Genomic DNA, 144,179 nt, shown 5'->3' with positions numbered 1-144,179 from the left:
CCCAATGCTTACCATAGAGTCCTAGACGTAGTTGACCCTCAGTAAATGATTGAATCAATATCCCAAGTGTTAATAGAGCATTAATTCTCACTGTGTGGCAGGGTCTCCCAACACGTCTCAGAAAACCTAAGCATTCAGCTGCTTCTTGAAGAGTTGTAAAAGCCCTGAGGCTGGCTTGTTCAGGAAACAATAAAGTTTGGTTGCCTAGAACACACAGTACTCAGTAGAGCATGGCAAAGATGAGACTGGTCTTTCACTTTATGGCCGGATTGCAAGGGCCTTGAATGATTTTGGATTTTATGGAGTAGACAGCGGTAGAACCATTGAGGAAGTTTTAAGAAGACAGTGCTTAGTCATTTGGGTTGTAGAAAGATAACTCAGCTGGGTGTGGTGGTTCATACTTGTAATCTGAGCACTTTGGGAGGCCAAGGCAGGCAGATCACTTGAGCTCAGGAGTTCAAGACCAGCCTGGGCAACATGGCAAAACCTCGTCTCTACAAAAAATAAGAAAACAAAAAAAAAAACTTAGCTGGGTGTGGTGGCGCGTGCCTGTAGTCCCAGCTACTCGGTGGGCTGAGGTGGGAGGATGGCTTGAGCCCAGGGGGTCGAGGCTGCAGTGACCTCAGATTGCACCACTGCACTCCAGCCTGGGTAACAAAGTGAGACCCTGTCTCAAAAAAAAAAAAAAAAAAAAAGATAACTCAAGGCAACAGGTTAATGGCCATAGAAAAAACAGAGGTAAGAAATTCAGTTAGGTCACAATTATAGTAGATAACAAGACCTGGAAAGCAGTAGCAGTGGGAATAAGGAAGAGGACTGGATTTGAGACCTTTTAGAGGTAGATTAGATAAGGACTCAGTGACTGGTTGGAGACAAAGGGTGAAAAAAGAAGCAGTATATATTGACTTTGCATTTGGATGCTTGGGAAGATGGTGATGTCACTAACAGCTGGTGAATATAGTTCAGTTTTAGATAAAAGTGAGTTTAAAGCACCTGGGTAATGAGAAAAGTTGAGAAAGAAACTGAAAATTTGAGTCTGCAGCTGAGGATTGGAGGTTGTGGTAGGCTGAATAATGGCCCCTAAACATACCCAGATTCTAATCCCTGGGACCTGTGGATGTTACCTTACATGGCAAAAGAAACTTTACACATGTGATTAAGTTAGGGATTTTTTTTTTTTTTTTTTTGAGATGGGAGTGCAATGGTGCAAACACAGCTCACTGCAGCCTCAACTTCCTGAGCTCAAGCAATCCTCCTGCCTCAGCCTCCTGAGTAACTTGGACTACAGGCATGCACCACCATGCCTGGCTAATTTTTTATTTTTTGTAGAGACAGGGTCTCATGTTGTCCAGGCTGGTCTCAAACTCCTGAGCTCAAGCAATTCTCCCACCTAGGCCTCCCAAGGTGCTGGCATTATAGGGATGAGCTACCACACCCAGCCAAGTAAGGCATCTTGAGATAGGGAGATGATCTGGAGATGCAGGTAGACCCCAAATATAATCTCGAGTGTCCTCATAAAAGGGAGACAGAGGAAGATTTGACTACAGAAGAGGGAGTAGTAGATGTAATAATGGAAGCAAGAGGAAGGAATGATGTGAGGAAGGAATCACAATCCAAGGAATGCAATAATCTCCCAGAAGCTAGGAGAGGCAGAGAAGGGATTCTCTTCTAGAGCCTCTAGGAGAAACCAGTCCTGCTGATACATTGACTTTAGCCTGTTGGAACTGACTTCAGACTTCTGGCCTTTAGAACTATAAGATAGTACATGGTATTTTTTAACCACCAGATTTGTGATAAAGTTGTTTCAGCAGCCATAGGAAACACACAGAGGTGTAGGTCAGGAACTAATTGGTAAGGAGCACCACAGTAGTGGGAATGAGTAAAACTGTCTAGAGGGAGAGGGCCTGTAGAATGAGAAGAGGGGAGGACCAAGGAAGAAACCCTTGAAATCCACTTTTAACCCTCAGGCAGCAGCAGAGGGACTTCCATGTCTGGCAGTATGACAGACTACATACCTTGAATGATAGCTCACTGAAAACAACTACAAATAATTAACAAAGTATTTTTTAATCTTTTGAAGTGCATGTTTATGCTGGCAGAAATAAGGAATACTCAGAGGTCAAGTATTAGATGCAAGTGGAAACCCAGGAGAGGTTTCCACAGGAGAGGTTTCCACTTGGAGAGGTTTCTTGGGTTTCCACTTGCATCTAATACTTGACCTCTGAGTATTCCTTACTCCTGAGTATAAACAGAAACCTGGAGAGGTTTTTGCCTTGAGAGTATCTGCCAAATTCACATGAGTGAATAAGTGAATACAGTGGTCAAGGTGTACACAGAGTGAGTCTAATTGTAGACCCTTCCACCTCCACTTAGAGCTGGGTCCACAAAAGACTACACTGTGTAAGTATGAGTTACAAATTAACTTATTGCCTTTCCCCCAGCCCCAGAGTATTGCAAGGAAAATTGCCTGCCTTGAGACTTGATTCTAAATGGAGGGAGAAAAAAACATCTCCCCTGAGAACTCATAACATAGCCAGCACTCACACAGTCTTGCAGCTCAAATTCACACTGTTCTTTAGAGTCCAAAAAATTCAAGTCAAGAGTTAAGTTCACAGTAAACCTTAATTTGTAGTTTCCAGGCAACTGGCAGAAACAAATGCAAATCTATTCTAGAAGTACTCATCTTCAACACAGGCCTCGATGACTTCTCATCAATAAATTCTAAAAAAATACAAGCTCATGGTCAAAATCACAAAATGCAAAAGGAAATAATTGCTCTAGTCAGTTTTGTGTTGCTGTAACAGAATACCTGAAACTGGGTGATTTAGAAAGAAAAGAGGTTTATTTGGCTGACAATTCTGGTGGCTGGAAAGTCCAGGTTTGAACATCTATATCTGGCAAGGGCCTCAGGCTGTTTCAACTATGGCAGACAGCAGAAGGGGAGGGGATACCTGCAAAGAGATCCCATGGCAAGAGAAGAAGCCAGACTTTAATAACCTGGTCTGTCCGAAATAATTCATTCCCACAAAAGCAAAAACTCACCCCAGCAGGAGGACATTAATCTATGAATGAAGAATCTACCCCCATAATCTATTAATGAGGACCCAAACACCTCCCACTAGGCTCCCACTCCCAACACTGCCACATTGGGAATCAAATTTCAACATGAGTTTTGGCAGGGACAAACCAAACCATAGCAATAATGTAACATAAGCAAAGGCCAGCATAAACACAAATAACAGAATCAGACTGCAAAGCTTCAGCTATTGAAATTACTAAGCACAGAACATAAAATAAGCCTATTAAATATCTTAAAATAAATAAGAGAAAAAAATGAAAATATGCATAAAACATGACCAGAAGATTTGAAGAAGACACAGAAGATTTGAAGAAGACCCAGAAGAACTACTAGAAGTTTAACAGATAATATTTCAAATTAAAAATACAGTAGACAGGTTTAACAGCAGAATAACCACAACTGGAGAATAGATTCAGATGGATAGATCCAAGAAAATTTCCAGAATGTAGCCCTAAGAGATGGAAAATATGAACAAGAGGTTATAAAACATGAAGACAGTCTTGTGAAAAATATAACAATTATCTAATTGGAGTTCCAGACAGACAGGAGAGAAGGAGAGGGGCAAAGGCAATAACTGAAGAGGTAATGGCTGAGAATTTTTTAGAAATGACAAACCACAGTTTTTAAAAGCCCAACAATCCCAATAAGGATAAATAAAAGGACATTCACACTTAGACGTCATGTAGTTGAACTACAGAATACCATAAACAAAGAAAAAAACTTGAAAAGCTGCCAGAGAAAGATAAGACAGATTAGTGTACTTTCAACAGGACAATTAGACTTCTTAACAATTATAGAAGCCAGAAAAAGTTTAACATTTTCAATGTGTTGAAAGAAAATTACTGTCAACCAGAATTTGAATATTATCTTTCAAAAACAATGACAAAATCAGACACCTTCAAACAAACAAAAACAGAGTTTGCCATCAATAGACCCTCACTAAAGGAAATTCTAAAGGCTGCTATTTAGGCAGGAAGAAAGGGAACAAGGAAGGTCAGAGATGAATAAAAGAATGAGGAGCAAGGAGAGTGCTGAATATGTGCTTACTTGTAAATAAATATTGGCTACAAAGATCAATAATCTCTTTTTAAAAAATAATATCTTAAGGGGCTAAAAAGCAAGATAGAAATGAAATACACAGCTGTCAATAGCATGTAACTGGGAGGGGAGGATCAGAATTAAAGTGTTTATTGTGTGGTAAATGGTAAAGATATTAAGTTTCCAAGTTAAAATTTCTAGCATAACTACCAAGAATGTATAACTTTTTAACTATAAAGGGAAAAAGTGGAAAGAGAAAAATAATACAAAAGTGGACGAGAATAGAGGAAAAAACAAAATATTGAAGGTTCAAGATACATAAAAAGCACAATATAAGATGGTGAAAATAAATCCAAATGTATCAATAATTAAGTAAAATAGACTACTCAATTTATAAGCAAAGACTGACAGGTGGTATATATTGTGTTTTAAAGAGTGCAGGTATATTCTCTTAAGTCACATTTAAAACATAAGGATTCAAAAAAGTTAAGAATAAGAGCGTGAAAAAAAATTGTATCATGCAGACACTAACCAAGAGGATGTTGGTGTTGCTATATTAGTATCAGACAAAATAACCCTTAAGGCAAAAACCTTCACGAAAGATAAAGAGAACATTTCATAAAGAGTTTCATAAATAAAAAATGTTCAGGCCAGGCATGGTGGCTCATGCCTGTAATCCTCGCACTTTGGGAAGCCGAGGTGGGTGGATCACCTGAGGTCAGGAGTTGGAGATCAGCCTGGCCAACGTGGTGAAACCCCATCTCTACTAAAAATGCAAAAGATAGCCGGGTGTGGTGGTGTGCCACTGTAATCCCAGCTACTCGAGAGGCTGAGGTGGGAGAATTGCTTGAACCCAGGAGGTGGAAGCTTCAGTGAGCAGAGATTCTGCCCCTGCACTCCAGCCTGGGTGACAGAGTGAGACCTTGTCTCAAAAAATAATAAGAAAAAAATAAAAAAATAAAAACGGTTCTGTCTTCCAAGAAGATGTAAGAATTCTAAGCTGTTAAGTACCTAGATCAAGTTGACCAAATCAGTAAGGAGAAAGATTAGAACAACATAATTAATAAGCTGGCACTAATTAAGTACAGTACATGGAACACTGCACCTAACAGCTATACAATATAGATTCTTTTCGACCAACATGGAGTATTTTTGAAAACTGACCACATTGCTAGGTTAGAATACAAATCTCAACAATTTAAAATTGGAATCATACAGACCACAGTTTCTGAACATAATGCAATTAAGTTAGAAATCAGTAACAAAGGGATAACTAGGAAAGTCCATATTTGAGAAATTAAGATATCCTCTTCTAAATAACATGTGGGCAAAAGAAGAAATTATGATGGAAATTAGAAAATACAATGTGTGAACACAAAGACCCTATAATAAAAATGTATTTAATGTAGATAAAGTAAGATCTAGTGAGAAATTATAGCCTTAAATGTTTTTATTAGAAAAGATGAAAGACTAACAATAAGTTAAGAAGTTAGAAAAATAATAATGAAATAAAAATAAGTAAGAGAGTAGAAATGAATAAAGATAGTAGAAATTAATAATATGGAAAATAAAAATACAACAGAAAGGATTCACAAGGCCAAAAATTCTTTCTTTGGAAAGCCTTTTATAGGTAAATATTAGAACAAAAGAGAGGTTATAATTACAGTTGATGGACACATTAAATGGTTAATTAGGAGGATAATGTACGTCAGGGCTATAAGTTGGAGAACTTAGGAAAATGGATAAGTTCATAGAAAAAATAGAATTTACTAAAACTTCCTCAAGAGGAAATAGAAAATAATATTCCAAAACATAGTCAAGAAAATGAATTGGCTTAAAATTGTCCCACAAAGTAAATACCAAAACCAGATAGTTTTTTGTTTTCCTTTAAAATTTTTTTAATTATAGAAATTTTAATAATGCACAAAAGTAGAGAAAATTGTAAAATGAACTATGTACCCACCATTCAGCTTCAATGATTGTCAGCACTTGCCTTTCCTTTTTATTCAATCTCCACCCTCATTTTTAAACAATTGTTTGCTTTGAAATAATTTTAATCTTACAGAAAAGTTCAATAAATAGTACCAAGCATTCACATATATCGTTTATCCAGTTTCCCCTATTGTTAACACTTTACATACCCATAGTACAATTAATCATATAGATTTTGATTCTCTCCTAATTGATCCATGGATTTAATGAAGAAGCAAGAATATATACAATTTTACTTATATGAAGTTAACAAAAAAAGTCTTATTTTATTTTATTTTATTTTTTTAATAAGACAAGGTCTCACTATGTTGCCCAGGCTGGTCTCAAACTCCTGGGTTCAGGTGATTCTCCCACCTCAACCTCCCAATAGCTGGAATTATAGGCATGCCCCACAATGCCCAGCAATGTTGTTTTTTAAAAAAAGAACACAAATATATGTGGTAAAAAAAGAAAAATAAGGAACATTTTTATTTCCTTTTATTTGTCTCAGAGATAAATCCATTTTTCTCTGAGTGTGAAGGGCTAAGGCTGGGATCAGGAAGGGGCTTACAGGGAACTTAGAAATGTTTATTATCTTAAACTAGATAGTTCTTGCTATACCCCTCTTGTGCTGGACATTCTGGGCCTCTGCCCTGGGCTCCAGGCTTTGGAGTTCCTTCCTTGGAATGTTCTAAGTCTCTCTCCGGTGCATGAGATCAGCTGGGGAGTGCAGAGCAGTCCTGTACCTGAGCCCAAACCTGATCTCACCTGGGTCCCAGTCCTCAGAAGCGCTTTTCTCAAAAGTTGGTGAGTACTCCAGTGACTAGGACCATTGTGGACTGGGTGTGCTATCTGGGCAGTGTACCCAATACTCAGACCGGGACTCACAGTCCTGGACCTCCATTTCTCCCCAGGGCACATTTCTCCTTTGGTGCATTCTCTGACTCTCTACCAACCCACCTCTTCACCACCACGAGGTCAACCAGATGCCCAGAGGAGCTTTGAGACTCTCCCCTATGAGATGGTTCCTGGGTTCTGGAGGGTGGCCTGGTGAGTAGATCACTCCCACTGGCCAGTGAGATATTTCTTTTGCAGGATTGCGGAGCCACCAGAAAGGTGAAGACACGCTGATTTGGAGTGATTCTCATTCGTGCTGGACTAAAGACAAAGTCAGGCCTTTGGAGTACCCATGTTCACGGGTGTTCCCATTGCAGTGTCACTTCCAGTAAACAGCACCCGAGGGCAGCAGGGATGGCAGTGGGCATCCTGTACCCTATGCACATCCCGCCCCTCACTGGCACCCAGGATGGTCCGCAGGCTCTAGGCCACATGTCAGACCATCCCTGTGGGTGGCCTTGCCTGACTCCTTGAGGGATTTAGAGGCCATTGCTCCTCAATGCCAATGGGCCTTTCCTATCAATAACATCATGGTCTCTCAGGTCTATCTTAAGCCTTTTGGGACAAGGATCTGACCTTTTTGTGCAAATGGGACCGATTTTCGGTCTCTGCCCCGGGCCCCCTGACTTATCCTCCCTGCTGGTGGTGGGGTTTGGAAGGCAGAGGTGTCGTCAAGATAGAAAGAGATCACATTGTAGGAATGCAGGAATCACAGAAAATGAGAGATTAAATTGGAAGATATTTTCTAAGTTTTTGCCATACAATTCCTATCAGTAAATTTAACATGATTGGAAAACAAATTACAGTTCACATTATCCTGCATAGGCTGGGTAAGAATCTCATTTGTGGTCATCATCAATGAAGCCCAGAGCAATCGTTGAGTGTTTGGCAGCCCTGCAGCATGATGCGTGGTACAAAGTCTTGAGTAATGATATCATCGGTATTAAATAAACTATAATCAGGGAACTTCAGGGGTAAGAAGATCTACATTGTTTAAATACAAGCAGGTTTAAAGAGCCATGACATTGTGAGAATTAAAAGCAGTGCAACTTTTTTTCTGATGTGAAAGATATGAAATTAACCAGGAACAGTTCTTTCAATAAGGAACTTGAAGAGATGGTTCCTGAATCTGAGTAAGAAGAGATGGTGCCTGGACTCTAGGAAGAATCTTCATCTGTGCTGATTGAACAATAAACAAAGAATATCTTTTCTATTAGTTACTTTAAATCTTCATGCATAAATCACCATTCCTCACATTGGCCCATAAATTTTGTAGGGCAATTTTAAAATCAAATTGTTCATGTAGACTGGGACCTCACAAAAAAATATTTACTTGTGGCCCCACACACCCTAGGGGCAGCAGTGGATACTTGGATGTTTTTGCATTCTTCATTCATTACCTGTATCTTAGAAATGTTGTTTTATATCTACTCAATATTTAATAAAAACTTATTTCTAAAATAAGAGACACAAGTAGAGGAAGTGGAGCTAGCAAAGAAGTCACAGAATGAGTAGTTAGAGAGATCAGAAGGGAACTGTGGTACCTAGAGGAATATAATAAATGTTTCTAAATTAATAATGGATTCATGAACCAGGAGAAAGTCGAGAGAAGTTTTGGGCAAGAGATGTGGTCGTATTTGTAACTCAATTTGTCAAAGCATGTCATATTGGTTATGCAGAATATGAAATCTGAACTCATGTAGAAAATCCTGCCCCCTTGGACCCAAAGCATCTAACACCATCTATAATACCAATCCAAGGTGTTATATTCCAAACTATAATGTTCTATAATCCGTTTTAAAAGTGAATTTCTGTATAAAATAAAGAGCTTATTAAATGTAGGGTAATGAAGAAGTCTAGGGGGACCCTGTTCCATAACATCTCCATCATTTAGGAACTATATACATTTGCATTTACCTTAATGGCTTTTCTTTTGAAATTTTTGTCCTAATTTAAGTGACACCATAAAAACAAAAAGATGTCTATATAATATTGCTTCCTTTACTTAGCTATTTCACTTTTGTGGTTGACTGTTAAATTGTCTGCTTATGGATATACTTAATGAATAATTCTGATTATTTTCTCTCTTCAGTAGGTTATAACCCTACTCATCTTTTTTTAAAATGCAAAGAATGCTTAAATGAATTATTTCCTTCATTTACTCCTTGTTATTAGTTCTGGATTTGTTTTTAAGCTTTGCCAAGGGTTGTTTCCACTACAAAGTCCTGGTGTCTCCTATATGAGGGGACCCTCAATACCACTATAATCTTTTTGCATGCTCAATAATCTCCTCCTTCATTATCTTCAGTGGCTGTTTCAAACTTGAAGCTCTCTTCCCCATTAAGTCATTCCCTTTCTCCCCTTTACTCACAGTAAATCAGTTTTCCTCCTCCTCTTCCCACTACTAATATTACTATTACACAAACACACAGACACCCCTTCCTGATAAATCCCCACTCTTTACCACCATCAAATTATCTTCTCCCTTGCTTTCTTCCCATTTCATTGTAATTAGTGTTCTTCATTCTATTCATGATTAAATACTCCAGTGTGTGTTGATCAAACCCCTCCTATTCAGAAACCTCATGCTCTCAACCATGCTCTCCCTCTTCCTCTCTCTCTCATGTACACATATGCACACACATACCTCTACAACTTCCTCCTCTCTAACTTTTTGCTACCAGTATATAATCAAGTTAAATCTTTCTTAATACTAAACAAGTGAACAAACAGCTTTTCCTTAACTCAGTGTACCTCTTAAAATTAGGCTATCCCTCCTGTTGTGAACTGCATGTCCCAGCAGGCAGCATTCACAGAATCAACACAGTGAATAAAATCCCCTAGGATTGACCATTACACACCTGAGCATCCACATGCAATGGGCATCCTCAAATTACCCATTTGTCTCCTGCCCGTTATAGTTACTGGGGAAAAAACTTATGCTTGTTTCTTTTTTCTTACTCATTCCTTAGCTGATACAATTGGTGTCTACGCCACTAGCTTGATGTAATGTCTGGGGCTAAGGTCAATAGTTTCTTATTGCCAAGTCTGAATATTTGTCTGCCTTTATCTTACCCAACTGTTATTTGAAGTTATAGACCAAACGGTTCTCAAAACTCCTCCTTTAACTTCCTTCTTCTTCTGAGGTTCCTTCCTCCTACCTCGCTGGATAATTCTCTGCAGATTCCTTTAAGGACTTTGGTCCTCCAGGCCCTCCTTACATGTGGTGTTCTCTGAAGTTGTGTCATAGATTCTCTATCCTCTTCACTTTTTCCAGGTTGTTTAGATGACATTGCTCAAATACTTGGCATTAGCTATATTGGGATCAAATTTTGAGACAGGGAGTTTTGGGAGTGGGGATGGACAGGAAGGTTGTAAAGTCAAGGGGACAAGGTATAATATAATCTACCTTGGAAATCCTTTGAATAGCCCATAGACACAGAATAGCACTTTCTCCTAATAAGTCTGCACAGTTTTCCTCCAGTGTTAGAAGAAAGTATTGAACTTCAGCTGAGCACCAGGTTACATGACTTGACTTAGGTTTAGAACCATGGAATTTTAAGGGGAAAAACAAGCACAATATCAGCATCATTATTATTATTATAATTTTTAGAGACAGAGTCTCATTATGTTGCCCAGGCTGGAGTGCAGTGGCCATTCACAAGAGCAATCATAGTGCCCTGCAGCCTTGAACTCCTGGGCTCAAGCAGTCCTCCCACCTCAACCTCTTGTGTAGCTGAGACTACAGAACTACTGAGCTTGGCTTGGCACAGCATCTTTAAGCACAAGACCAACACCCAGCATAGGGAGATGTTCAGCCCAGGGAATCTGAAACCTGCCTCTCTTCTCATGTTCGTTTGGGGACAGACACTGAGAGGAATGGTGGGAAAATATCATCACATCATTTTAACTATTGATTTTCTTTCTCCCTATTTTTTTTCTTTGTTTTGATAAAAACAAAGATGTGTACTTGGATTTGCATAAGCTAAATGTCCACGTGCCCTATACTGCCTGTATGTAAATAACTCTCCTGTGTCTCCAGTCTTCTGAGACCAGGCCTTCTGAGACCAGGCCTTCTGAGACCAGGCCCACAAGTTGGAAATCCCTTTTCTAGGCTGATCATCCCTTCATACTAACACTCTATAGACTAATCTCATCATTTCCCCCTACCTTTATCCCCAGAACTACTCCCCTTCTCCAGTCCTGCCTGGAAGAATGATACCTTTGTTCAATCACCCAAGCCAAATACCTGAGAATCATTCCTGGATCTCTTTTCTGTGAGCATCCACATTCTATCAATAGCTAAATCATATTCATTCTACTCTCTTCAAATTGCTCAAATTCATCTCCTTCTCTACCTCTCCATCCCACTTCTATTGCCTTCACACTCTTGCCATCTGCCATCTCTCCCTAAAATTATTACGATGACTTTTAACTGGTCTTCCCGCTTCTGTCTTATTCTTTTTTTTTTTTTTTTTTCAGACAGAGTCTCAATCTGTCACCCAGGCTGCAGTGCAGCAATGGTGCCATCTCAGCTCATGGCAACCTCTGCCTTCTGGGTTCAAGTGATTCTCCTGCCTCAGCCTCCCAAGTAGCTGGGATTACAGGCGCACACCACAACACCCTGCTAGTTTTTGTATTTTTAGTGGAGACAGGGTTTCATCATGTTGACCAGGCTGGTCTTGAACTCCTGACCTCAAGTGATCCACCCAACTCGACTTTCCAAAGTGCTGGGATTACAGGTGTGAGCCACTGCCCCTGGCCTGTCTTATTCTTACTGCATTGCACAGTTAAGAATACGTGTACAACACTTAGAAATAAGGCCAAGACAGTATAGTAGGTAGGTCCTTTCAATGTGGTGCTGAAGCATTGTTAAATAGATCTACTCAATAACTATTTAAAATTGTGAATGTATCTCCATTGAAGTTATCACTGTTATTATTATTGGAATTTATAAATTAAGGGCTCACACTAGGCAGTTAGTTACATGTTAACTTGTAGATTTTTGCATGGTAGAGATGCAAAGATTTTTTCTGATAGAAGAGGTAATCCCAATGTTTTATTTATTTTGTTTATTTTATTTTTATTTCAATAGTTTTGCAAGAACAGGTGGTGTTTGGTTGCATGGCAAAGTTCTTTAATGGTGATTTCTGAGATTTTGGTGCACCCATCACCTGAGCAGTGTACAAGGTACTCACTGTGTAGTCTTCCCAATGTTTTATTGCTCTAACACTAGCCACCAGATCTGTCACTAACTTAAAAAAAATTAAAAGCTGACGTTGGGTCCTCTCTTGATAGTGTATATAAACACCCATTCCTTAAGTTTCTTAGAACCAGCTTAACCAAATTACTAGTTTCTGCACTATTTAATGAATTTAATAAAATCTTTGACAATTCTCCATTTTTAAAAAGTTTTATTCTTAATTGATCAATAATAATTGTGTATTTTTATGGGATACAATGTGGTGTTTTGATACATATTTGTACTATGGAATGACCAAATCAGGCTAATGAACATATCCATCACTTCAAATGCTTTTCATTTCTTTGTGATGAGAAATGACAAAATCCACTCTTTTAGCTATTTTAAAAGATTTGATACTTTATTATTAACTATAGTCATTATGCTATGCAGTAGGTCACCAGAATCCATTCCTCCTCTCTAACTGAGACTTTACACCCTTTGGTCAAAAAGGCTTCACTTTTCTCCTCTGCCCTTATCTCCACCATTCTACTCTCTACTTCTTTGGAATTCACCTTTTTAAGATTTTGCATATAAGTGAGATCATGCAGTACTTTTTTTTTTTCTGTGCTTGGCTTATTTCCCTTAGCATAATGTCCTCTAGGTTCATCCATGTTGTCACAAATGACAGAATTTCCTGCTTTTTAAAGGCTGAATAGTATTCCATTGTGTATGTATACATTTTTTTAATCCATTCATCTGTTGTATTTTTTTTAAAGATGTTCTGGGACTTTCATGTTCTTCACATGTTCTACGTAAAATATTGACAATAGATAAACAATAAAGGAAAAGACTTTTAAGCAAAAATCTTCCAGAACTCACAGTACTACTCTGGCCACCATAAAGAAAACAGTCAAGTAAACAAAGGATACTGGAGTTTAACAGTGATTTTTAGATTAATGGCACAGTTAAAAAACAAAGAACAAGTCAACCCATCAATTTTCTCTTCGTTATTGAAAGGAGAATAAAAGTGAATCATCGAAGTAGATCTTTTGTGTGAAGCAGCTTAAAAAGTGGGGTGGGAGGTGCAGAAGAGGAGAACAACTGTTGCTAATGTAGTGCTGTAATGTGCAAGGTCAAGGATTCTAACATATTTCTGAAAGTCTCTAGATATATTACTGAATATTATTAGGAAATAAATGCATAGGCCGGGCACGGTGGCTCACGCCTGTAATCCCAGCACTTTGGGAGGCTGAGGCAGGCGGATCACGAGGTCAGGAGATTGAGACCATCCTGGCTCACACAGTGAAACCCCATCTCTACTAAAAATACAAAAAATTAGCTGGGTGTGGTGGTGTGCACCTGTAATCCCAGCTACTCAGGAGGCTGAGGCAGGAGAATCACTTGAACCTGGGAGGTAGAGGTTGCAGTGAGCTGAGATCGTACCACTGCACTCCAGCCTGGCAACAGAGCGAGACTCCATCAAAAAAAAAAAAAAAAAGAAAAAAATGCATAGAAATATAAACTATATGGCATTGAAACATACTCTGCTATATAAACATACAGTATGTCACTTTTATCTCTTTATGCATATAACTGTATAAAGAAATATCAACAGTTTGACCTTTTGCCTGAAACTCTTAAATACTCACGAAATGGTCAATTTGATCTTAATTATTAGCTGAAGAACCCAGGAGATTCCACTGCTATCTAGAATCTAGAATCTAGATTCACACCTAGAGGGCCCCACCCATTAACTATGCTGTGTGTTCCTGCGCCTCCAGACACAATTAACTGCAACTTGTATAATTAAGTCAATAGGCAAGTTTGAATACTGACACCTAGCTAGAAAAAGTAGCAGCAAAGACAAACTAAGCTGGAATTCGTTAGACAAGCAACAGGAAGATTTGAAAATTCTTCCAGTTCAAGTTGGAATTAAAGTGGCTGTTAATTTCCACCGACTTTCCCAAACTAGTGATGTTTTGCTGTTCTCTGAAAAAAGAATCTATCATAAGCACATTCATTTGAGAAAAATAGCATGTTTAAGTTTTCATACCTATTCCCAAGTTACTTTTAATTTTGTACATTGTTCAAGGGCAGAGTATATATTTGTTAGGATGTATTCATGGCTGGTGCATCTCCAAAATACTTTTTAGGAGGGCTGCCAGCTTCTGAACATCTTCACTCTTGATGGTACTGTACAGAGAGGAGATCTATGCTCTTCCAAGAAGAGCATATTGAGTTCAAGAGCTTTTTCAAGAAATCTTTTTTTTAAAAAGCACCATCTCCTTTGACATTGCCAGTATGGAATGGAATATTCATCTTCCTCATAATGGAATATTATGAGGCTTTACTGGACATTCACAGAATCCTTAAGAATTATTAAAAATATCATAAATTATTATTTTAGAGTTGATGAAGCTAAGCTTCTCCATCACTGCTGCAGTGCCATCATTCTTAATCTACACCAGGAACAAGCCCATGACATAGTTGCTGAAATACTGTCGCATGTTGTACAAGAAGTTGTTTCCAACATGCACTTTGTATTCCAGGATGGAGGGCCATTCTCTGAGGGTGACCCCAGCAGTCATTGCAGATGATCACTACTGTCATCCCAAAACAACCAACATGCTTCTGGGCACCAGCAAAAATCACACCAAACCTGGAAGCATCCACTGCCTTCGATAGGAAGTTTGAGGATATGTGGCAAACCAGTAGTGCTTCCTGAGATCAGATATAAAGTCAAACGCCACTCTGTGCCAGTCATTTGTGCAGCATTACACATAGAAGCTGTAAGGGTGAGGTTCCAGGTGTTGAATCTGGAATTTTCATATAACTCCCAAGTTTAGGGTAGCTGATATTCACAATCTCAAACTTCTTGGATGCTTCTGCAGCTTTAGCTGACCAAGCTTCTCTCACCACATAGTTGGCACACCTTCCTGCTTTCAGGCACTTTGGATTTAAGGGGACAGCACTGAACTGGCCAGACCCACCTTCTTGCACAAAAATGACCTTGTACAGTAGTTGTTTGGAATGGCCAACAATTCCCACACCAGATTCTCCGTGGTATTAATAATTTTAGTGAAATTGGATGACCTGTTGTTCATTTCAAGAACACTAATGCCAATTCCTTTGTGGTCTAATAATTATTGTTCTATCTCTAACAACACTGAACTCAGCACCTTGGTGGGCCCAGGGCCGAAGTTGACCAACTGTCTCCATGGTGTGATGGAGGGTAGGGAATCAGATGGGGGGGTACCTATTGTGTGGGCAGCATGCATCCCCCCACCTGCAGTGGCAGGAGCTTGTTGACCAGTGTCCATTCTCTATTAATATGTGACTCATGTTTTTAAACTCTTTGGAAATTATACTTTGACATCATACTGCTACTAATGAATTGTTTCTAACGTGCTTATCTGATCATGTTAGTTCTCTGCTTAAATTCCTTAATGGCTGCTGGTAGCCTTAATAACTGATGCTCATACTCCTTAGTTTGACACTTACTTGTCCTTCATGCCTACTTTTCTAGCCAAATCTCTTCCTATCCCCACACAAACACTATATTCCAACCACACGGCACTATTAAATAAGCAATGCGTTTTTCTTTTCGTACCTGCTGCCTTCTTTGTCTAGACCTCCTCCTCCCATTCCCACTGCCCTTTTCCCCCTTTCCCTCCTTTCTATCTTATTTATCCTTCAAGATTCAGCCCAGGTGTCATCTCCTCTGTAAGCCTCCCCAGATCACCCTTGCTGAATTAAGGTGTTTATTTCCTCTGCTCTCCTTGTACTTACACACATCATACTTTCTCCAATTCTTCATTTACTTGCCTGTTTCCGAGACTAAAAGCTAGAGTAAAAGCTAGAGTATAATTGAGCTAGGAACTGAATTGACCATCTCTGAAGTACTTATATCCTGAATTTACTATTACAAAAATGAACTATTTGCCTCATCTGTCTCTGTAAATAATCAATTTATATAGTAAAATTATGTTAAGTGTATTGACTGCCAGCAATGTGCTAAACATAAGCAGAAGTAGACGTGGCCTCTTCCCAATGGCCCTAGCTCCTAAATGTAACCATTATTAGACAGGCTCTTTTCCTTGATGCATTCTTAATGTTATAGTCAATGAAAAAAAATAAAATTTCAATCATGCTGTTGTCTAACAGAGGTTGTTCCATACTTCCCCATCAGATAGTCATTAATATTCTCAGAATTTTAACCATACTTTGAACTTGGCCTACAGTCAAACAGTATTTATGAACATAAAAATGTTCCCATTTTCCCCAAGAAATATAAAGAAAATTATCACTTGCTGGATTTAAGCTAAGTCATCCCCTGGTAGATTAAGTGTTCATGGCCCTCTGAGAATAGCATGTGCCACAGCCTCACCCAGTGTATTGTGTGGGCCCTTGACTGTACTTTCCTCTCAACTACTTCCAACTGTGGGTCATCCACTCAACAGACATTTCATTGTGTGATTTCCTATTGACAAATGTCTTTCTTGTGCTTTTTGTAATGCTGTTCTGTTTGGAGCAAGTTTGTTCCCTTTGGCAGAAAACACTATTCATGAGAAAAATTTTCTAATGAAAAAAATCCTAGACTTTGGTGCTGAGTATCAGCGGCATAAGGAAAAGCACAACTGTGTGAGGATTAGAACTTTATACTTGTAATTGACTTCAGGCTCCAACCAAAGACAGCATCAGGATAAATCCTCTTATGCTTTTACTTGCTCTGAACCACCTCTCAGATGTCCAGGTTCATGGTAAAATGTGTTTCATCTATGCCTGAAGTATCTTGAGGCTCTAAATCTTTGCAAGAGTATTTTATTCTCTCATCCATGTTAGAAAAACATCACCAGGAAGGCAAACATAGTTACCTGATGGTCTCATGTTAGACTTGTTGTTTATTTAGGTAAGCACCTCTTCCTACTAGTGGACTCATCTCAGAAGATTTCAAAAACAAAAGTCTCAAGTGACGCGGATATTTCCACCTGGTTGTAGTGGGATAGGCTGGATTGATGATTTTTCACACTAAGCTCTGAGTGTTCCAATGAGTTCCTTGAAAGTCTCTCAGGATCAACAGGGGTGAGTGGAAGGGGCTCCCCACTCCAGTTTCAATATGAGCTACTCTATTTTTATCCATTTTATATAAGTTGATCTCTAATCTGAATTTCATTTGAAAAAAGTGTTCCACTGCTTAAAGGTAAGTTTAAAAAGAGAACAGAACCAGAATACTTTTTAAAAAATTCAGTAGTTAGCTTACATTGCATACAAATAAAGTAGGCATGGGATATTGATATTGCTGTTAGTTCAAAGCAGTAACACATTTAAAAATTCATTTATTCTACAAACATCTATTGAGTTATGATTGCTGCTAAATATGTTCAGTTTGAGATTCTACTCAGTATGATGGGATAGTGTTTTTCAGAAGGTACATGGCTCTTTGCAGATGTCCACCACTCTATAAACTACATAGCTGGAAGGGAACCCCGGAATTATCGTCTACCCTCTTCCTTTTTAGTCAAAGAAAGTAGAGTAGAAAGAAATTAAGTAAGTTGAACAATGATACTTCAGGCACCAAGTGGGCAGCTGAAGTAAATCCACATGCAGCCTGCCCTGTGTGTATAAAAATAATGCATCTTGGGGATGACAGAGGAAACTAAAATATGTTCTGTCTTATTTTATATTACAAGACTAACTCTGTTCATGTCAAGTTGCTAAATCATTAATACATAAAATTAAGAAAAAAAATTTACTTTTGTATGTTTGAGAAACATTGTGAGAACCAGTCTCTAAATATGAATTCTTGTCTTCCCTGTTTCACTGCACTATGTGCAAAAATTTGTTTCCAAAGAGATCAAGGAGGCATACACACTGATTTATCCTATGGTTGTTATGAAATTCTGCCTAACCTCAATCTTGCTCCAAGGTCCTTTCCACTGCAGCAGTCAAGCTCATCTACTATCCCAGTCCCACTAGTGCCAATATCTTGACCTTCCCATGAGATGTTAGGAATCCTTGTGGCTGCTGGGATAGGACTGGCAATGGAACAGGGAAAGACTGAGCCAGGCAACACCGTTAAATCCAGCTGTCCCTGGGCCAGGTTCGCGTAAGAAGAGAAATGGCTTTCTGTGGACAGATGCAAAGCTGAGCTGCCAAGAAGTTTGATGGGATGGTAGAGGAGGTAGTTCTCTAAATATTGGAAATCCCAAGCCTGTGGAAGGTGATGGCACATAAGGAAAGACCTCACACTTTGGAGCCGATGGAGTTGGCTTTAGAATCCCAGCTGCACCTCTTACTGGCAACGAGACTTTGCAAATTTATTTTAACTTCTCTAAGCCCCCAGTTTCCATCTCTGTAAAATATGGTTGTAAAAATGCCATGAAATAATGTATGTAAGGAAATTCATTAGCAAAGTGCCTAATAAATTTTAGTTTCTCTTTTCTTCGCCTTAAATTCCTTAGTTTTCTCCCATCTCAGGCTCTCTCTCTCTCTCTACGTCTTTATGAAACAGCTCTGCTAAAGAAAGGTGCAAGCTTTTCTACCCTTGAAGAAAAGCTCCTTGGAATTTGGACCTACAGTTTGAAAATTTGGCATGCTACACCAACACTACTGTGACAAGGGAAAAAATTGTTTGTGACAGAGAAAAATTACCTGCAATTTACAATACCCAGCTGCCTCCAAAGGAGGTTCTTTGCTGAACAGAGTGATGGGTATGAGGATGCAGGGTTAAGAGAGTTCACCAAATTGTTCTGCATTAGAAAAATCCTGTTTATTCATTTATTGTAGGAGGTAGGCAGGGGTGAGTCAGGGTGAATGGAAAATGAATGAGATCCAGAAGAACCAGGGAAAATGTGGAGGCTATGTATGGCAAGATTGAAGGGTGGGAAAGTGGCTATGTGGCAAGATTGAAGGGTGGGAAAGTGGCTAAGGGGAACTTTCTGAGGAGACCTCAGATGTTAAACAGGAATTTTTATTAAAATTTGCTATGTGGTGCTCCATATAATCCTTTCATGCCTTTCTCCACAAAACCTACAATAATATCTACATTTCTTATCAATATGTTGAAGGAAGTTGAATTTGTTCTTGTTGAGAAGTACAAGAACAAATTGAAGTGTTAAGTCCCACTTCAAGGTGTTTGTGAGCTCAGGACAGGGCTGCCTATGAAGCCCAGGAACATCTGGGTCACATTACTTAAAAATCAGCAACCTCTCCTCTGGCTGAAGATATGCATTATTTTTAAAAAGCAGAAAGAAAGAACAAACACCTAGAAACCATTGTCTTGGGGCCCAGGACAACACGGCTCAGCCCTGAAGGATAAAGGTAGAGTTTTACCAGCCAAAGGTACACAAAGTCCAAAAGATTGGCCTTAACTCAGTGATGTAGTTTGGATATTTGTCCCTGCCCAACTCTCATGTTGAATTCTAATTCCCAGTGCTGGAGGTGGGGCCTGGTGGGAGGTGTTTGGGTCATGGGGGTGGATTCCTCATGGCTTGGTACTGTCTTCATGATAGTGAATGGGTTCTCAAGATATCTGGTCATTTAAAAGTGTGCGACACCCCCCTACTCTTTCTTTTGCTCTTGCTCTGGCCATGTGATATGCCTGCTCCCCCTTCATCTTCCACCATGATTGTAAGCTTCCTGTGGCCTATCTAGAAGTCGACTAGATGCCAGCACCATGTTTCCTGTACAGCCTGTAGAACTGTGAGCAATTAAACCTCTTTTCTTTATAAATTGTCCACTCTCAGGTATTTCTTTATAGCAACGCAAGAATGGCCTAACACACTCAGAACTTCTCTATGTACCTCACAAAATGGTTATAAGGCCTTCAACTCTTAATCTTTCTATTATAAACATTGTTGATTATTCAGAATATTTACCTGATGCTGCAAAATTTGTGTGAAAAGTCAAAGAATGAAAGTGTTTAATAAATCCCAAGGCAGAGACTTTCATTTGACTGAGAACTCTTTCCATGGCCAGAGAATCAACAGCAGCAGCTTTCTGAGCTCATCTGTGAAGTAATGGGATAATGGATTAGATTTTCAGAGCTTCCAGCAGAGCTTGTGGTCACATTTAGCTCCATTGCTCTACTTCCCTCATGATTCTCTTTGCTTTTTCACAGTGGAACAGGGCCTATTAGCAAGCAAGAAGTAGCTTTTAAGAAAAGGGTCACATTAAAAAAAAAGAAAGAAAAGAAAAAGGTCACAGAAAAACACATACCTTGAAAAAGTGATAGGAGTAGAAATTGGATATGGAGAAAGATGACAGGGTCCAAGGGAGCATCCAGGAAGCTTTTAAGGTTTCAGAGTGTTACATAGTACACCACTTTGAAATAATAGCTATTCAAATGAATAAAGCTATAGGAATTTGTTGTGGAAGCTTAATTGCTTCAAGTCATTGGTGAAACATCCAGAACAGCAACCATTTTAACTGGAAAATTCGTTTCTACAAAATGATCAACAGGTACAAATGAATGGATGATGCTCTATTGCAAGGGCAACATGAAGTTAGCCCTGAACATGCTACAGTGAGCTGCCACATAAACCAGCTCTGAGAATTGGGTATCGTAATGTAGAGGAAAAAGCATAAGATTTAGAATTAGATGGTCTAGATGAAAACCCAAGCTCTAATACTTGCTACTTGCCAAACAGTAGGTCACTCAGTTCTTCTGAACCTCAATAGCATCTTCTATAAAGAGAGGTGTTGTACCTCACATGGTTGTTAAAAGTTTCAGTGAAGAAAAATGCAGATGAAAGCACTTTTACATTTATTTCTAATGATGAAAGTAATATATATTCAATGCAAGCAACTTACAAAGCAGAAAAATACTAAGAAAAGTGCCAAAGAAGAACCCATAATCTTACCAATCAAGGAGAACAGATAGTATTTCAATGTCTTCTCAATTATTTTATACATACGGGTGTGTTCACGCACACACACACACACAAATACACTTCTTTTTAAACAAAAATAGCATCTTGAATGTGCATACTATTTTTGTAGCCTGCATTTCTACTTAGCAATAATATACTGCAAAATATTTCCCATGCCAATATTCTTCTACCAAGTGTTTAGGAAAACACTTAAAACTGTAAATGGCCATTCAAATATCAGTAGTTATCATGAAAATATGAATGAATGAATATTCTCATTTTTCCCTCAATATACACCAAACCTGAAGCACCCAAAAAGTCCCCCTGCATCATTTTATTGGCAGTTTTCTAAATAAGCTATAAGGTGAACAGAATCCTTTTCTTCTCTTTTTTTGTTTCTTTCATGATCTTTTCTTTTGATAACTAGGAAGAAAAAAGTTACAAAATGAGATTGCATGCCAGCGTATTTTACTTTAAATGCCTTTGATTTATTATCTTCAAATTTGCTTTTCCAACGATGCATGGATTCTGTTGAGATGTGCTACGTGTGCACCCTCATGCTTTCCATTAACATAAGTTACAAATAATTACCCTGAAGTCTGGACCCACTGCCCTTTTGTTTTCCATATCCAAGGTCTTTTGCTCTCATGAAGAATATATACACTTTTTCTATTTACACAAGTAGAAAGTAAATTGCAACTCTGAGTTGGGAGTGGCACAAAAATGATGAGTGGGCAAGTTAATTTGGTATGAGGATGTTTTGCCCATCTCAACTGACCTGGATTGAGATTTGGAGATGTGGGAACTCATTCTGACTCTCATTATTCATGCGTCTTGAGCAAACCACTCACCTTTCCTCAACCTTGGTTTCTTCATCTGTAAAATATCAGGAATAGAGTAGATAATCTCTGAACTTCTAAGATTTTAAGGCCACTTTTGGAAAGTCAGGTGTGCATTCTGATGGAACACAGGAGATACAGTGGACAGATATGCCCCAGAAGAGCTCTAACCAGCTGCTTAAATAGTGAAAACTCCTGTGCCACTTTTTTTTAAACCTTTTAAATGGCTTTATGTGCAAATAGTGAACAGATGTTGTACCCATAAATTCTACTTTCCAAAAACAGGAGCTTTTTAAAAGAAAACCACATAATAACTTTTAAAAGGTGCTGGGATTCCTCCTCTTCTAGATCATTGCTAGGCTAGAAAAATAAAGTTTGTTCTATCAGGAATTACTAGTTAGAACTGAGTATTCTCCAAAGTGGAAATTCTAGAGTGTAGTGTCACTCCAGGCAAAGATTATTCAGTTCTCATCCCCAACATCCACAGCTACCTATCAGAAGGGTTAAACCAGGTCAAAACAGTCCAGCATAATTAGGCTTCATCAAACAATGTCATTATGCTCTTCTAAGATACAAATAAACCAAAACAGGAAATACTAAAATTAAAATAATATTTGACACTGTCATACAAGTTGTCATTTCCTTGTTGTATCCCACACTTCTATAACATTAATAAAGGGAATATTTTACTGCAAAGAACATTTTATTTTATACATCACTGGCCATGAATTTTTATTATACATTTAGTTATTATACATTTAGTTATTATACAAATTCTATAATAACATTATAGAAATTAGTTATTATACAAATTCTATATTATATATAATTCTATTAGTTATTATACAAATTCTATAATAACAAATACAAATTTGTTATTATACAAATTCTGCCTAGTGCCATTATCCAAATGGCATAACCATTTTATGTCCAGAATTCACTTCTATAGTTATAAGCAGAATTTTCATGATTTACATAAGTACATCTAACAGTGAAGATTTAACACTGAGATGCAATCTAATGTCCGTAATATGTGACGTTTTGTAGATGGCAATGCAGGAAAGATATATTTTAATCACTTTTCATTTAAGTGACCTTATGTAAAAAATAAACTAATAATTTAGCAGTTCCAAGTCTCCAGAGGGCATTTTCAAATGTACATAAAAGAAATGGTTACAGAGATTTTTTTAAGAAGTATCTTCCATGTCCGCATCCTCTTGTAACTGCTGTACCATTTTCTCTTACAACTGCTTCCCTTTGCCTGCAAGAGGGGCTAGGATAAGATGGATGTTTTGCTTGACTTCTTTGAACTTTCTGTAGTGCTTTATTTTTCTTCAATCTGTTCACTATAAATTTAGCTTGGCGTTTCCGTTTGATCTCTTCAACTCTCTTTATTGCCTCAATAGTTTTATTCCATAGCTCTCACTGGTATTTGATAGGTTCATTTCTACGTTTTTCAAATTCAAATGAATTATCCACTGTAAGCTCTTTACCAGCTGCTTTCCGGAATGCTTTGGTCCACCTAACTTTGCGAGGATTGTGCTTCTTTTTAAAGTTTTTGTGATATTTAGAGTTACAAAATCTGAACACCTTGCAATAGTTCTGGACAAACATGCTGTGGCTGGGGTAGATGGACCCCGAACAGAAATAACACTTCTCGATACACATGTTGAACCCACGTGACTCCCCACCAAACAAACGCCAAGCTTGAGAACCCTGTGCCACTTATTAAATGTACCCCTATTGGAGCTTCCCAAGTGCTCTCACTCCCTAATCCCTTCGCCTTCAACTTCCCTGGCATTCCCCCTGTATCCCCCATTCATCTAAACTCCAGCAACTTTTCCAGCTGTCATCCATACTGGTTGGTCAGTGCCGAACTATTTAACAGTTTTAAAATATTTTGAATATCACCCCGGATATAAGAAACTCTTTTGCGTCTCCACTGCACAATACATACCTGCTCACCATAGAAGCTAAATCCTTGTGACTAAATCCTCTGGGGCTCACAAAGTTGGAGACTATGTTTAAAACTGGCCATTTTTATGGAAGTTGCAGTGAACCAAGATTGCGCAACTGCACTCCAGCCTGGGTGACAAAAGCAAAACTCCATCTCAAAAAAAAAAAAAAGAAATTGGCCATTTTTACATGTAATAGGTGAAAGTAAAATGAAAACCTTAACTGAACTGTATGAGTTTTATCAACAAGTATAAATCAGATATATTTATTTTTCTATGTGTACAGGTGTTTTATTGTTTTAAAAAATAAAGGGAATTTTTGAAAAAACTTTAGTTCTAGACTTTAAAATAACAGAACGTATGAATGTGTTCTCTTTTTAAAGCATCTTTATGGAGGTATAAGTCACATACCATAAAATTCATCCATTTAAAATATGCAATTCAATGGTATTCAAAGAATTTTACAACTATCATTGCAATCTAATTTTAGAATATTTTTATCCACCCCAAAACCTTAGCAGCCACTCCCTATTCCCTTCTGCCCTCAGCCTCTAGAAACCTCTAATCTACTTTCTGTCTCTATGGATTTGCCTACTCTGCGTATTTCATATAAATGGAGTCATAGAATATGTCAATTTTGTGATTGGTTTCTTTCACTTACCATATTGTATCAAGGTTATGAGTGCATTTTTGACATCTGAATCAAGTTGAAACCAGAAGCAATCCTGGGCAAAATTTGAAGGACACGGTAGTAACATTTGGTTTTGGTATCCTCTGACCTCTTCTTCTAGATCCAGCTCTACCCTATCCCCCAGGCCTTTCCTCCCCACGCAGTTTCCCAATTTTGGTATTATCTCCTTCCCTACAAACAAATCTCTTGTGAAATACCTGGACCTATGGAAATCTGTTTTATCTTAAAACTCCCTGAAAGTAAGGAAACATGAGCAGTAAGGACTCAAAGTACTACTCTGCCCAATGGTAATTGCCTTTAGAGGATAATTCCTTAATAGCAATAATAGTTTTCATTTTGGAACCCTAACTAATGGCTGGGTTCTGCACTAAACACTTTGTAATACCTCACTCTTGGTAACTAGGAATTAGGTAATAGGTCATTCTTGCTAACCAGGCAGGTGTGTACTAGTATTTTCATTTTACAGGGAAGACGGTATGGATTCAGAGAAGTTACCCGCCCAAGGCAACCCATCTATTAAATGGCAGAAGCAGGATGTTCATCAGGTGTATTTGATTTCATGGTTCATGCTCTTCATTGCTTCATTCACACAGCCCAAGACACAGGTTTTTCACATTTTAGTATCTCTGAAATTGGGATGTTTCTTATAATTGATGATGTCTTATTATACTAGGCCTTGGTTTTTCTTTCTTAGTGGCATATAAAATAGTGATGCATCTTACAGAGGTTTATATCTTTGATTTTGATAAAAGCTGGTACCAAACAATATTGACTTTCTAAAGGAATTAACCTTTAATAATGGAGTTTTAGGCATTAGTGACAGAGGTAAAGAGAGAAGGAGATGGGTTTTGAGGGGAAGCTCCTTCCTCAATGTAGCAATGTCTCACATATACAGATGCCTATCTGCTTCTTCTGTGGATAAAAGTGACCCGGTAAGTGCTAACGTCATGACGCCTTAATCACAAACACTGCTCCTTTGAAATATCTAAGTTTTTACATTTCGGTATAGAGAGGTGATGGTCTTGCAACATCAGTTTACCATTGGAGTTATTCAAACAAATTGATTTTAATTGAATTTAATTTTGAAAACATCATGACATTCTTAAATGAGAGGAAGAGAAAAGGACTATCATTCACTTGCAATTATTTTTCTCATCCTTATTTTCTCTATTTCTAATAGCACATATAGATGATAATGTTCCAACTCTAAAAAAGTTGAGGAACCACTGACCTACAGCAAAGTGACATTAAAATAGATTCATATTTGCAATGCCTCATATATTTCTCCTCATGTATTTTCTTCTCACACTTTCTGCCCAAATTTTTGAGAAAACGATTATAAATAAATACAAATTTTTGTGCCCAAATAGTTCCCCTCCTCACATTTTGCTTTCTGCTTTCTAGCGGAGGCATTTGAAGTGTCCTTGCAAGAGCAGAAAGTGAAGCAGAAGGAGGCAGGAGGAAGCAGTATGTAAGTATTCACTTGTAGTTTGGTCAGGTTGCATTCACTTGTGAAGGAAAGAACAGGTGAGTACAACCTGACCAAGCTATAAATCACAGGACTGTTGGTTTTCCTGTTCTATATGGACATTCACCCACCTGAGCTGGAGTCAGGGCTTTCTTTTTCTGGAGCGATTCCAAATAGAAACTCAAAAGGAGGCCGGGCGTGGTGGCTCATGCCTATAATCCCAGCTATTTGGGAGGCCAAGGCAGGTGGATCACCTGAGGTCAGGAGTTCCAGACCAGCCTGGCAATATGGTGAAACCCTGTCTCCTAAAAATACAAAAATTAGCTGGGCATGGTGGCATGTGCCTGTAGTCCCAGCTACTGAGGCAGGAGAATCGCTTGAACTTGGGAGGCGGAGGTTGCAGTGAGCCAAGATAGTGCCACTGCACTCCAGCGTGGGTGACAGAGAGAGACTCTGTCTCAAAAAAAAAAAAGAAACTTAAAAAGAGAGACAGAGAGAAAAAGAGGGGTGGGGGGAAGGGAGATGGAGGAGAAGAGAAGGAGGAAAAGGAGAGGGAATGAGAGAGAAAAGGACTATGATTCACTTGCAATTATTTTTCTCTTTCTTATTTTCTCTGTCTCTAACAACACATATAATTCATTCAACAGGCATATTTTCAATGCTAAGGGTCAGGCATTATGCTGAAATCAGGTGACTCAAAGGAGACAGTGCGGATCCAGTTCTGCTCTCTTGGCACTTTCAGTTTAGTGGAGACGACAGACACCAGAAAAATGATTGCACAAATATATCATTACAAAATGTGACAAGTTCTATGAAGATAAGAACATAAGCATGAGCATAAATAACAAGGGGACCCAAAATAGCCTGGGAAGGCCTGCCTTCCCTGAGAAAGTGATATGTTGGGCTGAAAGTGAAGGATGCGAAGATACGGTCCTCTCTCCATGGGGAGAGAGGAATCGAGGAGGACCTCAGAGTGGGAGAGGTGGGTCCTGTTCAAGGAACCAGAGCCTAGAAGGGTCTCAGGAGGGCAAGGATGCTCTGAGAGGGGCTGGAGAACTGGCTCAGCCCTGCAGGGCCTTGCAGGCCACATGAAGGATTTCTCCCTTTATCTTGTGAGCATTGGAAAGCCACTGAAGGGTTCTGAATGGAGATGGGGAGGGGGCTGGGGGTAACATGATCACACAGTACTTCTAACAGCTCCCTGTGGTTGCTGTCTGAGAGCAGACTGAAGGAGTGTTCATGAAGGTAAGGACGAGACATGAATTCTTGCCCCACTTGCCCAGACACGGGATGACTGAGGCAATGCATTGACGTTATCTAGTTCTTGGTTTCCTAATGAGGTTAATCGTGTCTGTTATACCCAGCTTACACGATTGCTGTGAGATTCAAATAAAATGGTGGATAGAGAGGTGTTTTGAAGAAGCTCAAAGTGAGACACAAATACAAAAATTAATTTAGGATGGCAAAGCCCCACATAGCGAAGCTTCTGTGGTAATAATTACAACAAAACAGCTACCACTTATTAAACACATATTTTGCAGTTAGTCTTCACAGTAACAATATGAGAAAGGTATTACTAGGCCTAATTTAGAGCTGAGCAAACAGACTTAGTAAGTTAAACAATTTTCCCAAGGTCAGAGCTGCCTAGCATTAGAACTAGGATTCAAACCCAGCTGTGGCTGACTCTTAGACCACATCTCAAATCACTCTTCTTACATCTTCAATGTTTTTCTCTTAATTGATCACATTTATTGTGAGAACTACAGAAAGAATAAGTGCTTAAAATGGTAACTCATTTTGCCCTCACATCCTGTTTATGAATGTTCCTTAGCTGGACAACTGGAACGATAGCAGATAAGAGCTGAATGTCAACAAGTAAGCAAGTCAAGCTCTTCACTAGACTTGAGAGAGACTGGATAATACTTTAGGAGTGAAACAGCTGGTTATGATTATTCTGTGTTATTTACATGGCACCAGGTAAGTTTGATTAAATAAAAAATTTGTTCATTTGAATGTTTTGGCAAAAATGCTGTCATCCAGACAAGCAGAATAGGACAGATACCCACACACATACACACATACACACACACACATTCGCAATGGAATTAGTATATATATTATAAATACTAATTTGGAGATATATATATATATATATATATATCCACAGTGGAACTTGGCCTGGTATATATATATCCGCAATGGAATTGGGTCTGGTTTCTGAGCTTTGGACTATTCATGAGCTTAAATTTACAGCAAAGGGTCAAATATCAGAAATTCTAAGTTGTCATATGCTCCTGCTTCCTCACACCAAACTAAGCCAGTTTTGATGAAAAAAAAAATGTATGATGTGGAGTATAGATAAAAGAGCAAACAGACTTCTTTTAATAACATGAGATTTAGGAATTAAACATAGCAGGCAGAAGATCCTGTAGGAATTTCAAGTGATATTTTACGATGGTTCACTAAAGGATGTTTTAAGCCTTGGTTTACATAGCATGCTACTTTATATAGCACTCTTTATTCTTGGGATCCCTGCAAGAGGAGATATTGTATTGATATAGATAATCATCTCTGCTTCCTTCCTATCTGGCCACGTGGGAAGGGAATAAACAAAAATAATATCTAGCTTATAGGAGAAGTAGGAAAGAAGTTTTAGAAGAGTATAAAGGCCAATATAGAAAAGAAATGTGAGGTAGTGAATATTTTGAGTAGGACAATCTTATATAATGGATCTCCTAAAAGATAAATACAAGTTGAAAATGTACCTGAATGTTTTAACAGAACTTTCTAAGAATTACTAATGTTATGGCCTTTTCAAGGAAATATCTACCACATTTTATAAAATACCCAAGGGTCTTATATTCATTTATCATTTACTCTTCTTTTAATTATATAATTAGTGGTTGTTCTATTCATTACACATTTATGAAGCATATGCCAGAGACCTTGGGCATTTAAAAGCTACAGAAAGACAGAATTCTTGCCCTTGGCTGCTTAACATTTGGTTGGAGGGGCCAGATATCTAATATGATTACAGGACAAAAGCAATACAACAGCTCAAAACCAGATCCCAGCCTCCTCTGAACAAGGAGGTATAATGGTTTAGAGTTTGTTGTAACCAGATCACTTGCTCTCTAACTTTTTAGATGTTTGTTTCTACTCGAGAGGAAGTACTGATATATATATATATAGCAGGAGGAATTAGTAACAAAACAAACACCATCTTGTTCTGCTAAAATGTAGTCTAAAGCTATTCTGTTATTTAGCACTACTTGTATTAATGAAAAAAAGGGTGTTTTTTTTTTTTTTTCCATTTAGTAAGACAGGTGCTATGAAGATATTGGCCATATGATGTTGAGGCCACAAGCTGGGGAGAGCTGAACTGCGACATTTCATAGAGTAAATAATTTGAAGTTCTTGGTTCAATCCAGAAGAGAGTGGGTAAACATAAAGAACAGAAGGAGAGAAGAGCCAGTGAGATAAAAGGGAGCTGGTGTTAGACTAAGGCCCCTATGATGCTTACATGCCATCTTGAAATAGTTTGCAACCTTGTGACTCAAATTCTTCTTTCTCTCACTCTTCCCCAGGTGCTGTCTGTAGTATTTTACTCTTTTCAAGAATGCTTTGTGCAGAGGAGTAGTTTGCTGTTGTTGTTATTATTGTTTGTGTGCGTAACTGTCAAAGAAGGAGCTGAGTTTTATATAATGGATCTTAAAGAGGGCACCTAAGGAAGCAGGAGGGAGAGGAGGCCCTGAGAACCTACGGCTCAGAGGAGCTCCCAGAAATGTTAGAGGATCATGATTATGAAATTTTATCCAGGTCTCAGGAAAGGAGGAGCAGCTGACATCCAGTTTATACAAATAAAGAAGATATGATCCACGTTGATGGTGTGTATGCGTGTGTGTATGTGTGCGCATGCATGTGGTGAGGAGGGAGGCTTAGAGAAGAGGCATTTTCATCTAAACCTTGGAGGAAATGGTGTTTTGGGATTGGTTGCAGGATGGCAGGTGGGCAATAGAGAGAGGCCTAGCATGAATGAGAACATCTGCCGACACACACACACTCTCACACACAGTGTATACATGAGAATATTTTGACTGCAGCTGGAGATTCACTGTTTTAAGATCTCTTCTTTGCCTTGAAGGAATACATTTTTAATTATTCTTCAATTTGCTGATGGTTCAATAAGAAATAAGGCCCCAGATCTGTGATTTTCAAACTTGTTTTTAAGCAACAGAATCTTATCTTCAAACAAAATCTTATTCCAAACTGCAACATGTAAAACAGATCAACTCAGTTGCCCTGGTTAAGAGGTGAAGGTCTTGTCCTTTTGTACTGTCTCACACCCATCCCTCAGCATTCCTGGGGCTCTATGGAGCACAGCCCCAAAACCACCACCCCAGAACCAGAAAAATGAGACTGTCTCATTGGTCTCCTTTCTTGATTAAAATATGTTGATCTTGCCAGGAGAAATTCCATTCAGAAGTTTGTGCCAGAAAATGAAAAATGTCGATGATATCTAGTGCTGGCAAGGGAATGGGAAAATGGGCACACTCAGACACTCTTGGTGAGAGTATAAATTCATGCAGTCGTTTTGAAGACAATACATCAAAATTTTAAATATATGAGTGATATGATCTTGTAGTTCCACTTTTAGAGACTGATGGCATAGGTATACTTCTACAAAAAAGTATATGTACAAGCATATTCATTGTATATGACTTTAAAATCAGAAACAAATAGAAGAATGGTTAAATAGATTATGCTACCTCCTTATAATGGAATACTGTAGTCATTAAAATGGAAGAGATTCATATAGGGAGATAGAGAAGGATGTCTTTGATACACCATAAAGTGAAAATGCAAGTTACAAAGAATATAGTTAATATGATCCTTTTTTTAAGCAAGCAAATAAAACCCAAATTCTATGGAAACTGTGTAAGTACTTTTAATTTCACAGAAAAAAAACCCCTCTAGAAATAAATGGTCAGTCTCCAGGGGTAGGCTTTACTTCTGGCAAAGGGGAATAGAGGTATATAGGTAAAGGGGACATACACTTTTTACCCTATAGATATTTGTATTATTTGGATTTTTTACAAAGGACACACAATAACTTTATAATTTAAAAAGCAGTGATGAGAAAGATTAAAAATAGCATCATAAAATAATTTACTTGTTTTAAAAAATGGATAGGTTTCTTCTTTCCTGTCAGTAAATTGCAAATAATGTACCCCGTTTCCCTTATTGCCTTGGCTGCCAGGAAATCCAGAGTCAACTTTGAAACCTGAACCTCGCAGTGGCATTGACCTTTAGATCTAGAATATTCACATTCCTTTTTTTTTGGTCCTACTTTTCTATTCCCAGTTAACCAACTTTTTTTCCAAAGCTTTCCAGGTTCTTTTTCCAGAAGAGATAGGTTATAGACAAAGAAATGAACTCTTTACTTTACTCTCAGCAGCCTACATTTCTCTGTGAGTACCAAACTCTCCAGGGTCAAGTGTGAGCTAAGTAGTCAAGCATTTACTATTTATACTTCATACTGTGGTTATTCTCACATAGGATTTGAGATGCCTGCGGGCAAGAATCTGTGCTCTTGTAGCGATAGCAAACACTTGGCTCTACTTTGGGGTTTCACTTTGCCTATACTCCAAATTTAAGAGCTGCAAAGACAGGCAGGAGCCTCATGTGACAAGTCTTATCTTCACTCTCTAGATGGTAGGAAACCACTGAGGGTTTTTAATTAAAGGAGTAACTGGATCTGAATCATGTTTGAAAAAACAAAAACTGGCAGAGGAGAAAGTAGACTGGCGCATGGAAAGGCAGAGATGCTCATCAAATACCTGTAAAGTGGTTGGATAATTGATGGTTAAATGACCAAGGTAATTTAAAGGTCTGCATTTATTGGAAGGGCGTGTGCAGCATTTGTCAGTACTACCCGGGTGCATCACTTGGTCTGAATATAGGCTAGTAAGGCCCATATCATAAGGCCGGTAAGATTCAAAAAAGGTAAAAAAACATGTAGTTTCGCAGCCTGCAATCTTAAATACAGCAAGCCATTTCATAAGGGAGAGTGTAAACAGCTCAGAGCGTAAGACATTGTGGTTTGAAAAGAAGGGAAGGCAGCAGCTTCCTAGGTAACTTGGCAGGTCGCATCTTTATTTATATAGACAGGGGCCAGTTCTCTTTGCTAAAAGTGATGAAGACACATCTGCCTCACCTCTGACGGAAATGTGGCACCAACAAAGGACACCAGCTTGGGGTCAGCCTGCTTCAGGCCCTGATTCTGTCACTTATTAACTACATGACCTTGAAGAACCCCTCAGAGCCAGTTTCTTCATTTGTAAATGGAGAGGCAAAGACACCCACTTCCGCAGGTGGGAGGGTAAAACAAAGAGAGCATGTTAATCCTCAGAGACAAGCGTGACTTATTTTTTATCTTATTTAAAAAAAAAATAGACTTTGTAACCTCCCTTCCCCACCCCCCTCATTTAAGAATGCGGTTTTTGTTATTTATTAACTCAAATAGCCTGCGGGGGGCGGGGGGTGTTTTGGGTCTTCTGCACACTGAACAGCTTGCAGAATTAATAGCTGGTCTGGTTCTCCCTTTAGATCTGGGGGTGGGGGTCAGGCACAGAGACGATAATCACCTGTCCTGGGACTCATACCTCGCAGGGAGTGGGGCCATCCCCTTTATTGTCACAGCCCAGCCCAGCCCCTGACTCTTGCCGGGGTCCACAGCTCTGAACCTACCCCCAAAGCATTTGAGGTTGCAGGCCTGGTACCCCTCCCCGCTCCGCCCTGCGCACGCGTGGCCAGCACTCCTGGGCTGTCGTTGCGGGTAATTCTTGTGCGCTCCGCGGCACGGGTCCCCATCCGCTGCTTCAGGCCTGCGGGCTCTGAGGGTCCTGCCCACTGCGGAGCAGGTGTTGCAGGAATCAGTGACTCAAAAAATGTCGCCAAGTTGATATTGATATTATGTATGGATTATATTTTAAATGCATATGAATCAGGGACTTCATGGTTAAAACAAAGTCCATGTTAGACCTCCCTCCACCATGCCTAACAAATATGGGGGTTCTCAGCTCCTTACTGTCCCTGAGCAGCCCTAGAAGCCCCTTGGCTGGGCGTGGCAAGATGGAGAAGGGAGAAATAATCCAGGTTCTAGTGAAAAATCTTGTCCTTGGGACTGGTAGGTACAGTTGCTGTCAACCCACAGTTCTCCCAAAAGGTGGGGTCCTTCCTTCGGCTCAGCCTGCTCCCTCTCTCCTCGCCTCCCCATCTCTAGCACGCGGGAGGTGGGAGCCACTGCGCTCCCGGAGACGCCGCCCATGCCGTGTCAGGTTGTCCCCGAGTGCGCTTGCAGTGAGTTTCTGCCGCGTGACTCACCCGTGTCCCTCGCTCTCGGCCATCGGAACAGCAGAAGCGGGTCGGGGAGAGCGCGCTGCCCTGACACCTGCACCCCATCCCCACCTCCAACTCCATCTCCATCTCCAAAATTTAGCCTTCGCGGAGCCCAGGGGCACTGGCCAGTCTCTTTACTTGGCGGCAAGTGGTGTGGGCGTGCGAAGGAAGGGGAGGATGCGGCGAAATCAAAGTACTTTTTGTAAAGTGCGGTTGTGTAAGTACAAATACACACACGCATTTTTCTGGGGTGAGTGTCGAAAGGACCAGTGACTCAAAAATGTTAATAAATTAATATGAATATTATGTGTGAGTTCTATTTCAAATGCATTGAGATCAGGGACTTGATAGTTAAAATAAACATGCCCGTCCCCCCACCAAAAAAAAAAAACCAGTTCATTTAAACCTCTTTTTGGTGGGGTGTGGTGGGTCATGCTTGTAATTCTAGCACTTGGGAGGCCGAGGCGGGCAGATCACCTGAAGTCAGGAGTTGGAGACCAGCCTGGCCGATATGGTGAAACCCTGTCTCTACTAAAAATACAAAAAATTAGCCGGGCATGGTGGTGGGCGCCTGTAATCCCAACTACTCGGGAGGCTGAGGCACGAGAATCGCTTGAACCCAGGAGGCAGAGGTTGCAGTGAGCCAAGATCAGGCCACTGCACTCCAGCCCAGGCTACACCTCGAGACTCCGTCTCAAAACAAAACAAAACAACCTCTTTTCACCATGCCTGACAAATATGGGGGTTCTCAGCTACTTTTCCCTTTTCAAATATAAATCTGTAAGGAGTACCCTTCTCAAAGATCCCCGAGGCCTGTGATAGGTCATCTTTGCCTTTGCTGATGTGTCCTGCTTTAACATTCCTGGGACTATGTATTTGCTGTACAGAACAAACTCTATTATCTTATTGCTTTCACTAGCAGATGAGGAAAATGGGGAAGAATGTATATTTATAGGGTTCAACCACATGCCAGGCACCTTGTACAGTATCTTTTTTCATCTCTGTATCTTCAATCTCTATTTCACATATGAAGAAATGGAGGCAAAAGAGATCAAATAACCTGCCCAAAGTCACAGTATTTGAATCTAGACCTCAAAACCCTTTGGAGCCAAAGTCAATACCTTTTTTACTCTGCCAAGAGTTCCCTGAGGGGAAAATTTTAATAACTTGTGAAATTCACATTTTAATACTAAAATATTTTTAAGCCCCTCCCCTTTAAAAAGGGTATGTACTGTCTCATAATTCATCAGTATATAGGAGATGGGATCTCGGTACTTCCACTTAACCCCTCTGGTCTCTGGTCTTGCCTCTTCTGGAGATGCTCCTCTTCAGTGGAGCCCGTTCCATGCTAAAGATATGAGACTTGAAGGGTTTTCTACCACTGCAGGCTACAGTGGTGGAAAGCAAAGCGGTTTGACATCTCACAGTACCCAGATTAACCTCATCTAGCCTATCCTCTTGCATGTATGCTTAAGTGGCATTATTAAAGGTCCCCTTCTGTCACTTTAGCCTTGACATATGCCAAGTCTCTGGAAGGGGATAGTGGTAAAACAAAATTGGTTTTTGACAAGTATTTTTTGAAGGAGTGTATGGATATGAGAAAATGGATATAGTGGGAGAGGGTGTCCTAACTTTAATCCAAACTCAGAAGGTGGAATTTAGATTTATGTGATGAACTGGTTATGTTGGGTATCTATCCTCATGTGGGAAAAAGGGATCCTGAGGAAGCCTTTAAGAGACAACATATCTTGAATAAAGAGTGATGCAGGCAAACTTGATCCAGTAACAAAATTTGAGTGGCAGGAAGGGAGGAGAACGTACATCTTAGCATTTGCCACCAGGAGGGACTCCCCTGATGGTCAGTTTGGTTAATATCCAAGAATCTCAGAGAAGAGAGTCATGTCCACCTTGGGTAATAGCTGTCCTACGCCAATCAGCTCTGACCAAAATATAGGATCATGTAAGAACGCGTCAGCCGTGAGGTGGGCCATGCTGAGGGGCTTCTGGAGAAGAGGAGGAAGTGCTGAGCAGGCAATCTCATAGATGTTTCCCACGTTAAGCCCCTAGCAGAAGTCATGCCTGGATCTGAAGGTTAGCTGTCATTGCCATGCCAATGAACTGACTTCATCATCAGCATATTTGAATAAGTATAAAAGAGGTACAGTTGATTCTAAAAAGGCTGTCTAAAGAAGTTAACAGCATTCTCAGTTAAGATAGTGAATTGAAGGTATGTACAGTAGTCCCCTCTTATCTGCAGTTTTGCTTTTTGTGGTTTTAGTTACCCGAGTTAACTGCAATTTGAAAATATTAAATGGAACATTCCAGAAATAAGCAATCATAAGTTTTAAATTGCATGCCTTTCTGAGCAGCATAATGAAATCTTGTGCCATTTCATTCTGTCCAGCATGGAATGTGAATTATCTGTTTGCCCAGCATATCCATGCCATATATGCTACCTGCCTATTAGTTCTCAACATCCTCTGCTCCTGACATCCAACCATCAGCATCGTCATGACTTAATGATCTAGAATCACCTGAAGCAGATGATTCTCCTTCCTACTGTCAGAAGGTCAATAGCAGCCTAATGCTACATCACAATGCCTACATCACTCACCTCACTTCATCTCATCATGTAGGCTTTTTTTCATCTAGCATCAAAAGAAGGGTGACTACAGTACAATAAGATGTTTTGAGAGAGACATTCACATAACTTTTATAATAGTATATTATTGCAATTATTCTTAGATATTTCTATTAATCTCCTACCTAATTTATAAATTAAACTTTGTCATAGGTATGTATGTATAGGAAAAAATATAGTTCATATAGGGTTTAATACTATCTGCTGGTTTCAGGCGTCCACCATGGGTCTTGGAACATATGTCCTACAGATAAGGGAGGACTATTGTATCTAATTTCACTTTCTTCTGACATAACTAAAACCACATTAAATAAATTTTTACAAAAGACAAACACACCAGTATAGGAAAGATGATAAGAGCAACAAAATTTTAGAAGCTGGAAAGCAGATGGACAAGCCAAAAAAGCCGAGTCCTAAGCTGGCTTCAAACCACAGAATCTTCAAAAGCTCAGTAATTGGCAGCATCAGGTATACCTGTGACTTAAATAACGAAGAAAAAACAACTTGAGAAGCAATTGGATTCCTAGCTGCCTATTTACTCTTTATGGTGCCAGGTGACTTCCTCCCCTGTCCCAGCAGAAGTCTGGAGTTTTTGTGTTTATAGGTATGGCTGAGAGCAGGACTTCCTACTGAGGGGAAAAACAAGTTCATATATTCTGACTCCCCACCCCTTTTCTTTCACCTGTTTCTCAGTCAAGCCCTCATCTACCAGGCAGGAGATCAGAAAATTCTCTGGGGAATCTGACCAGAACAAGGGGAGGGGGGGAAGCAAAGACACTCACTTCAGGAGTCTGCCAAGAAACTGTACATCTGGATTAGCTTTAAGTTCAAAGTCAACAAGCCCTGCCCACTTGTCTAGTGCTTTTAACCAGCTTTTTTAGTGCAGAAAACCAAGGATTACTAGATGATATGGTTTGGCTGTGTCCCTACCCAAATCTTATGTTGAATTATAATTCCCATAATCCCCACGTGTGGTGGAAGGGACCAGGTGGAGATAATTGAATCATGCGGGCAGTTTCTCCCATTCTGTTCTCATGATAATGTGTTAGTTCTCACGAGATCTGATGGTTTTATAAGGGGCTTCCCCCACTTCACTGGGCATTTATTCTTCTCCTTTCTGCCTCCGTGTTTGTTTCCCCTTCCGCCATGATTGTAAGTTTCCTGAGGCCTTCCCAGCCCTGCGGAACTGTGAGTCAATTAATCCTCTTTCTTTTATAAATTACCCGGTCTCGGCTATATCGTATAGCAGCAGAAGAATGGACTAATACACCAGATATCTGAGGACAGTCCCCAGTGAAAAAGATAGAGACCTAAATAAGTACCGAAAAAAAAAAAAAAAAAAAAAGCAACATGAAGCAATGGAGACTATGCAGGGAGAAGAAAACAAACAAGATTTCTCATATCCTCAGATAATAGACAAATGCTGCATACATGAAAGAAGCATAGGAATAGAATAGTATATAAAAGGTCATTTAGAGAACAAAAAGAGCTCTTAGAAATTAAAAAATTATGAAATTAAAAAAATTTAAAAGACTAGGATGTAAGATTAAAAATTTTCTCAAAGTAGAAGGTTAAGGATTTTCTCAAAAAGTAGAACAAAGAGTAGACAGAGGAGAGAAAGGGTAAGGAAATGAGAGGTCTGTTCTAGAAGGTTTATTATCCAAATTATAAGAGCTCCAGAAGACATAAATGGAGCAGAGAAAATTATCAATGAAATAATTTAATAAAATTTCTCAGAACTGATGAACATGAATTGCTAGAACAAAAGGGCCTATGTGGATGAAAACAGACCCTCACAAAGGCATGTTGTAAATTTTTAGAACTCTGGGGAAAAAAAATTATGTAAGCTTCTAGAAAGGCATAAACAAGTCACACAAAGTTAAGAATCCAAATAATTTCAGACTCTCAACCATGTACTATAAACAAGACAAGGGAGCAATACCTTTAAAATACTGAAGGAAAATTATTTCAAAGCTAGAACTTTATACCCAGCCAAACCATCCATCAAACAGGGCTATTGAATTGTACAATTCCAGGGAGCAATATTCAGAATGCAGTGTTAAACAATAAAGTGGCTCACATTCAAGAATGAGGACAGAACAATGACATTTTCAGACATTTAAGTCTCAAAAACTTATTTCTCATGCACCCTTTCTCAAACTACTGGGGAATGTGTTCCACTAAAAACAGTAAACTAGGAAAGAGGGAGACATGAGATATAGACAGGGCTGACTTTGTGGATATCACCCCATATACTCACACAGGATACTGCACATAGAAGGACCCCATACTTGGTTTAATGCTCTGCTGTTGTCATCTTGAAATTCTTATAATTTTTTAACAAGGGACCCCAGGTTTTCATTTCACACTGGGCCCCACAAATTGTGTGGTCTGATCTTGGATACAATAAGTACATGATCCAACCCAGGTGAAAGGCAAAAGGAATCCCCATAAGGACAGTGAAGAGAGATTCCAGGACAGCTATCAACAGACAGAGGGCAACTGTTTCAGAGAGGAGCATGAAACTTAAGAGACAGACATGTTGGTGACCATCATAGCCAAGTTTTCACTGCTATTTTACTCTCTTTTTCAACCCAAGGATAGAATGCTTGAGTGAGCTTGTCCAGATTCTTACTGTGTCATGACCTTTTGCTGAAAAAGCTCCAGCTCTCTATTCCATACCCTGCTGCTTGCATCAGTTGAGGACATTCATTGCATCTCACCAAAGATTGTGCTTAAACCTACATCTGAGAGCTGGAGGTGAGTTAGAAAATTGAGAGCATTCCCTACCCTCTGACCTTATTTCTGCCTGACTTCAATACCAGGCTCACCTAAGAACATTGCCAGGTGCTCAGACTGCACGGAGCCCTGTGTTTCCTAGGACTGGTATATGACCTTGGCCACTAACTTCCCCAGAAAGGGCTCCTATAAATGCTTAAAGAAGCTGATGCTGAGAAATTCTGTTGCATTCATCCCTGAGGTTTCAACTAATAGAACTTTGATATTTTTTTACACAGCTACTAAATTTTCAAAACTAAAGAATATATTGTTTAGGTATGTAAACATAGGTGGTAAAACCATAAAGCAGGGAATGATTAACGTGAAAGTGCAAATTTTTAAAAAGTGCAAATTAATATTAGCCTCTGGATAACCATGGGTGGGAAGTGAACAGAGGAGAGGTTTTGGGGGGCAGGTGCATGGGACTTGTTAATGTTTTATTCTTAAACTAGGTTAGGTAGTGAGTACGTGGGTATTGGGGTTTTATGATTTTTTGTGTTTTGGGTTTTTTGTTTGTTTGTTTGTTTGTTTTTGTTTTTTTTGGTTGTTGTTTTTTTGATGAGCTCTCACTCTGTCACCCAGCTTGCCTTCCGAGCAGCTGGGATTACAGGCATGCACCACCATGCTTGCCTAACTTTGTGTGTGTGTTTTTGGTAGAGACAGGGTTTTGCCATGTTGCCCAGGCTGATCTCAAACTCCTGAGCTCAAGCAATCCGCCCACCTCAGCCTCCCAAAGTGCTGGGATTACAGGCGTGAGCCACCATGCTTGGCCAGTATTGGGTTTTTAATTCTTCTTTAAATTGTATCTGTATTTTAATAAACTCTTCTAAGGGCAGTAAAAAATAAAATAATGAATGTCAATGCCATTATCATAGGATAAATTTCATCAACAGCCAATTTGGCCCTTGAGCCACATCAGTCTATATAGTTCTTTTATCAAGGAATTTTGAATAAAAAGCCTTAGACCAGCCGGTACAAACTCCTTTTTATTTGTAACCATTATTATTTTAACTGGCTTTTGGTATATGCTCTTACTGTATAAGTTGCAATATAAATTTGTAAGTTCATATTGTTTTAGATGTGTGGTGAGTTATTAGACTCTCCTTGTTTCCTGGTGGTGTTTCTGCATTTTTCCTTCATCTGAGTCCTTTAATTTTTCTAAAGGTATGCTCAAGACTTTCTTCATCGGCCTTGATAGTTTCATTCCACTTAAATATGGGGGTGGGACTGTGGAGGTGGAGACTGAAGGAGTCAACTCTGTCTTTTACCACCAAAGTTCTCCTTCCTTTACTTCTCCCCCAGGATATATTCATTTGGGTTTACTCATTTCAATGCAAAGAGTTTGGGAGCCCAGGATCTTTTTGACAAATTGGATATGAGCTGACTCACTGACATATTTCTCAAGTGACCCATTGGTTCAATGAGTAACATCCTGGAAGAAACATGAGTTATTGTTAATCATAATTATTCCTTCACCTTTCCTGGAATGCCTTTGAAGGCACCAGGCATCAGCAATATCTGTCATCAAAAGCTCTTTTGTCTGCAGTTTCTGTGATTGCATTAAGCTTGTTCACAGCAGAGAGAGGTTTTTTTCCTAAGATGATGGCTTCCCTTCTCTAAAAGGTATCCAGTATTTAGCCCGCCTGCAGAAAGGAAGTTGGCACAGGTTCTGAAGAACCAATCAATTCCTTAGCTGTTCTTCTTGAACAAGTGACCAAACTTTCTTGGTAGCTCTAGAATTTCACCACAATTGCAGAAGTTGAGTAACTTGTCAGCTGGTCATTTGTAACCAATAAACTGAAAAGATTATCCACCTTACATTTTGGATAAATAGACAAAATTTGTAATTCTGGAATTGTGTCTTCAGGGCTGACTGTACTGTGGAATCACATCTGGACAAGATTTTGCTGTGGTTCTTGGCATTCCTGAACAGAATAAAAGCATGAAGAAATTAGAAATCTAAGCCAGAACCCATGCCTATTAATGTAGTTGTCTTCGTGTTATAATGAGTAAAACATAAACTGAAGCACTGAGATAAGAGGAATATTAGTTGTAATGTCTTTTGGCTGCAAAGGACAGAAACTCTGTGTACAGGCTTAATAGAAAAGGGACTTATAGGGATGCAAGAGAGTCATAGAAGCCAAGGAGAGAAATGTGGTTTGCCCTCAAGATGAGGTTGGAACCAGGAGTGAGAAGGACCCAGGGACTCTTTCTTAACTCTGCTCCTCTTTGTGCATGTACATCATCTTTATTCCTCTTTGTAAATCAACTTTTCTTTGCTTCTCAGTGCAACACAGCCACTCCTATGTTGGTTTTGTTAGTCATGATAGTCTAGGTTATGTTGAAATAAGAAATAAATCCTGGCTGGGTGTGATGGCTCACACCTGTAATCCCAGCACTTTGGGAGGCTGAAGCTGGCGGATCACATGAGGTCAAGAGTTTGAGACCAGCCTGGCCAACGTGGTGACACACCATCTAAAAATCAACCAGGCATGGTGGAGCATGCCTGTAACTCCAGCTACTTGGGAGGCTGAGGCATGAGAATTGCATGAACCCAGGAAGAAGAGGTTGCAGCAAGCTGAGATCATGCCACTGCACTCAAGCTTGGGTGACGGAGTAAGACTCTGTCTCAAAGGAAAAAAAGAAATCCTAAACCATGAAGATGTTCTTGCTAACTCGTGTCACAATTTTCTATGGGCTGAGTAGCGCTTCTCCATCCTATCACTATACCATTTGGAACATGTGGCCTCCAAGGTCACTGTGGCAGGGAAACAGAAAGTGAAAAGAGATGAGGAATATTTTCAACAGTTAGGCCTAAAATTGTCTCATAATCACTTCTACTTCCCATTGGCCAGAACTTAGTTGAAGGGGTGGCCTGCCTCTCCACACCTGTGGGTATTTCTAGTAGGGTGGGACGAGAGACTGAGAAAAGAAATAAGACACAGAGACAAAGTATAGAGAAACAATAGTGGGCCCAGGGGACCGGCGCTCAGCACACCAAGGACCTGCACCAGCACCGGCCTCTGAGTTCTCTCAGTTTTTATTGATTATTATTTTTATTGTTTCAGCAAAAAGGAATGTAGTAGGAGAGCAGGGTGATAATAAGGAGAAGGTCAACGAAAAACACATGAGTAAAAGAATCTATATCGTGATTAAGTTCAAGGGAAAGTACTATGCCTGGACGTGCACGTAGGCCAGATTTATGTTTTTCTCCACCTAAACATCTCAGTGGAGTAAAGAATAACAAGGCAGTATTACTGCAAACATGTCTCGCCTCCCGCCACAAGGCAGCTTTTCTCCTATCTCAGAGTTGAACAAATGTACAATTGGGTTTTACACCGAGACATTCAATTCCCAGGGACAAGCAGGAGACAGTGGCCTTCCTCCATCTCAACTGTTAAGAGGCTTTTCTCTTTTACTAATCCACCTCAGCACAGACCCTTTACGGGTGTCGGGCTGGGGGACAGTCAGGTCTTTCTCATCCCATGAGGCCATATTTCAGACTATCACATGGGGAGAAACCTTGGACAATACCCTGCTTTCAAGGGCAGAGGTCCCTGTGGCTTTCCACAGCACATTGTGCCCCTGGTTTATTGAGACTAGAGAATGGCAATGACCTTTACCAAGTATACTGCTTGTAAATATTTTGTTAACAAGGCACATCCTGCACAGCCCTAGATCCCTTAAACCTTGATTTTATACAACACATGTTTTTGTGAGCTCCAAGTTGGGTCAAAGTGGCTGGGGCAAAGCTACAAATTAACAACATCTCAGCAAAGCAATTGTTTAAAGTACAGGTCTTTTTCAAAATGGAGTCTCTTATGTCTTTCCTTTCTACATAGACACAGTGACAGTCTGATCTCTCTTTCTTTTCCCTACACTTAGTCACGTGGCCTCAACCTAACTGCAAGTAAAACTGGGAAATGAGATGAGCATTGGGAAGTTAGTGAGCACTAACAATCTCAGTCACATCTCCAATCAGCAGAAAACCCAGACCAATTAGTCCAAACTACTTGTTTCCTGAGGTTGTTTCTATGGGTTCAAACTCTGAATTCCTAGGGAAGAGGCTCTTGCCCAGCCTTGGTCAGACTCTTGCCCAGCTCTGATCCAATCTGCTCTGTCTTAGAGGCAGGATCATGTTGAACAGAATGGCTGCTAGGATCCCATCACTTTTAACATATGGTTCAAATGTGGAAGAGAAGGACAGTACTCCAGTACTCAGAAAGGGTAGGCTTCTCAGACAATCGTTAGTGTCCACTACATAGAAGCATGTTTTATTTCTGGAGCCTCTAAGAATCAATCTTATACTATTTATGCTGTTTCTCAATGATGGCTTCCGTGTTTTAGGGAAAACCTTATTTTAAACATGCAAAAATTATAGTGAACCTATTTAGAAGAGTTAGGACTTACTGCTTTTCCCTGTAGAAAACTATTCACAAGAACTACCTTTGGAAATAAGGTACCTGACTTGTGAGGATGGTTACCAGACATACAAATGTGGAAGCCGTTTTTCCTGATCTCAGTTGAGAGCTGCTACTAGAACACAAAGATGGCACTGGAGTCCTCCCAAATGGACACCCCCCCACCGTGGTAGTCATTAGGGTTTTTCCAAAGAGTCTCATTCTTTTCTCCTTCTGGATATAAGATTGCACACCTCTGTCTCCTTTGTAATTAGATGTGGGGATATGACTTGCTTTGGCCAATGAAATGGAAACAGAAGGGACATGTGTCACTGGTAGGCAGAGGCTTGAAGAGCCCCTTCATGATTCATCATACTTTCTTCTCCCTGCTAAGGTGATTGTAGAGACGTATATTGATATGGAATAGCTCAGCCTGGATCTCCCTGCCTACTCATGCTGGACATCTAGCATGAGCAAACAATGATCTTTTTGTTGTGTTGAACCACTGATACTGGGGCTGTTTGTTACTGTAGATAACCTGATCCATTCCAACCACTATATCCTCATATGCAGCCATCCATACCACAAGGGACCCCCACCAACATACACAACCATCTGTGGCAATCCTGCTCAATGTAGAGTGCCCTTCCTTCTCTACGCTATCCCTTGGAGGACCAGTTATATGGTTTACACCAGCTTGGCAGTAATTGTCACACTTGAGTTCATTTGCATGCCCCTTTTTGCAAAAGCCATAGGAATGATAGGGCCATGGATTTTTTTATATATATTTCTTTTATATATATATATTTTTTATTATACTTTAAGTTCTAGGGTACATGTGCACAACGTGCAGGTTAGTTACATATGTATACATGTGCCATGCTGGTGTGCTGCACCCATTGACTCATCATTTACATTAGGTATATCTCCTAATGCTATCCCTCCCCACTCCCTCCACCCCACAACAGGCCCCGGTGTGTGATGTTCCCCTTCCTGTGTCCAAGTGTTCTCATTGTTCAATTCCCACCTATGAGTGAGACCATGCGGTGTTTGGTTTTTTGTCCTTGCGATAGTTTGCTGAGAATGATGGTTTCCAGCTTCATCCATGTCCCTACAAAGGACATGAACTCATCCTTTTTTATGGCTGCATAGTATTCCATGGTGTATATGTGCCACGTTTTCTTAATCCAGTCTATCATTGTTGGACATTTGGCTTGGTTCCAAGTCTTTGCTATTGTGAATAGTGCTGCAATAAATATACGTGTGCATGTGTCTTTATAGCAGCATGATTTATAATCTTTTGGGTATATACCCAGTAATGGGATTGCTGGGTCAAATGGTATTTGTAGTTCTAGATCCCTGAGGAATGGCCATACTGTCTTCCACAATGGTTGAACTAGTTTACATTCCCACCAACAGTGTAAAAGTGTTCCTATTTCTCCACATCCTCTCCAACACCTGTTGTTTCCTGACTTTTTAATGATCGCCATTCTAACTGGTGTGAGATGGTATCTCATTGTGGTTTTGATTTGCATTTCTGTGATGGCCAGTGATGATGAGCATTTTTTCATGTGTCTTTTGGCTGCATAAATGTCTTCTTCTGAGAAGTGTCTGTTCATATCCTTCACCCACTTTTTGATGGGGTTGTTTTTTTCTTGTAAATTTGTTTGAGTTCTTTGTAGATTCTGGATATTAGCCCTTTGTCAGATGAGTAGATTGCAAAAATTTTCTCCCATTCTGTAGGTTGCCTGTTCACTCTCATGGTAGTTTCTTTTACTGTGCAGAAGCTCTTTAGTTTAATTAGATCCCATTTGTCAATTTTGGCTTTTGTTGCCATTGCTTTTGGTGTTTTAGACATGAAGTCCTTGCCCATGCCTATGTCCTGAATGGTATTGCCTAGGTTTTCTTCTAGGGTTTTTATGGTTTCAGGTCTAACATGTAAGTCTTTAATCCATCTTGAATTAATTGTTGTATAAGGTGTAAGGGAGGGATCCAGTTTCAGCTTTCTACATATGGCTAGCCAGTTTTCCAAGCACCATTTGTTAAATAAGGAATCCTTTCCCCATGTCTTGTTTTTCTCAGGTTTGTCAAAGATCAGATAGTTGTAGAAGTGTGGTATTATTTCTGAGAGCTCTGTTCTGTTCCATTGGTCTATATCTCTGTTTTGGTACCAGTACCATGCTGTTTTGGTTACTGTAGCCTTGTAGTATAGTTTGAAGTCAGGTAGCATGATGCTTCCAGCTTTGTTCTTTTGGCTTAGGATTGACTTGGCAACGCGGGCTCTTTTCTGGTTCCATATGAACTTTAAAGTAGTTTTTTCCAATTCTTTGAAGAAAGTCATTGGTAGCTTGATGGGGATGGCATTGAATCTATAAATTACCTTGGGCAGTATGGCCATTTTCACGATATTCATTCTTCCTATCCATGAGCACGGACGGTTCCTCCATTTGTTTGCGTCCTCTTTTATTTTGCTGAGCAGTGATTTGTAGTTCTCCTTGAAGAGGTACTTCACATCCCTTGTAAGTTGGATGCCTAGGTATTTTTTTTCTCTTTGAAGCAATTGTGAATGAGAGTTCCCTCATGATTTGGCTTTCTGTTTGTCTATTATTGGTGTATAAGAATGCTTGTGATTTTTGCACATTGATTTTGTATCCTGAAACTGCTGAAGTTGCTTATCAGTTTAAGGAGATTTTGGGCTGAGATGATGGGGTTTTCTAAATATACAATCATGTCGTCTGCGAACAGGGACAATTTGACTTCCTCTTTTCCTAATTGAATACCCTTTATTTCTTTCTCCTGCCTGATTGCCCTGGCCGGAACTTCCAACACTACGTTGAAAAGGAGTGGTGACAGAGGGCATCCCTGTCTTTTGCCAGTTTTCAAAGGGAATGCTTCCAGTTTTCATTTAGTATGATATTGGCTGTGGGTTTGTCATAAATAGCTCTTATTATTTTGAGATACGTCCCATCAATACCTAATTTATTGAGAGCTTTTAGCATGAAGGGCTGTTGAATTTAGTCAAAGGCCTTTTCTGCATCTATTGAGATAATCGTGGTTTTTGTCGTTGGTTCTGTTTATATGCTGGATTACATTTATTGATTTTTGTATGTTGAACCAGCCTTGCATCCCAGGGATGAAGCCCACTTGATCATGGTGGATAAGCTTTTTGATGTGCTGCTGGATTTGGTTTGCCAGTATTTTATTGAGGATTTTTGCATCGATGTTCATCAGGGATATTGGTCTAAAATTCTCTTTTTTTTGTTGTGTCTCTGCTAGGCTTTGGTATCAGGATGATGCTGGCCTCATAAAATGAGTTAGGGGGGATTCCCTCTTTTTCTATTGAATGGAATAGTTTCAGAAGGAATGGTACCAGCTCCTCCTTGTACCTCTGGTAGAATTCGGCTGAGAATCAGTCTGGTCCTGGACTTTTTTTGGTTGGTAAGCTATTAATTATTGCGTCAATTTCAGAGCCTGTTATTGGTCTATTCAGAGATTCAACTTCTTCCTGGTTTAGTCTTGGGAGGGTGTATATGTCCAGGAATGTATCCATTTCTTCTAGATTTTCTAGTTTATCTGCGTAGAGGTGTTTATAGTATTCTTTGATGGTAGTTTGTATTTCTGTGGGATTGGTGGTGATATCCCCTTCATCATTTTTTATTGCATCTATTTGATTCTTCTCTCTTTTCTTCTTTATTAGTCTTGCTAGCCGTCTATCAATTTTGTTGATCTTTTCAAAAAACCAGCTCCTGGATCCATTAATTTTTTGAAGGGTTTTTTGTGTCTCTATTTCCTTCAGTTCTGCTCTGATCTTTGTTATTTCTTGCCTTCTGCTAGCTTTTGAATGTGTTTGCTCTTGCTTCTCTAGTTCTTTTAATTGTGATATTAGGGTGTCAATTTTAGATCTTTCCTGCTTTCTCTTGTGGCATTTAGTGCTATAAATTTCCCTCTACACACTGCTTTAAATGTGTCCCAGAGATTCTGGTATGTTTTGTCTTTGTTCTCGTTGGTTTCAAAGAACATCTTTATTTCTGCTTTCGTTTCGTTATGTACCCAGTAGTCATTCAGGAGCAGGTTGTTCAGTTTCCATGTAGTTGAGCGGTTTTGAGTGAGGTTCTTAATCCTGAGTTCTAGTTTGATTGCACTGTGGTCTGAGAGACAGTTTGTTATAATTTCTGTTCTTTTACATTTGCTGAGGAGTGCTTTACTTCCAACTATGTGGTCAATTTTGGAATAAGTATGCTGTGGTGCTGAGAAGAATGTATATTCTGTTGACTTGGGATGGAGAGTTCTGTAGATATCTATTAGGTCTGCTTGGTGCAGAGCTGAGTTCAGGTCCTGGATATCCTTGTTAACTTTCTGTCTCATTGATCTGTCTAATGTTGACAGTGGGGTGTTGAAGTCTCCCCTTATTATTGGGTGGTAGTCTAAGTCTCTTTGTAGGTCTCTAAGGACTTGCTTTATGAATCTGGGTGCTCCTGTATTGGGTTCATATATATGTGGGATAGTTAGCACTTCTTGTTGAATTGATCCCTTTACCATTATGTAATGGCCTTCTTTGTCTCTTTTGATCTTTGTTGGTTTAAAGTCTGTTTTATCAGAGACTAGGATCGCAACCCTTGCCTTTTTTTGTTTACCATTTGCTTGGTAGATCTTCCTCCATCCCTTTATTTTGAGCCTATGTGTGTCTCTCCACGTGAGATGGGTCTCCTGAATACAGCACACCTGATGGGTCTCGACTTTTTATCAAATTTTCCTGTCTGTGTCTTTTAATTGGAGCATTTAGCCCATTTACATTTAAGGTTAATATTGTTATGTGTGAATTTGATCCTGTCATTATGATGTTAGCTGGTTATTTTGCTCGTTAGTTGATGCAGTTTCTTCCTAGCCTCAATGGTCTTTACAATTTGGCATGTTTTTGCAGTGGCTGGTACCAGTTGTTCCTTTCCATGTTTAGTGCTTCCTTCAGGAGCTCTTGTAGGGCAGGCCTGGTGGTGACAAAATCTCTTAGTATTTGCTTGTCTGTAAAATATTTTATTTCTCCTTCACTTATGAAGCTTAGTTTGGCTAGATATGAAATTCTGGGTTGAAAATCCTTTTCTTTAAGAATGTTGAATATTGGCCCCCACTCTCTTCTGGCTTGTAGAGTTTGTGCCGAGAGATCTGCTGTTAGTCTGATGGGCTTCCCTTTGTGGGTAACCCGACCTTTCTCTCTGGCTGCCCTTAATATTTTTTCCTTCATTTCAACTTTGGCGAATCTGACAATTATGTGTCTTGGAGTTGCTCTTCTCGAGGAGTATGTTTGTGGCGTTCTCTGTATTTCCTGAATCTGAATGTTGGCCTGCCTTGCTAGATTGGGGAAGTTCTCCTGGATAATATCCTGCAGAGTGTTTTCCAACTTGGTTCCATTCTCCCCGTCACTTTCAGGTACGCCAATCAGACGTAGATTTGGCCTTTTCACATAGTCCCATATTTCTTGGAGGCTTTGTTCGTTTCTTTTTCTTTTTTCTCTAAACTTCTCTTCTCACTTCATTTCATTCATTTGTTCTTCCATCACTGATACCCTTTCTTCCAGTTGATTGAATCGGCTACTGAGGCTTGTGCATTCGTCATGTAGTTCTCGTGCCATGGTTTTCAGCTCCATCAGGTCCTTTAAGGACTTCTCTGCATTGGTTATTCTAGTTAGCCATTCATTTAGTCTTTTTTCAAGATTTTTAACTTCTTTTGCTATGGGTTCGAACATCCTCCTTTAGCTTGGAGAAGTTTGATCGTCTGAAGCCTTCTTCTCTCAACTCATCAAAGTCATTCTCCATCCAGCTTTGTTCCTTTGCTGATGAGGAGCTGCATTCCGTTGGAGGAGGAGAGGCACTCTGATTTTTAGAATTTTCAGTATTTCTGCCCTGTTTTTTCCCCATCTTTGTGGTTTTATCTACCTTAGGTCTTTGATGATGGTGACATACAGACGGGGTTTTGGTGTGGATGTCCTTTCTGTTTGTTAATTTTCCTTCTAACAGTCAGGACCCTCAGCTGCAGGTCTGTTGGATTTTGCTGGAGGTCCACTCCAGATGCTGTTTGCCTGGGTATCAGCAGTGGAGGCTGCAGAACAGTGAATATTGCTGAACAGCAAATGTTGCTGCCTGATTGTTCCTCTGGAAGCTTAGTCTCAGAGGGGTACCCGGCCGTTGAGGTGTCAGTCAGCCCCTACTGGGAGGTGCCACCCAGATAGGCTACTCGGGGGTAGGGACCCATCTGAGGAGGCAGTCCGTCCATTCTCAGATCTCAAACTCCATGCTGGGAGAACCACTACTCTCTTCAACGCTGTCAGACAGGGACATTTAAGTCTTTAGAGGTTTCTGCTGCCTTTTGTTCAGCTATGCCCTGCCCCCAGAGGTGGAGTCTACAGAGGCAGGCAGGCCTCCTTGAGCTGCGGTAGGCTCCACCCAGTTTGAGCTTCCTGGCCGCTTTGTTTGTCTACTCAAGCCTCAGCAATGGTGGGTGCCCCTCCCCCAGCCTCGCTGCTGCCTTGTAGTTCGATCTCAGACTGCTGTGCTAGGAATGAGCAAGGCTCCGTGGGCGTGGGACCCTCCTAGCCAGGCATGGGATATAATCTCCTGGTGTGCCATTGGCTAAGACCAATGGAAAAGCACAGTATTAAGGTGGGAGTGACCTGATTTTCCAGGTGCCGTCCGTCACAGTTTTGCTTGGCTAGTAAAGGGAATTCCCTGACCCCTTGCACTTTCGGGGTGAGGCGATGCCTCGCCCTGCTTCAGCTCACGCTCGGTGTGCTACACCCACTGTCCTGCACCCGCTGTCCGACAAGACCCAGTGAGATGAACCTGGTACCTCAGATGGAAATGCAGAAGTCGCCCATCTTCTGTTTCACTCACACTGGGAGCTGTAGACTGGAGCTGTTCCTATTCGGCCATCTTGGAACTGCCCTCCAGCCATGGATATTTTAAATTGGAAAATCTTTGAATGTGGAGGACTACAGGATAGATTATATTTGAAATAAATATTTAGACACTCCTCACTGCTGTCACCTTCCAGAAGAATAGGCTGATTCACTATGCTTACCACAGACTGCCTGCCACAGACCATGCTTTGTTAGAGATTAGAGGAAGATGAAGTGCTAAATAGAGAACAAGGAAGAGCATGAGATGTTGCTGTGGTTCAATGCAAACAAAGCCTGCTTGTCTATCTGCAGCAACTGTAACATCCTTCACAGGCTCCAGTGAAGCCACGCTTTAACTCACTTTCTAACAAGCTTTACTTAAGATGTTCTCAGGTCAAATCAAGAAACAGGTAAGTATGATTACTTATTAAAGGACCAAATTTTACTTTAGTCACTTAAGATAAGAGACTTAAAGAGATATATAGCAATAAAGAGGAAATTCTAAGGGTTCCTTCAATACAAGTAGGATGTAGCATATGACCAGACAGAATTTCTGAAAATCTTAGGTAAAGTATAATGGCACGAGCCAAGGAGTGCCTTGAAGATACCGGAGGTGAAGGTATGCAGTGAAAACTGCCTGAGAGCAGCAAAAAAGCAGCCCTTTGACGGAAGTCCTAAACCTACACACTTGATTATACATCTCCTTCTCAGCATTCCCCAGAACGCTTATTCCCCAACTTGGCTTTAAGACCCCCAAATGATGTTATTGGCACTTCTCCAGAAAGGCTTAGGATCTTCTTTGTGCATGCTGTTCCTAACTCTGGCCATCTGTCTCTGGGATCAGCAGCAGGCCTGTCTTCAGCTCAGGGCCCCGGGCAGCCCATAGCCTGAGTACAAGTGAGAATGGATGTCCCATCTTCCTTGCAGATGCAGCCATGAGTCAAGGGGTTCATTCTGGAGAATGGAACACAGACCAGACTTTAGACTCCATTTATCCTCGTGGCCTGACCTTGAGGTACAGGGTCCAACCCGAGGTACAGAGCCCATCCTGCACACCTATACCCAGAAGCCTTGCTTGTTTGCCTGCTACCTTTAAATTCTTTCATTGTTAAGCCTAGGAGTTGCAGCGTACAATAGTTTGGAACTAGCCACACAGTTTCCCAAAAATGCTTTGATGATGATGAGGAGGAGGAGGGGGAAAAGAAGAATGATAATAAAAATTGTTATGATTATGGTTAATCATTAGTAATATTATTAATCACTATTGCAATTAGGTTTCTAGCATATTCTGTGAAAGGCCAATTTAATGAATAATGTTGATGAACTCTCATACTAATAATGTAAGTTTAAATTTTTATTCCTGGGTACAAGGGCTGTAAGCTCAAAACTAAAATGGAAAGAGAAGGAGATGAGGAGCAAGAGAGGGCAAGAGGGCAGAATGTTAACCATCTCTTGCTTGGGCCACATGTTAAAATTAGGGATGTTTGCTTTGGGCATTTTTCTACCTCCTTTCTACACCTTTCCTAGGATGTCCTGTGCTCTGATTGTAAACACACACACACACACACACACACACACACACATGCCACCCCACTTCTAGAAGTATGTCATGCTTTAGAATTATCTACTTTTCTTTCCCCAGCAAACAAAATTCTATCTTCTTTGTACAGCTGGTTTGTAAGAAGGGAAGCAATCTGGCTGAACAAAAACCATATTAAGATGAGAATGACTGATGATCACATTGCTCTCCTGGAGGTTTTTTCTTCCTTGTTTTTATGTTTTCTTTGTTATTTGTTTGATTTCAAGGGGATGCTTACCAAAAAGAAGGCCCATTCCTACCTGGATATTTGCTCCTGAAAACAGCTCCCCAGAGCTCTTCCTGCTTCCTATAATTTCTTTCCTTTCTTCCCTTATGAACTTCTGATTTTCTCAAGCTTCTTAATTTTTTTCTATAATAATTCCTTTACAGGAGAAGCAGGGACCCTGGTGGTGGGGTGATCTTAGGGAGGGAGAAATGGAATTGAGGTTGTGCTCCTTTTTTAGTTAGGGACTACACATACTAGGTATAAGGCAGGTTCTGAGGCCAGCTAGGAAGCCTTTGTGTATATCATACATCCACACCTGACAGCAGAACACACTCCAGGGGCTCAAAATCCTGGCCAAAAAGGGGTGTTTTCTGTAGTAAGTGGGACATGCATGATTAGATTCAAGTCAAACATGAATCAATGCAGAAAATGAGAGAAGTACAGCGTGCATAATATTACCGTCAGTGTATCGTTCAACTGACATTGAATTGCCTCAAATTTTACATGAAGAGAAATTAGCTTTCTAATTAAATGACTTTGTGGTGAATTGCATTGTTCTATAGTGCACACTAAGTGAGCTAATGATGTCCCACTTTAAAACAAAGGATGATGTGGGAAGAGAAAGTTGTATTTTAATGGATCCCAATTATGCCTGAGTCACTAGGCATAATTAACCTCATAATTAACTGAGTTACCAGAGGTTAATAAAGACAGACTTATTCTTAGAATATTGATCCTGCAGTTTACAGAAAGCACAAAGATTATGATTTTGAAATGTGGGACAAAAGTGAATATATGATTTTAATTCATATTTCAGGACTTTAGTAGGAAATCATTCAAATTACATATCAAAAGACATTTGCTAGATTTTCCCCAGCAACTTGCCTCCCCTTCATTTGCACAAACATAAAAGGAATGTGCTGTTCTTTTTCTTTTTAGTTTAAAAACAGAAATTGGAAGAACTTGTTGAGATTATATGAGATGAGAAAGCTCAAGAACAGTTAGAGGAATTGTCTCCGTGAAACCAAGTTTAGTATGGGGAAGGGCTTACTCAGCGAGTCCTGCCACCCCGGGTCCTCAGTGCTCTCCAGAGAGACCAATATCTGCAGGCTGCTCAGTGGGAAGGGTGAGCAACGTCGCTGGTCTCCAAGTCCAAACAAAGGAGCCCTTCAATGGCTATTTTGTTTTCTGCTTTGCCAAATAACAAGGCTAAAGAATATGCTACTCATGATTAATTCTGGAGAAAAAAATTTCATGCAACTAGAATTTTTTCCAAGATTTAAAACAAAACAAACAATATTTTCAACCCATATTCAAAATCTTCTTAGGACAGCTGATATTGTGCAGTGTGGAGAATGCTTAGGAGAATGTGCTATTTTTTCTCACCCTTTTCCAGGGCTAGTCATCATGGTAAAGCTCAAGGCCAACAAAGACAAATGCAGAGGCGAGGCTGCCCCTGGACAAAAGGTGAGTGGGCAGCCCAGAGTGGAACACAGAGGGAGCTGAGGGGTGAAGGAGGCAGCTCATCACTTGTGATCTATGGGATTCTGGACCAGTAGCTTAACCTTGTGGAGCTCAGTCTCTTTATTTGTAAAATGGGAGACTGGACTAGATTAGGGGTCTCAACCTTCCCCATCAGGAAAGGTAATCAGCCTTTCCTGATTACCCCATTTGTTGTTCTACTTCCTTGTCAACACTCCATCTTTTACTCCCTAGCCATGACTTTTTATTGGGCATAATTCTTATTCAATACTTACAGGTTTACATTTTATCAGCAACTGTAGAATTTCTGTCCTGGCATGTGTACATTGCAGATCATTCCTTCTGTGGATAGCTGAGGGGAGAAAAAAGAAATGGAGGTTAAAAATAGAAAAGGAACTAAAACAGAGATGAAGAGATTTTTGAAATGAAAACTTGGGCAGGACCAAGGAAGACAAGCAGTAATAATCCTGGACTTTGAAAGTATTTTCAGTGGCATCTGTGAGGAGGAAAAGGGAGAGATGCATATTCCTGGCATAGAGTTACCAAAGGCAGATCCAAGCTGCAAAACTCTGGGTATCAGAGGAGATCGATTCTCAGAGGCTTTTCCATCTCAGGCCTCCAACATATCAACCTCAGACACATATTTAGGAAGCAAGGCCCAGAAGGTGGGAGTCAAATTGTCTTAGGATGGGGTTCCCCAACATGCAGACTTAAGGATTTTAATGTGATTATTTTATTTAGACATAATACAAAGAAATAAATGCAGAGTATTAACACATCATTGCTGTGGTCAACTGGGGCTCGGTCCCTCTAGAGACCCCTGGAACACTGTGAAGCATTCTCTACTGAGTTGGTCCACCTGAGGGGTGAGAGCTGGTACATCCATCCACCAACTCTTTTTTGCTCCTGAAGGCATTAACTGTCCAGTACTTCTAGCCTGTTCCTGACCAAATTTGCTCCTGCAGCTGGAAAAAGCCTTTAGGCAGATCACAGATACTTGCAGTGAGAGGCCCTTGATGTATAAGGGATATGGGCAGGACAATGGTGTGTCTGATGGAAAGCACCAAGTCATAAAATAAGAAAGACCATGAATGTTGGAGGAAGACCAGTCTCATCAAGGACTCTTCTCACTGTGGGTATTTTCAGCAATCCTACAGAATCATTTATACATTTCTTATTGAAACTATGGAAAAGAAGGTCCTGAAAAGTATCTTTCTAGTGAGTATGAAATGGTAAAGGGTTGAATATCCATGTTGTAGTCATAATTACTGATTTAAGATGTATGAAACTCATATTTAGTATAAGAAAACACATTTCTAATGGTTTTCAGAAGTGTACTCCAAACATTATTTCCCGTAAGCTGATTCTCACCATATGAGTTTAAATTCTTGAACCACAAATCCCTGGCCTCAGAGTTTTTAAGAACATGGTCTCCATAGTTGAAGAGCACTATTGTATAGCCTTTTGTCATTTCGTTTTTTACTTATATTGTTCAACCCCATTAGAGACTGAATTCTTTCTCTATAATACTGCAGTTCTCTGCCCCCCTCATAGCACCTAGAACAATGCCTTATACATACTAGTTTTTCAATATGCTTGTTGATGCCATCCTAAATTTTTTCAATAGTTGCACAATTGTATTTCCACAACCATTAAGGAATGAAATACATTTATAGGAAAAATATATTTTGACAAATAGCCAAAGATACGAACAATCCACACAAGAGGAGGAGGTTCACATAAGAGTAGAAAACAGGCCGGGCACAGTGGCTCACGCCTGTAATTCCAGCACTTTGGGAGGCTGAGGCAGGAGTGGATCATGAGGTCAGGAGATCGAGACTATCCTGGCTAACACGGTGAAACCTTGTCTCTATTAAAAATATAAAAAATCAACGGGGTGTTGTGGCACATGCCTGTAGTCCCAGGTACTCGGGAGGCTGAGGCAGGAGAATGGCTTGAACCCAGGAGGCAGAGGTTGCAGTGAGCTGAGATTTATCCACTGCATTCCAGCCTGGGTGACAGAGTGAGACTTTGTCTCAAAAAAAAAAAAAAAAAGAAAAAAAAAAGAAAACACGGAAAACACAACAAGCCTCTCTAATATTAATAATTTGATTTGGTGGAATCTATTGTTTGGTCTGTTCAGAGCTTGAGACCAGCCTAGCCAACATGGTGAAACCCCGTCTCTACTGAAAATACAAAAATTAGCCAGGCGTGGTAGTGGGCACCTGTAATCCCAGCAACTTGGGAGGCTGAGGCAGGAGAATTGCTTGAACTCGGGAGATGGAGGTTGCAGTGAGCCGAGACTGTGCCATTGCACTCCAGCCTGGGTGACAAGAGCAAAATTCTGTCCCCACTAAAAAAAAAAAAAAAGGAGTCTCACTTTGTTACCCAGGCTGGAGTGCATTGGTACAATCACAACTTAACTGCAGCCTCGACCTTCAGGGCTCAAGGCAATCCTCCCGCCTCAGCCTATTGGGTAGCTGGGATCCACAGGTGCATGCCATCATATCTGACTAATTTTTTGATTTATTTGTAGAGACGAGGTCTTGCTATGTTGCCCAGGCTGGTCTTGAACTCCTACGCTCAAGCAATCCTCTCTCCTCAGTCTCCCAAAGTGCTGGGATTACAGGTGTAAGCCACCTCACTCAGTCTTATTGAGTTCTAGAATGCAATAAATGCTAAGACCTTTATGTAATAGTAACTTACATTATTGAATGCTTACCATGTGTTATGCCAGTTCTAAGAGTTTACATATAATTAATTCTCATAATCATATGAGGTGGGTACTATTATTCCTATTTTTTAGAGAGGAAACCATGCCGCAGAGGTGGTAACTTTCCCAAGTTCACATAGATGGTAAGTGGCAGAGTCAGGATTTAAACACAGCCAGTCTGCCAGAGCTCACACTCTTAGCCATACATTATATATTATTACCTCATTAAACTTTGGAAAATGTAACATAAACCAAGCAGATAATTCAAAGGAAAGAAAAGGCACATGGATATGTATAGAAGCACTCATTAGTATCACTAAAAACTAGAAAAAGCTCACATTCACACCTATAGCAAAATAGGTAGACAGCAAGTATGATATATTGATACAATAAAACATTATATTGCTGGTAACTTATGGGACTATAGAAAACAATATCAGATGAGAAAAAGTACAATTTAGAATGATAAAATATTGGTTCATAACAACTGTGTAATTGTTTTTTATGCAAGCAGTAGAATGGAAGAAGACTTTAGGGTTTGTGAAAACAGGAATTTGAGGGGTTTTTTTTTTTAGTACATGTTGCTATTGCTATTTAGATTTTTTTCCATTGTAAAGTCGATTAAATACCCAATTAAAAGTAAATTTATTAAATATTTAATATTAAAGAAAGGAAGAGAGGCTTGTGAGGTTAAAATAGATTTTTTATTAGGAAAGTTTCATTTGAAGACCATAAATAAAAATGATAAGGTACTACAGTGATGGTTAATTTTGGATGTCAACTTGACTGGGTTAAGGAATACCCAGATAAGCTGGTAAAACATTATTTCTGGGTATGTCTGTGAGAGTGTGCCCAAAAGAGATTAGCATTTGATTCAGTAGATGGAATTAAGAAGATCCGCCCTTACCAGTGTAGGTGGGCACAATTCAATTCATTGAGGGCCCAGATAGAACAAAAATGTGGAGGAAGGGTGAATTCACTCTCTCTTTTTCAGCCAGGACATCCATTTTATCCTGTCCTCAGACATTGGAGCTCCTGCATCTCAGGCCTTCATACTCCAGGACTTACACCCAGCACAATCCCCCACCCTACCTGGTTCTCAGGCCTTTGGCCTCTGATTGAGAGTTACAACATTGCTTCTCTAGTTCTTAGGCCTTTGGGCTGAATTATACCACCAGCTTCCCTAGTTTTTCAGCATGCAGACAGCATACAATGGGCCTTCTCAGCCTTTATAATCCTGTGAGCCAATTTCCATAATAAATCCCCTCTTGTATGTCTATATATATCCTTTTGGCTCTGTTTCTCTGGAAAGCCCTGACTAATACATGTACTAATAAGAGAAAAATTATAAATGAAAAAGGTAAACTCACATTTGCTCACGTGTCCCTGATCTGTTGTAATCCTACCTGCCCCCTAAAGCCTTACTCCAGTGCCACCATCCTGAAGCTGTCGACCAGAAGCTTCCTCTGGGCCAATGTGATACTTAATTTGTTTCTCTCTCTCAAGGCACTTGCCTGTTTTCACCTTGTTTTATAGCTGTCTGTGTATTTGACCTCCTCTTAACAATAAACCCTATAAAGGTAGCAACCATGTGTCTTCATTTTTTATTTTTTTACTGTATTCATTTTGAGGCAGACTCTCTGTTGCCCAGGCTGGAGTGCAGTGGGCCAAGATGGCGCCACCTCCCAAGTTCATGCAATCCTCGTGCCTCAGCCTCCCAAGTAGCTGAAACTATAGGTGTGCACCATTATGCTCAGCTAATTTTTGTATGTTTTGTAGAGACGGGGTTTCACCACGTTGGCCAGGCTGGTCTTTAACTCCTGACCTCAAGTGATCTGCCCACCTCAGCCTCCCAAAGTGATGGGATTACAGGACAGGCATGAGCCACTGCATCTGGCTATGTCTTCAACATCTTTGTAGGCCCCAGTTTTGCCCCACATAATGCCTTACACCTGGTGGATGCCGAACATATGCTTGTCACATGAATTAAATCTTCTCACAAAAGTAAATGAAAGACTTCGAAGACACAGTTTTGAACAATAAGCAACTGTGATCAGGGATATTAGAATGGTTGTCCTTAGGGAAGTTCCTTCTTCTGTAAGATTGAGGACATAAGTGGTGCATCTCTGATGGACCCCAGAAGGACAGCAGAAACATAGGTGATTTTGATTTCGTGAGCTCTGAGGACAACATGTCTGTTTTTTTTTTTAAGGCATGTTTCCTTTTCTATCTCCTTTAATCATAGTTGATTGGAATGAACAAAGTGGACTGGACATTCTTTTTCTATTTTTATTTTAATTTTAGATTCAGGGGGTACATGTGCAGGTGTTACAAGGGTATATTGCATGGGGCTGAGGTTTGAGCTTCTATTGATCCATCACCCAGATAGCAAACATAGTATCCAGTAGGAAGTTTTTCAGCCCTTGCTCCCTCCCTCCTTTTGGAGTCCCCAGTGTCTACTATTCTCATCTTTATGAGTATTCTTTCTAACTAATAGAAGTTTTCTTGTCATGCCAATGACTATATTGGTTTTTTACCAAGTAGAAAATAACATACGGTGTCAAAAATGAATTTTTCAAGGCACAAGGATTCTAAACCCTCTTCATGCTGATTGCAACCTTGAAGACAATGTAGCTCTGACTTGGATGGCATATAAAATGTCTGATGGTTCTTCCTTCCCTCTCTGTCTGATGTGCAGGAACACCTTGAAAGTTGGAATTGTAAGCTCTTTGAGTTCAGTAACTAGGTTATAAATTATATACAATATATGAACAATGCCTAGTTAAATTTTAACTGCTATGATTTTATCTACTACCAGTCACAAAGATGTAAATGCCTCCTATACCTACTCACCTGTAAGCAGATAATTCCTCTGTCTTACTCCTTAAAATACATTGAGTCCCCCTTGGAATTTTTCTTTGGGTAGCTTTTAGTTTATTGTCTGTCTTTTCGTGACTAGAATTTAAGTTTCGTGAGAGCAAAGGTATTGTCTGTTTTGTTCAACTGTTGTGTCCTGAAACCCTGTAACAGTGCCTGGTGCTCAATAAATACTGTATGTTGAATAAATGAATGAATGAATAAGTAAGCATTGTTCTGGTTGTGGATTTAAAAGTCTTTTGTATTACCCTGAATATCTTACACGCACACACACAAATATGACTCTGCAGTGACCCTCCCTCCCCTTCTGCCCTTGCCCACCAGCTCATCACATGCACTAAGTAATTGTTGGCTATGCATAAGGATCCATCTGGCTTTCACTGGAGAAAAAATGAAAATAGTTTGCTTTTACAAAAACTTATGTGGGGAACTTACATCTCAAAAAAGATGTTTGTAATACCAAAATGTATTTTGTTTTATTAAACCCAGATTGTTGGGTGGAGTCCCTTAGCTAAAAGTCACTCTCAAGCAAAATGAATTGCTTGTTATTCTCACAAAGAATTTACAGGAAGCAATTTGTAAAGGTTGCCATCAGGCTGAAGTCATTATTGGCACTTGGAATCACTGTGTCATCAACCTCAGAGCAATCATTTAACCTGGGTCTGCTCAGAGAAATCAACATAATGCAAGGAAAATTGAATTCTACTGCCTCAGATTATAATCACTTTTTACATTATTCCAATTTGATCCTGGAGTTTAAAATATTTGGCATATTGGTTTCTCATATCTTGCCACCATGTAGAAAAGTCTTTTTACATGTGCTTAACACTGGTCCCGTCATTACCAGCTAGTTCACAAATAGCTTTAAAAAACCTACTCTTTCCTCTTTGTGCTCTGGAAGTTGCTGTAGGAATAGCTAGGAAACTAATGGTTTGCCATCTATTCAGGCCCATTTCATCCAGTAGCCTGCCTGCTGGTTAAATAGCAAAAATAATTCTACTCCTCTTGAGTGAACTATCCTCCAATCTGACAGATGGGAGAATTATTGTAGGTAGGCCTATGAGGGCATCATTATAGCAGGGAAACACTGAATCCTGGCATGAAATGAAGATGGACAGGCCTGTGCTCCCAATTTCTCCCAATGCATTTATTGTCATCACTCTGGGAAAATAGGACTAAAAAGATGGGAACACAGATTCATATCATTAGCAAATGTTAGATCAGTTCCCTATATTTCTAAAACCAGTTTCCAGCACCAAATTGGAAAACAAGGTTTTGACAAAACCACAATGATCATTTTTAAACCTTATCCAAAAAAGTGATAATTCATTTACTGATTCTGCAAAAATATATGGAATGCTGTGAGCAATCAGCACAAAGTAGACTCTGAAAATAACATAGAAACATTGTACTGCACAGATTCCTCAGCTAAGTGATTTTGAATGAGTGTTTTCCTTACTATATACGTTGAGAACAATCATATACTGACTTTTAGATCCCTTGACTGCCTCAGATGGAAGATGCAGAACCATCAAGTGTAAGTGCTTCAGGGTGTTGCAATTATTCTAGAAAAAGACTGAAGAGAAGTATGTGATTCTCTCCTCTCCAAACACAACCACAGCCTTTGTTTAGCAGCTGAGATTGCTGTTTAGAAGTCTTGTCATCCAGCCACTCTGCTTTTTGGACCTCCCAAGTTGAATAAGATTTCTTAATTGAGTCAAGCCATACATCTGCTGACTGTCTTAGACCAGTGTGGCCTGTTGGCTGTTTTCACCCTCCAACAGCTAATGCTTATGGTGGGACTTGATGTGGCCCGATAACACTTCCATAGCCCACCTGTTTTTCCTGTCACTTCTCCATTCCACAGCTGATTAGACAGCTTCCTGTCCATGGTTCTTATGCATCTGGGCCAAAGAAATTAATTTGCACTCATTTCAGCTGACTAATTGGACTCTAGGGTCACTTTTTTTGTCTCATCAGATAATGAAAGTCTACTTAGTTAATTATTGCAATATTTGGTCAACAGATATCTATTGGAAACTTACTATGTGCCCAGTACTGTGCAAGGTGAGTAGGATACAACAGACCATACAAGTTCTAGTAGCCTAAAGAAATTAATATACTTCTCTAATTTTTTCCTAGTTTTGCTATTTTTTAATTTAATTTAATTTTATTTTTGAGACAGAGTTTCACTCTGTCATGCAGGCTGGAGTGCAGTGACACAATTGTGGCGCACTGCAGCCTCAACCTCCTGGGCTCAAGCGATCCTCCCACCTCAGCCTCCTATGTGGCTGAGACTACAGGCACTCATCACCATGCCCAGGTAATTTTTCTGTTTTTTGTAGAGACGGGTTTTGCCATGTTGCCCAGGCTGGTCTTGAACTCCTGAGATCAAGAGATCTGCCCACTTTGGCTTCCCAAAGTGCTGGGATTACAAGTGTGTGCCACCATGCCCAGCAGCTATTTTTAATTTGAATAAATGTTTTAAAAATTATGTATGAAACCATAAATCCTTCCATAAGCTAATGCTTTAAGCTTAAGCAAATTGTCATCTCTCTAAAGGTTTCATTAACACTTACTCACTGTTTTTTTTTTTTTTTTTATTTACTCATTTATGAGTTTAAGAATATTTACTACCTTAGACATCTGGGATATATTTTGGGAAAAGGTATGAAGTATTTGATTTAAAGTAATTTTTTTTTTTTTTTTTGAGATGGAGTCTCGATCTGTCACCCAGGCTGGAGTGCAGTGGTGCGATCTCAGCTCACTGCAACCTCTGCCTCCCGGGTTTAAGTGATACTCCCACCTCAGCCTCCAGAGTAGCTAGGATTACAGGTATGCATCACCGCGCCTGGCTAATTTTTGTATTTTTAGTAGAGATGGGGTTTCACCATGTGGGCCAGGCTGGTCTTGAACTCCTGACCTCAAGTGATCTGCCTGCCTCAGCTTCCCAAAGTGCTGGGATTACAGGCGTGAGCCACCCCTCCGGCCATCTAAAATAATTTAATTCCAAGTTCTAATGAATGTCTCCCATAAATGTGTATTTTCAAATCTTCATTATTTTATGTTGTATTTTGTCACTTATTTAATCCTTATGTATAACAGTCTATTTCTGGGGTTTCTCTTCTGTTTCCGTGACATATTGTTATTTCACTTGCTCATTTTCCTTTCTCTTTTTTAGAATATTTTTATCTTCATCTCTTTATTTTCCTAGATGAATATTACAACATTCTTCTAAATTCTAAAAAGAATCTCATTGTGATTTTGTTTGAGATTGAATTCATTTTTTTAAATAACATTAAGAGTTGATATATTTGCAATATTTTATTCTTCCTGGATATTATGACCCAACAAGTTTTATTATTTTGTTTATATAGCCAAACACTTATTAAGTCTACTTCTCTCTTTACATATTTTATTGCTATTGTAAATTATACCTTTTTAAAATTAGGTTTTTCTAGATTGTAATTGTTGATATTTAAGAATATTAATGACTTTTCTATATTTTATATTTTATCTGGCTATTTACTGTTCTATTCAGCCTAAAAATGTTAGCTGATTCCTTGGGCATTTTGTTAGATACATAATCGTTTTCAAATAATAAGGTTTTTGTTTCTTCCATTACTTATTTCTCTTGGGTTTATATTATCTCTTTTCTTACATTGGCTTGAACTCCCAGAATAATATTAAATTGAAATGATGCTAGATGGCACATCTCTAATTATTTTTCTTTTTTAAAAAATTGTTATTGTAATTTTTTTCTTTATTCTAAAAAAAAAAAAAAACAGGATACATGTGCAGAATGTGCAGGTTTGTTACGTAGGTATATGTATGCCATGGTGGTTTGCTACACCTATTGACCCATCCTTTAAGTTCCCTCCCCTCACCCCACCATGCCCCAACAGGCCCTGGTGTGTGTTGTTCCCCTCTCTGTATCCATGTGTTCTCATTGTTCAACTCCCACTTATGAGTGAGAACATGTGATATTTGGTTTTCTGCTCCTGTGTTAGTTCGCTAAGGATGATGGCTTCCAGCTTCATGCATGTCCCTGCAAAGGATTTGATCTCATTCCTTTTTATGGCTGCATAGTATTCCATGGTATATATGTACCACATTTTCTTTATCCAGTCTATCATTGATGGGCATTTGGGTTGGTTCCGTGTCTTTGCTATTGTAAATAGTGCTGCAATAAACATACACATCCATGTGTCTTTATAGTAGAATGATTTATATCCTTTGGGTATATACCCAGTAATGGGATTGCTGGGTCAAATGGTATTTCTGGTTCTAGATCCTTGAGGAATGGCCATATTGTCTTCCACAATGGTTGAACTAATTTACATTCCCACCAACAGTGTAAAAGCATTCCTATTTCTCCACATCCTCTCCAGCATCTGTTGTTTCCTGACTTTTTAATAATCGCTATTCTTACTGACGTGAGATGGTATCTCACTGTGGTTTTGATTTGCATTTCTCTGATGATCAGTAATGTTGAGCTTTTTTTCATATGTTTGTTGGCCATGTAAATGTCTTCTTTTGAGAAGTGTCTGTTCATATTCTTTGCCCACTTTTTGTTGGGGTTGTTTGTTTTTTTCTTGTAAATTTGTTTAAGTTCTTGTAGATTCTGGATATTAGCCCTTTGTCAGATGGATAGATTGCAAAATTTTTTTCCTATTCTGTAGCTTGCCTGTTCACTCTGATGATAGTTTCTTTTGCTGTGCAGAAGCTCTTTAGTTTAATTAGATCCCATTTGTCAATTTTGGCTTTTGTTGCCATTGCTTTTGGCATTTTTGTCACGAAGTCTTTGCCCATGCCTATGTCCTGAATGGTATTGGCTAGGCTTTCTTCCAGGGTTTTTATCTTTTGGGTTTTACATTTAAATCTTTAATCCATCTTGAGTTGATTTTTGTATAAGGTATAAGGAATGGGTCCATTTTCAGTTTTCTGCATATGGCTAGCCAGTTTTCCCAGCACCATTTACTGAATATGAGAGCCTTTCCCTATTGCTTGTTTTTGTCAGGTTTGTCGAAGATCAGATGGTTGTAGACGTGCAGTGTTATTTCTGAGGTCTCTGTTCTGCTCCATTGGTCTATGTATCTGTTTTGATACCAGTACAGTGCTGTTTTGGTTACTGTAGCCTAGTAGTATAGTTTAAGTCAGGTAGCATGATGCCTCCAGCTTTGTTCTTTTTGCTTAGGATTGTCTTGGCTGTACAGGGTCTTCTTTGATTCCATGTGAAATTAAAAATAGTTTTTTCTAATTCTTTGAAGAATGTCAATGGTAGTTTGATGGGAATAGCACTGAATCTATAAATTTGGGCAGTATGGCCATTTTCACGATATTGAGAAGGCAAATCTCTATAACATCATCTCAGATACTTCCTCTCATGCCTTAAGCTAATCAGAAACAGTGAGGAAGAAGAGTAGCACAAAGTTTGGGATCAAACATTGCTATATGGAAAAGTCGGCCTTTCGTAAATTTAATAGCTATGACTAAATTTTCCTTCTTAGTGTTTTGGCTAAGATCTAGTAATTGTGGCACTATTATTAAAATTGAATTAGAAACTGGAAATGTATTTGTCATAAGCCTTATTCTAAAACCTCAGGTTGACATTGCTATAACTGTCACAAAATTATAGTTTGAATGTCAAGTTTCCTCCAAAAATAGTATTTCATGCTGATTTAAAAGGCAATGTAGCTAGTAAGGAATAAATTATGATTTCGAATAACAATATCAAGACTGTTCATTCTTCTAACATGCTAGCTTCTAGAAAAGCTACCAGAAGTCAACATTATATGAGAAGCTGACTTTTTCCATAAATATGATGGTATAATAAATTCAGAATTGAATTCATAACTATGGATCAAATATCCAAATTTCCCTAGCAATGACTACAAACACCATATTAAATAAAATATATAAATGTTATATAATATAAAGCTTTGTTAAGGTTATGTATAAACTAACCTATTAATTTATTGACTAGGGCAACACAGTAACACATCATGTGACTTTAGATTTCCTAGAGTATCATTATGTTTTATAAACATTTCCCATTGTCATTTCTTCCTATTTTAAATGAAGTAAATTAAAATGTGAAGGAACACATTTATCAAGGTCAAAAATTGCAGAAGGGCTTCTTTGGAGTGTTGGTTTAGAGCAAGGGCTTAGAGCAGAGGTTTTGGAGTAAGGCATACCGGACTACAAAGCCTGGTTCTGCCCGTCATTCATTTAAAAGAATTTAGCGGCTAGGTGTGGTGGCTCACACCTGTAATCCCAGCACTTTCAGCGGTCAAGGTGGGAGAATCGCTTGAGGCCAGGAGTTTGAGACCAGCCCAGGCAACATAATGAGGCTCTGTCTCTACAAAAAAATTTTAAAAAATTAGCTGGGCATAGTGGAACGCACCTATGGTCACAGCTACTTGTAGGCTAAGGTGGGAGGATTCTTGAGCTTGAGAGGTCGAGGTTGCAGTGACCTGGGTGACAGAGCAAGACCTTGCCTCAAAAAAAAATTTAGTGAGTTATAGATGCTGGGGATATAACAGTATACAAAACAGAAAATATCCCTGATCTCATGGAGTTTACATTTTAGTACCATTTATTAGTCACTATGTTTAGAAAGACTTTTTTTTATATCTAGGAGCTTCAACTTCCTCGTTTGTAAAGTGAGAATAATAGTATTTGCCTCATAGAATCATTTTAAAAATTAAATGAGACAATGTATGTAAAGCATCTAGCTCATGTAAGAACTCAATAACCGGTAGCTGGTTTTTGTATTTTAAACATCTGCTTTTAAGAAAAATTGTTAGAGATACTCATGGTAGAAAAGGATAACATTTAAATAATTATAATCTTATTATCTAGAGATAACTGCTATATTATTAGTATTTTAATATTTACTTCTAGATCTTCTACTATGCATATATTTTTAAAGAGAGACTCCTATATCCATTTCACTCAATTGCCCTTTAGGAGGGTTGAACCAGTATATACTCCCACCAGTCATATGTGGAAGTGCCTGTCTCTCTCTGGGGAGATTTAACATCAATTGAAAACTTTTTGAAAGAATGCTGCCCTTATTATACCATGCAAATTTTGCTATAGCTATTGACTATCACTTCCAAGTAAAAAAGACCACCAGGTCTATGTCATAAGTAGAGAACTTGACATGGTGTCCTCCTCTTCCTTTTCCTCTTTCTTCCTCCTCCTCCTCCTCCTTCTTCTTTCTTCTTCTTCTTTTAAGAGAGTTAAAGTCTGTCTCTCTCTGTCACCCAGGTTGGAGTACAGTCGCATGATCATAGCTCACTGCAGCCTCAAACTCCTGGGCTCAAGCGATCCTAAAAACAGAGTGTCTTCTAAAGCTATGTATGGACTAGAATCATAACCAGAGCCAGAAAACCATGAGGGCACCAAGAAGTTATTCTCTCTGCCTCCCTCTCACAACCCTCATCAGCAGACTCAGGGCATTTCTGCTTCTCTCAGTGCACCTGCTGACCCCGTCTTCCAGAGCCTGGTTTCCAGCTTGCACAAGGCCTATAGTGGCCACTTCATGACATTTCAGTCCAGCTCTTATGGTTGTTTAACCTCACTTCAGTTTTTCAGTTCCAAATTCCTGAACGAGGAGTCTAATTGACCTGCCTATCTTCTCCTGAATTAGTACATCCAAGTCTGGAGTCACTGAAACAGCCTTGGCTCAAGTGCCTATCCTTTAATCTGATCAGCTGTGGCCAGGGGACAGAGTCATGTGATATAGAGCATGACCATTACAGCATCTGGGGGGTGTGGGCCGGGAAGGGCATATGAGAAGGGAGTCATACCTGGAACATTCTAACCAAGGGTCTTTGCCAGGATAAGGGGTAGTCTAATAGAAATAATTTTGATGGTCAGATATTTGGAGGATATTTTAATGGTTTATTCAGGTAATAGTTTAGAATATTTGATATTTAAACTGCCCCCTCAAATTGAGAACGTACAGTCACCATTTCTAGAGTAAGCAAGGTGTACTGGAAAAAATCATAGACTCTTAAATCAGATGATTTTATAGTAATTTATAGCAAATACTCAATAAATATTGCATACAAATGATAGAAGGTTTAAAGATCAGGTTACCTGTCATTCTGCTGCCTTGAAAATAGATTTTCTGCTTTCTTGAACTACCCATTTCATCAGCAGTAAGAGCTTCCCTTTGTAATCTGAAGTTATGGAGATGACATTTGTCTTTAAAATGTAGGAACTAATCCTAACTGGTGGTGATTTTTCATCTTTTGATTCTGCTTAGCGTACCAGGTCATCACTGTATCAAAGAGCTTCTGAATGTGGGCTAAAATAATGGCTAAACTCAAAGTCACATAGCCTTGAATATAATCCTGTATCTACAAAATCAAATATCTTCTTATCTTAGGGCCTAGTTCTGATTTTTATCTTATACAAATGAATTGGTGGGAGAAAATATTTGCAAACAACATATTCAGTAAAGTCTTTACGTCAAGAATATATATAAACAGCTCAAAACTCAACAGTAAAAACCAAACAATTCAATTTTTAAATGAGCAAAAAGCATAAAGAAAAATTTCACAGAAGACAGTGTAGGAGAGGCAAATAAGCACATCCCAACATGATCAACATCATTAGTCATTAGAGAAGTGCAAACTGAAGCCACAACGAGCCATCACTACACACCTTTTGGAATGGATAAAGTGAAACATAGTGATAATAACAGAAGCTGGCAAGGATCCAGAGAAGCTGGGTCATACATTGCAGGTGAGATTGTAAAATGGTACAGCCCCTCTGGAAAGGAGGCATTTTCTAACAAAACTAAACATGTGACTCAGCAGTTGAGCACTCTTGGGCATGTATTCCAGAAAAATGAAAACTTACTGTTCACATAAAAATCTGAACGTAGATGTTTACTATAGCATTATTTGTACTAGCAAAATACTCAGAATAACCCAAATGCCCTTTAATGGTTGAATGATTGAACAAACCCTGGTACATTCATACCATGGAATACCACTCAGCAATCAAAAGGAATGAATTATTGATACATGAAACAACCTGCATGAACCTCAGAGGTGTTATCCTTAGTGAAAAAAGTCAATCTCAAAAGGTTCCATGCAGTAAGACTCCATGTAAATAACGTGTTTGAAGTGAAAACAATTAGAGATTGAGAACAGATTAGCAGTTGCCAGGTGATAAGGAGACAGGTTAGGTAGGGGGCACAAATACAGGCAGATAGCATGAAAGATTTCTTTTGCAATGATGGAACAGCTGTGTCTTGATTGTAATGGTGGTTATACAAATTTATATAGGGGATAAAATTGCATAGAATTAGGCACACATGCACACACCCACGTACATGCAAATGAATGCAGGTTAAACAATGGTGACAACTGAGTAACATAGCAACTGTGATGGGTACATTAACAGTAATGTGCCAGGGGTGGAGCCAAGATGGCCGAATAGGAACAGCTCCAGTCTAGAGTTCCCAGCGTGAGCGATGCAGAAGATGGGTGATTTCTGCATTTCCAACTGAGGTACCAGCCTCATGTCACTGGGGAGTGTCGGAAAGTGCGTGCAGGACAGTGGGTGCAGTGAACCGAGCGTGAGCCGAAGCAGGGCAAGGCATCACCTCACCTGGGAAGCTAAGGGGTCAGGGAATTCCCTTTCCTAGTCAAGGAAAGGGGTGACAGACGACACCTGGAAAATCGGGTCACTCCCACCCTAATACTGCGCTTTTCCAACGGTCTTGGCAAACAGCACACCAGGAGATTATATCCCACGCCTGGCTTGGAGGGTCCCACGCCCACGGAGCCTCACTCATTGCTAGCACAGCAGTCTGAGATCACACTGCAAGGTGGCAGCGAGTCTGGGGGAGGGGCGCCCGGCACTGCCGAGGCTTGAGTAGGTAAACAAAGTGGCCAGGAGCTCGAACTGGGTGGAGCCCACCACAGCTCAAGGAGGCCTGCCTGCCTCTGTAGGCTCCACCTCTGGGGGCAGGGCACAGACAAACAAAAAGACAGCAGTAACCTCTGCAGACTTAAATATCCCTGTCTGACAGCTTTGAAGAGAGTAGTGGCTCTCCCAGCACGCAGCTGGAGATCTGAGAACGGACACACTGCCTCCTCAAGTGGGTCCCTGACCCCTGAGTAGCCTATCTGGGAGGCACCCCCCTGAAGGGGCAGACTGACACCTCACACAGCCAGGTACCCCTCTAAGACGAAGCTTCCAGAGGAACGATCAGGCAGCAACATTTGCTGTTCAGCAATAATTGCTCTTCTGCAGCCTCCGTTCTGATACCCAGGCAAACAGGGTCTGGAGTAGACCTCCAGCAAACTCCAACAGACCTGCAGCTGAGGATCCTGGCTGTTAGAAGGAAAACTAACAAACAGAAAGGACAGCCACACCAAAACCCCATCTGTATGTCACCATTATCAAAGACCTAAGGTAGATAAAACCACAAAGATGGGGAAAAAACAGAGCAGAAAAACTGGAAACGGTAAAAATCAGAGCACCTCTCCTCCTCCAAAGGAACGCAGCTCCTCACCAGCAATGGAACAAAGCTGGACAGAGAATGACTTTGACTAGTTGAGAGAAGAAGGCTTCAGACGATCAAACTACTCTGAGCTAAAGGAAGAAGTTCGTACCCATGGCAAAGAAGTTAAAAGCCTTGAAAAAAAATTAGACAAATGGCTAACTAGAATGATGAATGCAGAGAAGTCCTTAAAGGACCTGATGGAGCTGAAAACCATGGCACGAGAACTACGTGACGAATGCACAAGCCTCAGTAGCCGATTTCGTCAACTGGAAGAAAGGGTATCAGTGATGGAAGAGCAAATGAATGAAATGAAGTGAGAAGAGAAGTTTAGAGAAAAAAGAATAAAAAGAAACAAACAAAGCCTCCAAGAAATATGGGACTATGTGAAAAGGCCAAATCTACATCTGATTGGTGTACCTGAAAGTGACGGGGAGAATGGAACCAAGTTGGAAAACACTCTGCAGGATATTATCCAGGAGAACTTCCCCAATCTAGCAAGGCAGGCCAACATTCAGATTCAGGAAATACAGAGAACGCCACAAAGATACTCCTTAAGAAGAGCAGCTTCAAGACACATAATAGTCAGATTCACCAAAATTGAAATGAAGGAAAAAGTGTTAAGGGCAGCCAGAGAGAAAGGTCGGGTTACCCACAAAGGGAAGCCCATCAGACTAACAGCAGATCTCTCGGCAGAAACTCTACAAGCCAGAAGAGAGTGGGGGCCAATATTCAACATTCTTAAAGAAAAGAATTTCCAACCCAGAATTTCATATCTAGCCAAACTAAGCTTCATAAGTGAAGGAGAAATAAAATACTTTACAGACAAGCAAATGCTGAGAGATTTTGTCAAAACCAGGACTGCCCTAAAAGAGCTCCTGAAGGAAGCACTAAACATGGAAAGGAACAACCGGTACCAGCCACTGCAAAAACATGCCAAACTGTAAAGACCATCGATGCTAGGAAGAAACTGCATCAATGAACGAGCAAAATAACCAGCTAACATCATAATGACAGGATCAAATTCACACATAACAATATTAACCTTAAATGTAAATGGGCTAAATGTGCCAATTAAAAGACACAGACTGGCAAATTCGATAAAGAATCAAGACCCATCAGTGTGCTGTATTCAGGAAACCCATCTCACGTGGAGAGACACACATAGGCTCAAAATAAAGGGATGGAGGAAGATCTACCAAGCAAATGGAAAACCAAAAAAGGCAGGGGTTGCAATCTAGTCTGTGATAAAACAGACTTTAAACCAACAAAGATCAAAAGAGACAAAGAAGGCCATTATGTAATGGTAAAGGGATCAATTCAACAAGAAGTGCTAACTATCCTAAATATATATGCACCCAATACAGGAGCACCCAGATTCATGAAGCAAGTCCTTAGAGACCTACAAAGAGACTTAGACTCCCACACAATAATAATGGGAAACTTTAACACCCCACTGTCAAGATTAGACAGATCAATGAGACAGAAAGTTAACAAGGACATTCAGGAATTGAACTCAGCTCTACACCAAGCAGACCTAATAGACATCTACAGAACTCTCCACCCCAAGTCAACAGAATATACATTCTTCTCAGAACCACACCGCACTTATTCCAAAATTGACCACATAGTTGGAAGTAAAGCACTTCTCCGCAAATGTAAAAGAACAGAAATTATAACAAACTGCCCCTCAGACCACAGTGCAATCAAACTAGAACTCAGGATTAAGAAACTCACACAAAACCGCTCAACTACATGGAAACTGAACAACCTGCTCCTGAATGACTACTGGGTACATAACGAAATGAAGGCAGAAATAAAGATGTTCTTTGAAACCAACGAGAACAAAGACACAACATACCAGAATCTCTGGGACACATTCAAAGCAGTGTGTAGAGGGAAATTTATAGCACTAAATGCCACAAGAGAAAGCAGGAAAGATCCAAAATTGACACCCTAACATCACAATTAGAAGAACTAGAAGCAAGAGCAAACACACTCAAAAGCTAGCAGAAGGCAAGAAATAACAAAGATCAGAGCAGAACTGAAGGAAATAGAGATGCAAAAAACCCTTCAAAGAATCAATGGATCCAGGAGCTGGTTTTTTGAAAAGATCAACAAAATTGATAGACCGCTAGCAAGACTAATAAAGAAGAAAAGAGAGAAGAATCAAATAGATGCAATAAAAAATGAAAAAGGGGATATCATCACCAATCCCACAGAAATACAAACTAACATCAGAGAATACTATAAACACCTCTACGCAATAAATTAGAAAATCTAGAAGAAATGGATACATTCCTGGACACGTACACCCTTCCAAGACTAAACCAGGAAGAAGTTGAATCTCTGAATAGACCAATAACAGGCTCTGAAACTGAGGCACTAATTAATAGCTTACCAACCAAAAAAAGTCCAGGACCAGGTGGATTCACAGTCGAATTCTACCAGAGGTACAATGAGGAGCTGGTACCATTCCTTCTGAAACTATTCCAATCAATAGAAAAAGAGGGAATCCTCCCTAACTCATTTTATGAGGCCAGCATCATCCTGATACCAAAGCCTGGCAGAGACACAACAAAAAAAGAGAATTTTAGACCAATATCCCTGATGCACATCGATGCAAAAATCCTCAATAAAATACTGGCAAACCGAACCCAGCAGCACATCAAAAAGCTTATCCACCATGATCAAGTGGGCTTCATCCCTGGGATGCAAGGCTGGTTCAACATACAAAAATCAGTAAACGTAATCCAGCATATAAACAGAACCAAAGACAAAAACCACATGATTATCTCAATAGACGCAGAAAAGGCATTTGACAAAATTCAACAACACTTCATGCTAAAAGCTCTCAATAAATTAGGTATTGATGGGACGTATCTCAAAATAATGAGAGCTATCTATGACAAACCCACAGCCAATATCATACTGAATGGACAAAAACTGGAAGCATTCCCTTTGAAAACTGGCACAAGACAGGGATGCCCTCTCTCACCACTCCTATTCAACATAGTGTTGGAAGTTCTGGCCAGGGCAATCAGGCAGGAGAAGGAAATAAAGGGCATTCAATTAGGAAAACAGGAAGTCAGATTGTCCCTGTTTGCAGATGACATGATTGTATATTTAGAAAACCCCATTGTCTCAGCCCAAAATCTCCTTAAGCTGATAGGCAAATTCAGCAACATCTCAGGATACAAAATCAATATGCAAAAATCAAAGCATTCTTATAAACAAATAATAGACAAACAGAGAGCCAAATCATGAGTGAACTCCCATTCACAGTTGCTTCAAAGAGAATAAAATACCTAGGAATCCAACTTACAAGGGATGTGAAGGACCTCTTCAAGGAGAACTGCAAACCACTGCTCAATGAAATAAAAGAGGATACAAACAAATGGAACAACATTCCATGCTCATGGGTAGGAAGAATCAATATCATGAAAATGGCCATACTGCCCAAGGTAATTTATAGATTCAATGCCATCCCCATCAAGCTACCAATGACTTTCTTCACAGAATTGGAAAAAATCACTTTAAAGTTCATATGGAACCAAACAAGAGCCCACATTGCCAAGTCAATCCTAAGCCAAAAGAACAAAGCTGGAGGCATCACGCTACCTGACTTCAAACTATACTACAAGGCTACAGTAACCAAAACAGCGTGGTACTGGTACCAAAACAGAGATATAGACCAATGGAACAGAACAGAGCCCTAAGAAATAATGCTGCATGTCTACAACTATCTGATCTTTGACAAACCTGATAAAAACAAGCAATGGGGAAAGGATTCCCTATTTAATAAATGGTGCTGGGAAAACTAGCTAGCCATATGTAGAAAGCTGAAACTGGATCCCTTCCTTATACCTTATACAACAATTAATTCAAGATGGATTAAAGACTTAAATGTTAGACCTGAAACCATAAAAACCCTAGAAGAAAACCTAGGCAATACCATTCAGGACATAGGCATGGCAAGGACTTCATGTCTAAAACACCAAAAGCAATGGCAACAAAAGCCAAAATTGACAAATGGGATCTAATTAAACTAAAGAGCTTCTGCACAGCAAAAGAAGCTACCATGAGAGTGAACAGGCAACCTACAGAATGGGAGATAATTTTTGCAATCTACTCATCTGACAAAGGGCTAATATCCAGAATCTACAATGAACTCCAACAAATTTACAAGAAAAAAACAAAGAACCCCATCAAAAAGTGGGCAAAGGATATGAACAGACACTTCTCAAAAGAAGACATTTATGCAACCAAAAGACACATGAAAAAATACTCATCATCACTGGCCATCAGAGAAATGCAGATCAAAACCACAATGAGATACCATCTCACACCAGTTAGAACGGCAATCATTAAAAAGTCAGGAAACAATAGGTGTTGGAGAAGATGTGGAGAAATAGGAACACTTTTACACTGTTGGTGGGACTGTAAACTAGTTCAACCACTGTGGAAGTCAGTGTGGCGATTCCTCAGGGATCTAGAACTAGAAATACCATTTGACCCAGCCATCCCATTACTGGGTATATACCCAAAGGATTACAAATCATGCTGCTATAAAGACACATGCACACATATGTTTATTGTGGCACTATTCACAATAGCAAAGACTTGGAACCAACCCAGATGTCCAACAATGATAGACTGGATTAAGAAAATGTGGCACATATACACCACGGAATACTATGCAGCCATAAAAAAGGATGAGTTCATGTCCTTTGTAGGGACATGGATGAAGCTGGAAACCATCATTCTCAGCAAACTATCGCAAGGACAAAAAACCAACCACTGCATGTTCTCACTCACAGGTGGGAATTGAACAATGAGAACACATGGACACAGGAAGGGGAACATCACACACTGGGGCCTGTTGTGGGGTGGGGGGAGGGGGGAGGGATAGCATTAGGAGATATACCTAATGTTAAATGACGAGTTAATGGGTGCAGCACACCAACATGGCACATGTATACATATGTAACTAACCTGCACGTTGTGCACATGTACCCTAAAACTTAAGGTATAATTTAAAAAAACAGTAATGTGCCAATGTCAATTTCTTGGTTTTGATATTGTACTATCCCTCTATACGATGTCATCATGTAGGGCACATGGGACTCCTTATACTATATTTGCAACTTTCTATGATTCTAAAATTATTTCAAAATAAGAGGTTTTAAGAAATGAATTGCGACCATTATATAGTTCTGAGACCTTCTTTCTTTTATCAACTATTTTAAAGGATATTTAAGAATTGGATTTGCCAAAGTTAATGATGGTGCTATTTTAAAAACAAGCTTGTCCAAAAGGAGCATTATATTTTTAAGTTGTCATCTTGAAAGTTTGACCACTTATGCGAATGTCTGGGCCATTGCATATAAAATGTTTTAGAAATCCTCTTTCGTAACCACCTTCAGAGATTAGCTATAGGCAAGTATGAAACCTTTTATTTTATAGGACACTGTTTTAAGCTAAGCTATTTTCTTCCCACCTCCCTTTACACAAATGGGGCACTATAAGAAAAAGGAGAAGAAAGTCCATCTGTTTATTCAAATCCAAAGAAGGTCTTTCCTTTCTTTCAGTCACCAGAAATCTGTGCTGTGAACTTCTCAAATGTGGGACATTGTTCGATGTGATGAAGGATTGTAAATTTTCTTCATGTTAATTCCTTTCGTTGTTGCCAAGATGTGGGGTATTTGAAAGAACTTGAAGCAGCATTCATTTATTTTAAAGCAGTTAAATAGCTAAGTCATGGAAACATTAGATTTTTTTAAATTGACATTCTCTTTGCTCTTTGGTCTCTTGGGAATCAAACACCCCTAAGAGATGCAGCTCCATCATTGCTCATAAGACTGTATTTTCTTACTAATGGGATCAGCAGCTGAGAAAGGAAAAACAAATACATCATTTATTTGTTCAAGGAAGTACAGATATTGAGACTCAAACTGACCATGTGGATTTTACAGAATTTACCTGAAGCACTCATTCATTTCCTATTGAAGAGCTACTCTTGGCTCCATGGAATCACAGATTTTGAAGTATCATATGACTAGTAGAAATAAAGTCACAATTTCAAAAGAGATTTACAAATTTTGATGACATGATTCATACTATGAGTTTCTTCAATTGCGCTTATATTATAAACTCTAAATTAATAAATTTTCTCTAGCCAAGTTGCTCAATTTTAAGAAAAACTTATTAAACTAACAGCAATACCAAATCTCTGAAATTTTAGAGGCAAGCATATGAATCCGAGTATTATACTAAATTTTATGGCTATGGGACCAATTCTGGCTAACATTTGGATTTATCTGATTGTAAAAAAGTATATCTTTTTTTTAAAAGAAACTACTGAAATAAAAGGAAAAAAGTGGCCAGGCATGGTGGCTCATGCCTGTAATCCCAGCACTTTGGGAGGCTGAGGCAGGCGGATCACCTGAGGTCAGGAGTTCAAGACCAGCTTGGACAACGTGATGAAACCGCGTCTCAACTAAAAGTACAAAAATTAGCCAGGTATAGTGGCATGTGCCTGTAATCCTAGCTACTACAGAGGTTGAGGTAGGAGAATCTCCTGAACCTGGGCAGCGGAGGTTGCAGTGAGCCGAGATCCTGCCACTGCGTTCCAGCCTGGGCGACAAGAGTGAAACTCCATCTCAAAAAAAAAAAAAAAAAAAAAGCTACTACACTTGATGTTAATCTGAAATCCAAATTGAAACCAAATATACTTGTAATTTTAGACTAGATCTGTAGGCTTATACTGTACTTTGGAAGAATAAATTGTTATTCAGATTTAGAACTATGTTTATATTACTGGTCAAAACTGTTCTTTATTCTCTTCTTCCTTCTCTTTCTCCTCCTCCTCCTCCTCCTTTTCCTCCTTTTTCTTATAGCTGTAATCCCAGCACTTTCTTATAGCTAGGCCTCCTAGTGAGAAGCTCAGATACCCTTGGATAAGATGATCGATCTCTATGCATTCTTCTAATTTGAAAGTTTTAAATTCTGGACCACAGACTGATATATTTCAAAGTCAACTAAACAAACCAGATCAGGAACATTTATTAACCAATGATTCAAGACTAGAGATTTGGAAATTGCAATTTTCCATTAGAATATGTGACATCACAACTTTTAAATGTTTAAAACTGATTTAAAAAAGATATAGTTTAAGCAGCAAATGAGGTTTGTACTATAATTATTCACAAGGTAGTGCTGGGTTATACTGGTTTCTTAAACAAAGTTTATGCTCTCTTCAAGAGTTTCATGCTTAAGTAAGAGAACTCTACCATGGACCCATATATGAAGTCAGGTGAAGAGAATCATGTGCTTTTCTGTCATCAGGTCACAGAGAGAGATGAGGTAGCTGAGGGCAGGTCCAGCTGGCTGGTATGTAGTGAGGAACACATGTAAGGCTGGAGGGAAAAAAATACCAGAAGTGTTATCCTGGAACAGGTCACAGAAAAGAAAACATGAACGCTGATTCAGAAGAAGAGATGAATGGTTGGGAACCAAGACAGGGTGAAATCAAGGATGGCTAAGGAAACAGGGAAGCTGAGAATGAGAAGTAACTTTCTTTTTTTTTTTTTTTTCTAAAACAGTTTCTTTTTTTTTTTTTTTTTAATTATGATTATACTTTAAGTTTTAGGGTACATGTGCACAATGTGCAGGTTAGCTACATATGTATACGTGTGCCATGCTGGTGTGCTGCACCCATTAACTCGTCATTTAGCATTAGGTATATCTCCTAATGCTATCCCTCCCCTCTCCCCTCACCCCACAACAGTCCCCAGAGTGTGATGTTCCCCTTCCTGTGTCCATGTGTTCTCATTGTTCAATTCCCATCTATGAGTGAGAACATGCGGTGTTTGGTTTTTTGTCCTTGCGATAGTTTACTGAGAATGATGATTTCCAATTTCATCCATGTCCCTACAAAGGACATGAACTCATCATTTTTTAAGGCTGCATAGTATTCCATGGTGTATATGTGCCACATTTTCTTAATCCAGTCTATCATTGTTGGACATCTGGGTTGGTTCCAAGTCTTTGCTATTGTGAATAGTGCCGCAATAAACATACGTGTGCATGTGTCTTTATAGCAGCATGATTTATAGACCTTTGGGTATATACCCAGTAATGGGATGGCTGGGTCAAATGGTATTTCTAGTTCTAGATCCCTGAGGATCACCACACTGACTTCCACAATGGTTGAACTAGTTTACAGTCCCACCAACAGTGTAAAAGTGTTCCTATTTCTCCACATCCTCTCCAACACCTGTTGTTTCCTGACTTTTTAATGATTGCCATTCTAACTGGTGTGAGATGGTATCTCATTGTGGTTTTGATTTGCATTTCTCTGATGGCCAGTGATGATGAGCATTTTTTCATGTGTCTTTTGGTTGCATAAATGTCTTCTTTTGAGAAGTGTCTGTTCATATCCTTTGCCCACTTTTTGATGGGGTTCTGCACAGCAAGAGAAGTAACTTTCTTGGAGTGAAAAGGTGGATGAACTCCAGGAAAGGCACTGAGGTCTGTGATGTTGTCCGTTTGTGTGGGTGGGCCCAGATCCAAAACAGAATGTGCATCATATCTGAAGTCTCCACTGTTGTTTTGTTCTAGAAAATATACAGCTTTGGCTCTGGTACCAATTAAATCCCTAAATTTTGTAACTATTTTGCAGTTCACACAAATCCATAAACAAAGTTAGGGTTCAAAATTCCTTGTTTAGGATTTGGGAGAGTCACAGTTTATTTCAGTTCTGCTCAGCTTTAAATGGCAAATTCCCATAAAATATATTTTGTACAATTGACCTAGTCTGTTGTATCCCTTTGTATATGTTCATTTTATTTTTAATACAAACTAACTCTGTGAATATGGAATTATTTATAGAATATATACATAAACAATTTATAAAGTAGAAAGTGAAAATCTCCAACTACTCACATACATCCCACACCCCACTACCAATTTACATACCCATTCCCAAAAGGTAGGCACTGTCAAAGTTTTGACATCTTTCTAGACATTTTTCAAAGAACATTCAGGCACATACGTTGTTTCTTTTCACAAAAATAGAATCATACTTTACATATTGACCCATAACTTTATACGAAAAATTCATCAGACTTACCTCTAATCTTTAAACCTCTATAGAAGTTTTCATTTTATGACTATTTCAGCATCCATTAAATCATTGCCCTATTGTTGGACATTTAGATTGTCTTATATTTTTAGCGATTACAAATAAAGTTCCTTACACATATATCTTTACACATTTGTGCAAATATTTCTACAGGATGTAAATCTAAAACTACTAGTTGAAAATATTTTAATTTTGATAGTTATTGTCACATTGTAATAATAATTATTTGCCAGTTATTTGTCACTCCAAATTGCTTGTCCCAATTCACTCTGTACCAGAAGTATATGTGTTATGTTCCTGCATATTCTAGGCAAACCTGGAATTTTCAATGTTTAATATTTGGTAATTTGACAGAGAAAGATGGAATCTCATTTTTAATTTGCATTTTCCTAATCGTCAGTGAAGCTGAACATCTTTTCATGTGCTTATTAGGTATTAGCATTTTATTCTTTTGTGAACTACTTCTTCATATTCTTTGCTTTTGTTCCTACTGGGTGTTTGCCATTTATTTATTTGTTTGTTTGTTTTGTTTATATTCATTGGAGTTGTTTTATACCAGGTGTAGTAATACTTCTGTTATAAACGTCTTTTACAGAAGTTTTATATCTTTATATAGTCATCTGTACGTTTTTTTCTTTGTGGCTTCTGAATTTTGTCTTATTTAGGAAGACCTTTCCACCCCAAGAGTGTAAAAAATATTTCCTGTATTTTATTCTAGAACTTTTACAGTTTTGCCTTTTTACATTTAGCTATTTAATCCTTTGAATTTAGTTTTTAAAATGTGTTATATGAAGAGAACTCTAAACTCTAATTTTTTTCTTGTAAATAAAAATCCATTCATCCCCAAACGATTTATTAGTCTATTCTTTCCACAAGGCTTGAAGTGACATATTTTTCATATACTAAATATCGAATTTATTTGGATCTGTTTCTGAATCCTCTATTATATTTAATTGCTCTGTTTCTGTACCAATACTACACTATTTTGACTACAACCTTATAGTAAGTTTTGATACCTGAGGAATTCAGTTTCTTTATTTTTATTCTTGTAGCTTGCTTGTAATTGTTACTAATTTACTCATCCAAATGAACTTGAGAATTAGTTTGCCAAGTTTCATTTAAAAAATTCGAGACCACCCTGGGCAACATGGAGACACCCCATCTCTACTAAAAATACAAAAATTAGTCAGGCGTGGTGGCAGGTGCTTTTAATCCCAGCTGCTCTGGGGGCTGAAGCAGGAGAATCAGTTAAACCCAGGAGGTGGAGGTTGCAGTGAGCCAAGATCGCGCCCCTGCACTCCAATCACTTAAACCCAGGAGGCGGAGGTTGCAGTGAGCCAAAGTCGTGCCACTGCACTCCAGTCTGGGCTACAAGAATGAAACTCCCTCAAATAAATAAATAAATAAATAGGAGCTTTTGAATTTGAAGTGACTTAGCTTTACAAATTGAACCCTGCCATTTATAATCATGACATGTTTTCCTCTTTATCTGGGTTTTTTTCTGTTTTTCTCGTTTTGTTTTTTGTTTTGTTTTGAGACAGGGTTTCGCTCTGTCACCCAAACTGGAGTGCAGTGGCCTGATCACCGCTCATTGCAACTTCTGCCTCCTGGGTTCAGTAGTTCCTCCCATCTCAGCCTCCCTAGTAGCTGGGACTACAGGTGTGCACCACCACATATCTGGGTCTTTTAAAATACTTTCTAGAAAGTTTTATAGTTTCTTTTATCTCTTGCATATTTTTGGGTAAGGTGGTTCCATTGACAGTTTCATTGTTAATATAAATGCGGTCTCTTTTCATTTCTTATTGGTTACTATTAGTATCTACTAGTAATTTGTATATTGATATTACACATCTCCTTCTTACTGAAATGTCTTATTAGTTCTAATACTTTGTTGATCAATTCTTTGTATCTTTTTTATTATACTTTAAGTTCTAGGGTACATGTGCAGAACGTGCAGGTTTGTTACATAGGTATACACGTGCCATGGTGGTTTGCTGTACCAATCAACCCATCACCTACATTAGGTGTTTCTCTTAATGCTATCCCTCCACTAGCCCCCAACCCCTGACAGGCCCCAGTGTGTGACGTTCCTCTCCCTGTGTCCATGTATTCTCATTGTTCAACTCCCACTTATGAGTGAGAACATGGGGTGTTTGGTTTTCTGTTCCTGTGTTAGTTTGCTCAGAATAATGGTTTCTAGCTTCATCCATGTCCCTGCAAAGGACATGAACTCATCCTTTTTTATGGCTGCATAGTATTCCATGGTGTATATGTGCCACATTTGCCTCATCCATTCTATCATTGATGGGCGTTTGGATTGGTTCCAAGTCTTTGCTATTGTGAACAGTGCTGCAATAAACATACATGTCCATGTGTCTTTATAGTAGAATGATTTATAATCCTTTGGGTATATACCCAGTAATGGGATTGCTGGGTTAAATGGTATTTCTGGTTCTAGATCCTTGAGGAATCACCACACTGTCTTCCACAAGGTTGAAGTAATTTACTCTCCCACCAACAGTGTAAAAGCATTCCTATTTCTCCACATCCTCTCCAGCATCTGTTGTTTCCTGACTTTTAATGATTGCCACTCGAACTGGTGTGAGATGGTAACTCATTGTGGTTTTGATTTGCATTTCTCTAATGAGCAGTGATGATGAGCTTTTTTTCATATGTTTGTTGGCTGCATAAATATCTTATTTTGAGAAGTGTCTGTTCATATTCTTTGCCTACTTTTTGGTGGGGTTGTTTTTTTCTTGTAAATTTGTTTAAGTTCTTTGTAGGTTCTGGATATTAGCCCTTTGTCAGATGGATAGATTGCAAAAATTTTCTCCCATTCTGAAGCTTGCCTGTTCACTCTCGTGATAGTTTCTTTTGCTGTGCAGAAGCTCTTTAGTTTAATTAGATCCCATTTGTCAATTTTGGCTTTTGTTGCCATTGCTTTTTGTGTTTTAGTCATGAAGTTTTTGCCCATGCCTATCTCCTGAATTGTGTTGCCTAGGTTTTCTTCTAGGGTTTTTATGGCTTTAGGTCTTATGTTTCAGTCTTTAATCCATCTTGAGTTAATTTTTATGTAAGGTGTAAGGAAGGGGTCCAGTTTGTTTTCTGCATATGGCTAGCCAGTTTTCCTAACACCATTTGTTAAATAGGGAGTCCTTTCCCTATTGCTTGTTTATGTCAAGTTTGTCAAAGATCAGATCATTGTAGATGTATGGTGTTATTTCTGAGGCCTCTATTCTGTTCCATTGGTCTATATCTCTGTTTTGGTACCAGCACCATGATGTTTTGGTTACTGCAGCTTTGTAGCATAGTTTGAAGTCAGGTAGCATGATGCCTCCAGCTTTGTTCTTTTTGCTTAGGATTGTCTTGGCTATGTGGGCTCTTTGTTAGTTCTATATGAAATTTAAAGTAGATTTTTCTAATTCTGTGAAGAAAGGCAATGGTAGCTTGATGGAGATAGCATTGAATCTATAAATTACTTTGGGCAGTATGGCCATTTTCACGATATTGATTCTTCCTATCCATGAGCATGGAATGTTTTTCCATTTGTTTGTGTCCTTTCTTATGTCCTTGAGCAGTGGTTTGTAGTTCTCCTTGAAGAGGTCCTTCACATCCCTTGTAAGTTGTATTCCTAGCTATTTTATTCTCTTTATAGCAATTGTGAATGGGAGTTCGCCAGGATTTGGCTCTCTGTTCTATTATTGGTGTATAGGAATGCTTGTGATTTTTGCACATTGATTTTGTATCCTGAGACTTTGCTGTAGTTGTGTATCAGCCTAAGGAGATTTTGGGCTGACACAATGGGATTTTCTAAATATACAATCATGTCATCTGCAAACAGAGACAATTTGACTTCCTCGCTTCCTATTTGAATACCTTTGTTTATTTCTCTTGCCTGATTGCCCTGGCCAGAACTTCCAATACTATGTTGAATAGGAGTGGTAAGAGAGGGCACCCTTGTCTTGTGCAGGTTTTCAAAGTGAATGCTTCCAGTTTTTGCCCATTTAGTATGATATTAGCTGTGTGTTTGTCATAAATAGCTCTCATTATTTTGAGATATGGTCTATCAATACCTAATTTATTGAGAGTTTTTGCATGAAGGGGTGTGGAATTTTATTGAAGGCCTTTTCTGCATCTATTGAGGTAATCATGTGGTTTTTGTCTTTGGTTGTGTTTATGTGATGGATTACGTTTATTAATTTGCGTATGTTGAACAAGCCTTGCATCCCAGGGATGAAGCCAACTTGATTGTGGTAGATAAGCTTTTTGATGTGCTGCTGGATTCGGTTTGTCAGTATTTTATTAAGGATTTTCACATCAATGTTTATCAGGTATATTGGCCTGAAATTTTCTTTTTTAGTTTTGTTTCTGCTAGGTTTTGGTATCAGGATGATGCTAACCTCATAAAATGAGTTAGGGATGAGTCCCTCTTTTTTCTAATGTCTGGAATAGTTTCAGAAGGAATGGTACCAGCTCTTCTTTATACCTCTGGTAGAATTTGGCTGTGAATCCATCCAGTCCTAGAATTTTTTTGGTTGGTAGGCTATTAATTACTGTGTCAATTTCAGAACTTGTTATTGGTCTATTCAGGCATTTGACTTCTTCCTGGTTTAAACTTGGGAGGGTGTATATTTCCAAGAATGTATCCATTTCTTCTAGATTTTCTAGTTTATTTGCATAGAGGTATTTGTAGTATTCTCTGATGGTAGTTTGTATTCCTGTGGGATCAGTGGTGATATCCCCTTTATCATTTTTTATTGTATCTATTTGATTCTTCTCTCTTTTCTTCTTTATTTGTCTGGCTAGTGGTCTATGTATTTTGTTGGTCTCTTCAAAAAACCAGCTCCTGGATTCACGGATTTTTTTTGAAGGGTTTTTCATGTCTCTATCTCCTTCAATTCTGCTCTAATCTTAGTTATTTCTTGTCTTCTGCTAGCTTTTGAATTTGTTGGCTCTTGCTTCTCTAGTTCTTTTAATTGTAATATTAGGGTGTTGATTTTAGATCTTTCCTGCTTTCTCTTGTGGGGCATTTAGTGCTATAAATTTCCCTCTAAACACTGCTTTAGCTGTGTCCCAGAGATTCTAATATGTTGTGTCTTTGTTCTCATTGGTTTCAAAGAACTTATTTATTTCTGCCTTAATTTCGTTATTTACCCTGTAGTCATTCAGGAGCAGGTCATTCAGTTTTCATGTAGTTGTGCGGTTTTGAGTGACTTTCTTAATCCTGAGTTCTAATTTGATTGCACTGTGCTCTGAGAGACTGTTTGTTATGATTTCTGTTCTTTTGCTTTTGCTGAGGAGTGTTTTACTTCCAATTATGTGGTGGATTTTAGAACAAATGCAATATGGTGCTGAGAAGAATGTATATTCTGTTGATTTGGGATGGAGAGTTCTATAGATGTCTATTAGGTCCACTTGGTCCAGAGCTGAGTTCAAGTCCTGAATATCCCTGCTAATTTTCTGTCTCATTGTTCTGTCTAATATTGACAGTGGGGTGTTAAAGTCTCCCACCATTATTGTGTGGGAGTCTAAGTCTCTTTGTAGGTCTCTTGCTTTATGAATCTGGGTGCTCCTGTATTGGGTGCATATATATTTAGGATAGTTAGCTCTTCTTGTTGCATTGATCCCTTTACCATTACGTAATGCCCTTGTCTCTTTTGATCTTTGTTGGTTTAAAGTCTGTTCTATCAGAGATTAGGATTGCAATTCCTGCTATTTTTTTGCTTTCTATTTGGTTGGTGAATATTCCTCCATCCTTTTATTTTGAGCCTATGTGTGTCTTTGCATGTGAGATGGTCTCCTGAATACAGCATGGTGATGGGTCTTGACTCTTTATCCAATTTGCCAGTCTGTGTCTCTTAATTGGGGCATTTATCCCTTTTCCATTTAAGGTTAATATTGTTATGTGTGAACCCTGTTGTTATGATGCTAGCTAGTTATTTTGTCCATTAGTTGATGCAGTTACTTCACAGTGTTGATGATCTTTACAATTTGGTGTGTTTTTGCAGTGGCTGGTAATGGTTTTTCTTTTCCATATTTAGTGCTTCCTTCAGGAGCTCTTGTAAGGCAGGCCTGATGGTGATAAAATCTCTCAGCATTTAATTGTCTGTAAAGGATTTCATTTCTCCTTCGCTTATGAAGCTTAGTTTGGCTGGATATGAGATTCTGGGTTGAAAATTTTTTTAAGAATGTTGAATATTGGCCCCTACTCTCTTCTGGCTTGTAGGGTTTCTGCTGAGAGATCTGCTGTTAGTCTGATGGCTTCCTTTTGTGGGTAACCCGACCTTTCTCTCTGGCTGCCATAAACATTTTTTCCTTTATTTCAACCTTGGTGAATCTGACGATTATGTGTCTCAGGCTTGCTCTTCTCGAGGAATATCTTTGTGGTTTTCTCTGTATTTCCTGAATTTGAATGTTGGCCTGTCTTGATTGGTTGGGGAAGTTCTCCTGGATAATATCCTGAGGAGTGTTTTCCAACTTGTTTCCATTCTCCTTGTCACTTTGAGGTACACCAATCAGACGTAGGTTTGGTCTTTTCACATAGTTCCATATTTCTTGGAAGGTTTTGTTTGTTTCTTTTCATTCTTTTTTCTCTACTCTTGGTTTCACACTTTATTTCATTAAGTTGATCTTCTCAATCTCTGATATCCTTTCTTCCACTTGTGTATGCTTCACAAAGTTCTTGTGCCGTGTTTTTCAGCTCCATCAGGTCATTTATGTTCTCCTCTAAACTGATTATTCTAGTTAGCAATCCTCTAACCTTTTATCAAGGTTCTTAGGTTCCTTGCATTGGGTTAGAACATGCTCCTTTAGCTTGAAGCAGTTTGTTATTACCCACCTTCTGAAGACTACTTCTGTCAATTTGTCAAACTTATTATCCATCCAGTTTTGTTCCCTTGCTGGCGAGGAGTTGTGATTCTTTGGAGTAGAAGAGGCATTCTAGTTTTTGGAATTTTCAGCCTTTTTGTGCTGGTTTCTCCCCATCTTCATGGATTTATCTACCTTTGGTCTTTGATGTTGGTGACGTTTGAATGGGGTTTCTGAGTGGACATCCTTTTTGTTGATGTTGATGCTGTTCCTTTCTGTTTGTTAGTTTTCCTTCTAAGAGTCAGGTCCCTCTTCTGCCGGTCTGCTGGAGCTTGCTGGGGGTCTACTCCAGACCCTGTTTGCCTGGGTATCACCAGCAGGGGCTACAGAACAGCAAAGATTGCTACTGTTCCTTCCTCTGGAAGCTTCATCCCAGAGGGGCACCCGCCAGATGCCAGCCAGAGCTCTCCTGTATGAGGTGTCTTTCGGCCCCTGCTGGGAGGTGTCTCCCAGTCAGGAGACATGGGGGTCAGGGACCTCCTTGAGGTGGCAGTCTGATCCTTAGCAGAGCTCAAACACTGTGATGGGAGATAATGCTGCTCTCTGCAGAGCCTGCAGGCAGGGATGTTTAAGTCTGCTGAAGCTGCGTCCACAGCCGCCCCTTCCCCCAGGTGCTCTGTCCCAGGGAGATGGGGGTTTTATCTATAAGCCCCTGACTGGGGATGCTGTCTGTTTTTCAGAGATGCCCTGCCCAGCGAGTAGGAATCTAGAGAGGCAGTCTGGCTACAGTGGCTTTGCTGAGCTGCAGAGGGCTCTACCCAGTTGGAGCTTCCCAGGGGCTTTGTTTCCACTGTGAGAAGAAAACTGCCTACTCAAGCCTCAGTAATGGCAGACGGGCCTCCCACCACCAAGCTTGAGCATGCCAGGTCGACTTCAGACTGCTGTGCTGACAGCAAGAATTTCAAGCCACTGGATCTTAGCTTGCTGGGCCCCTGGGGGTAGGATCCACTGAGCTAAACCACTTGGCTCCCTCACTTCAGCCCCCTTCCAGGGGAGTGAACAGTTCTTTATCGCTGGCATTCCAGGTGCCACCGGAGTATGAAGAAAAAACAAAAACAAAAAAAAACTCCTGCAGCTAGCTCGCTGTCTGCCCAAACGGCCGCCCAGTTTTGTGTTTGAAATCCAGGGCCCTGGTGGCATAGGCACCCAAGAGAATCTCCTGGTCTATGGGTGGTAAAGACTGTGGGAAAAGCGTAGTATCTGGGCCAGAGTGCATCATTCCTCACGGCAGTCCCTCACGGCTTCCCTTGGCTGGTGGAGGGAGTTCCCCGACCCCTTGAGCTTCCCAGGTGAGGCAACACCCCACCCTGCTTTGGATCACACTCCATGGGCCACACCCACTGTCTAACCAGTCCCAATGAGATGAGCTGGGTACCTCAGTTGGAAATGCAGAAATCTTCTGCCTTCTGTGTTGATTTCTCTGGGAGCTACAGACCGGAGCTGCTCCTATTCAGCCATCTTGCCAGTCTCTAAACATAACATCTGTATCTTTTTTTAGATATATAATCATGGCAGTTTGTTTCCTCTATTCTAATATTCCCTCTCCTTTTATGTATTAACTGTCTGCAGAGAGAGAGAGAGAATTATTTTTCTTTGCTTCATTAGTTAGGGTTTCTAGGACACTGTTGAAAAATATTAAGATGATGCATTTTTGTCTTATACCTGACTCAAACAGGAATATGTCTCCAGTGCTTTAAGATTTAATACAAAGTTTGCTATTGACATCAGATACATACTCTTTATCAAATTAAGCAAGTTTTATTCTCTTCATAGCTTACGAAAATTTTTTCAAGAATTGGTGTTGCCTTTTCTGAATCTATCAAAAGGAGTAAATGACCTGTAATACATTAATATATATTTATTTTTAGACAGAGTTTTGCTCCTGTTGCCCAGGCTGGAGTGCAATGTCTGGATCTCAGTTCACTACAACGTCCGCCTCCCAGGTTCAAGTGATTCTCCTGCCTAAGCCCCCGGAATAGCTGGGATTACAGGTGCGCACCAGCACGCCCAGCTAATTTAATTGTATTTTTAGTAGAGATGGGATTTCACTATGTTGGCCAGACTGGTCTCGAACTCCTGACCTCAGGCGATCCACCTGCCTTGGCCTCCTAAAGTGCTGGGATTACAGGCATGAGCCACCACGCCCAGCCTATATTAATATATTGAATTAAAGTAACAAATGTGCTGATGTTGAACCATTCTTCCATTTCTAAATTCTATTTGATGATGATGTATTGTTTTTCATATACTGCTATATTTAGATTTACTAATATTTAATTTAAATTCTTTGTATCTATATTTATGAATGAGACAGGGCTACTATTTTTTCTTTGTTTTCTTTTCTTTTGTTTTATTTTTGTTTTTTGTCTAAATATGTTAATCTCATAGAAGAGATTTGACAGATTTCTATCTCTTTCTAGTCTCTAAACCAGTTTAAATAACATAAGAAGTTTCTCAAATCTTCAAGGTTTGAGAAAATTTACCCACAAAATCACCTAGACCTGGAACTTTGTGGGGAAGAATATGTTTGACTAACTTAAAAAAAAACCTAAGAATATTGATCTATTTTTTTTTTTACCTTTTCTTGTATATAATTTGACAGTTTTATATTTTCTCAAAAACTCTTCAAGCTGAGCATGGTGGCTCATGCCTGTAATCCCAGCACTTTGGGAGACTGAGGTGGGAGGATTGCTTGATTCCAGGAGTTCAAGACCACTCTAGGCAACAAAGTGAGACCTCATCTCTACAAAAAAATAACAAAAATTAGGAAGATGTGGTAGCATGCACCTGTGGTCCCAGCTACATGGGAGGCTGAGGCAGGATGATCCCTTGAGCCTAGGAGGTTGAGGCTGCAGTGAGCTGTGATTGTACATACCACTGCACGTCAGCCTGGGTGACAGTAAGACCCTGTCTCAAAAAAAAAAAAACAAAACAAAAAAAACAAAAAAGAAAAACAAAAAAAACCCTTTAATTTCATCTAGTTTCTCAATATATTGTTACAAAGTTGCATATACTATTCTAATATTTTTCACATCTCCTGACTATAGTTATGCCACTATTCTATTATCGGTGCTGATATTGTGCTTTTTTCTTTTTTATTAGAATTAGTAAAGGTTTGTTTATTAAATTGCTCTTTTCAAAGAACAAGTTATTTAGTCCCTAGTTTTATTTATATCAAATTTCTGTTTCTATCTTTATTTTCTTCTTTCTAATTTTGTTTTTTTTTTCCATTTTCTCATATTGAATGCTCTGTTCATCTATAGTCAGGATTTTTCTTTCCAATAAATGCATTTTAAAGACTATACATACTACTGAGTAACATTTTGGCCATATCCTATAGCTTTTTTCTTCTTATCTACCTTATAGAAGTATAATTTACATGGCATAAAACTCATTCTAAGTGGAAAATTCAGTTATTTACAGTAATTATTCTAATAAATTTATAGAGTTGTACAACCATCATCATAATCTAATTTTAGACCATTTCCATCATACTAGAAGGAAAACTTCTACCCTTTTGCAATCACTAGTCATTCCCAAGCACTTGATCATTTTTTTAAAACACAAGTGTTCAAATTCCACTGCAATGTAAATCAGGATGTGTAAGGATATAGTTCTCATCTGTGTATGTTCTAAAAGATCCTCAGGTGATTCAGCTTTGACCCAGGTTTGAGAACCACCTTGATACAGGCAGAAAGAATTTAAACTGCTTGGTGAGAGAGGAATTAAGGAGAGCTACGAAGTTAAATAATTCATTGCAACACAGTTTAAGGAATCAGAAATTCTTGAAATTACCTTGGTAACACAGGATCCTTGAGTCCAGGGATTGAAGCAATTCATTTTTATATTTCTCACGAAGCCAAGTACAGTGATTTACATAAAGATGACGCTTCAAATATGTTTTAAATATAGAGTAGACTTCATTATATACAGATGTCAAAACTACACAGATTATTCCCTAAAAGTTAACTTTTGACTTAACATTAAAACTTATTTAGAAAACTGTTTGTTTTTCTATAAAGTCTTAAAGTTTATTAAGTCTAACATAACAAAATATCATAAGTGCTGTACTTCCTAAACCAACACATTTCCTATTAGAAAAAGCCAAATTAATTCATCATAATGAACACTGTATTGCAAACCCTGAACAATAATTAATGACAGATTAATTGCTATTAATATAAAAATGCATTGGATTTAATTCACTTGCAAAAGTATTATCTGTGTATTATAACGTGAGTGACTGTTATTCTTTGGATAATTATTCTTCAGGAGGAAGTATCTTTTTAAAAAAGTATTGTAATATATTATTACCTCAATAATATTAAAGCAGCACACTGACAATTTAATTTCAATATTCCATTTGAATTAAACATTTGACCTCTGAATTATCTGAAATTCTCACATTAGAAATTGATTTGTAATTTTGCCATTTATAGATTCAGTATAATATAACAACCCTAAAGTTTTTTTCACTGTGGTCAAAAACACAAAATTTACCATCTTAACCATTTTAAGTGTATGGTACATTAGTGTTAACTATATGTATGTTGTTATATAACAGATCTCCAGAATTTTTTCATCTTGTAAAACTGAAAATCTACATTGTCTGAACAATAACTTCCCTTTTCTCCCCCACCCAGACCGTAGCAATCACCATTCTACTTTCTGTTTTGTTTTCTTTTTCTTTTTTTTGAGACAAGGTCTCACTCTGTCACCCAGGCTGGAGTCCAGTGGCACAAACATGACTCACTGCAGCCTCAACCTCCCAGCCTCAAGCAATCCTTATGCCTCAGTTTCCAGAGTAGCCAGGACTACAGGCACATGCCACCATGCCCAGCTAATTTTTAAATTTTTTGTAGAGTCAAGTCTGGCCGGGTTGTCCAGGTTAGTCTTGAATTCCTTAGGCTCAAATAGTCCTCCCACCTCAGCCTCCCAAAGTGCTGGGATTACAGGTATGAGCCACCATGCCTGACCTACTTTGTGTTTTTGAGAATTTGACTATTTTAGATATCTCATATGGCAGAATCACTCAGTATTTGTCTTTTTGTGATTGATGTATTTCAGTTAGCATAATGTCCTCAAGGTTCTTCCATGTTATTGCATTTGACAGGATTTCCTTCTTTTTATAGCTGAATAATATTCCATTGTATATGTGTACCACATTTCCTTTATCCATTCATCTATTGATGGACATTTAAGTTGCTTCCACCTTTTAGCTACCGTGAATAGTGCTGCAATGAACATCGGTGTGCAAGTATCTCTTTGAGATCTAGGTTTCAATAATTTTAAATATATGTACCCAGAAGTGGGATTGCTAGATCGTATGATAATTCCATGTTTCCACAGAAAAACACAGAACTGTTTCCCATAGTGGTCACATCATTTTACATTTCCACTAACAATGCCAATTTTTGTATATCCTTGTCAACACTTGTTATTTTCTGTGTGTGCATGTGTTTATAGTGGGCATCCTAAAAGATGTGAGGTGATAGTTCACTGTGATTTTGGATTGCGTTACCCTAATGATTAGTGATATTAAGCATTTTTTCACATGCTAATTGTCCATTTGTATATCTTCTTTGGAGAAATGACTTTTCAAGTTCTTTGCCATTTTTAAATTGAATTGTTTTGTTGTTGTGTTGTTGAGTTGTAGGAGTTCTTTATGTATTCTGGATATTAACACCTTATCATTACATGGATTGTGAATATTTTCTCCCATTTTATAGGTTGCCATTTTAACTCTGGTGATTGTTTCCTTTGCTGCACAGAATTTTTGAGTTTGATATGGTTTCCTTTGTAGATTTTTGCTTTTGTTGTCTGTGCTTTTGGTATCATGTTCAAGAAATCACTGCCAAATCCAATGCCATGAACATTTCTCTATGTATTTTCTTCTAGGAGTTTTATAGTTTTGGGCCTTACATTTAACATTTTAATGCATTTTGAGTTAATGTTTTTATATGATGTAAGACAAAGGTCTAGCTTCCTTCTTTTGCATGTAGATATAGTTTTTTCCAGCACCATTTGTTGAAGGAACTATCCTTTCCCACCTTGGCACCTTTGTCTAAGATTATCTGACCATATATGTGAGTGTTTATTTTTAGGTTTTGTATTCTGTTCCATTGGTCTGTATGTGCATCCTTGCGCCTGTACCAGACTGTTATGATTACTGTATGTAGGAGATTGGTCAGAGTGGTGGGAGAAGCTATAGGGAAAGGAGCAGGCTTTCTGAAAGGTCAGAAGGCTCCGCATAGCTTCAGGGGAGAATAAGCGGAAGGCAGCTGTTCTCTTACCCTGAGGCAGAGGGCAAGGAGTAGGTACAAGAAAGTGTAGGAGAATTTATCATAAACAGGCTTGTTTACCTATGTTGTCCAGAAACCAAACTTTGATAATCGGCTGTGACCTGTTCCCTAAAAGGGGAACAATAATGTTAATTACCTGCAGATTGTGTTTGCTCCAGGCTTTTGGCGTTATGTTTGTACCGAATAAAAGCAAGCAGCTCCAGCTGTTCGAGGCTGCTCTCTTCTTCAGCCACTAGAGCTGGCAGCCCCCTAACTGCTCTTTCACTGCATACCTATGTCTGAGTACTCCTTTCATCTGTTGCTCATCCAGGGTCTATGGGACAGACCCGGCAACTATAGCTTTGTAATATGTTTTGAAATCATGACGTCTGAGGCACCCAACTTTGTTTTTCTTATTCAAGATTATTTTGGCTTTTCAAGGTCCTTTGAGGTTCCATATGAATTTTAGGATTTTTCTATTTCTGCCAAAAAAAAATGCCATTGGGATTTTAATAGGGATTGCATTTAATCTTGTGAATCTTGTGCATTATAGATCTCCCATGTTTGTGTAGTATGAACATTTTAACAATATTGTCTTCCACTCCATGAACCAAATGTCTTTCTGTTTATTTGTGTTTTCTTTAATTACTTTCAGCAATGTTTTGCAGTTTTTAGTGTATAAGTCTTTTGCCTACTTTGTTAAGTTTATTCCTATTTTATTCTTTTTGATGCTATTGTAAATGGGATTGTTTTCTTAATCTCCTTTTCAAATTAGTCATTGTTAGTGTATAGAAATGCAACTGGTTTTTATGTATTTATTTTGTTTCCTGTAACTTTGCTGAATTCAGTTATTGGTTCTAACCATTTTTTTGTGTGTGAAATCTTCAGGTTTTTTACATACAAGATCATGCTATATGTAACAGATAATTTTACTTCTTCTGTTCCCATTTGGATGCCTTTTATTTCTTTTTCTTGCTTGATTGCTTCAGCAAGGATTTCAGTACTGTTGAATATAAGTGGTAAGAGTGAGCATCCTTGTCTTATTCCTCAGAGGAAAAACTTTCAGTTTTTCACCATTTAGCTCTAAAGTTTTATCGTTTTGATATCTAATGGACATGTATAATCAAAGATTCCCAGTTTATTAGCACCAGTTCCATGAGAGTGAGGACTAGCCACGATCTTAATCAAGGACATGAGAAAAAATACAAGCGCTGATACACTAGGCAACAGCTCAAATTCAACAAGCTTGTGTTTTACTCCAAGTCAGTCACTAATTTGCAATGTTCCTGTAGGCAAGCTTTTATTCTCCTCCAAGAATCTGTTTTATCTTCTATGAAAAGAAATAATATTGGAAGATAAATTTTACCTCCTAAAGGTACTATGATACTATACTAGCCTAAAATTTGTATGTAAATTACATTATGCTAATTGGTGATAAAAATAACTTTAGCAAAATGTGGGATTACAGCATAATCTTTTTATGGGAAAAGATTATTGAGAGCCTCATTTTTATTCTGAAAAGAAAATTAAACTTTATAAAGATGATAATTTTGGGATTTGCATTTATACTGATCTTTAAAAATCATAATGGCAACTACTAGCTATATATAAATAATATAACTGTATATTTAAGCACAGTGCTTTGAACAAGTAAGCATGCAAGAAAGTCTGTTGAATATCTGTTAAATAAAAAGATAATTTTTTAATTGTAGGCTTTATTATAGTTTCCTTATATATTATATTACTTTTTCTATTACTCATCATCTAAGTATCTAAATCAGGTATGAATGGATGAGGCTCTGGGTATAATCCTTGCTGGGGCACAATTTTTCTTCATCTGTGGACATGTGAAACTAGAAAACAAGTTATCTGCTCCTGATACAATGGTGGGCACAGAATGACAATGAAAGATATTCCAGTTCAAAAAATAAGAAAATGAAGAAAAATAAGGGGTTACTGGTCCCAAGCAATTTTGAAATCCAGCTGGAGAAACTCCACTAAGTTTCAAGATCTGGGAATTATCCTCAATGGTACAGAACATTTTTTTAAAAAACTTTAAAAAATCATTTTTAATGAAAGGAAGCACATGTTTGCATCTGTATAATCTTATCAGCCTGTTTCCCGCTTGTAAAATTTTTGAAATCTGATCACCTTCTTTCTTTCATACTCTATTTCTTTTGGTCCAGGTTGACAGTGTTTCTGCAGATATAAAATTCTGAAGAACCCTGTGGATCTCCCATGTATGTCACAGGAAAGAGCCTCATCCACAGATTTCCTAGATAATCTCATCTCTATTTTTAGCTTTTGCTAAAAGATGTCTGAAAGACAAAGTCTTTAAGCTTCCTAGAAGCTCTCTGGTTTGAGATCTATGATTAATACCCTTAATCTTTTTTTTTTTTTTTTTTTTTTTGGAGATAGAGTCTTGCTCTGTTGCCAGGCTGGAGTGCAGTGGTGCGATCTCAGATCACTGCAACCTCCGCATCCTGGGTTCAAGCAATTCTCTTGCCTCATCCTCCTGAGTAGCTGGGACTACAGACATGTGCCACCGCGTCTTTAGTAATTTTTCTTTTTAGTAGAGACAAGGTTTTACTATGATGGCCAGGATGGCCTTGATCTCTTACCCTTGAGATCTGCCCACGTTGACCTCCCAAAGTGCTGGGATTACAGGCGTGAGCCACCGTGCCTGGCCCTTAATCTTTCAAAATAACATTTTGTGTGACTGAATACTCTGACATTTTGATCTTTCTGAGATATTAATAAAAGATACTCTAGCCACACCCTTAACTTTTTCTCTAGCATACACTTCCCTGACAGTGAATCTCTTAATTTTCATGTCTTTTATAATCTGGATGGTCTTAGAATTTCCCAAATCATCAAATCCTGGATTGTATTTGTTTAATTATTCTTTCCTCAATTTATTTCTTTCCTCTTCATTTCACTATAAGCACAGTAAGAAGAAACCAAGTTGTACTTCAAAATACTTTACTTGGAAATCACCTCAGCTAAATGTCCAGTTTCATTGTTTCTAAGTTCTGATTGCCACATAACTGCAGGACACAATTTCTTAAAGTCCATATTTCTACTAACAGTCTGTTCAATGCAATATAGACTTTTTAAAAATCATGATCTTCAGTATTTTTCCAGCTTCCACCAACTGCCCAATTCCAAAGTCACTTCCACATATTTAGTTATTTGTTACAGCAGCATCCAATTTCAGCTCCCCTAATCTATACTAGTTTTCTATTTTTGCCTTAATAAAGCACCACAAATTTATTGGCTTAGACAACAAGCATTTGTATTTTTATAGTTCTCTGAGTTAGAAGTTCAACATGGGGTGGCTGGCAGGATGGCCGAATAGGAACAACTCCGGTCTGCAGCTCCAAGTGAGATCAATGCAGAAGGCAGGTGATATCTGCATTTCCAGCTGAGGTACCCGGCTCATCTCACTGGGACTGGTTAGACAGTGGGTGCAGCCCATGGAGGGCAAGCCAAAGCAGGGTGGGGCATCGTCTCACCCAGGAAGCACAAGGGGTCAGGAAACTCCTTCCCTTAGGCAAGGGAAGTCATGAGGGACTGTGCCATGAGGAATGGTGCACTCCGGCCAGATACTACACTTTTCCCATGGTCTTTGCCACTCACAGACCAGGAGATTCCCTTGGGTGCCTACTCCACCAGGGCCCTGGGTTTCAAGCACAAAACTGGGCAGACATTTGGGCAGACACTGAGCTAGCTGCAGGAGTTTTTTTCATACCCCAGTGGCACCTGGAATGCCAGCAAGACAGAACTGTTCACTCCCCTGGAAGGGGACTGAAGCCAGGGAGCCAAGTGGTCTACTTAGTGGATCCCCACCCCATGGAGCCCAGCAAGCTAAGATCCACTGGCTTGAAATTCTTGCTGTCAGCACAGCAGTCTGAAGTTGACCAGGGACACTCGTGCTTGATGTAGGGAGGGCTGTCTGCCATTACTGAGGCTTGAATAGGCAGTTTTCTTCTCACAGTGGAAACAAAGCTGCGGGGAAGTTCCAGCTGGGCAGAGCCCACTGCCTGTTGGCAAAGCCACTGTAACCAGACTGCCTCTGTAGATTCCTACTCGCTGGGCAGGGCATCTCTGAAAGAAAGTCAGCAGCCCCAGTCAGCGGCTTATAGATAAAACTCCCTGGGACAGAGCACATTGGGGAAGGGGTGGCTGTGGGCGCAGCTTCAGCAGAGTTAAACATTCCTGCCTGCCAGCTCTGAAGAGAGCTGACGATCTCCCAGCACAGCACTTGAGCTCTGCTAAGGGACAGACTGCCACCTCAAGTGGGTCCCTGAACCCTGTGCCTCATTACTGGGAGGCACCTCCCAGAGGGGTTGACAGACACCTCATACAGGAGAGCTCTGGCTAGCATCTGGTGGGTGTCCCTCTGGGACAAACCTTCCAGAGGAAGAACAGGCAGCAATCTTTGCTGTTCTGCAGCCTCCGCTAGTGATACCCAGGCAATCAGGGTCTGGAGTAGCCCTCCAGCAAGCTCCAGCAGACCTGCAGAGGAGGGGCCTGCCTGTTAGAAGGAAAACTAACAAACAGAAAGGAATAGCATCAACATCAACAAAAAGGACGTTCACTCAGAAACCTCATCCGAAGGTCACCAACATCAAAGACCAAAGGTAGATAAATCCACGAAGATGGGGAGAAACCAGTGCAAAAAGGCTGAAAATTCCAAAAACCAGAATACCTATTCTCCTCCAAAGGATCACAACTCCTCACCAGCAAGGGGACAAAACTGGACAGATAATAAGTTCGACTAATTGACAGACTTAGGCTTCAGAAGGTGGGTAATAAATTCCTCCAAGCTAAAGAAGCATGTTCTAACCCAATGCAAGGAAGCTACGAACCTTGAGAAAAGGTTAGAGGAATTGCAACTGAATAACCAGTCTAGAGAAGAACATAAATGACCTGATGGAGCTGAAAAACACAGCTTGAGAACTTTGTGAAGCATACACAAGTACCAATAGCCAAATCAATCAAGTGGAAGAAAGGATATCAGAGTTTGAAGATCAACTTAATGAAATAAAGTGTGAAACCAAGAGTAGAGAAAAAAGAATGAAAAGAAACAAACAAAGCCTCCAAGAAATATGGGACTATGTGAAAAGACCAAACCTACGTCTGACTGGTGTACCTGAAAGTGACGGGGAGAATAGAGTCAAGTTGGAAAATGCTCTTCAGGATATTATCCAGGAGAACTTCCCCAACCGAGCAAGGCAGACCAACATTCAAATTCAGGAAATACAGAGAACACCGCAAAGATACTCCTCAAGAAGAGCAACCCTGAGACACATAATTGTCAGATTCATGAAGGTTGAAATAAAGGAAAAAAGGTTTAGGGCAGCCAGAGAGAAAGGTCGGGTTACCCACAAAGGGAAGCCCATCAGACTAACAGCAGATCTCTCAGCAGAAACCCTACAAGCCAGAAGAGAGTGGGGGCCAATATTCAACATTCTTAAAAAAATTTTCAACCCAGAATTTCATATCCAGCCAAACTAAGCTTCGTAAGCGAAGGAGAAATGAAATCCTTTACAGACAAGCAAATGCTGAGAGATTTTGTCACCATCAGGCCTGCCTTACAAGAGCTCCTGAAGGAAGCACTAAATATGGAAAAGAGAAACCGGTCCCAGCCACTGCAAAAACACACCAAATTGTAAAGATCATCAACACTATGAAGTAACTGCATCAACTAGTGGGCAAAATTACCAGCTATCATCATAACGACAGGGTCAAATTCACACATAACAATATTAACCTTAAATGTAAACAGGATAAATGCCCCAATTAAGAGACACAGACTGGCAAATTGGATAAGGAGTCAAGACCCATTACCATGCTGTATTCAGTAGACCCATCTCACATGCAAGGACACACATAGGCTCAAAATAAGGGGACGGAGGAATATTTACCAAGCAAATCGAAAGAAAAAAAAAAAGCAGGGATTGCAATCCTAATCTCTGATAGAACAGACTTTAAACCAACAAAGATCAAAAGAGACAAGGGCATTACATAATCGTAAAGGGATCAATGCAACAAGAAGAGCTAACTATCCTAAATATATATGCATCCAATACAGTGGCATCCAGATTCATAAAGCAAGTTCTTAGAGACCTACAAAGAGTCTTAGACTCTCACACAATAATGGTGGGAGACTTTAACACCTCACTGTCAATATTAGATCAACGAGACAGAAAATTAACAAGGATATTCAGGACTTGAACTCAGCTCTGGACCAAGTGGACCTAATAGACATCTATAGAACTCTCCATCCCAAATCAACAGAATATACATTCTTCTCAGCACCACATCACACTTATTCTAAAATTGACCACATAACTGGAAGTAATACACTCCTCAGCAAATGCAAAAGAACAGAAATCATAACAAACAGTCTCTCAGAGCACAGTGCATTCAAATTAGAACTCAGGATTAAGAAAGTCACTCAAAACTGCACAACTACATGGAAACTGAACAACCTGCTCTTGAATGACTACCGGGTAAATAATGAAATTAAGGCATAAATAAATAAGTTATTTGAACCAATAGGAAGAAAGACACAATGTACCAGAATCTCTGGGACACAGCCAAAGCAGTGTTTAGAGAGAAATTTATAGCACTAAATGCCTGCCAGAGAAAGCGGGAAAGATCTAAAATCAACACCCTAACATCACAATTAAAAGAACTAGAGAACCAAGAGCAAACAAATTCGAAAGATAGCAGAAGACAAGAAATACAAAGATCAGAGCAGAATTGAAGGAGATAGAGACATGAAAAACCCTTAAAAAAATCAATGAATCCAGGAGCTGGTTTTTTGAAGAGATCAACAAAATAGATGGACCACTAGCCAGACAAATAAAGAAGAAAAGAGAGAAGAATCAAATAGACACAATAAAAAATGATAAAGGGGATATCACCACTGATCCCACAGAAATACAAACTACCATCAGAGAATGCTATGAATACCTCTACACAAATAAACCAAAAATCTAGAAGATATTGATACATTCCTGGACACATACACCCTCCCAAGACTAAACAAGGAAGAAATTGAATGCCTGAATAGACCAATAACAAGTTCTGAAATTGAGGCAATAATTAATAGCCTACTAACCAAAAAAAGCCGAGGACCAGATAGATTCACAGCCAAATTCTACCAGAGGTACAAAGAAGAGTTGGTACCATTCCTTCTGAAACTATTCCAAACAATAGAAAAGGAGGGACTCCTCCCTAACTCATTTTATGAGGCCAACATCATCCTGATACCAAAACCTGGAAGAGACACAACAAAAAAAGAAAATTTCAGGCCAATATCCCTGATGACCATCCATACGAAAATCCTCAGTAAAATACTGGCAAACCAAATCCAGCAGCACATCAAAAAGCTTATCCACCAAGATCAAGTTGGCTTCATCCCGGGGATGCAAGGCTCATTCAACATGCACAAATTAATAAACGTAATCCATCACATAAGTAGAACCAATGACAATAGCTGCATGATTATCTCAATAGATGCAGAAAAGGCCTTCAATAAAATTCAACATCCCATTCATGCTAAAAACTCTCAATAAACTAGGTATTGATGGAACGTATCTCAAAATAATAAGAGCTATTTATGACAAACCCACAGCCAGTATCATATTGAATGGGCAAAAGCTGGAAGCATTCCCTTTGAAAACCTGCACAAGACAAGGATGCCCTCTCTCAACACTCCTATTCAACATAGTATTGGAAGTTCTGGCCAGGACAATCAGGCAAGAGAAAGAAATAAAAGTATTCAAATAGGAAGTGAGGAAGTCATATTGTCTCTGTTTGCAGACGACATGATTGTATATTTAGAAAACCCCATCATCGGCAGGGCGTGGTGGCTCATGCCTGTAATCCCAGCACTTTGGGAGGCTGAGGCAGGCAGATCATGAGGTCAGGAATCGAGACCATCCTGGCTAACACAGTGAAACCCTGTCTCTACTAAAAATACAAAAAAATTAGCTGGGTGTGGTGGCGGGCACCTGTAGTCTCAGCTACTCAGGAGGCTGAGGCAGAAGAACAGCGTGAACCCAGGAGGCGGAGCTTGCGGTGAGCCGAGATCCCACCATTGCACTCCAGCCTGGGCAACAGAGTGACTCTGTCTCAGAAACAAACAAACAAACAAAGAAAAAACATCATCTCGGCCCCAAATCTCCTTAAGCTGATAAGCAACTTCAGCAAAGTCTCAGGATACAAAATCAACGTGCAAAAATCACAAGCATTCCTATACATCAATAATAGACAAACAGTCAAATCATGAGTGAACCATTCACAATTGCTCCAAAGAGAATAAAATAGCTAGGAATACAACTTACAAGGGATGTGAAGGACCTCTTCAAGAAGAACAAACCACTGCTCAAGGAAATAAGAGAGGACACAAACATATGAAAAAACATTCCATGCTCATGGATAGGGAAAATCAATATCATGAAAATGACCATACTGCCCAAAGTAACTTATAGATTCAATGCTCTCCCCATCAAACTACCAATGACTTTCTTCACAGAATTAGAAAAAAAAACTACTTTAAATTTCACATGGAACCAAAAAAGAGCTCATATAGCCAAGACAATCCTAAGCAAAAAGAACAAAGCTGGAGGCATCACACTACCTGACTTCAAACTATACTACAAAGCTGCGGTAACCAAAGCAGCATGGTACTGGTACCAAAACAGAGATATAGACCAATGAAACAGAACAGAGACCTCAGAAATAATGCCACACATCTACAACCATCTGATCTTTGACAAACCTGACATAAGCAATTGGGAAAGGATTCACTAGTTAATAAATGGTGTTGGGAAAAATGGCTAGCCATATGCAGAAAACTGAAACTGGACTCCTTGAGTTAATACAGAAGTTAACTCAAGATGGATTAAAGACTGAAACATAAGACCTAAAACCATGAAAATGCTAGAAGAAAACCTAGGCAGTACCATTCAGGACATAGTCCATAGGCACAGACTTCATGACTAAAACACCAGAAGCAATGGCAACAAAAGCCAAAATTGACAAATGGGATCTAATTAAAGAGCTTCTGCACAGCAAAAGAAACTATCATGAGGGTGAACAGGCAAGCTACAGAATGGGAGAAAATTTTTGCGATCTATCTATCTGACAAAGGGCTAATATCCAGAATCTACAAGGAACTTAAACAAATTTACAAGAAAAAAAAAACCATCAAAAATGAGCGAAGAATATGAACAGACACTTCTCAAAAGAAGACATTTATGCAGCCAACAAATATATGAAAAAAAAGCTCATCATCTCTGGTCATTAGAGAAATGCAAATCAATATCACAATGAGATACCATCTCATGCCACTTAAAATGGCAATCGTTAAAAAGTCAGGAAACAGCAGATGCTGGAGAGGAGGTGGAGAAGTAGGAATGCTTTTTACACTGTTGGTAGGAATGTTATTAGTTCAACCATTGTGGAAGACAGTGTGGTGATTCCTCAAGGATCTAGAACCAGAAATACCATTTAACCCAGCAATCCCATTACTGGGTATATACCCAAAGGATTATAAATCATTCTACTGTAAAGACACATGGACATGTATGTTTATTGCAGCACTGTTCACAATAGCAAAGACTTGGAACCAACCCAAATGCCCATCAGTGATAGACTGGATAAAGGAAATGTGGCACATGTACACCATGGAATACTATGCAGCCATAAAAAGGGAAGAGTTCATGTCCTTTGCAGGGACATGGATGAAGCTGGAAACCATCATTCTTGGCAAACTAACATAGGAACAGAAAACCAAACACTGCATGTTCTCACTCATAAGTGGGAGTTGAACAATGAGAACACATGGGCACAGGGAGGGGAACATCACACACCAGGCCCTGTCAGGGGTGGGGGCTAGTGGAGGCATAACATTAGAAGAAATACTTAATGTAGATGACAGGTTGATAGGTGCAGCTAACCACCATGGCACGTGTATACCTATGTAACAAACCTGCGTGTTCTGCACACGTATCCCAAAACTTAAAGTATAATAATTTTTAAAAAAAGTAATGCTTTTTATGGCAAAAACCACACAAAAAAAGAAGTTCAACATGGGTCTCACTGAGTTAAAATCAAAGTGTCTGCAAGGATGTGTTCCTTTTTGGAGGCTCTAGGGGAGAATACATTTTGTGCTCACCCAGGTTGTTGGTAGAATCCAGTTCCTTGCATTTGTATGTCTAGGGTCTCCATTTTCTTGTTAGCTGTAAGTTGAGAGTTTTTCCAAGCTTCTAGAGGCTGGTGCATTTCTTGGCTCATGGTCCTCTTGCTGTATCTTCAGAGCTTGCAATGGCAGATTTTCAGGTCACGTTCCTCTGATTCTCTGATTTCTTATATGTAAAGATGCCATAGTCACTCATTTCCAATATTCAATGATCTCATCATTTTTCTTTCTTTTTAATCCATGGGGAAATTTGAAGGCTGTTTTTAAATTTTTCAAATGGTTGGACTTGGGAGCATGTGTGTGTATGTGTGCGTGTGTGCGTTTTAATTGCAGTACGGTCAGAGAATGTATTACATGGTTTCAACTTTGAGAATTTTATTGAGATTGTCTTTGTAGCTTAATATATGATCAGTTTTTATAAAAGTTCTATAGATATTTGAAAAAACTATATACTTTCTGTTTATTGGCTATAAAGTTTTATATATATATATGAGATTTAGTTTTTGAACTGTATTCAAATTCTCTATGTCTTCATTTATTTTCATTGGTTTAATCTGTCCATTTTTGAGAAAGATGTAGTAAAGTGTGCCTTCTATTTTAATTGTGAATTATGCTACAATTTTCTGAGAAAGAAGAAACACTATATAGACCTAAATTGTGTTCTATTTAACCAATGTTTCTGAGTTGAAATATAACTAGTGAAATCTGGAGAAATTTATTTACATAGGATCTTCTGCCATTTTCTCTTTTGGCATGGAATGCAATCAGTTGCACCGACCCACTGACACCCAAGAACTAAGTTTGTTCTTCTTTATTTCTCATCAGTTTTCCTAATCATGGAGTACTTGTTGCTTCCAGAGGTCTACAGCCTAGAAATTTGGAAAGAATAATGGCAATTCAGGAAACTGGTTAATCATTCTGAGAGTAATGTGGGATTCTATCGCCAATTTAATCCCCACATCTCAAGTGAGGAAAGGTTAGAGACAGAAAAGCTTCCAGGGGTTATGTCTCTGCTGTGCTTGCAAACTTTAATATGGAATAGACTTTCTATTGACTTGTGTCTTGAGTTGGAACAGTAGTTCAGTACTGACCTGATGAATTAATTTTCTATATTTGTTGGCTGATTTTTGTTTTAATTTTAAATCTTTTAGCTTAGTCTAGTGACCACCACCACAAAGAACTATGGAATATAATTTTCTTAATGTAAATTAATATCTCAAGTGCCACCGTTAAAAAACTAAATTTAAAAAAATCACATAATCCTTTTCCTAAATGTAGAGCACTTTAGCTTCCTATGTCAAGACGTATTCTGAAGACCTAATAAGGGTACACCCACAAAGAATAGCTCCCATTTTCTTTTAAAGAAAAAAATCCTATAAAATTTGTGGGTTTCCATTATAAAAGTATTTTTTCTTAACTTAATCTTAAGGACCTTAAGTGTCCTATACTTAAATATGCTTAGTTTGGAGAGTTAAGAAAATGTAAAACCTATTTTAAGAACCACACTTTGCTAACTGACTTTTTAGGGAAACAAATTCAACAAGGTTTTATGTGATAATAGGCCAGTGAAGATTTACTGTCTTAGTTATTTCAAGGACCAAACCTCTTGGTTTTCTGTGCTTTACTAAGCTAGTTACCGTGCTGAACTTTGAATTAAAATAAAAACCATCAGCAGCACAAAAGGAAAGCTGCTGCAATATCCTCTTATCAGAAAAAAGAGACAAGGCATAAAATCTTCAGCCTTAGGAACAAATAGTAAATCATTTATGCAAGAGAGATTTGGGAGAGGAAATGTGGCATCAGGACAAATAAATAAAATACTGACAGTGCAGTATTCAAATGAATTTAGCTGGCATTTAATCAAAGAGTGAAAATAGCCTGGTTTTAGCTTCAGGCTGTTTGAAGAGCACAAACTTCTTAGGCTGCATACACTGACCTGCAGACAGAATTTTTCTGTCAGTTCACATTTCACAGGCTTTCTCGAGAAAAGCAATGTCAAATTTTAGATGCCTCAAGATTGTGGTTCAAGATTGTGGTGATACGCATTTCTTCACAGGAAGATATAAAAAAGGTTGCAGTACAAGTTCACTGTAAACAGTGAGATTTATCTGTCCATGTCCTTTCTTGTCAGCTGCTCATTAGTAGTCGAGCTGTAAAATACCTTGTCTTTCTTTTCCTTTTCTGAACTAGAACCCTGGAGACCCCACAAAAGCTCAAGTGCAAACCTTCAACTTTCCCTGACTAATTAATAAGCCTGAAAAGTGCCCCTGACCTTGCTAGCTGGAAGTGGTCTTTCTCTCCTTTTGAATTTTTGTCCAATTAGTACCCATGCATTTACCCACGTAATCATGTGCTGGCTTGTGATTTTTCTTCTACTGTTTTTGAAAACAATTCTTTACTTCTGTTATGAACTTTTAATATCTATATTTAATCATTCATACTTATTTGTAAATTTCTTGAAGTCACAGTCCATGTATTATTTGATCAAGATGGGAAGGAAGGGGATTGAAAAGATGTTTACCTCTACCTGCATTAGGGTTCTCAGCTACTGCAAATCCATGATGCCAAAGAAATACATTCTTTTTAAAATGACAATATATAGCCAGGCTGTATGGGACAGCATGGTCATTATCATGATTACTACTATCTTGGAGATAACCACCAGTGGTCTAGCAGTCATGTCCTGTCAAATACACCTGGTTCGGGAAGCTAAGGGACAGTAAATAAAAAAGGATAAGGGAAAGGTCAGTAAGGTAGAGTACAGGGGCTCGAAGCCTCAAGCAGAGTCCAGGGGATGGGAAGCAGGGCCAGAGAATAGCTAGTCAAGTGAACAAATAGGAAGTGAGCCTAGGGAACATCAAAGATAAGAATGAGGACAGGGTCTGCTCCCTGCACAGTGATGTGTAACTGGATCAACTTAGATGAAAGAACTAGGGACAAAGCAGACATATCTGACCAACAAAAGCAAGTTCAAGGCTTCAAAAAAAACTGTTTCTTCCTATCTACAGAACTTTTATGCTTTAGTTGAGAATAAAATCTGTTCCAGAACATATGACTTTCTCAGTTCAGGTACCATTTCGGCTACTAAGAAAGGTCCCTTTTGCTGTTTCTATTCTTTCTGTACTTTCTGGCATCCTTGTACTTCCTTGGGTCCCTGGAATGGTCCAAACTTGTTCCCATCAACTTCATCTTTCACACCATGTCATTTATTTATATGCTCAGCCTTATTTGAATGCTTCTTCCTGTCTCCTCCACATTCAGGCTGCCAAAACGAATTCCCTACTGCAGAGAACTATATTCTCGGGCACTGGTATGTTGCACTGTAAGGCTCCCAGCTTTTGGTTGTCTTAGCCTGTGTTTGCAATATCAGTGCCTGGAGTGGCTATAAAGCCCTATTCACAGAAGATGCCTTGTCAGACTCCTACACTGACTTCTTTTATTCCAATCCTTTGGGCTATGTTAAAGAGCTTTATCTCTTCCTCCCACTTTCCCTAGCGTTAGCCATGTGCCCATTTCTCCTGGCTATTTGTTTAAGTAGAGTGTACCTGTTTGGTCTATCTGAACAGGAGTTATGAAGTCCTGTTGATGGTAGCTTACAGGGTTACTTGGGGCCTGTACAGACTTACTATTTCTCAAATTATTTATACAGTGTATTTGTCTACATTCTCTTACCGCTGTATCTCTAAAATCCATCTTAATGCAATAAAGCCCATAGTCCCAAACCAATTTTTTCTAATACATGTTTCCCCTAAAGCCCCAATACCTTCATTCCTTTGTTCTGATTTATTGCTGCTGCCTAACCACAGCTACGAGGCAAATATAATAATAATAATAATAATTTAAAACCCTAGTAACAAGCACATCAGGATTAACATACTAGGTCTACATTAAACCACCCAACAATGAACTAACTCATCTTTAATTTATTAGCTTGATTCTGATATAAATTCTGAATGAAAAGTAAAAGGTTGTGTAGATTAATAATATCAAAGTTGCAAAACAAACCCCTGAAAAATGGGAAACGTTAAGCAAAGAGAGCTGTGCCATCTTTAATTCATTGCCCTGTTTCTAGGTAATTCCTTGCATACAGGAGGCAGACTCATGACTGTGTTTTAAAAAAGAACATGCAGTACCAAAACCATCAGTGCAAGGTATAAATAATCACAGCATACTACTCCAAACTTTAGGGCCTAACTCACATGTATTCTGTGTGATATTGGCCTAAAAAACATTTCATTGTGACCTTTAATTAAGTATCACCTGCTTCTGTAAGTTCTACACAGATAGGTCTATCATTCTAGAGACAAAAATTATACGTCCTGAGACTTTGCTGAAGTTGCTTATCAGCTTAAGGAGATTTTGGGCTGAGACGATGGAGTTTTCTAGATATACAATCATGTCATCTGCAAACAGGGACAATTTGGCTTCCTCTTTTCCTAATTGAATGCCCTTTATTTCCTTCTCCTGCCTGATTGCCCTGGCCAGAAATTCCAGCACTATGTTGAATGGGAGTGGTGAGAGAGGGCATCCCTGTCTTGTGCCAGTTTTCAAAGGGAATGCTTCCAGTTTTTGTCCATTCTGTATGATACTGGCTGTGGGTTTGTCATAGATAGCTCTTATTATTTTGAGATACTTCCCATCAATACCTAATTTATTGAGAGTTTTTAGCATGAAGTGTTGTTGAATTTTGTCAAAGGCCTTTTCTGCATCTATTGAGATAATCATGTGGTTTTTGTCTTTGGTTCTGTTTATATGCTGGATTATGTTTATTGATTTTTGTATGTTGAACCAGCCTTGCATCCCAGGGATGAAGCCCACTTGATCATGGTGGATAAGCTTTTTGATGTGTTGCTGGATTCAGTTGGCCAGTATTTTATTGAGGATTTTTGCATCAATGTTCATCAAGCATCAAGCATATTGGTCTAAAGTTCTCTTTTGTCGTTGTGTCTCTGCCAGGCTTTGGTATCAGGATGATGCTGGCCTCATAAAATGAGTTAGGGAGGATTCCCTCTTTTTCTATTGATTGGAATAGTTTCAGAAGGAATGGTACCAGCTCCTCCTTGTACTTCTGGTAGAATTCGGCTGTGAATCCATCTGGTTGTGGACTTTTTTTGGTTGGTAAGCTATTAATTATTGCCTCAATTTCAGAGCCTGTTATCGGTCTATTCAGAGATTCAACTTCTTCCTGGTTTAGTCTTGGAAGGGTGTATGTGTCCAGGAATTTATGCATTTCTTCTAGATTTTCTAGTTTATTTGCGTAGAGGTGTTTATAGTATTCTCTGATGGTAGTTTGTATTTCTGTGGGAATCGGTGGTGATATCCCCTTTATCATTTGTTATTGCATCTATTTGATTCTTCTCTCTTTTCTTCTTTATTAGTCTTGCTAGCAGTCTATCAATTTTGTTGATCTTTTCAAAAAACCAGCTCCTGGATTCATTGATTTTTTGAAGGGTTTTTTGTGTCTCTATTTCCTTCAGTTCTGCTCTGATCTTAGTTATTTCTTGCCTTCTGCTAGCTTTTGAATGTGTTTGCTCTTGCTTCTCTGGTTCTTCTAATTGTGATGTTAGGGTGTCAATTTTAGGTCTTTCCTGCTTTCTCTTGTGGGCATTTAGTGCTATAAATTTCCCTCTACACACTGCTTTGAATGCGTCCCAGAGATTCTGGTATGTTGTGTCTTTGTTCTCATTGGTTTCAAAGAACATCTTTATTTCTGCCTTCATTTCATTATGTACCCAGTAGTCATTCAGGAGCAGGTTGTTCAGTTTCCATGTAGTTGAGCGGTTTTGAGTGAATTTCTTAATCCTGAGTTCTAGTTTGATTGCACTGTGGTCTGAGAGACAGTTTGTTATAATTTCTGTACACCAATAACAGACAGAGAGCCAAATCATGAGTGAACTCCCATTCACAATTGCTTCAAAGAGAATAAAATACCTGGGAATCCAACTTACAAGGGATGTGAAGGACCTCTTCAAGGAGAACTAGAAACCATTGCTCAGTGAAATAAAAGAGGATACAAACAAATGGAAGAACATTCCATGCTCATGGGTAAGAAGAATCAATATCATGAAAATGGCCATACTGCCCAAGGTAATTTATAGATTCAATGCCATCTCCATCAAGCTACCAGTGACTTTCCTCACAGAATTGGAAAAAACTACTTTAAAGTTCATATGGAACCAGATAAGAGCCCGCATTGCCAAGTCAATCCTAAGCCAAAAGAACAAAGCTGGAGGCATCACGCTACCTGACTTCAAACTATACTATAAGGCTACAGTAACCAAAACAGCATGGTACTGGTACCAAAACAGAGATATAGACCAATGGAACAGAACAGAGCCCTCAGAAATAATGCTGCATATCTACAACTATCTGATCTTTGACAAACCTGACAAAAACAAAACATGGGGAAAGGATTCCCTATTTAATAAATGGTGCTTGGAAAACCGGCCAGCCATATGTAGAAAGCTGAAACTGGATCCTTTCCTTACACATTATACAAAAATTAATTCAAGATGGATTAAAGACTTACATGTTAGACCTAAAACCATAAAAACTCTAGAAGAAAACCCAGGCAATACCATTCAGGACATAGGCATGGGCAAGGACTTCACGTCTAAAACACCAAAAGCAATGGCAACAAAAGCCAAAATTGACAAATGGGATCTAATTAAATTAAAGAACTTCTTCACAGCAAAAGAAACCACCACCAGAGTTAACAGGCAACCTACAGAATGGGAGAAAATTTTTGCAACCTACTCATCTGACAAAGGGCTAATAACCAGAATCTACAATGAACTCCAACAAATTTACAAGAAAAAAACAAACAACCCCATCAAAAAATGGGCGAAGGGTATGAACAGACACTTCTCAGAAGAAGACATTTATGCAGCCAACAGACACATGAAAAAATGCTCATCATCACTGGCCATCAGAGAAATGCAAATCAAAACCACAATGAGATACCATCTCACACCAGTTAGAATGGCGATCATTAAAAAGTCAGGAAACAACAGGTGCTGGAGAGGATGCGGAGAAATAGGAACACTTTTACACTGTTGGTGGGACTGTAAACTAGTTCAACCATTGTGGAAGTCAGTGTGGCGATTCCTCAGGGATCTAGAACTAGAAATACGATTTGAGCCATCTGTCCCATTACTGGGTATATACCCAAAGAATTATAAATCATGCTGCTATAAAGACACATGCACATGTATGTTTATTGTGGCACTATTCACAATGGCAAAGACTTGGAACCAACCCAAATGTCCAACAATGATAGACTGGATTAAGAAAATGTGGCACATATACACCATGGAATACTATGCAGCCATAAAAAAGGATGAGTTCATGTCCTTTGTAGGGACATGGATGAAGCTGGAAACCATCATTCTCAGCAAACTATCGCAAGGACAAAAAACCAAACACCACATGTTCTCACTCACAGGTGGGAATTGAACAATGAGAACACATGGATACAGAAAGGGGAACATTACACAGTGGGGCCTGTTGTGGGGTTGGGGGAAGCGGGGAGAGATAGCATTAGGAGGTATACCTAATGCTAAATGATGAGTTAATGGGTGCAGCACACCAACATGGCACATGTATACATATGTAACAAACCTGCACATTGTGCACATGTATCCTAAAACTTAAAGTATAATAATAATAAAAAAAATTATAAGTCAAGTACTAAATAAGTCCCCAGGTGGCCTAAGGAAGGTATTCCCTGGCATCCATAGTATTCAACCTGCAGCCAGGGATCGAGTTCTGTGGAGTTGAGGAATCTAAATCAGTAATCTTAGAATAAAAAGGGCATCACTGTCAATTGACTTGGGCTTTCTCCAGTGTTTTAATATTCAGCAAAACCTTGTTTATTTAATCTGATTAGAAAGGTCAGCCCAAATCTACGAGAAAGGATCAAGACAAATAAACAACTTCTAGATAATGGAAGTGATTTATTGGTTTCCAGTATGGACTCCAATTCAAGTTCTCAGTACTACCAGATTGGGTTTCTGTTCCTCCTACTGAAGCTGACAAGAAAGAGTGAAATTGGTAGGTTAATTCTACAAACACCAGAAAATTCTTATAAACAACTTACGTAATAATTAGCTGAAACATTCTTCCTTCAATATTTACATCTGCAGGTCTCAACAGGACACACTGATATGTTGCAAGCAACTTCATACCAATCATAGTAGAAGTATCAAAGTTTGCAAGTGATTGACTTTTAACAATAAATCCCAAAAGATTTAAAGTTATCACAATAATATCACAGTCACACGTTTGCATTTCCATGTGCTTTTTAAGAGAAAAGGGAGGGGTGGGTTACAGAGATGGAGTCAGGAAATGCACATGGGTCTGTGTTGCTCGTGCCAACACTGTTCTTGTATTGTCACAGAAAATAAAAAAACAGAGGAGAGAACTGCCTTACATCATCAATTTTCTTAAAACCTTTTATCATATCAAGGTAAAACTAAACCTTGCTCACTCAACTTTCTAATTTTAGGTAATGATTGGAATTAAGTTTAACTTACTGTCTAACCCTCATATAGCAAGGAATGTGGACCTTGAAGACTTATTCACCGCTAAGGTTTTATGAGTATTGTGGTGAAATGAGGCATGGCAGGGAAGAATAGTATAATCTGGACAAACTGTGGCATTCCTGGTAAACCCCAAAGGGTGGCACCATCTTGGTGAGGGCACCACCTTGGTGAGGTCACCTCAGGCCAGTCTTGCAGACTGAGAAACTCACCATTGCTAGGGCCCTAACTCTTTTCAGACTGAGACAACTGACTTGAGCTGCTGTCCAAACTGTCAAGAAGTTGCTGTATAATGTTATTCACTTACAGATGTTATTCACTTAAAATGGAGGATACTTCTTTCCAATTACTAAAGCTGCTTCTTTCCTGATCTCATAATACCCGGAGAATTGAATTTATGATTGTAAGGTTGGGAGGGAAACATGGAGTCAGAGAAAAAAGTGGAGAATGGTCTTAAGAATATCGTCCAGGCCATGATGAGGTATGTAGAATTATCCTTGACCCACAAGAGAGAATACTTCTTCAGTTGCCAGACTGAGTGAGTTCCCAGAAGCTGAGCACACTCTCCTCTGAAAAGTGCTGGACAAACATTGCCAGTTTCTAACTCTTATGGTCTCCTTTTTTTGTGCTCTGAGCTTCCTGAGTCCCTTCCACTCAAACAATTGGTTCAGTTTCAGGAAATTACTGTAACAGGGTTCTGTGGTTATGTATAATAGAAAGTGACTTCAGCTAACTTGAGCACAAAAGTGGAATTTATTGGAAGAAGCTGAGAACTATTACAAAATTGAATGAAAAGCTGAAGTCCCAGATCTTTAAAAGAATCCATGTAGCTGCTCTGAGGATGCTTGCTACTTGGTAGGGGGAAGCAGATACTTAAATAAAAAGAAGTGCGAGGTAAGTGAGTGCAGTGGCTCGTGCCTATAATCCCAACACTCCCGGAGGCTGCTGTGGGAGGGTCACTTGAGACCAAGAGTTTGAGACAAGCCTGGGCAACGTATTGAAACCTCATCTCTAGAAAATTTTTAAAAATTAGCTGGGTGTGGTGGTGGAGCTATGATTGTACCACTGGACTCCAGCATTCTAGCCTGGGTGACAGAACAAGATCTCATCTCTTAAAAAAAAAAAAAAAAAAAAGCAATGAAATGTGGTAATATCACTATAGAAATATGCTAAAAATAGAAGGAATTACAAAAGAGGGATTGGTCAATTGTCGCTGGTAAGGGGTAGGGATAAGTTTCAAGGTAAAGAAAGGCGTCATAGTGGAGGTAATATTTGAGTCAACTCTTAAAAGTAGATTACTTTTAAGTAATCTTATGAGTAGCATTGATATTTGCTTGATGGCCAAAGAAAGAAAAGGTATTCAAGGCGCAAAGACACAGAGTTGTGAAAGAGTATGGCGTATTCAAAAACATGAATGTCATTCCATATACCTTCAGTGTGGCTTGGTGATGTGGAGTTTCATGAGAAAAATGAGACTGGAGAGGCAGCAGAAGACTGACCGGTCACAAAGAACCATGTAGCAATAAACTGTGGTTGTAGAAGAGCAGTATCAGATCCAAAAAATAAGTTTTATGTGTAAAACTTCTACAAACAAGAAACTTAAAAAAAAAAGTACTCATAGGGATTATTTTTCCCTTCTTCCTTCTTCCTTCCTTCTTCCTTCTTCACTCTGACAACTGATTCCCCCCTCACCAACCTTCCTGTTCCCCATACACACAAATCTACAATCATCCGTGATATTTCATGCCCATAGTTGTTTTTAAAATCTTAGAATAAGGACATCCTTACAAAGTAATCTCATCAAGACTGATCAGACTTCATCTCTTTGAGAACCATTCTCTGAAAATGTTACCCTGGTAGCAGAAGAATGTGACAGTAATAATTTGAGCAATTTCCAGTAGCTAATTTCCCTTGGTAAGAAAAAATATTAAACCTGCTTCTCTAATCCATACTTGGCCTTCAGATATGTTCAAACTAGTTCTTCCAGCTGGAGCTACAGAGGGTAATTCATAGAGCCAAAACTAAGTCTCAGACTATTCTGGACTCCTTTTCCATCATCCTCATGGATACGGTAACGTAACGTGGCACATCCAGACATAAATAAAACTTGGGAAGGAAGAATTCTGAAGGATTTTGTCCATTCTGGGCACAAGAATCTTGACCATAATAGTGAGTGTGCATTCAGCTCAGGTACCTATGAAATTTTAGAGTCTTTTAATTTTGGAATTTATGAAGACAAGCAATGGATTTGTTGAGAACAACTAAGTCTTCTTTCTGAAACCAGAATTTAATACTTAAATATTTTCTCATATACAGTTAAATGTAGTAAAGGGTGTTTTGTATTTAATATATTATTTATTGTGTTTTCCGCAGTCTTTGTCCTTTTCTTACTGACTAAGGAACTAGAGAAAGCCCCTAATTAGTATGGCCTAAGAACTGTTCTTGTTCTTGTAGGTTTTGGAAATCCTCTTGTCTCAGCTCTCTGTGCTAGTATTCCACTTCTCTTTTTGAGGCCTTCAGTTCTTTTTAATTTTTCTCTTTTATAAAAAGAGACAGGGTCCTGCTGTATTGCCCAGGCTGGTCTTGAACTCTTGGCCTGAAGGGATCCTCCTGCCTCAGACTCCCAAAGTGTGGGGATTACAGGGATGAGCCACTGTGCCCAGCCCAGGACTTTAGTTCCAATGGCAGGTTTATAGGTTTTGTTTATGGTTCTTCAAAGTACAGTCTTTAAGTTTTTGCTGGTTGTTTTCTACAGAAGGCTTTGCTTTCTTTCAAAATGCTCTGCAAAATGCCAGCTGCCTGCTTTACTGATTGGCAGGAATGGTTACATGTTGCAGCAGCTTTCCTTCTATCTGTCTCTCTAACCTGAATGTTCTGGGGTCACACTGTGTCTGTACCAGTCGTGTTCTGTGATATAGAAAATAGGGAGCAGGAGGACTGGCTGTGTTTCAACACCATTGATGTCCCTGTTTCCCTTTTTCACATTGCCTCCCTTCCCCCAATAAATAGCAGCTCATAACATTTTGCCTAATAGGATATAACATTAATATCTCTGCTAATAGAGAAAATAAATAAAACCAAACACTACTTTTAATTTCGTACATGATTATAATTAAAATCTCTAATAAGGAAGGGATTTTTAAGAAGACCCTATGATTGTTTGTAAATTTTGATTCTCCGCACTATTTCAGATCCTTATTACCATAGTGCTTTTCAACTGTGGCAGATGGCATTTTCCAAGCATGGCTGCAACAATATCTCCCATCCCACATGTTCTTCTGTAATGTGGCATTGCTACCTTCCATCAAGAGGTGGCTATTTCTCCACCCCCTTGAACCTGGAAGGCCCCATGCTTTCTTTGAAAATAGAATACAATGGAAGTTGTGGTGTACAGGTTCTGTGCATAGCCATGAATTGGGCTTGCAGTTTCAATTCCTGTCTCTTAGAAGACAGCTGCTGTGTAAGAAATGTGACTACCCAGAAATCACCATGCTGTGAGAATCACAAACCACACTAAAAGGCCCTGGAGAATGAGATGCCACATGGAGACAGAAAGAATCCAAGGATACCTGAAGTGCTGGACAAGGGAATGAAGAGGCCATCTTGGACATCCAGCCCAACAAAGCCTTCAGATGGCATCATGACTGTTACTGCATGAAAGACCCCAAGCAGGAACTTCCTGGCTAGGCCTAGTCAACCAACAGGACCAAGAGAGATAATAAAGTGTTGTTTTTAGCCACTAAGTTCTGGGGTGGTGTGTTAAGCAGCAATTAATGGCTGGAACACAACCCATGTTGTCTACATTGGAGTCTAAGGGGAATCTTCTTCCCAAAGTTTAAATGGAGTAGCTCTGTTTTTAATCTATTTCACATTTTGGGGTTCTTCATAAGAAATTATTTATAAAAAAGTATTTCCATGTCTCAAAAAGTTTGACTGTCACTCCATAGATAATTGAGAGTTGGCTAAATAAATATGGGCCACCCTTGCAGACCGTAAAAAGCATATTGTGACAGCAAATATTTTGTGACTAGATTCCTTCAGACAAATATATTTAGGCCATTCTGAATGGATGTGTGTTTTTATGTGATTTCTAAAGCCCTGTCAAAGGATTCCAATCCCAATTTCTAACACTCCTCACCATTAGGAAATCCTTTTTCAGAGACTCATAGACTCTTGACTATGCTCTACTCCAACCCCTGCCCTTGTTTGAGTTCAAAAAAAAAAAAAAAAAACAGAAACTCATGGCATCTCTCTTAGTGATCTGGACTGTAGCTCTTGGAAGAGAGCAAAAACTACTTCCCTTGGTGTCATTGTCTTGTGTTAGGCATAAGATGATGAGAAAATGTGTCTGAATATTATTTTAATTGGAAATAATTTTTGTAAAATTGTACACCTATGGCCCTGAGCTTTGCCTAAAGCATTTGAAGTGCCCTTGCCAATCAACACCATTTTTACTTCAGCACTTAACAACGCTATATGTAGAAAGATTTCCTTAAAGGCTTTCAGCATGCTCAGCTAAGAGCAGTGTTTTTAGTCTTGCTACACTAGTGTGCTGGTTCCTTTTATCATTCAGACCATCTGTGATGAAGTCTATTTTGTTAACTCAGAAAACCTCAATTTCTGTGAGACTTTAAAATGAGGCATTAACATATATTTATGGATTGTGCTACCATTATGGTTTTGGAGACTTCTCATCTCTGTTATTAAAAAGAAAAATCCTGCCATCTAAGCTTCTCATAAGAAACTATTTTTACATTCATAATCTTTAAAGATGCTTATGGAAAGAAGTGCTTTGAACTCTTTCAGTAAGATTTTAGTTCAGCCTAAAGCTTAACAATAATGTAATTTGAGTGAGGGTGGCTGATCCCCACCTGTCAGTGATGCTTCAGGAAGATACATAAATCACAGCCAGCATCTCAACTGAAACCAGTTTAAAAATTCATGCGGCTAACAGTCATTCCTGTGTGATCTGGTTTCTTAATACCTTATTACACCCTGCATACTAGGATTTTAGGCCTGGAATGTACCTTTAAAATTATCTTATTACACCCCTTTCTTCTACAGATGAGTAAACTGAGGTCAGAGATTGTGACTGGAAAGCATACTTTCTTTCCACTATCCCTTTGCTGGTCAAAGTGTGCTTGGACCAGTAGCACCACCTAGGAGCTTGTGAGAAATGCAGGGTCTTGGGCATCCCACCAGACCAATTGCATCAGAATCTCCATTTTTATAAGGTCTGTACATGATTCCTATAAGTACATTCATGTTTGAGGAACCCTGCTTGATACCACATCTGTTTCCCAAAAGCAGTGCAAGGCTCTGTAATCCAATCAATCCAGATTCAAAATCCAGATTTTCCACTTTCTAACTAAGTGAACAAATTACATAACCTCTCTGGTCCTGCTTCCTCGGTAGTTAAATGTGGGTATTAACACGTACTCTGAAAGGTCATCATGGGTTTAAATGGAACAGTCTTTATATAGTTCCTATTCAAGTGTCTGAGGATAGACTGCTCAATAAATGCAAACTGCTGCTATTTGTGCTACTATGGCTACAACTATCGCTCCTTTGCTACTATTGCTGCTGCTGCTGCTACTGTTGCTCCTGCTGCTGCTGCTCCTGCTGCTATTACTACTTTTACTGCTACTACTGCTATTGCTACTAGTACTACTGCTGCTACTACCATGGCTGTTTGTATCATTGCTGTTCTGCTTCTATCACTAATTCTACTGCTATTACTGCCAATAGCTGCTGCTGCTGCCACCATGGTTATTAATATCTCAAAAAGGGAAAGTAACCTTTCAGACATTGACAAGTGTCCAAAGTGAAACTGAAGCCCAGGTACACCTCCTAATTTCCCGTCTGCTTTAAGTATAGCTAAATACTAGAGCCAACATTCTTGTTTAAGGCCTTTTCAATCCTTGGAGTAAAATGTAGAAAAAGGAGACAGCTTTTTAAAGATTTCTATTTAAACCTCCTGGAACAGTAAAGTCAATTTGCTCAATTCTGTGTCTTCTCAAACTATTATAGCTTCAGTGGGTCTGAGTTTCTTCTAGGTGGCAGCTTCTGTTTCCTTTAACTATGGAATACTGCCTTTCTCTAATTTTGCTTCTGGCATCCAAAATATTTTCCACAGAAAGTTTTACTGGATCTGATAGTACATTTGTTTTCTTAGAAAACAGGATATATGTTAAACTCTGAGGTGACCTGCTAATTTCAGTCTTTGTCCTTTCAGCACTCAGCCCTATGCTTAGATATACTCACCTTTCCTTGCTTACATGACTCTATTTTGAATAATTGTAAAGGGGGAAACACCCTCATTGTATACAAATAGAATTTTGCCATTTTGCAAACTGAAATAGATGTTGATTTTCTTTGAGGTCCCAGAATGACTTCTAATCCTTGTTCTTAGAACTGAACATATGTGACTCAATTTGAAAACAATGGCTAAAATGTTAACCTCTTAGCTCCAGATAGACTGGATTCCAAAAAGTTATAGATCCTCTGCGTAGTGGAATAGCATATTTGTTTGGAATGCACCCAAATATCCTAACAAGATTTGTGAAAGCATTTTGCAACCATTGACACCTAACCACAAAATGTCTTCACATACTCCACTAGTGACATGTAAACAGAAGAACAGGATTGTGTAGCAGAGCCAGTTTCAGGCAGCCCCACAACAGAAGATAATGCATCTCCACATTTTGTAAGAAATGGCATGGCCTTATATGAATGGACACCATGAAAATTGTGCATCTGAGCACATGAGTGGGCTCTTCAGTACCAGTGGAGATCTAGGATGAAATGGAAAGCCCTTGAACAAGCCATGGTAGAAATGATACAACCCAACCTGTTACGGAGGTGAAAAATTGCTGGGCTTTCCATCTCTAGGAGGCTGAGACTGCTTGGCTACTGCTAGGAGAGTACAGCGATGGGTATCTCAGCATGGGGTGGCATCTTATGCTTGCTCAGTTTAGCAAGCACTGTGCTTTGTGCTTGTAATGAACACTTAAGCATTTGAAGAGATCTAAATTAATCAGAAGATCTAGTATATATTTCTCAAAGCCCTCCCCCTTGCTCACTTACAAATTGGCTAAATTCACAAACAAACTGCTTTATCAATTCAAGGAGCCTTGCATGACTCCAAGTGAGTTACAAGTCTTAGGTGTAAATAAGAAGTTTAACATTTTCTGAGTGGGAATATAGATATAGAAATATGCTGTGCTGTCCTGAATTCCAAAGGTAGCATTTCTCACTATCAAAAAAGATTTAAATTATTTAAAAAACAATTTTAAATTATTTATTTATTTACTTATTTATTTTTAAGCACTTACATGATACTAACCAAACACTATTTTAAGCACTTTACAAATCTTAATTCACTTAATACTCCCAATCATCTTTACTAGGAAGGTATTACTCTTGTCATCATTCTATACAGGGGAAATAAAGTCATAGACAGTTTAAGTAACTTGCCCAAAATTACACAGCTAATAAATGGCAGGATTGGAACTCAAGCAGTTTGGCTCTAAAGTCTATGCTATCACTTACTATGCTACATTATGAGGTTATTATTTTGGAATTTTCTTTATACTTAACTAGTAGATAAAATTTTTAGCTTGCAATACTAATGAAACCATGATGGTGAATTCAACAGTTGAATGTGCTAATTATTGGAGCTCTGCATATATAATATATAAGCTATAGGCTATATTTTTAATATCAAAGTCTTTATTAGCGAACTTTTTCAGTTTACAAGATTATGATAGCTTTTCCTTTTAGGATCATGTGTTATTATAAACTACAAATACAAAAAGCAAGCTAAGCATTATTTTAAAAAACATCCTAAAGGTACAATCCAAGGGACCAGGTACAAATGCCCAGAACCTGCTAGAGATTTGTAAGAAATCATTTAAAAGAGACTGGAAATACATTATTTGCCTGTTGAACACTTCAGTGCTTCCTTTCCATGCTGCTATTTGCATGAAAATTTGCCGCTTAGGTCAGGGCTTATGATAGGTTAGAAAAGTTTCCAATAGCCTAACACAAACCCAGGAATCAAAGTCCCCCAGATATACACAAAGGAAAAAAACACACACACAACCTACCTAATCTGTAGCCAGAGTGCTTCTGGGCCATGGAACCACCCCATTGTGCCTTGGCCACTCCAGCTCAGACACCAGAGTGTTGCCATGGTGGCAGGCACCCAACTGTGAGGGCTGGTTTCAATACCCAGCAGCTGTTCACTTCAGAAAAAGCAGGATGGCAGCCCACTTCTGAATGAGCATTTTTCTCTAGGCTTTGACCTGACCTGAATATTGTTTCTCATTGAATTTCCTTTTATTTATTTCTTTTTAGATATCAACTTTCCTTGAACTTTTCCTGTCATTTGTGTTGCAGTTGGCAGAACTACAGAACTTCTCTCTTCTGCAAAAAATGTGGTTTTTTTTCTTTAACCATTTCTAAGGTTTTCCCTGTGTTGTCTTTATCTCCCCACTTCCATATTTTACACACACACCTGTGCCTCATTATATGAAGACCCAGGACAAATTCATCAGGTTTGTTTATTCCAAGAAGTGTGAAGGCCCCAGGTAGCCCCCCAAAAAATCCCTCCATGACTCACCTGACAGCAGAAATTTGTCCTATGAAACTTTGGAGCTGGAGTAGAAAATATGACCCTTTACTCTCTTCATTCTGGCCATGGTCGTAGAATCTGTGTTTAATCCTAAACACATTCTCAATTCACAGTTGATTCATAACCTGCTTTTTTCTTCTCTTTATTTACATGTTGGCAAAAACATAAGGAATGTAAAAATATAAAAACTATTATGAATTATGACCCCTGCTCACAAGGATTGTAGAAAAATTGTTCTTGATGCAGAAAGGAGCTGCACTATATTTAAGGTGAATTTATCCCCCTCCCGCTCTAAAGGAGTTTGGAATAATTTATAAATGAGATTGTACTGCTGCTGAATATTTTTTTTAACTAGAAACAATTTGTTTACAAGTTGTTACTAAAGACTGTCAGAAAAAAATGTTTGTGGACATGGTATCCAAAAGGCTGACAGAACCCAGAACTTGCTTGGTATTCAAAGGAGAGCTCATCCAACATTATCCTGCACAGTGTATAATTACTTGCATGTTGGGAGCCAAAAAAGGGAATGTAACCCTGTGAGTGTGTGTTTATACTGAAAAGTTGGAGAAGCAAAACAATTCAGCAGCATTCTTCATCCCAACATCTGGGAATAATTAATTTGCTTGCTATGATGTATAACATGAAGTTGATAAAGTTGCCTGAAGCTCTGCGTTTAGACCATTTGCCTTATTTAAAGCTTTCTGCTTTAGGGTTTAACATTGTGGCTAATTTTAGTTAATCTTTTTCTTTTTATTCTTGAAATGCTGTGACAAGGAGGAACCTTCTGCTTATAGTTTCTTGATCGTTTTCTTTTTGCTCTTATTGTCAATGTGTTCAGGAAGCTGACACTCACAAACTTCGCCTCCTTCTTCCTCTGCAGTGCAATGCTGCAAGAAAGAGTTCTAGAAACTGATGGGTTTTTACATCTCTCTCTCTTCTCTCTCTCTTCTCTCTCTCTGTCTCTCTCTGTCTCTCTTTCTCTCTTCTCTCTCTCTCTCTCTGCTAAACACATATTTGAGCTCTGAAGAGTTTCTCTGGAATAGAGAATGTGTTTTTGTTCCATTTTACAAATCTTAGGCTGGGATACTGGAGACTGTCATGTGAGACTCTGAGTATATTACATATGGAAGGTATTGTGACAAGTTCTGATGGTTTATGTTAGGTGCTACATTCCCTTGATTGTGACTTTTAGAAAGAAAGCACAATATAAATACAATGTCATCTTATTGAATCTAACAGTTCAAGGTGGTACAGGGGGCTTTTCAGTCCCAGGGCTGTCTCCTCCAGTTTCTCACTGAGGCATGCTAGAATGAAACACAGTTGTTACTCTGACCTTAGTTTGTTTAATTTGGGATTTCAGAATAAGAGGAAGTATCTTATTTTTATTGGCTGAGTGCTCCCAGCTTTGAACAGTGCTAAAAGTTTTCTATAGCACTTTTGAAAGCTCATATTTCACAACATCCAGCTATTTTCTTTGGAATCCTGGTGAGAAACAAACTGAGGAACTCCCAATATAGTCAGGCTGAGACTATCTCATTCCCCTCTGTCTTTTCTTAAGGCTTATCTCCACACTTTGACAACTGTTTCAAATCACTTGTGCCCTGTATTTCAGGATTCTTTGGACTAAATTATATGTTGTTGTCCTTCATGGTGAAAAATGATAACTTCTAGAAAAATGATAATTTTCTATTTATATAGGGGTTGTACTCACAAAGAGTAATGGCCTGAGGGCTTGTCCTCAGCCCAGCGCGCTCACTGGCGCGAGGGAGAAGATGCTTGGGCAGAGTTGCTGCTTTTGCCCATCTGCCTCTACACTCCCAGTCTCTGCATATTGTGACAGCTTCCTGCTTCCTCCTTCAGAGCTTAGAAGCAGGGACTAGACCTTCTTATCAGTGTCTAAGTAGTCATGCCGTAGCTCTCAGATGCCTGTGCAGGGGCCAGTGACTGGGTTGACACTGGTTGGTTATGAGGTTTCCATAACCTGTTTTCTGATACAAAAAAAAAAAGAAAGAAAGAATTTAAGCTCCCTGAATACAGGGACCTTCCCTGTCATGTTTACCACCTAGAAAAATTTCTGGTGCATATAATTTAATAAATATTTGGCTAATGAATGAAAAAACAGATAAGTGGAAGAGTAAGGTGAGTTTTTCCTGATACTGAATATACTCATTTTCAGAATATAAACTTCTGATATTGTGTCCTTCCTACCTTTTTGCTTTTACAATTTATTTATTTTTGTTAACAAAATGATATAAGACTAAAGAGTTACTAGGAAGATTTTGGGCAAAAAGGAAGTATTAAGCAACCTGATGTCAGTTTCCAAAATTCTTGCACTGGCCTATAAAATTCAAAATTTGGAAATCACTGCCCCTATGCATGCTTTTTCTTGCTATCGCCTTGTCTTTCACAATGTACGTTTTCTTCATAACATTTGCCTATGAAGGGGAAATAAAAGGTTAATGCCTATGAACCAAAATGAAAAACATAATTCTAAATCCATATCACCAACATTGAGCATCCACTTTGTGCCAAGCCCTGAGTTATGCACATTCACACGCTGTCCCACAAAAGTCCTGAGAGGCATGTGTTATTACTTCCCTTTTACAGATGAAGTGACAAGTGAGCCAGATTTTGGATGATCCAAGGAAGTTATGGGTGGCTGAGGAGATCCAGGAGAGGTTAATGGAAGGTGTGGTACTGAATTGAGTCTTGCTAGTCAAAGATAATTTGGCTGAAGAAGAGGATGGCATTCTGGCAAGAATAAAGATGAGGAGAAGGAATGAGCACCACATTGTTTGGAACAGAGTCCAGACTGACCTGAATGGAAAGCAAGCTGCAGATAGGAAGACTGTGCGCACATGGATAATTGGACAAGATCCTCATTTTGCAGGTATTTGGTTGGTGTCTTAGTCCGTTCAGGCTGCTATAAGAGAATACCATTGATTGGGTGGCTTATAAACAATGAAATTGTATTTTTTACAGCTCTGGAGGCTAGGAAGCCCAAGATCAAAGTATCACCAGATTCAGTGTCTGGTTCATAGACAGCTTCATTGTGTTCTTACATAGCAGAAGGTGGTGAGGATGCTCTCTGGGGCCTCTGTTATAAGAGCTCTAATCTCATTTATGACAGCTCCAGTCTCATGACCTAATAACCTCCCAAAGGCCTTATCTCTAAATGCCATCACACTAGGCATTAGGATTTAACATATGAATTTTGAGGGGACAAAAACATTTAGTCTGTTTGTCTAAAACTTGCTGACAATTTGGCTTCCCATTCAATGAGTCAGTGTCCTTAAAGACGTATTTGTCTCTTTGAATTTGTTTACTTGACTGTTTTGGGCTCCGGTGATGCTGCCTGGGAATATTCAGAAGCTGGGTGATTGTGCTCTTAACTGCCAAGAATGTTTTCCTGTAAGGAAGATTCTCTTCAAACCTTAGTACACAATCTGAGGGTCTTTAAGCATAATCAGTCAATAGCTCTGTTGCTGAGTGTGCAATGTATTCTTAGTTTTCTACAAGAGCTCGGAACTTTCCCAAAGGAGCAGAAGCCTAGCCTATTATAAGTTTCAACCCCACTAATGCATGCATAAGCTTGATATAAATATTGTATGAGGCTGGGTTCAGTGGCTCACCCCTGTAATCCCAGCACTAGTACTTTGGGAGGTCAAGGCGGGCAAATCACCTGAGGTCAGGAGATCAAGACGAGACTGGCCAACATGGCAAAACGCTGTCTCTACTAAAAATACAAAAATTAGTTGGACAGGGCTGCAGGCACCTGTAATCCAGCTATTCAGGAGGCTGAGGCACAAGAATCGCTTGAACCCAGGAGGCAGAGGTTGCAGTGAGCTGAGATTGTGCCATTGCACTCCAGCCTGGGCGACAGAGCCAGACTCCGTCTCAATAAATAAATAAATAAATATTGTGTGACACTAATCTTACTAGAAAGTCCTATTTTTTTCAATGGTGATAGCCTATGCATTTAAGGATATGCTCACCATATTAACTCTATGTCATCTCACTCATTGAAGAATGAAAAGTTGGTAAACTTGGCAACATATGTATTTCTAAAGCACCTAGCTCAAAGCCACATGGTAGGTGTTGAAGCTGCAGTAGATTCTTATTATTCATGGATTTCATATTTAGGGATTTGCCTACACACTAAAAGTTATTTGTGGGCTGGGCGTGGTGGTTCACGCCTGTAATCCCAGCATTTTGGGAGGCTGAGGTGGGGGTGGATCACGAGGTCAGGAGATTGAGACCATCCTGGCTAAGAAGGTGAAACCCCATCTCTACTAAAAACACACAAAAAATATTAGCTGGGCGTGGTGGCGAGCACCTGTAGTCCCAGCTGCTTGGGAGGCTGAGGCAGGAGAATGGTGTGAACCCGGGAGGCGAAGGTTGCAGTGAGTGGAGATCACGCACCACTGCACTCCAGCCTGGACGACAGAGTGAGACTCCGTCTCAGAAAAAAAAAAAAAAAAGTTATTTGTAACCCCAAAATCAACACTCATGGTGCTTTCATTGTCATTCATGAACATGCACAGAGCAGTGAAAAATTTGAGTCATCTGACATACACATTCCCAGCTGAGGTTAAACAAGGTGATGCTGTGCATTCTTGTTCCAGCTCTCATAGTATAAACAAGTGTCCTTTTTGCAGTCTATTTAATGTCATGTTTTTCATATTTGTGTTTTTCTTGATAGTTTTGCTTTTTTTTTTTTTGAAATGGAGTCTTTCTCTGTTGCCCAGACTGGAGTGCAGTGGCACAATCTTGGCTCACTGCAACCTCTGCCTCTCAGGTTCAAGTGATTCTCCTGCCTCAGCCTCCCGAGTAGCTGAGATTACAAGTGTCTGCCACCGCGCCTGGCTAATTTTTGTATTTTCAGTAGAGATGGGGTTTCACCATGTTTGCCAGGCTGGTTTCGAACTCCTGACCTCAAGTGATCCACCCACCTCGGCCTCCCGAAATGCTGGGATTACAGGCATAAGCCACTGAGCCCAGCCAATTTTGCTTTTTAAGGTGGACCCCAAGTGTAGTGCTAAAGTGCTATCTAGTGTTCCTAAGCACAAAAATCACCTTACAGAGAAAATATGTGTTAGATAAGCTTTGTTCAGGCATGAGTTATGGTGTTGTTGGCCATGAGTTCCATGTTAATCAACAATATATATTAATGTAAACAAGGCATCTTTAAGCAGAAACACACATAAAACATGATTATGTATTGATTGGTTAACAAAAATGTGACAAGAGGCTTGCAGGAATCTAATCCTCTATATTCCCTAGGGGTGTTGGCTCACTATTTGCTAATCAGTGTTCTCAGTGACTTTATAGAACATACCTATCAGGAATAGTAAGAATCTACTGCATTTATTATTATAGTAGTTCAAGAAAGCCAAACTGTGTGATTGCTCCCTAAGCCTAATCTAGAAAGCGTGCTGATGATATTGTAAGGTTATGGCCGGGTGCGGTGGCTCATGCCTATAATCCTAGCACTTTGGGAGGCTGAGGTGGGCAGATGACTTGAGGTCAGGAGTTCGAGACCAGCCTGGCCCACATGGTGAAACCCCGTCTCTACTGAAAATATAAAAATTATCCAGGCATGGTGGCAGGCACCTGTATTCCCAGCTACTCAGGTGGCTGAGGCAGGAGAATCGCTTGAACCTGGGAGGCAGAGGTTGCAGTGAGCCAAGATTGTGCCACTGCACTCCAGCCTGGGTGACAGAGCAAGACTCCATCTCAAAAAAAAAAAATTATATCAGGTCCTACCTTCTTTCTTCTGCTTCTGCCTTACCTGTTTCTCAAAGTAATGTCTCTTCACAGTTCCCATTCAATGTAATATTTCTTCAGTTCTTGAACTAATCTTGACTAGGGCAGAAAGTTAATAATTCCTTGGGCCTACCATTTGTTAAGCTTGTCATGAAGTCAGAACCTCCAGCCCCACTCTTGTCAGACCTAGAGGCCCACCTCAGTGATGAAGCTCTCAGGCCAGAACTTTCAGGTGTACATCACAGTCCATCATCCTGGGGATCTGTGTCCAAAGATGATCCCTGAATGTCCACATCATCATTGAATCTCATTACCTCAGCATTTCCTACAACTGAGCACCCACTGTCTAACCGGTATCAACCTAGTCAAGTTTGTACTCTTACAGGGGAGACAGACCAATAATCAGATGCACTATAATGTGTTCATTTGTGTGCAGATAATGCCATGAGAGTATGAAGGAGCGATATTAAATCCAGCAGGAAACCTTCTCAGTAAAGGTGGTTTTAGAACATAGTCTGGAAGAATGGGAGTTAGCCAGGCAAAGAAGAGAGTGAAGGGTATATAAAGACATCTCAGATAAATGGAACAGCATGAACAAAGGCATGGAAGCATGAAACAACATGGATTATTCTGGAAATCACAAACATGTGAGTATTGCTGGTTATAAAATGGAAGGAGATGAGAGATGGGAGATGAGGCTGGCTGGGGAGAAGCCCTGTCATGTGGCACTATTCATCATGCCACTGTCAGGAAGCCAACAAAGCAGGGTAACCCAAGATACATGATTAGATTTGAATTATACAAGGACCATTCTAGTGTGTCTGGAGAATGAGTCCAAGGAATATCAAACTGGAGGTGAGGAGACTGTTTTAAAACTTTTCCACTAGTCCTTGTGGGAGATGTTGAGGTCCTGAGCTACAGCAGCAGAGATACTGTAGAGGAGAAGTTGATTGAAATAATATGTGGTAGTAAAATCAACAGGCTTTCGTGATTATACTAGTCAGGATGAACTGGATTATGCTATGGTAGTAAATGATCCCATCTGAGTGGCTTAACACAAAAGTTTATTTCTTAATCATGCAGCATCTGCTGCAGGTCTAAGCATCTCTCCAAGGCAGCCATCCTCCATGACTGCTATCCAGGCTTCTTTGATTTGGTGATTCTACCACCTCAACATAACATCTCTGCATTCAACACAACAGTAGAAGAGAAAAGTCTCAGATAAAGAGAATCAAGAAAGAGCTTTTCACTGCCTTAGACCAGTAATAATAAATGAATTTCCATTCACATTTCAATGGCCCAAACTAGTCTTATAGCTCTGCCTAACTGGAAGAAGGTCAGGAAGTAGAGTCTCTTGTGTGCCCAGGAAGAAATGAAGAATTGGATATAGGTAGGCACTGGTGATGTCTACCACAGCCCAAGAGCATCGTGGAATAGAGATGGGCTAATCACCAGAGTGATAATGCACATGGTGGATAGAGAGGTACAGCGAGACTATGATAACCCTCAGCTCTCTAGCTTCAGTGTCAGTTAGTAAAACAGGGAAGACTGGAGGAGCAGTAGATTCGAGGGGGAAATGATGGGTTTAGGGCACATGGAACATCCTAGAGTAAACACTATATCCAGAGATGAGAAGTAAAGGTAGAGTGGGGTGGAGGGTAGTTGTCAGGCAAAGCTGAAGGCAGGTACAGGGTTTGAATATTTTAGGAGGGGCAGCAAACAAATCATGGTCATGAGTGGCAGGCAAAGCAGACAAATAATCAGGAGAGGGTGTATGAGGAAGAAATGTAGACTGGTGCTCAAGCTACTCTCTCAGCATCAGGTATACATTTGCCTGATGCTGTATTTTAAAATGTGTTGTTGAATGCCTGACCCTGCTCACAACTTTAGCTAGTAATGGGAGCCCTAGTGTTCTGTCTCTCTTCACCTATTCAGCCTGGATCCTGCTCCCATAAACAAGCCTTCTGTCTGGAGCCTGGCCACATGTAGGCAACCTCCATTCATCCCTTACCCCCAATCTAATCATACCTTGGAATATCTTCTGCCTTTCACTAGCAAAGACCACACCATAAGACAGCTGGCTGCATCCTTTAGACCCTGCTTTAGACCCTTGTCCCAAGTCCAGATTCTCATACAGGAAAGTTCCTCCAAACTCCATCCTGAGCCCCTACACACAAGACTGGGCCTGGCTCTCACTCACTAGCCTCCGTGCCAACTCAAGAGAGCTGTGGTCCCAGCTTGTCATGCTCTTAGAAATTCAAGAAGGTCAATAAAAGCAATGGTTTCATGTGTTTTCCCCCCAAAAAACAATGTGTCCTTACTACCAATAAAGGATGAAATTTCTCTTAGACTTACAGAGTGGGAGGTAAATGGCATATAGGAACCACCCTAGAAGCATTAAGGCAGTCAGTGTAGGATTAAATTTGCTCCCAGCTGGACATGAGGCTCCATGTCCAGAGTCCATGGCTGATATTACAGAGGGACCTAGACTGGGGAAGAAAGAGTTTCCAGGAAGCTCATAGTGGCTTTAGGCAATAGGTCAGAACTGCATCCTCATCCCCACTAGGAGGAAGCTGAAAATCCAAGATCAAGTCTATAGAAAGACTCAACAGGTCCCATCTAATTGTATGAGTCCAAATTCAGGGTCCAGGGAGGTGAAGCAGTGCCATGACCTCAGGAATGCCAAATGTCATGGTCACACTGAAGAACAACATTGTTCCAGGAGTTCTTGTCTGAACAAGAAAGGGTTAAGATAGATAGAGTCCTGCCTCCCCAACCCTTTTTCTGGGAATATTGGCAGAAGCAAAGCAGCAGGCAAGGAAAACCCTGTTAGGGGCATGGTGCAGGGCAGATCTTCTCCAACGCATGAGAAACTTTGAGACCCAGGCTTGAGGGGATCAGATAGGCACGCTGGCTGTTCCAGAGGCTGCTTAAGGGCAACCCTACCTGACAGCACCCCTGAAGTCTTTGAGCCTCTCTCTGACCTCTAAGAACAACTTCTTCCAAGCTCCCACTATTTCCTGGGTGAGAGTGGCTACACTGGTTCAATGCCAGTGTGCTTGAGAAAAGCAGCCTGCCTGTGACTGGCAGCTCCCTGAAAAAACCGTGACAGGGGCAAGGTGTGGGTAAGAGCTAAGATGAGGCGCTGTGATAACTGCCAAAGCTGACATCTTATTATTTGTTCCAAAAGAGTAACATATCTACTAACCATCCCAAGAGTGTTCAAGTTTATACCATTGCTTAATGCAATTAAAAGAAGGTAACAAATATGAAAACACATTGTATACTATAACACTTTGAATAAATGCAGGGTATCAAGACTCTTTAAAAGTTAGTCATGTAAAAATAGGCTTTATAGCCCAAAATTATGGAGAGGCGCTGTGAGAAGTATTTTATGTACATTATTTTATTCAATTTGCCCACAACCATACGAAGTAGGTGCTGTTATTATCACAGAGTATCTAACCCCAGTCATGCAGCTAATTGGCAGATGGCAGAGCCCATGTTCAAGCCCATATATGTGTTGATCTAAAAAATCCTCTGCAATAAAAAAAATCCTCTGCCGTGTACCATGACCATGTACTTTCCCCAAAGACTAAAAACACTGCCGTTCTTTGTTTCAAACATCCAGCTGAGCTGTCTCTTCACTTACTGGCTGCAGAGGTTATTCCTGCATCACCAGCTCTGGCCTCTACTGTCAGCCTAAGAGCAGCCTCTTGGGGGTGTTGAGGAGGGCCTGATTCTAAAGGAGGGCTCTTTCCAGTAATAAGTCCACAGTCCCCTGCTCTGACTGTTTCAAGTGCTGGGGCTTATCTGGCAGCCCTCACATTCCTTCTAAGTTCCCTAGGCAGGACACATTCCTGACTGGGTGGAAGGAAGAATTCCTAGCATTCTTCAGCCACTGTCCTCTTGGAGCTCTGAAACTCAAGTGAGATGAAGGAAAAGAAAAAAGAAAAAACCAACCTTCATTTCTGATGTTTGGAATTAACCTGAATTAAGTCCTGCTCTCCAAGCCATGAGAAGGAAAAAAAGAAAGGGATTCAGGATCACTGAGACATGTACTTGCGGAATCAGGAATTCTCAACTCTTTCTCAATAGTTTGTAGGGCCTGTGCGGTCTTTGAATTTGACCTTCATGGTTGACAAGTTTGAATTGTTTGTCATTATTATAAATGATTGCAACCCTAATTTCAGGCATACTTTGTAAACAGAACAGTCAAGATGCTTGCGTGAACATTTCTTCTCTGCAACAATAACAGATAATACTTTTATAAATGGATTTATTTATTTATCACTTACATTATCTCATTTGATCTTCACAAGAAATCTGTGAGGTTGGTATTGTTACAGTCATGCTTTGCTTACCAATGTGGATAAGTCCTGAGAAATACATCATTAGGCCATTTGTCATTTTATAAACATCATGGAGGGTACTCACACAAACCTACTACCCACCTTGGCTATATGGTATAGTCCATGGCTACACATCTATACAGCATGTTTGTATACTGAATACTGTAGGCAAATGTAACACAATGGCAAATATTTGTGTATCTAAACATAGAAGAGATACAGTGAAATACAGTATTATAATCTTATGGGATCACTGTATTATGCAGTCCATGACTGACCAAAATGTTGCTATCAGTGCATGACTGTATTTTCATTTTTCGGAGGATAAATGTGAGCTGACAATTGAGGTGCTTTGCCTGCTGTCAAACAGCTGGCAAGGCAGAGGTGGTCTGTGACCAGGTCTTCTGACTTCCCTCCACCATGTATCACTCAAGGCCTCCCATTATGTCATCACAGATACTCCAGGGTGTTAACTGGGAGGCTCCCCAGTTAGTGGGTAACATCTGACTCTCCCTCCCCAAAGAGAGACTCCAGCGAGAGACTGGGGATTTGGAGGTCCAAGTCATGGCAGAACTGGGTTGCTTGCTAGGACACAAGGTTAGGATGCCCCTATAGCAGCAATGTGAGAATCAGAAAAGGTGACTGTGCATCTCAAGAAGCCGAATCAAAAAGCCAAGCCAACCACCTAACCAGTGATTTTCAAGGTATGAACTGGTAGGCCACAAGCATCCTCCTAATGTTCTAGAAGCATCCCCAAATATATCTTTTCTTTGGATCTTACTAGCAAATGGTCCTTGATAACCTAGATTTTCATATGTGTGTGTGTGTGTGTGTGTGTGTGTGTGTGTGTGTCTAAAAGCTACTTAATAACTGCTGAGTTGTTAATAGTAGTATTTCATATTCATAAATAAAAATTTAGCACATAACTAGAGTTTACTGGGGGCTTACCTGAGCATTCACCTGGCTGCCAGGCAATACTTGGCAATATTTGAAGAGCTCCCACTAAAAACATGCATGAGCAGATTGTTGAAATATCCTCAATTTGGGGGAAGTTTGCTTTATATTAGCATCAGCGCTGTATCGAGTTGGTTGTGCTTTTCGGTGATTTCTATTCCTGCTTTTTAATTATAAATTACATTTCATTTACCTTCATCACCCTCTATGTTGTTTGAAGTGGGTTGTTTGGTTAACCCTACAGTAGGATAGTGATGCCTGTGTAAGTTGACACAATTTATGACCTATAAGTTTTCTATGATAAAACTTTAAACCAAATATGGATTGTAGTACACAGAGGAATCATCTGAACCAATATTGCTAAAGCAGATATTCACACAATCCTCACAAAGTGTGTTTGTGCAGCAACAGTTTATTGTTATCAGATAATTCTTTGAGAAAAAAAGCAGGAAGGGCTGGAGTATATGAGTCTTAGAGCCTTTCTTTAATGTTTATTTTTAGAGACAGGGTCTTGCTATGTTGCCCAGGCTGATCTCAAATTCCTGGCCTCAAATGATTCTCCTGCCTCGGTCTCCCAAAGCACTGGGATTCCAGGTGTGAGCCACCATACCCAGCCAAGTCTTAAGAGCTTTCTGCTGACCTAGGTTAGCCTTGGTCAAAAAAGCTTGAGAATTACTGGCCAGAGAGGGAGAACTTGAGTTCATTTCAGTGGGATGGAGAGAACTAGAGAGAACAGAAGAGTGAACATTTGAAGGAAACCTGGGAGGCAGAAACTGGAGAGATTTCTGGTGCTGAAGAAATGATGCCCACAGTCTCTTTTCAGGTAACTGTGGCCTCAGGCATGCTTAGAAAGGAGCCATTAAAAGTGAGCATGTCTCCAGAGTAGCCTGTAGGGTAGTCTGTGCCCTGTGATAAAGTGCCCCTCCAGGTAAGTGTTAAAGCCCAGCTGTCCTTCACTGACCATGAACCCTAGTGCCAGGGAAGAGGAACCTGTTTGTAATTCATCTGCCTCTACAGAATGCATTTTACTAAGTGACTTTAAAGTGTCTATATGTGCAAGTCATGGCCCTTGAGGTACTCCAGAAAGTCCTAGAGTACTGCTTTTTTGTGAATATACTGAAGGTGATAACCTCCTGCTCCCAACCACAGAAAATGGCTGAATATGCTAAGGATATTGAAAAGGCATTGAAATAGTTGAAACTTTGAGGAGAGCCAAATAGTGTGTTTCTATTTTTGGCAAAGTTAGAACATGGGGAAAAAAGGAAGCCTAGGGACAAAATAAGGCCTTTCTTCTGTTTCTTGAAATACTCCCAAGAAAAAAATTTTCAATGCTGCAAAAAAAGGCCACATAGAAGGAAGAACCCATGGAGAAGTATCTTCCTGTCCTGGGAATCTTTGAGTTTGAATTCATGCAGAAGGAAATTGTGTGGTTATTATTATTATTGTTGTTATTATTTTGAGATGGGTTCTGACTTTATCACCCAGGCTGGAGTGCAGTGGCGCAATCTTGGTTTACTGCAGCCTCCACCTCCTGGACTCAAGCGGTCCTCCCACTTAAGCCTCCCAAGTATCTGGAACCACAGGTGCGTACCACCATGGCCCACGAATTTTTTTTATTTTTTGGTAGAGAAGGGGTTTCACCATATTGCCCAGGCTGGGCTTGAACTCCTGAGCTCAAGTAGCCAGCCAGCCTTGGCCTCCCAAAGTGCTGGGATTACAGGCGTGAGCCACTGCACCCAGCCTCGTTATTATTAAGAATTTAAAGTTTCTTAATTAAGCAGGCCAAAATAGAGCTGCCCTCTTCAAAAAGCATGGTTATGAATCTATCCTTAATTAAGCAGGCCAAAATAGAGCTGCCTTCTTCAAAAAGCATGGTTATGAATACTTTCTTATAAGCTTTACACCGTAGTTAATCATTGTACATGTCCCATTTTATACAGTGATAATTGTCTTAAAGTAAACCTTAATGACTAGTAAGATATCACTGAAGATACAGATGTAAAATATTTCATTCGGCTATTAAAAGTTACTCATTTCAGTTTCTTGCCTAGTAACTACTGAGGGAGATGAACTGACATTGTGCTTTATTTCACAAACACATTTTTGCTGACTGAATTGCCATATTCCTTTCAGAATTTACATTTAAAAAATGGCCAGTGATGGTTACCTAATTTGATTCACTCTGGGGGACTGTTTATTTGGTATGAATAAAGCCACAGGTTAGCCTGTGTCTTTGACACACGAGCCATGATCCTGCGGGACTGTGTAGCTGGGAAATTCCCACATGGGGGTTGTCAAATTGTATAAGCTTTATTATTTTCGTTTTCTAGGGATTTATCAAGCCACAAAAGACCAAGCCATTGTTTTGCTGGAAAAGCAGGCAGAAACCATATTACTTTTTTTTTTATTTTTTCAAAGGGCCTCCACCGGTCAGTGGAATTTAAATTCCCAAGGGCTATGGCCAAGTGCCATAACTTGCTTCCTTAAGTTATGGATGAGCAAGTCTACAGCAATCATTGTTTTTCTCAGTTCTTAACATGAGCATGAGGGATAAAGATCTCTAATACAGAAGCCTTTGAAAGATAGCCAGGTGTGGTGCCTCATGCCTATAATGCCAGCACTTTGGGAGGCCAAGGCAGGAGCCCAGGAGTTCAAGACTAACCTGGGCAACATAGTGAAACCTTGTCTCTACAAAAAATTTAAAACTTAGCTGGGCATGGTGGCACATTCTTGTAGTCCCAGATACTCGCAGTGGTCAGGGCGGGACAGGTAGAGCTGGGGGGCAAGGGGAAAGAGAAAGATCACTTGAACTGGGGAGGTTGAGGCTGCACTGAGCTGTGATTGTGTCACTGCACTCTAGCCAGGTTGACAGAGCAAGCCTGTCTCAAAACAAACAAACAAACAAAAAACCTTTGACGAATAAAGCCAAAACAGTAGATGAATACAGCATTTCAAAGACCCAGGTGAAGTAAGAAAAGGGAAATATAGTAAAAGTAATATTCATTGCCATTTCCCCACCCCCAAGCATGTTGGTTTTAAAATTTTTTAATTTTAATTTTTAGTTTTTGTGGGTATACAACAGGTGTAAATATGTGTGGGTTACATGAGATATTTTGATACAGGAATGCAGTGTGTAATAATCATGTCAGGTAAGTGTGTCCACCACCCCAAGCATTTATCCTTTGTGTTACAAACAATCCAATTATACTCTTCTAGTTATTTTTAAATGTACAATTATTTTTTACTATAGTCACACTGTTATGTTAACAAATACTAGATCTTATTCATTCTTTCTATTTTTTTGTACCCATTAACCATCCCCACTTCCCCCCACCTACCCCACTACCCTTTGCAGCCTCTGGTAACCATCCTTATACTCTCTATGAGTTTAATTATTTTAATTTTTACCTCCCACAAATAAGTGAGAACATGCAAAGTTTGTCTTTCTGTTCCTGGCTTATTTCATTTAACATAATGACCTCCAGTTCCAACCATGTTGTTGCAAATAACAGGATCTCATTCTTTCTTTTGGCTGAATAGTACTCCATTGTGATTAACTACCACATTTTCTTTATTCATCTGTTGATGGACACTTAGGTTGCTTCCAAATCTTGGCTATTGTGAACACTGCTGTAATAAATATGGGAGTACAGATAACTCTTTGATATACTAATTTCCTTCCTTTGGGGTATATACCTAGCAGTGGGATTCCTGGATCATATAGTAGCTCTATTTAAGTTTTTTTGATGAACCTCCAAATGTTCTCCACAGTGGTTGTACTAATTTATGTTCCCACCAACAGCGTACCTGTTCCCTTTTCTCCACATCCTCACCAGCATTTGTTATTGCCTGACTTTTGGATAAAAGCCATTTTAACTGGTGTAAGATTATATCTCACTGTAGTTTTGATTTGAATTTCTCTGGTGATCAATGATGTTGAAAATTTTTTCATATACCTGTTTGCAATTTGTATATCTTCTTTTGAGAAATGTCTATTCAAATATTTTGTCCATTTTTGATAGGATTATTAGACTTTTTCCTATAGAGTTGTCTGAGTTCTTTTTATATTCTTGTTATGAATCCCTTGTCAGATGAGCAGTTTGCAAATCTCTTCTCTCATTCTGTGGGTTGTCTCTTCACTTTGTTAATGTTTCCTTTGCTGTGCAGAAGCTTTTATAGGGTGTGTTTTATTTCCCCTTTTGATTTATAACCTAGGGCCAGCATGAGAGAATTATAACAGTAATTAGTACTTTAGAGTTTATAAACTGTATTCATATACATTAGCTTATTGGAGTTCCAAAATAGGTGTTATTATTCAACTCATATTTTTTCAGGATCTGGTCTTTATTATTAAAAGTTATAATTTTAAAAATTTCTCAACATCATTAATACATGGTCAGAAGAAAAATTCAGAAAATCCACAAAAGTTAAAACAGAAATAAATATCCCTATACCCAAATATCTATTGACCTTTGTCCTACCTTTTATATATTTACTGCTCTACATTTTTATTACATGTATATCTACTAAAAACAAATACTTCGTCTTTTTTATAACCCATTTCTTATTCAGAATTTTTTCTTATCCTTAATTATTATTTTAAATTATTTTAAAGCCATGTTAGAGTAATTTTAATTTATTTTGTTTTATTTTTAACTCCTCTTACTATCATTCCCAAATATTAAAGTAATTTTAATACAGAGAACCCTGAGTCTTAGAGAGGCCAAATGACTCACTCAAGGCAGCTCAGCTAGTAAGATACAGCCTGGACTCCAAGCCCCAAAAGCTTGGACTCCATAGCCTATGCTTTGTATTTTATCAGCATAATCTAAAGCAAATAGTATCTTTTTAAAATTTGACCTCCCACAACAATTTAAACTGGTTTATTGATCCCCAAATAATGGAAAATTGACTAAACTTTAACATCAATGTCACACCTATAGTCAGTTCAGGAATCCAGAAATCTCTTGGATAGTTCTGCTGTTTTTATAACTCGCATAAATACCATAAGCTTGACAATACCATAGCCTCTCCAGAAAGCCAAGAGGACATTAACCTAAAATCCGGTTGATTCGTTTTTCCTTATCCCCTGCAAATATGACATCACTGGTATGTGTACCTGATTAATTTTAGCACTTTTTTGTTTCTGTAATCATCAGTTTAGCATTTATATTTTCTTTTAGATTATTTTTGTTTGCCACCTATCTTTTCTCTCTCCCCACCCCCATAATTGGCTCTCCTAATATTCCAGTTTCTTGTTCTAAGGTCCTAGTAGGCATCTAGTACCTGAAGCAAGGATCTTAGAAAATTTCATGCCCCTTTACTATTGGGGAAAAAATAGTTGCAAATTTCTCAATGGTAATAAAAGACTTAAGACAGACTCTTAGTACAAAGTCTAAAAGTTGGCAAAAAACATTTTTTAAAGAATAAAATGGCATTGGCTATTAGTCTACACAAGGATTTGGATCATTTAATTAAGTAACCACTTGACTTCAAAGTTAAATCCCAAACCATCACCAACGAGGTGTGTTGTGCCAAGTGTTTAGAGGCCTGGAGCAAAACCACAGCTAAGCTGAGTCTTGAGCTATATTTTGGGCTTGGCAGACCTAAGGTGAAAGGGCAAGGCATGCTTCATCTGAGCGTTTATCTAGAGCATACTTAGCATGTTAATCCCCAACTCTCCCATTCAAATTCAGGTAAAGGAACTTAAGGAAACTTTTCTCCCAAATGTTGAGGGATTTGTCCTTCCATTATAATTGTTTATCAATCCGGGAAGAAGAATCTAAAAGGAAAACATTATCCAACCTTATGTCTTCTACATGAACTCTTTCACTGAGTTAAGGGGAGATCACCATGTAGGAAAGGAAAGTTCTATTTTTAGCTGGAGAGCTACTCCTATACAAAGACTGCCTGGAACAACATGTCTCCAATTTGAATGCAGAGTTCCTCCCCTCTCATTTTCAGTGCCCCTTGGCTTCACCCTCATCCCTCACACTGTTCTACCCTCCCCTGTTCCTCAAGTTATTGAATCTAAAGATAAGTGAATTACCAGAGGCAAAGGAGAAAGTGAGTAGGAGTCCTACAGGTAATGAGTTTTATTTTTCTTTTTAATCATTACTCACTGTTAGCTTATGACTTAAAACTTATCTTGCCTTTTCTTGCAATGTTTGATAAATTGAACTTCTGATTCCCATCAGCAGATTGAAGTGGGGAGGGGGGAAAAGGGAAGGTGAGCACTTAAAAATTATTGTTGCATTGCAGTGTTTGCTCATTTCAAAATCAGTTTTGCATAAAACAGGAGGGAAGAGAATAAAGCCTTGGAATCTAATGAGATCACTGGACTCTAATAGTCAGAAATATGGGTTCTTCTAGGAGTGGTCCACCAGGTAGCAGCTGACAGGTGGCAGGTCCTAAGTTTACTCCCTTTCAGAGAGCTGCTCAAGCAGTAGTGTTGTCTAGACAGAATATGAGGCTATTTAGTGACAAAGGACAGTAGCTATACAGAAAACAAGACAGCAATCTGAGAGTCAAGATTTGTGGGATATAAGTCCTATCTCTACTACCAACTCGTTAGAACCTAACTTTGGGGGAGTCATTGAGCATCATCTGCAAAGTGAAGAAAATAACACATTGCCCTGCTTTCCTTCCAGCATGGTAGCTTTCCTACCCTATCATACTGGGAGGAAAGGAGAGTAATCTTACTTGTATTCAGTTTTTGAATATCAAACAAGATAGGAATGAAAATACTTTATAAATATACAAAAAACGGCCGGGCGTGGTGGCTCATGCCTGTAATCCCAGCACTTTGGGAGGCTGAGGCAGGTGGATCACCTGAGGTCAGGAGTTTGAGACCAGCCTGGCCAACATGGTAAAACCACATCTCTACTAAAAATATAAAAATTAGCCAGGCATGGTAGTGGCCACCTGTAATCCCAGCTACTCGAAGGCAGGAGAATCTCTTGAACCCGGGAGGTGGAGGTTGCAGTGTGCTGAGATCACGCCACTGCACTCCAGCCTGGGTGATGGAGCAAAGCTCCAGCTCAAAAAAAAAAAAAAAAAAAAAAAAAAAAAAAAAAAAAAAAAAAAAAAAAAAAAAAAAAAAAAAAAATATATATATATATATATATATATATATATATATATATATACCCAAAAAAAAAAACCTGAATACATGTAAGATAGCATGACTGAAATGACTAAGCAGTGGTCTAAGTCAAACTGCTAAAGAGGCTTGCAATAGCACAATCCCATATTATTGAGAGGCTTGACGATCTGAAGCCTGACAAATTTATTTGTAGAAAATCTGGCTTTGCCAGAAACATTGACAGGCCATTTATAGCCAACCCTGTTGTGTTCGGGAGGCTAAAACTATTATGGGTATAAAATACTGAAAAATGTTTTTCCCCCTGTTTTTTAGTTTTGCACCTGGAAGGAAATAATGTAGCTTCTGCATGAATACTAGTGGAATATCATGGGAGACCGTATCATATCATAAGGGGGAATTAGAAGTCAAGAAGTTAGGGAACTTGGGTCAGGGTAAGGAAGGAGTGAAGCACCTGAGTGTATTTATCCCAGAGAAAAAGTGTGATGGAAAGAACACAAATGCTGTCATAAAATATTGGAAAGAGCCATTACAGAGGAGATGATTAGATACTCTGTTCTGGAAGGCAGATCACTGGGCACAAAATGAAGTTGTTGAATTGAATGAACTCTAAGTTCCCCTAAGTAAAATTCTGGTGCTCTAAAGTTAGAGGAGAGAGGCCGTGGCTCAGCACAAGGGAATCCTTTCTGTAAAAATGAGTTTGCCTTCAATGGACAGAGACCTCAATCCCTGGAGATATTTTGACATTCAGAAGGAGGCTGGATAGCCATTTAGGAAGGATGTGGAGGACATGCCTACATTGTCAGGGAAATCAAACTCTATGGCAGCAGAGGACTTTCCAATTTAAGATATGAAATAAAAGATATTTAATTCTTTAGTAGGGTATGTTATAAAAAGTGATAAATAAGGGAGCTTATAAATCAGGGGTCTGTGTGTCCTTCACTGTCAGTGGGAATAGATACTATTTAAGTGGTGATCGTTGTCATTGTCTTCTTTTCTCTTGCTTGGAAAGTTCTAGGAAGCAGCTTTTCTAGTACCTTTGGATTAATGGTCATATTTTCCAATATATTGTCCTTTTTGTTCATTATAACCATCTGCGAACAGTTTTTATAGCAGCTACACAACCAAAGTTGCATACTAGCTTGCCCCAAGAAAATCCTATACTCAGCCTGGAATGAGGATATCATTGGGTTCTATTTTGCAGATAGCATGTGATAAACTGATTGACAAAGTCTAGAAATAAACCAAGATCATCTTGACATTTAAGAACCTGACAGATAGATGGTACCAGCACAATATTGAGCTCTTAACGAGGTCATAAGCCCATAACAAGTTCTGATGATTTCTGACCTTCTGAGCAGCTATACTGCCTGACTCTAGGACAAAACATTGCTGGATTTTGGAGAAAATTTTCATTATCAACCAACTGTAAATTCTCCAAGTCAAAGAATAAGATTAGTAACAGTAAGCCCACTGGACCCTCCACTCACTGACATTGAAGTGAAGTTCATCCCAACACAGTTATGAAATGGCTAAACATGTAAATTTAATACACACAAATTAAAATAACTATTACATGTTAAGCAAGAGGTAGAAGACACAAGAAAGGCCAGAAGAAAAAATGGCTATATTAGGATGCTTTCAATTGCAAGCAGCAGAAAATTTATCTCAAAATGGCCTAAGCAAAGGGAATTTATTGGCTTAAATAACTGAAAATTTTAGGCTTAGCTGGCTCCAAGGAGGCAGATACTGTCAAAACAACGGTCCCACCTTCCTATCCCACCTTGATCTCTCTATCTCTCAGCTTGGCTTCGTTCTCACATTTCCTCTGCCTGGCATCCCCCAGAAGCTCCAGGTTTACATTCTCCCAGTTTCAAGTCAAACGGAGACAATACTCTTTCCCAGAAATTTTATCATAAGTTCCTAAATTGAATTTCATTGTCTTGGCTTGGGTCATGTGCCCTTTCTTTCACTAATGGTAGAGACCTAAAGATGAGTAAGTAGGCCGGGCGCGGTGTCTCCGCCTGTAATCCCTGCACTTTGGGAGGCTGAAGTGGGCGGATCACGAGGGCAGGAGATCGAGACCATCCTGGCTAACATGGTGAAACCCCATCTCTACTGAAAATACAAAAAATTAGCTAGGCGTGGTGGTGGGCGCCTGTAGTCCCAGCTACTTGGGAGGCTGAGGCAGGAGAATGGTATGAACCCGGGAGGCGGAGGTTGCAGTGAGCTGAGATCGCGCCACTGCACTCCAGCCTGGGTGGCAGAGCAAGACTCCATCTCAAAAAAAAAAAAAAAAAAAAAAAAAAAAAAAAAAAAAAAGATGAGTAAGGAAGGTCAGCACCTAAACTACACAGAAAGTGGAAAAACTAGGAAAGAAGGGGAATTAATGTCAGGTGGGCAAAACCACAGATGTCTACTTGCCTAGAACAGCTCAAGAAATGTGGTGACACCATGGATGGCTGTGGAACTGCTAGAGCCCACAGACCCAGGCAGCTGCAGGACCAGAGTTTGTTGTTATGAACTGAAGCTTCAGGCTCACCACCATGGATGAGGATGCAGCAGCTCTAAAAATATCAAGCAGTTCTGGGGTCTGGATAGTCTTTAGTCCAAGAATAGGTGTCAGGCACACTTTGCAAAAGAAGATCCCATGTTCTCACAGTGGCCTGATCAAGTGCAAGTGCACACACATTGGAGTTTATTATATTATAGTATCATCATCTTAGGAAACAAAGGACAACTCTGTGAGAGTATATGGGTGTGCACAGATGTTCAGCTACAAGTGTCAGTGACCTTGGTGCTGTATTGTTGAGAAAGAAGCCCTTAGAACAGCAAATATAATGCCAAGCAATGGTCCTGGAAATATATCCTTCACATAGCAATGGGGAGAAAAGAGATGTGACAATAAGTATTAAAGAGAGGTAGACTCCTTTCTGAGTGAAGGGATGGGGGTAGAGTAGGGGAGGTAAAATTACTCCTTGGGAAAGAAGGAGAGATAGTAGAACACTGCTTCTGTTCCATTTTGGAGGTGAGTAAATAGGTCTGGGCAAAGTAAACCTTTTCAGCAAGTTGAAAAGTCAGTTCTTCAAGGAAGGGAAAAAGCCAAAGTGGGAAAAACAAGGGTAAAATTAGGATTCTTTAAAGGCCTGAAATAAGCCATTGAGTTTTAGGAGCCGTGGATTTGATTTTAAGCACATGAAGCGGGCACTAGCATGTGTGTTCTTTGGGGCAACCCCTTTTGCCCATTATTACCAGCATTTGTCAAAATAAGGTGTGGATGTGCTTTAAAACAATCATTTGTATTTTTTCATGCTAAAAAATATTAAAGCCCATCAATGGCTTAGAAGGAAAATTATATTCCTATCTTCCAGCCTCCTTTTCTATGAAGTCCACCAGAAAAAGAAGGAAGAAAAGAAGGGAAGGAGGGAGACAGGAAGGGAGGGAGAGAGGAAAAGAAAGAGAGAATGTTTTATGTATTAGTTTGCAAGGGCAGCCATAACAAAGTACCACAAACTGAGTGACTTACACAATGAAATTTGTTGTCTCACAGCTCTGGAGGTTAGAAGTCTGAGATGGACTCACTTATATGTGGAATCCAACACAATTAAACTCACAGAAGCAGAGAGCAGAACAGTGGCTACCAGAGGCTGGGGGTGCTAGGGGGAATGGGGAGATGAGAGTCAAAGGGTAAAGAACTGTTAGATAGAAGGAATAAGTTTGATTTTTTACAAGGTATGTTGGACAGTCTCCAAAATATAGCTAATAATTGAGTACTGTACATTACAATATCACTAAGAGAATAAATTTCAAATGCTCTCTCATCACAAAAAAGATAAATATTTGAGGTAATGGATATATTAAGTAGCTTGATTTAATCATTCCACATTGTATTTATAAATTGTAACATCACTTTGTACCCCATAAATATATACAACTATAATTTGTCAATATATAATAAAAATAGAAAAAAATAAGTCTGAGATGGAGGTATCAGCATTGTTGGTTCCTTCTGAGGGTTATGAGGGAGAATCTGTTTCATGCCCCTCCCCCAGCTTCTGTTGGTTTGATGGCTCATAGAGACAACACCCAAGTCTGTGCCTTCATCTTCACATGGTGTTCTCTCTCTGTGGGTGTCTGTGTCCCAGTGTCCACTTTTGATAAGGACATCAGTCATATTGGACTAGGGTCCACCTACCGACCTCATCTTAACAAATTACATCTGCAACAACCCTATTTTCAAATAAAGTCATACTCTGAGGTACTAGGGGTTAGGACTTTGATATATGAATTTGATGGGGGGAGCACAATTCAACTCACATCAGACCATAATCTCTGTTCATAGTCCAGAGCTTACAAGCGGCAGCACCTTTTGCTCCAGTGTTAGAATGCTAGAGCTAAATATATGCTTATTACAGTGATTGGGGGTTGGGGAGGAGGGAGTAGTTTTCAGAATTCCCTTCTTCTCATCACTGAGATCATCATCATGATTACTAATGAATATAAAACCAGAATCTTCAGCTTGAAAGATTTATGTAATCTTTTAGAGCAACAAATTGAAGAAAAATCAAAATTCTTTTTGTATAAAAGGGACTGATTCTTTAACTTTCCAATGGGAGAGAAAACCCTTTGTCACTTTACTTTCAATAAGGACAAAAAAAAAAATAGTATTCTCTCCATTTCTCCTTTCTGAGGGAGGCGTATGGGAAGGGAGTGGGTTAATTCCTAGTTTGACTTTTGAGAGCAACTTCTCCTGTTGCTCATACAAACCAAGTGATCACATGCCATTGGAAATGCCCACTTGCCCAGTGTGAGTGAGGCTTTGTGCTGAACAAAAGGAAGACAGCTCTACATTAAACCACAGGTCCTTTGTGGGACAGACAAGAATAACATGCATGATTGCAACCCATAAATAATACACCGTATATCATCTGCATTTTGCCTACTCTTCAGGACAGAAGCAGCTATTGCTCGACAAGTTAGTGTTAATGCTTTACTCCTAATTCCAGAGCCAAGTCTTGTAGGGAGTGGTGTTTCCCTGCACTTCTTCCTCTCCCTATATTCAGTCCAGCCAAGCATAAATAAGTGGGCAATTTCTGTCCTGATCACTGAAGCTCTAAAGATAGGGCACTGAACCCACTAAATGATGAATACATGCCATATGGAGCTAACGGCAAGTTCCGATGCAAATTATCACTGTATTGCTCTCTGCAATGCAGATAAAAAGTCCCTTGTGTCATCTCTTTGTACTGAGCTGTGTGTATCTGAAAACAGCTAAAACCACTGAGAAAAGTGGAACATTTTATTTCACCTGAAAAGGACTGGGTATTGCTTGCATTAATGGTAAGTGAATGTTTTAAAAACATTATTTAATATTGCACACCATTTATTTCATTTGGAATCTCTTATTTTAAATGCATGTTTGAATCCTTTTGGCCAGCTGTATTAACAGTGCAGTGCAGTGTACAAAAGTTGTCAAAACACCCTGCTTTGGGTTCCTTTAGTGACATAAATATTTGTTAAGCACTTACTATGTACCAGTAAGTGTTCTAGGTACTTTACATAAGTTACATCATTTACTTCTCATAACAACTCTAAAGACAGGCCCTAATATCCCCAGTTTATATATAAAGAAACCATTCAACTGGTAACTAAAAGAGCTGTATTCAAATCCACACTGCCAACCCAAAGTCTACGCTCTTTCCACCACTTAATGCTACCTCCTGTCTTCAGCTGTTTTGACTTGAAGCAGACATAAATCCTCCCCAGGTCTCTTTTTCTTTATTCTTAAACAGGAGAATTGAATTAAATATTCTCTAAGATCCCTGCCAGTTCTAAACACTGTCTTTCTATGATCATTTCCCCTTTAATTTATAGGATGAAAGTAAACTTTTTATTTAAATACTGTCTTTCTTCTTCAAACCCAAAGGCATTTTTCCTGTTGATGGAAGGAGGTAGAAAACCTTCATTTTGAATATTGGAAATAATAAATTTCAGAAACTGTTTTGCCTTGAGCTCATCTCCCTTGGTCACCTATGTGAAGTCTTCTAGTAGTACGAAAGAGATGTAGAAAATCCCAGTTGTACTAGCAGAAGTCTGAAGTTCCCAGATAATCTATAGGTGGGTTGTAATAGATGGGTTTCCCATCTGTGTAGAAGTATAAGCTATTTAGGAATTCCAAGTAGCCACTTATTATTTGCCTAATTTTCTAGGTATTTCTATCTAGGTTCAATACAAATGCGTTGTAATTTGACATATCAATTTCTCAGTGAACTCTCCCAATTTTTTTTTATGGATTGATGTGCCAATCTAAGTACCAGAGTCCAGCTATGTTCTATGAAATGGTTTGTAAGGGTTCCAATACAAAGAAAAAAGATATTCCTTTAAAGATACTGCTAAAGATTCCAGAATCTGCACAGACCTGCTGTGAAAAGATCAAGGAGACAAGAGTTAGTGTGTCCTTATAAAGTACGAGGTTGAATAGATTGAAAGAAAGATAGCAAGAGTGAGTCAGTCCCAAAGTAGTTACTGTCAAAGTTTTCAAGTGAAATGAGCTGATAGATGGCTTCTTTACCATACTGGATAAGTACATAAAATATCAGACGTGCCTGCTTTTGAAAGAAGAGAGGGACTTTCACAGAAAAGTAGACTCTGGAAAAGATTCCTCAGCTTTCTTTCTCACTGGAACTTAACTCTCACAAAAGCAGCAAAATGATATAGCCAGTAGTAGATTTTTAATAAGGAATTATCTCTCTTGGGCTCTGATTTTTGGTTTGAGAGGGAATTACTGAATAAAGTAATTTCATATTGG

The 144,179-nt window shown here is 39.3% G+C and overlaps 1 protein-coding gene, 1 long non-coding RNA gene and 1 pseudogene across 8 annotated transcripts in view; 1 reads left to right on the top strand and 2 right to left on the bottom strand.

Moving 5' to 3' along the window:
• Window positions 1–23,066: 23,066 nt before the first annotated feature.
• LOC129030158 (probable ribosome biogenesis protein RLP24) lies at window positions 23,067–23,547 on the bottom strand (annotated as a pseudogene).
• A 50,536-nt stretch (window positions 23,548–74,083) lies between these two features.
• LOC129030157 (uncharacterized) lies at window positions 74,084–118,811 on the bottom strand. The gene is made up of 4 exons (XR_008500570.2): window positions 118,671–118,811; window positions 76,803–76,928; window positions 75,493–75,568; window positions 74,084–75,400 (listed from the first exon to the last, which is right to left on the bottom strand). It is a non-coding gene; the product is annotated as an uncharacterized LOC129030157 (long non-coding RNA).
• Window positions 118,812–129,778: 10,967 nt separating this feature from the next.
• EHBP1 (EH domain binding protein 1) overlaps window positions 129,779–144,179 on the top strand; it is a 381,714-nt gene continuing 367,313 nt past the window's right edge. For 3 of the 7 annotated variants that reach the window (XM_054475129.1, XM_063648666.1, XM_054475115.1), the window contains exon 1: window positions 129,779–130,019. The gene's annotated coding sequence lies outside the window, so the exon portion shown is untranslated. The remainder of the gene's footprint in view (window positions 130,020–144,179) is intronic. The other 4 variants (XM_054475126.2, XM_054475110.2, XM_054475109.2 and 1 more) reach the window with 2 other exon arrangements.

Source organism: Pongo pygmaeus, chromosome 12 (assembly GCF_028885625.2).
Source record: "Pongo pygmaeus isolate AG05252 chromosome 12, NHGRI_mPonPyg2-v2.0_pri, whole genome shotgun sequence".
Lineage (NCBI taxonomy): Eukaryota > Metazoa > Chordata > Mammalia > Primates > Hominidae > Pongo > Pongo pygmaeus.
Note: the sequence above shows the minus strand (reverse complement) of the source record. Positions and strands in the feature narration are given on the sequence as shown.